This window comes from Bos indicus, chromosome 13 (assembly GCF_029378745.1).
Source record: "Bos indicus isolate NIAB-ARS_2022 breed Sahiwal x Tharparkar chromosome 13, NIAB-ARS_B.indTharparkar_mat_pri_1.0, whole genome shotgun sequence".
Classification (NCBI taxonomy): Eukaryota; Metazoa; Chordata; class Mammalia; order Artiodactyla; family Bovidae; genus Bos; species Bos indicus.
The window spans coordinates 53,002,322-53,146,500 of NC_091772.1; the positions used below are offsets into that span (position 1 = coordinate 53,002,322).

At 45.2% G+C, this 144,179-nt stretch overlaps 1 protein-coding gene, 1 long non-coding RNA gene, 1 other non-coding gene and 1 pseudogene across 4 annotated transcripts; 1 reads left to right on the top strand and 3 right to left on the bottom strand.

The window, feature by feature from the left end:
* Window positions 1-9,172: 9,172 nt before the first annotated feature.
* LOC109567646 (histone H2B type 1-C/E/F/G/I-like) lies at window positions 9,173-11,247 on the bottom strand (annotated as a pseudogene).
* Window positions 11,248-14,119: 2,872 nt separating this feature from the next.
* On the bottom strand, window positions 14,120-57,593 carry STK35 (serine/threonine kinase 35). 2 transcript variants are annotated; one of them, XR_011570108.1, is made up of 5 exons: window positions 57,109-57,593; window positions 55,917-56,517; window positions 43,905-44,654; window positions 17,322-18,566; window positions 14,120-14,333 (listed from the first exon to the last, which is right to left on the bottom strand). XR_011570108.1 is itself a non-coding variant. In XM_019971989.2 (4 exons), exons 1-3 carry the CDS (start codon window positions 57,412-57,414, stop codon window positions 43,942-43,944), a joined length of 1,620 nt encoding a protein of 539 aa, XP_019827548.2. In that variant the 5' UTR covers window positions 57,415-57,593; the 3' UTR covers window positions 14,120-18,566; window positions 43,905-43,941. The 2 variants fall into 2 exon arrangements, 1 of the variants encoding a protein (XP_019827548.2); XM_019971989.2 differs by having other exon boundaries at window positions 14,120-18,566.
* LOC139186721 (small nucleolar RNA SNORA70) lies at window positions 24,856-24,990 on the bottom strand. The gene has a single exon (XR_011570389.1). It is a non-coding gene; the product is annotated as a small nucleolar RNA SNORA70 (small nucleolar RNA).
* Window positions 56,128-106,798, top strand: LOC139186521 (uncharacterized). Its single transcript, XR_011570109.1, has 4 exons — window positions 56,128-56,253; window positions 71,775-71,864; window positions 99,193-99,289; window positions 106,138-106,798. It is a non-coding gene; the product is annotated as an uncharacterized lncRNA (long non-coding RNA).
* The last annotated feature ends 37,381 nt before the right edge of the window (window positions 106,799-144,179 follow it).

A 144,179-nucleotide genomic window follows, 5' to 3' on the forward strand; every position in this document is an offset into this window, starting at 1 on the left:
ACCCTGATTCTGGGAAAGATTGAAGGCAGGAGGAGAAGGGGACAACAGAGGGTGAGATGGTTGGATGGTATCACTGACTTGATGGACATGAGTTTGAGCAAGCTCCAGAAGAAGGTGAAGGACAGGGAAGACTGGCAGGCTGCAGTCCGTGGCGTTGCAAAGAGTCACACATGACTGAGGGACTGAACTGAACTGAGAGCTTTATGTATGAGAAATAAAATACTGCCTGCCATATCAGAAAACAAAGGATGTTGCAGCCATTGAGCCATTGCATTACAGCTGCCCAAGCGGTGAGCCCTGAGGGAACTCAGAATGGAGACACACAGGGGCTGCCCACTGCCAAGCCCATCTGGCAGTCAGCCACAGAAGCCACCCCTAGCGGTGCACCCAGAGGAAACTCAGGATGACAGCCCCAGACAGCTGAAGTGAAAGTGAAAGTCGCTCAGTCATGTCTGACTCTCTGCGACCCCATGGACTATACAGTCCATGGAATTCTCCGGGCCAGAATACTGGAGTGAGTAGCCTTTCCCTTCTCCAGGGGATCTTCCCAACCCAGGGATCGGACCCAGGTCTCCCACTTTGCAGGCAGATTCTTTACCAGCTAAGCCACAAGGGATACTGGAGTGGGTAGCCTAACCCTTCTCCGGGGGATCTTTCTGACCCAGGAATTGAACCAGGGTCTCCTGCATTGCAGGCAGATTCTTTACCAATTGAGCTATCAGGAAACAGCTGAGGTGTACATCAAAGGAGTGATTTCATCGAGCCCAGGCTCTTACATCTACTCATACATAAAAAAGCACTACATCCCTTAACTTGAGATGTCTGTTTTTCTCTTATTAAACAGTAATTCTTTGATGTTCCTACTACCTGGTCTTTTGCTGAAAAAACTTCTGTATCTCCTGACTCCCCACCTAGCCTTTCTGGAACAGTTTTCTCAGCGTTATCTGAGATGCTGGGTCCTGGGCTTAAGTCTTCAGAAAGTCTGCCGAGTAAAACAACTCTCAACTTTTCAGTTCAGTTCAGTCACTCAGTCATGTCCAACTCTTTGCGACCCCATGAACTGCAGCATGCCAGGCCTCCCTGTCCATCAGCAACTCCCAGAGTTCACTCAAACTCACATCCATCGCTTCGGTGATGACATCCAGCCATCTCATCCTCTGTCGTCCCCTTCTCCTCCTGCCCCCAATCCCTCCCAGCATCAGAGTCTTTTCCAATGAGTCAACTCTTCGAATGAGGTGGCCAAAGTTCTGGAGTTTCAGCTTCAGCATCAGTCCTTCCAAGGAACACCCAGGACTGATCTCCTTTAGAATGGACTGGTTGGATCTCCTTGCAGTCCATGGGACTCTCAAGAGTCTTCTCCAACACCACAGTTCAAAAACATCAATTCTTCAGCATTCAGCTTTCTTCACAGTCCAACTCTCACATCCATACATGACCACTGGAAAAACCATAGCCTTGACTAGATGAGCCTTTGTTGGCAAAGTAATGTCTCTGCTTTTGAATATGCTATCTAGGTTGGTCATAACTTTCCTTCCAAGGAGTAAGTGTCTTTTAATTTCATGGCTGCAATCACCATCTTTTAGGTTGTGTATTTTTTCTATCCACAATGTATACAAAATCACTCTTTTGTATGACTTTAAAAAAAATGTCTGGTTGTTTTTATGTCTAGTTCCTTTTACTCAGCATGGTACTATGAGATTCATTCATGTTATTGTGTGTATTGCATTCATTCGTTTTTGTTGGTGAGTAGTACCCCATTGCTGGAGAAGGCAATGGCACCCCACTCTAGTACTCTCGACTGGAAAATCCCATGGATGGAGGATCCTGGAAGGCTGTAGTCCATGGGGTCGCTGAGGGTCGGGCACAACTGAGTGACTTGACTTTTACTTTTCACTTTCATACATTGGAGAAGGAAATGGCAACCCACTCCAGTGTTCTTGCCTGGAGAATCCCAGGGACGGGGGAGTCTGGTGGGCTGCCGTCTATGGGGTCACACAGAGTCGGACACGACTGAAGCGACTTAGCAGCAGCAGCAGTACCCCATTGCATGGATATATCAAAATTTGCTTATGTGTAAGTTGATAATGTTGATGGGGATTTGGGTTGTTTCCAATATGTGGCTACTACAAATAAAACGTTTATGAACATTCATGTAAGTCTTCATATAGATGTGTATTTCTTCTTCTCTTGGGTGAATATCCAGGAGTGGAATAGCTTGATCATATAGGAGGTTTATGTTTAATTCTTAAGAAACTATCAAAAGTGTTTCCAAGGAGGTGATACCATTTTCCATTCCTTTCAGCAGTGTATACGACTTCCAGTTCCCCCACATACCCACCGAGATTGCTATGGTCAGTCTTTAATTTTAGCCACTGTGTTAGATGTGTAGTGATTATCTCATTGGAATTGTATTAATGACAAGTGATTTGTCAGGATGCTATTTGTCATTTATTTTCTCTTTCATGTGCTATTTGTCATTTATTTTCTCTTGTTAAATGTCTTTTCAAATCTCTGGCCAATTTTTTATTAGACTGTTTGCTTTCTTATTGTTCAGTTTTGAGAGTTCTTGAAATAGTCCAGATACCAGTCCTTTATTAAATATATGCTTTGTAAAAATTTTTTCCCCAGTCTGTTTTGTCTTCTTTCTCTTGTGTCTTAAAATGCAGAAGTTTTATCTTTTGATGTAGTTCAATTCATCCATTTGTTCTTTTATGAATTGCGCTTTTGGAGGCATTTTTTTTTTAATTGGAGGATAATTGCTTTACAATATTGTGTTGGCTTCTGCCGTACAATAACCCAAATCAGCCATAAATATACTTATACCCCCTCCGTCTTGAGCCTTCCTCCGACCCCTCCATTCCGCCCCTCTAGGTCATCACAGAACACAGGCTGAGCTCCCTGTGTTATACAGCAACTTTCCACTAGCTTTCTATTTTACACATGGTAGTGTATAGGTTTCAATGCTACTTTCTCAATTCATCTCACTCTCTACTCTCCCCTCTGGGTCCATACGTCCATGGACTTGTAGCAGTCAGCCACAGCAGCCACCCCCAGCCTCTATCCCTGTCCTGCAAATCCGTTCATCAGTACCATTTTTCTAGATTCCGTATATAGTTGGTGGCATGTCTTTTAAGAGGTACTTCCCTAGCCTACTGTAGATCACAAAGACATTCCTGTCTTCTTCCAGAGGTTTTATCATTTCACGTTTCACCTTTAAGGTTATGATTCATTTTGAGTTAAATTTTGTACATAGTGTGAGGCATACATTGAAGTTTTTTTGTTTGTTTGTTTTTGATGTGTATCCAGTTCTTCCAGCACCATTTGTTTAAAAGGCTATCCTTTCTCCATGGCACTGGCTTCATAACTTTGTCAGAAATCAGTTGTTCAAATATGTGCGGGTCTGTGTTTGGACTCTATTCTGTTATACTTATCTACATGTCTATATTTTTGCCAGTACCATACTGTTCTGATTACTGTAGCTTCATAATAATTCTTGAAATCAGATAGTGTTAGTCTTCTAACTTCGTTCTTTGTCCAATCTTTTTTGACCATTTTATGTCTTTCCATATGAATTTCCATATGAATTTTAAAATCAGTTTGTCAGTTTCTATAGAAAATTCTGCTGGGATTTTTATTGGAATTGCCTTGAATCTATAAATGAATTTAGGGCAAATTGCCATCTTAATATTGAGTGCTCTGACCCATGTACCAACCAATACAGTTGAGTCTCTTTATTCCCAGTAGTTATTGTCTATACAATCTCCATGAACACTAAATTGGTGAATCTGAGCCACTGCTCCCACGGGAAATACAGGGTTAGGTCCTGTGAGCGTCTAATCACATTTTTGTCAACTGATCAATAAGTAAACTTGCTGTATGTGTGTTTCTGTTAAAAGATGTCTTTTGTCATATCTTCTGGTGATTTATTAACAATGAATTCACAGTCAACAACATTATAACTCAGGCCTGAGTGAAGTTTATCTGACATAACAAGTTTTTGCAAAAAGGCACCTCCCAGACTTCTTGTACAGAAAAGCACCGGACAGCCTTTCCCCACTATTCTTGGGGGATCATTTTAAAATTACCAACAAATAGTACAAATGTGGAAACATAGCATCAAATAGGTTGTGAAAAGGACACTTGCTGAGGGTCTGAAACAAGAGGCAGAGCGTCACCTTGTTGACCTCAGCTGGGAACATGTGCGTCAGGCGGTCCTGGGAAGCCTGCAAATCTGCAGCAGCACCGGCATCACTGACTTGGGGTCACAAATGAACTTAAAGAGCGTGTGAATCTGCAAATGTAGAATCTACAAATACAGAAAAGCGACCTATATCTCTCCATGTGTAGATTTTCTTTAATTTCTTTCGGCAATGTTTTCTAGTGTTCACCGTACAAGTCTTTCACGTGTTTTATCCCTAAGTCATTCATATTTTTTGATGATACTGTAGATGGCATACTTTTCTATTTCAATTTTCAATTATTCATTGCTAGTATACAGAAATACAATTGATTGTTGTATATTGATCTTGTATCCTGGAACTTTGCTAAAGTCAATTTTAGATTCCATTGGATTTTCTATATAAATGTCACATGCTAATTAAGAGTTTTACTTCTTTCTAATCTTATGCCTTTTTTTTTTTTTTTTTTAAGTTTTAAAGAACCTCTTTGCACTGGCTAAGAACTCCAGTACAGTGTTGAATGGTAAGAGTGGATATCTTTTCTTGTTCTGATCTTAGGGGGAAAGCATTCTGTCTTTTACCATTAAGAATGATGTTGCTGCTGCTGCTAAGTCGCTTCAGTCGTGTCCGACTCTGTGCGACCCCATAGACGGCAGCCCACCAGGCTCTGCCATCCCTGGGATTCTCCAGGCAAGAACACTGGAGTGGGTTGCCATTTCCTTCTCCAATGCATGAAAGTGAAAAATGAAACTGAATTCACTCAGTCATGTCTGACTCTTAGCGACCCCATGGACTGCAGCCCACCAGGTTCCTCCATCCATGGGATTTGCCAGGCAAGAGTACTGGTGGTAGTTTTTTCATAAATTCCCAAGGAAGGACAAACTTGTATGATGTCTAGACTGTGTTGGAAAAGGTATAGTTCAGTCACCAGAGAGCAGAGAAGTTTGATGATTTAGCCAGCTGGAGCTGGTCTGAAACTTCTGAGCAAGTCATAGGCATCGCTCCAGAGTGGATACATGTGGGGGAAGAGAAAAGTCAAGTTGCTCGGTCGTGTCTCTTTGTGACCCCATGGCCTATACAGTCCATGGAATTCTCCAGGCCAGAATACTGGACTGGGTAGCCTTTCCCTCCTCCAAGGGATCTTCCCAACTCAGGAATCGAACCCAGGTCTCTGCATTGCAGGGAGATTCTTTATCAGCTGAGCCACCAGGGAAGCCCAAGAAGACTGGAGTGGGTAGCCTATCCCTTCTCCAGAAGATCTTCCTGACCCAGGAATCAAACTGGGGTGGTCATCAGGCCTTTAGCCAACAGTATCATGGGCTCTAGGAGACTGCAGGTGGCCTTCAGACCACCTGGGCTGCACATAGGCTTGCGGAGGGGCCACTACTGGGTCTGTAAACTCCAGGCCAGAGGCAAGTGTGCACAGACTATGAAGGGGCCGTGGTTTCAAGAGGGCTCTGGACAGGTTATCAATGGGCCGAGGCTGCAGTCACATGTGGACCGCGTTCTGTGTCCTCAGCTGGAGTTGGAATTCACCTTCTGTCCTGAGCTGGGAATTACAGGAAGACTTTTCCTCCTGCCATGTCCCTCCAGAGTCTTCTACTGAGAGCTTAAATTCATGGTCACCTTAAAAGGGAAGTGCTTAAAGGAATTCTGTTGTTTACCATAGAGCACATATTGAAGGAAAATTTAGAACTGAGAGGCAATTAATTAATACCTGACAAAGGTGGTCAGAGCTCACTGTTTTAACCACTCCCCAAAGCTGGCTGGGGAGGGTGTGTGATAGTCTCATGAACAGGGTTGGGTGGAGGAAAATGGTCATAGAAACTGCCCTGGGAATTGAGTCTGGGTCCTGAGAAAAGAAAACTGGCAGGGCTCTGAGGTGAAGGCAACTAGCTCAGCTCCACAGCATCTATGGCTGATCACCTTTTGTCCTCAGATTACTGCTCATCTGATAACCTAGGAAAACAGAGGATTACTTTTCTGTGTTGGAATTGGGTGACCTTGTCCCCTGGGTCCTGTCCACAGGCCTGACTGCCTGCCCAGAACTATGAGACACAGACGTGGGCAGGCCGCATCCCACCTGGGCCTGGGGCCAACCCCAAGTCTCTTAGCCCCTTGGATCCATCTTGCCTGGACCAAAGTTCTCAGAATACGTCCTCTGTGATCCCCTCCCCTGACCCCACACCTCTGCCTAGCCATCTTCAGGACGGTCAATGTGGTGCACAGCTGGAGGCACAGGAACATCCCTGTGATGAGGGAATCAGGTTGAGATGGATTTCATCTTTGAATCTGCAGTGCCCAGCAGAATGGTGGTTCAATGAATGATCTGATCCAGGCAGCAGGAAGAAAGCCAAGTAGGTGTTGAGGAGCTTCACGACCCACTCAAGAGATCCCAGTGCTTCTTATTCAGTGTTCAAAGCACTTTATTTGTATTAATTCATTGAACTCTCTGAATAATCTTGCGATGGTATTTATTATATTCTCTAACTTAGAGGTGAAGACAATGAAGCTCAGAGAGGTTAAGTAAGTTGCCCAGGATCACACAGGAAGTGGCAGACCTGGGACTCTACCCAGAAAGCGTATTTCAGACCCCAGTCTTAATTATCATAAAATACTGCCTCTTCAGCCATCTCTTGTCTATCCTCAGTCCCAGAATAGCAGTGGATACATAACTATTGACTAAATACCCAGCACTGGGTAGTTCCCCAGTACTACACAGGTGGCCACTCTGCCAGCTCTGAATAAGGTGCCCTTGTATCTCTTCTGGCTAATTTTTTTCTCTCCTTTTTGAGCCCAGATCTGCAGCACTGTTATTAATAATGATAATATGTGTGTGTGTGTGTTAGTTGCTCAGTCGGTCTGACTCTTTGCAACCCCATGGACTGTAACCCACCAGGCTCCCCTGTCTGTGGAATTATCCAGGTAAGAATACTGGAGTGGGTTGCCATTTCCTTCTCCAGAAGATCTTCCCCACCCTGGGACTGAACCCATGTCTCTTGTGTCTCCTGCAGTGCAGGTGAATTCTTTACCATCTGAGCCACCAGGGAAGCCCAATAATGATGATACCTTACCTTTATTAGATGAGCCAGAGGCATCCTCAGTACTTGCCTTCCCAGTATCCAGTCTTCCCTCAACCTTCGTGACAGGTCCACTGCCCTCTCTTGTCCCAGCCTCCTCGGCAGCAGATGTGGCCCTGTGCTAATTTGCCAAGTCAGTGAGATACAAGTGGTGACATGGGACTTCAGGGAAGCCTCCAGAGAAGGAAGGGCGAGCTCTTTTCCTCCTTCCCTCTTTGCTATCACTTGGATGAGGAGACAATGCCTGAAGCTCCAGCCGGCTTCCTGGACTGGAAAGTGACCTTAAAGATGAACCTGACTGGGAAGCTACTTGTGGAAGGTGTTGCAGCAGGAAGTCAACAGGAGATGGGAACCCTGATGACTCCATATCACCAGCACCATAGCCCTGGACTGCACACGCCCCGTTATGTTTGTTTCAGCTGCTGTTCTTTGGGGTCTCCGGTTTAGGCAGCCATACTGAAACCTCAGAGACACAGATGCAGCTGTCACTTCCATTTTACATATGGGGAAATTGAGTCCTGAAGGAGGCAGAGCCAGCTGGTTTGAACCAGCGGGTCTCATGGCAGGGCCTGTGTGCGGCTCCATTAACTACAGGTGCCTCCCAGCAGAACGCTAAATGCTCATCACACTGGGTAAACACTAGCTGGAGGGTGGCGGGGCTTTGCCAACATGGGGAGCAGGAATTTGAGGGCTTTGGCAATGGCTTTGGTCTGCTGGCGGGGGGGGATCTGCTCTCTGTGTTCTCACCACATTTGAGTTGGCTGAGCTGGGGCCCTGCAGCATTTTGGCAGGGTACCCAGACCGTGGTTATTAAATTCCTCATATTCTGATCTGCCCTCAAGGAGCCAGTAGACTAAGCAGAAGCAATTATTGGAGTCTTTTGCAAGAGGGAAGTGATTCTGGCCCCATGTGAAACAGGATAGGATGGCTAAAGTCCCTGGACAGGGAATTAGGATCTAAGAGCTGCAAAGATTCTCTTGTTTAGCATCTCTCAAAGTGGGCTTCAAAGCATTTTCCCAGAACACTGGTGTCAAGAGATGTCATTGGCATTCGATGTGGAAGCGCTGATGATCCACGAAGCTTGAGAAACAGGACTTCTCAGAGCCTTTACGGTGCGTTAGGACATGGAGTGGAGCATTGCTTACTGGTATCTGAACTTTGAGCCCCCTTCCTTTTTTTAAGAAGCACCTTGCAGGATGTTTCTGCTCTTTAAAAAATACCATCAATATATATTATTTATGGCTAATTTACTGCATGCCAGGTGCTATACTCTGGAATATACACGCACTGTCATTAATCCTCAGAAAAATCCATGAAGTGGGTAATGACACTACTGCCATTTTACAGATGAGGAAACAGAGGCTCAGAGAATGATACATCATGGTCACAAGGCTGTCAGTGGTAAAGGGATTATCCTAACGTTTCTGTCTGGCCCCAGAATCCACCATACTATTCAACCCAGAGAGGAGAGAATTTGCCACATCCTGCAGCTGGCAAGAGGCCACGCTGGATGTGGGTGCAGGTTTCTGGACTCCTGTTCCGATTGTATTTCATGCTTTTCTAGATTCGAGAACATATGTCCATCTCCCTGCACTCTACTTTCCTCCCCCACACCCAGAGCTGCAGCCAACAGACCAGCTAGAGATGAAGCAAAGCCTCTGGGCCTGGTTCTCCCCCATCACCCTACATGACCTCTCACTCACCCCTGTGGACATAACACGTGACCCAGGGACACAAGTCTGAGCTGGACCCATCAGTTCCAGGCCATGCAGTCTACCACAGGTCCAGCTGTAGACTGCTCTGGATATGCGGTTTTACATTTTTAAATAGTTGAAGAAAAATAATATTTTGTGACACTGTAGTGGAAATCATGTGAAATCCAAATTTCAGTGTCCATGACCAAAGTCTGATTGATTCAGAGCCACACTCACCTGATTACATACTGTGTGTGGCTGCTTGTGTGGGAACACGGTGAAGCTGAGTGGCAGCAACAGGGCCCAGGGCCTGCAAAGCCTAAAGTACTTACCTCTTGGCCTCTGACAGAAAAAGCTTAAAGATTAAATTAGTATCATCATCCACAACTGGTGATTCCTCCTCACATAGCTTGTTTTTTTCCTGCTTCTCAGGCACTGGTGGGAATGGGTGGACTGTGACTAAAACCTCAGGAGCAGACAGGAGTTGCAGGCCAAGCCACAAGGGTGGCCAGGCTCAGGAGCCCTGGTTCAAGTGCTGTGGCCTGCCCTACCCTGCAGGCCCCTGAGCAGGTTCCTCCCATGGGGCCATGTTCCTGCAGGTTCGATGTGCCCTCATCCATCTACTTCATAAACATGTGCATGCTAAGTCGCTTCAGTCATGTCCCACTCTTTGTGACCCCATGGACTGTAGCCCACCAGGCTCCTCTGTCTATGGGTTCTCCAGGCAAGAATACTGGAGTGGATTGCCATGCCCTCCTCCAGGGGATCTTCCTGACCCAGGGATCGAACTTACGTCTCTTATGTCTCTTGCATTGGCGGACTGGGTTCTTTACGACTAGTGCCACCTGGGAAGCCTATAAACATGTGAAAATGAAAGTGAAGTCGCTCAGTCATGTCTGACTCTTAGTGACCCCATGGACTACAGCCCACCAGGCCCTCTGTCCATGGGATTTTCCAGGCAAGAGTACTGGAGTGGGGTGCCATTGCCTTCTCCGTTAACAGCGGCTAGGCATATTATATTTACTTGGAGCTGGTATACTTGGTGACAGCCTTAGTGCCCTCGGACACGGCGTGCTTGGCCAGCTCCCCAGGTAGCAGCAAGCGCACGGCGGTCTGGATCTCCCTGGATGTGATAGTCGAGCGCTTGTTATAAAGCGCCAGGCGCTATGCCTCGCCAGCGATGCACTCGAAAATGTCGTTGATGAAGGAGTTCATGATTCCCATGGCCTTGGATAAGATGCCGGTGTCCGGATGGACTTGCTTCAGCACCTTGTACACGTACACGGAGTAGCTCTCCTTGCGACTGCGCTTGCGCTTCTTGCTGTCCTTCTTCTGGGATAAACATGTAGTGAACACCAACTATGGGCCATGTTGGGTCCTGTTTAATGTATTTATATACATTCACACACACGCTACCCACTCCAGTGTTCTTGCCTGGAGACTCCCAGGGATGGGGGAGCCTGGTGGGCTGCCGTCTATGGGGTCGCACAGAGTCGGACATGACTGAAGCGACTTAGCAGCAGCAGCAGCACACACACGCTTGTATATTATACACGTGTGTGACACATAAAACTTTCTGCTAGTAGTTAAGTTCTATAAAGAAAAAGAAAGCAGGTTAAAGGGCTTGAGATAGTGATGGGGTGTTTCTTTGGATAAGGGGACCAGGAGAGCTCTCTCAAGGGCATGAGCAGAGACCTAACTAGAGCAATGAAGCGATGCCTTCCAGGCAGCAGGAATATCAAGTTAAAGGCCCTGAAATGGAAATGTCCTGTGTGTGCTTCTAGGAGAGCAGTAAGGCTGAGATGGCTGGACGGTAGAGCCTGAGGGGTGCTGGTAGCAAAAGGGTCTAGGGAGGATGATGGAGCAGGGCCTGACAGGCCAAGGAGAGGGTCTGGGTGATCCCATGAATACAGTGGGAGCTCAGAGGGTTTGTGCCATGAGCTATTTTGATGATTTAAAGGGGAATCTGCCATGCAAAGGCTGGATTGAGCAGTGGGTCTCAATGCCACAAGCTCTCCTTTGGGTCCTCAGGGTGGGATATGATGCAAAGACCTCCTGGGTAGCAGGAAGATGCTGCAACTCTCCAAGTTGAAAGGCTAACAAAGGCTGGGTGCTGTGCCCACTGCAGCCTGTCAGGGCACTGTGGGCTGGGGACTGCAGTGTGGCCTGGAGAGAGCTGGGGGCTCAGGTCAGACCACAGGTTGGACCAAGTGTGGCATCAGGCCTTACCTCGTCCAGCACGTCTCCACCACAACCACCCTGTAGCTGAATGTCCATCTGCCTCAGGCCAGGCATGCCACGACGCACCTGTCTTCTCTGAGTCCTTCCTCCCCTGGATGTGGAGCCCACAGGCCCCACTTGGTTCACAAGCAACGTGCTGGTGGCTGGAGCAGCTATTTACCGAATGACTGAGCCAGAGGCTGGAATTGGAGGGACATGTGGAAGCAGGGCAGGAGGGGATGGGGAGTGCAGGCCTGGATGTGTGACCTCTCCTTACCTGGGGGAAGGGCGCCCAGATCCCCCTCTCCAGAGACCCCATGTCTCAGTGGTGTGCCCAGGTTCAGCACTCACACCCACACCCACACCCGACACAGTGAGCCTCTCAAAGCCCCTCCACTTTGATCCCAGTTCTAATGAACCCACAGTGCCTGGGAGATGGGGAAAGAAATGCTCTGGAGTGCCCACCATGAAAATGTTCAGACTTGCCAACTCTCACACGAAGGGGATGTTTACTACTTTGCAGAAGAGAAAATCAAGTCAGAAAGGTGATCTGCCTCAGGGTCAAGGAGCCAACAAACAGCAGAGCCAGTTTGTGTTCTCTGAACTCTGCCCCCCATGCCTGCTGGAGTAGTGACTGGATGGGAATCTGAAACGGAGAAGGCAATGGCAACCCACTCCAGCACTCTTGCCTGGAAAATCCCATGGACGAAGGGGCCTGGTGGGCTGCAGCCCATGGGTCGCTAGGAGTCGGACACGACTGAGCGACTTCTTTATTTTTTCACTTTCATGCATTGGAGAAGGAAATGGCAATCCACTCCAGTGTTCTTGCCTGGAGAATCCCAGGGACAGCGGAGCCTGGTGGGCTGCCATCTCTGGGGTCGCACAGAGTCGGACACGACTGAAGCGACTTAGCAGCAGCAGGGAATCTAAAGTAGCTATTCACTGTTCTCCCTTGTCCACCATTAGCGGTATAGGGGTGTAGACATCTCTTAACACCCAAGAGGACGACTGCAAAAAAAGACAGTAACAAGTGTGGGAAAGGAAGTGGAGAAAGTGAAACCCTCTGATATCGCTGGTGGGAATGTAAAATGGTGCCCCCTCTTTTTTAAAAAATTGGTTTACAGTGTTGTGTTGGTATATCCTTGTGGAGACCAGCTTGGCAGATCCCCAAAAGCTGCTGTTACCACTGGATGCAGTCTACTGCCGGGTATGTATGTGCCCAAGAGCATTAGAACACAGGTCCTCGTAAACACCTGTACACGAATCTTCATTGTGGCCTTATGTGTAATAGCCAAGATACTGGAAACAATCCAAACGTCAACCAATTGGTGAGTGGATAGATAAAATCTAAGATGTGGTATTTCCATACAATGGAATACTATTGAGCAATAAAGAGGAAGGACACCCTGGTATATGTAAATAACAGGGATGAGCCTTGAAAACATTATGAAGTGAAAGAAGCCAGACACAAAGGGCCACCTACTATGTGATCCCATTTATATGGAATATCCAAAGAGGCAAATACAGACACAAAGGCAGATCAGTGGTTGCCTAGGTCCAGAGCGGGGTGTGTGTGTGTGGGGGGGCCGGTGTGAGGAGCGTGTTTGGGAAGGGATGACAGCAGGTGGGCATGGGTTTCTTTTTTGAGGTGATAAAAATGTTCTGGAATTAAGAGGTGATGGCTGCATAACTCAATATACTAAAAACCACAGCCGTGTACCCTTCAAAAGGGTGAAATATCTCAGTAGTTATTTAAAAACAAAAAAACCAGAATGCTTGCGGGTTGTTCTTCAAGCTCCAGGTTAAGCACAGAAGTGTCCTTTGCTAGAAGCTTCATCCCCAGCAGCTGCTGGACACCAAGGCTTGAGCCTGGAATGCAGCCCGCTCACTTTCAGATTAGGCGGGGAGCCTGTCTTATCTTTTCCTCTAAACCCACATTCCAGAGTCCTGACTCTGTCCTCCTGCAGCTCTAGGACTCCTGGGCTTACCAGATCTCCTCAGGAAAAGTCTGAGTGGTAGGTCCCATGTCAAACACCAATTCTTTCCTGATTTTTAAGCTTTACAGACGCTGTGCAGTACCAGGAGTGAGGGTCCGGAGTTCAGCAGACTCCCAGAGAATCCCAACTCTGTCCCTTTGGGAAAAGGAAACTAGAGACCCATTTTTTGAGAGCCTTCTAAATGCCAGGCCCAGGACTACGTTCTTATGGAGCCCTCAGCTGCTCTGAAGGTAGCGATCACCACCGTCACTGAAGAGGAAGGGACATGCAGCCCGGCTGACACCTGTCCCAGCGACTCGTGGCACGTGGCTTTTCCTGTTCACCAAGTGTTCACCCCGCAGCCTGGATTTCTCTGGGCTTTAGTGTTCTCCTCAGCAGAGGGGCACAAACACCATGCAGGTAACCAAGCATCTGAGTTTTAATGCCAGTCCTCACTCTTCATGGAACGTGCTCTGTGCTGGCCAGGCAGAAGGCGATGGGCTGTATGCTCATTCTTCCCTTCCCCAGAACCTCCAAGGCCAACCGATGCTCTCCGCACAGGGCTGCTACCCCCACATGGCTGTTCCACCCTGCTCCTCTAAACGGCCACCTCCCGGCTGAGCTTCCCAAGAAAGTCCTCTTCCCCTTGTAGCCAGGGTTGGGAGACTCCTCTCATTTCTACGCTAAAAGTCCCTAGGGGCAGAACTTGCGGAAGCACAGAGCTGGGGCTGGAAGGAAGGGTCTCTGGCTGTCTGGGCAGCTGGCAAAGCTGGCTAGGCCTTGGACCCCTGGGGAGAGAACAGCAAGCCTGGGGTGGCTTCTGGCCCCAGGTGTGGAGGGGGAGAAGCCCACTCAAGGCCACGAGGCATTTTCTCACCAAGCAGCAGAGAATCCTTTTCTCTTGCTGCTCACCCACCAGGACCCACACAAGTTCCTCTGCACAGGAGACGACAAAACCACAAGGCACTCCGTTTCAAATCACATATGGCTTCTTTGACCCCATCAAATAACTTTATTCACACAAACGTCCCTTAATTTACAAAGCCTCAGTCATTCATACACATTAGGGGGATCCACAGTGTTCAAGGAACTTAAATATAATGTATCATACCAACCCAAGTAAACCAAGTACAAAAAATATTCATATATAAAGTTGTTCACACGTAGGTCCTAGATTACCAGCTTCTGTGCAAAAAAAAGAAAACAAAGAAAACAGATTAACTAGTCTTTGAAACTAACCTTGTGCCTGGGTTAAAACCTCCCTTGCACCCAAGCTGGCCCCACACGAGTGTAAATCACTCCAACATCCTCCCTGCTCTGATGGAAAGAGGCACCTGGAGAACAAAGACTTCTTTAAAATGTCCCTAAATGGACTCCCTTCCTCCTGAAGCCTCTCAGGGAAAAAGATGCAGGGGTCTCCTTCCTGTTTACCCCCCAATCTTAGGGACTCCGGGAGCCACTGGCAGCGGACTCAGCCCTTGACTGTGTGTGCTGACATTAGCCAACCTCACGACACATCCTGGTGCTCCACTCCCAGTGCCTTCTCTCCAGATGGCCTGGCCATTGAAGCCTGGCAGGGCAGGATCGGAAATGGCCCACACTGTTCCTAAGGCTGCGCCTCAGCCCCAAGCCGGGGGTCTGGAGCCTGGAGCCGCACAACTCAGCTCTTCTCAGGTTACCAGGTCTTGGAGACTCCAGCGGCTGGGCCCCCTGCCCAGGCTCAGGATGGGGAAGGGGCAAGAACCTAAAAGTCCCACTTAGAGGCAGAGCCAAGACAGGCAGGGAGAGGTCGGCACAGAGGAGTAAGGTGGGCGCGCATTTGGTGGGCAGGGCTGGGAGCCTGGGCGGCAGGAGCAGAGAGTTAGGGGGTGGAGGCTTGATCCTACCTCTCCAAGCTTCCTAAGGATAACCTGAGGCTGAAACCCAGATATCCATCCAAGTTAGAGCTGTTTTCTAAAAAGGTAAACAGCAACACCAGAAAAAGAAAGAAGATTCCCACAATGTCTGCTCTTTTCCTTTTTTTAGAAAAGGACTCAAGCAAAAAAAAAAAAAATCTTATTGCTCCAAACACTGGTTTTCTAGGAAATAACTGATATGTTAAGGAGAGAGATCTTGGAGGAAGGGAATGAGAGGCGGGGAATGAAGGCTGTGAGGAAGGTGGCAAGTGGTCTTAGCACCGCAGGGTCAGGGGCAGAGGGCTTGTGGGGCCTGTGCCCCAGCCCTGGCCCCCTGCCTTCACTCGCTCTGGGGTCACCATGGGCAGTGCCACAAAGGAGGCCAGGAGCCGTAGAGAGTCAGATCTCTACCCAGCAATGGGCAAGCTTCTCCTCCAGCTGTAAACAGGGTATTTCTTAAGTAAACATTGAATACACTCCCTCAGAAAGGCAGCCATGGGGGGCATGGATCACAGTGGGTTAGGGGGAAGAATTCCACTTTTGACCCATTGCCTCTGGATGAGAGGAGGCTAAGGTCCACGGCCTTAGTCCCTGTGCCCAGGAGGGGGTCAGATGGAGCTGGCCTTGAAGGCCTAGAAGAAAGAGACGTGCATCCTTCTGGCTGGAGGGAAGAGGTGGGGATCTGCTGGGGAGTAGAGCAGAGCGCACACCCGTCTGCAGCACAGCTCTGTCCTCAGCGAAGCTGCTAGTGGTGCCCTGTGGTGGGTGGGGACACTTGGCTGGCTACAGCTGAGGAAGGGATGGGGAGGTCGCGGGGAAGCCATCCTCCCACGTGGCTATGTGTATGGGGGAGTGAGTTTAAAGGACAGATGGACACAGACAGGGAGACAGAAGCCATGTACTAAGCCAGACGGTCTGGCGGAGAGGGCAATGGAATAAGGCACTATGATCTGTCTTGTTGATTCCTCTCACTGAGGGAGAATGAAGCTCAGATCCTCCCTCCAAAGACTCTCCTTTCCACAGATCCCAGGAGAATAACCGACAGTTATTTTAAGGACTAGAGATTTCTACAACTTGCACAGAACTAATAAATTGGTGGTGCTGAGATGATGTGCCCCAGGGCAGCTGCCAGGCCCGAGACCCAGGTGAAAAGGCAGGAAGGGACAGGTGGCTGACCCCAGCGAGAAGAGATGCAGAGTGGCTGAGCCACAGGCAGCTAGCTACCCAGGCAGAGCCAGCCTTGACTTCAGGCTGCCTTCCACTGGCTGCTGGGTGCCTGAGGCAGACGAAGTGGAGAGCAGGGGAGGGGAAGAGACAGGCACTTGGGGCTGACAAGCTGGGCCTCAGGAGCTAGGGAAGGAGGTCCTGCCACCAAGCGAGGATGGGCTGGGAGTCCTGCAAGACCAAGGTACGTGGACGCTGCTACCTGACCGAGGCCACCCACCTCGCCCAAAAGGTATGGCCACCTGGGACCTTACTCAGAGCTAAGACACCTGGGGAGGGGAGAGGGGAAAGATAAGCAAAAGGTAAATATCCTGTTAGACTTGAACCCTCGCTAGGATTTCAGAGTGCGGGCTGTGGCCAGGGAGAGGTGGGGGCGCCAAGTCCAGGGACTGCTTCCCCATGTGCTCGTGGACAGACAGCTGCCCCCAGGGGAGGGCAGGGAGGTGGGGCAGAGAAGGGGACCAACTGCAATCAGGGGCTGCGCTCTTCCAGCTGCAGCTCAGCGCATCCCCAGGGGAGAGAGGGGCCTGGTCACCACCTGCCGCCTTGCCGGACCCTGCTAACCACAGCCAGCCATCTGCCCAGGAGGAGGAAGAAGCCTTGAGAAAAGGCGGAAAGAATGTGAGCAAACACATTGCTGAGTTTGCAAATCTGGGCTGATGCTGTGCTGGTCTCTTCCAGACTCCTAGGGTGGAAGGACAGTGGCTCTGGGGGGAAGCCCCCCTTGGTCACATACCAACTTAAATGCCCTCCAACATCTCCACCTATCCATTCTACACGGGTTTAGAGAAAACAACAAAGATAAACACAAAAGAAGAACTCCTTTTCCCTTCCTTGCCTTGCTGTTCTGGGGTGAGAAGCCTGTGGAGCAGCTGAAGGGGCTTCTGGGTATGGGGCAAGAGGAACAGCTCTCCTCCTGGCCAGGGGAGAGGACACGCCTCTTCGAAAGCCCAAGAGGGAGGCTGCGTGAGCACTGATGGAGAGCGGAAGAAAGGCTACACAGACAGACACTGGAGGTGGGGTCGGGAGTCATGGCCACCAAGCCCACGGTCACCTGATGGCTGTGGTCCACCCGCTCAGCCAGGTCCATCCTTTCCCATCAGACATGTTCACACTGAGGGTGGGCACCTAAAAGGAAGTCTCTGCGGGGAGGGAGACGACGCTTGGCATTGTCACCATATATGACAGCATGGGGCCTGGCTCACAGGGCACACGCTGCACTGTGAGGAGTTAACAGCCCGTTTAGGACACCCTGTTCTTATGGCAGTGGTCACAACTGGGTCTCAGGGGGCTCTGACACCCTGGACATCTGGCGGGCACATCTGGGAAGATGATCCTGGAGGCAGGAGGTGGTGGGTGCTGACTTCACAGGAGTGACAGATGCCAGCTGAAGACCCTGCTGTATCCTAGGCAGAGGTTTGGCACGACATTTTTTCCCAGGGAATCATCGTCTGGGAGGAAGATCACTGACAGAAAGGTAGGCTTGTAGAGCTGGGGTGGGCTGGCCGCTCAATTACCGGGGAGTAAGAGATGGTCACCTTCTGGCCCTCCCCCATCAGAACCCCTGGTTATGAAGGGCAGTAGAGGGAAACGATTCCCTCTGTAAGTCCTGGTGTGACTCTGGGTTTCCAACCGCTTAAAGAAGACAAACTCCAAACAGGGATCTTCTTTCTTGAGTTCTCCTGGCCAAGCTCTGGTCTTCCCCTTCTCGGTGGTTCTTGGCCTCTGATCATCTCCAAGGCCCAAGGGCCAGCCAGGAGCAGCCCACCAGGGAGTCCAGCAGTTCCTGCACCTGGTGGGGAGGCGGCACAGAGGCCTGCTTCTGTCCTCATGCTCCCTGATCCAGGAGAGGTCCCCAGATTCTCCACGGAGGGGTAGGCCTTCTCTGGGGAAGTGAGGTGTTATAAGCAGAACTAAGAGATGGGTAAAAGAAAAAAGACAGGGAAAATAAAGGACAAAAACAATATAGTTCCCTAACCCCTTATAAAAATTAAAAATGAAATTTATACATATGCTTTGTCCATATTGAGTTTCTTTAAAGAAAGTGGTGCCTGTCCACAGCATAACTTCCTGCTCTTCTGAAGTCTTAATCATTTAAATTAAAAAAAAAAAAAACAAAGGCAGGGGGACAAAAAATAAAAAATAAAGCAAAAGTAAGAGGAGGGGGAAAACCCAAACGAAAGCTTCACATTGCTGGAGACCCGGCTGTCAGGAGATCACCAACCGGCCAAGCCGCCACCTGTGCCCTCTGCTGAATTCTGTGCGAGACACGATGAGACTGTGGGTCCCGAGGGTCAACCTGAAAGACAGAAGGCAGGGAGTGGACGTGGGTCAGTGGGTGTGGGTGCCTCCAAGCTCCAGATGCCTCCCTAGGTGCCAGCACCCAACCCAGATGAATTCAGGAGCTGTGCAGGGGCGGGGTGGGGGAGTTGGTTTCACTCTCAGGGGTGAATCCAGCCTCACTACAGCCACCAGGTGCCGGACACGCTATCCCCACCTTTCCAGATCAACTGTGATGCAGGCTAAGCACCACACGTCAGATCACCTCACTGCCTGAGGGGCAGGCTCCGGCTGGAAATCCACATGTGAGGCCCTGGCTACAAATTTGAGTCCCTCTCTCCTGGCTTCCCCACCCTGTTCAGAGAAGATGAACAGGATCCTAGTCATCTGTCCCCAAGCCGTGGCAGCCAGGATGCCCTCATCCCCCCTACCCCCCCTTCCCTAGTGACTAATCAGGCTGCCCTGAGCATTCACAGCAACCCTCTCATCCCATTTCAGAGACAAGAAAAGTGAGGCTCAGGGCTCTGAGAACCTGCACTAGGCTACCCGCCCAGGTCATAAGGAAGGCCAGAGTCCCACAGGCAGTGGCGCTGTTCATCTCACAGCCACCCGCTCGGCCCTGTGCTCAGGACACTGCCGTGCTTAGGAAGGAGGCTGGAGCCAGAACTGCGGCCAGTCCACAGGCTCTGCCACTTGACTGTGAGCAAATCTGAGTCCTCTGGCTCTTTGGTCTGGTCACTGTACCACATCACAGGTATTATGAAACCCAAATAAACTAATATGTGGAAAGCTTACAATAGTGCTTAGCTGTACTGTTACTAGCTATCTGGGAATGGCAAGACCAGTGGCCTATGCTTCAGGAACCTGTTCTAGTGGAGGCCTAGAATACAACAGCCTGCAGAGATTATCTCTGGGCGGTCCCCACCCTGACCAGCCCTACTTTCCCAGTCTGAGCCTGAACAGAGCTAAGCATAGTCTAAGCCTGGCAGGCGGGCCACCCAGGGTGGTAGTGTTCCGTGGCAACCCATGGTCTCATCAGTTTCTAAATGCCCATCTGAATGACCGAATCAGACCAGCCTTACCCAGAGTGCTTGACTCCCCCACTGGCTTCAAGGCTCCGTGAGCTGCTGCAGTCCGACAGCACGGCGTGGGTCCCAGCCCCACCTCCGACCCCCATTACCTGACACGTGTACACTCAGAGCACACTGTAATCCTCAGGTCCCGGGGAGGTGCCTGGCTATCCTCACTGGAGGCGGCAGGATATGGTGACATTGGACAATTTACTTCTCCAGGTCAGCCTTCCTTTCCTCTTCTGTGAAATGGGGGCTCTTTTTTGAGGTTTGAATGGAATACGACTGTGTGAAGTACCTGGCCTACGGCAGGACCCGACTCCTTGCCGAGCCCATCCTCTCCCAGCCATTTGTCCCCAACCAGAAATTACGAATGTGTCAGGCTTACGAGGCCATGGCCCTTGGCCACTGAACCATCCTAACTGCCTCCAGCCCCGCGAATGACGGCAAGGACATGCACACCCCTGGAAGAGTATGACAAAGCCTTCTAGAAAGCAATTTGGCAATGTTTTCAGAGCTTCAAATGTATTTAGACCCTATGATTCCACTTCTGGAAATCTAGTTTAACTGAATATACTAAATATGGAAAAGACTTTATGAATAAAGATGTCCACAGAAGCAGTATTTAAACTGAAGCAATAACCGCAAATCCAAAAATGAGAGATTGAAGCAAATGATCCATCTACTCAATGATACATTACAGAGGAAATGAGAAAACTGTGTGGCATTCTAAACAAAGTGTGGCAGAAGCATTTCCATGGGTTAACTGGGAAAAAAAAAGGCTTTGAAGTTCTGTGACATACAGTATGATCATAGCTATGTAAAAACCAAAAACCTCCAAGTATAAGAAATCTGGCAAGAAAACACATCAAAATACATCAAAATGTACTTGTCACGGGTGGATTTTCCTCTTCCTCTTCTCTCCCTCTGTATTTTTAATACTGAGTACACATCACGTTGTCACACTGTACTTTTTAATGGGAAAAACCATGTCCTTTGATGAATAAGAAAGGTCCCTGGGAGAGGTCCCTAGAGTAGTGAGGGATCCCAGAGCCCAGACCCAGGCTCTTCTCTGGGCTCCTCCACACACAGTGGATGGTGGAGAATCTCCACACCTTCAGATGAGAGACTAGACTGTGGGACCCTTCCTCCACGGCACAGGGGAGGCATGACCTGGGGTCCCTGCGTGAAGTCGTGTGAGATTGGATGATAAAGGCACTGGAGAAGTTATCTGATCTCGGAAGGAGAAGCTGGGACCTCTTCGCCCCAGCCTTCTTTTGTGCTGCTTCTGTTGCCCTGCCTATTAATCCCCCTCAACAAACCTCCACTGGTGGGTCTTGTATGCCAGTTTTTGACTTGGAAAAATACAATCATCACAAGCACATCCTGGGATGGTCCTGCAGCCATCCCCAATTCCAGCTTCACTCAGTAGGCAGAGTGCCTTCCCCCTACTGCTACCCGTAGATGAAGCAGAGCAACCAGAAGATGGGGGAGGGAAGGCTTGGGGGGAACTTCACCATGTAAGACATTAAGTCCTTGTGAGACACAAGGCCTGGGAAGCGGTACGGTCACGCTGACATAATTTTGGAATCAGTGATGTCCTTTTCAACACTGCTTTCCTCCCTCCCCTGGCTGGACCCAAGCTGAGGACAACCTCAAACGGATGACCGTCAGTCACAACAGGAAGGTGGCCCATGGCAGCTGAGAAGCAGTGCCGGCAGGGAAATTCAGAAGCCAAAAGTCTTTTACATAAGAAACTAGTAGAACAGAGTGTGTCTGAAGGTCAAACCATGTGCCCAGCACTTCGTGAGAGTGCCGGAGACACCAGCCTAATGACTGCTGTAGCCACTGGGTCCCTTGCCAGGACACGGCTGACATTTCCACAGGCTCCTCCATACTCCCTCCAGCTTTGGCACTGGCCCTCCTGGTAGGACATCTCAGGACAATCCACAGGTCTGCCTGCTTCTGCCCAGTGGGCAGGGACAAGAAACATACGACCCTTTCTTCCATAGAGAGGATGCTGGCTTTGCACTCTTCTCCATCTCCCATAAGAGAAGGTGCGCCTTCCCCAGGGAGCCCATGGCTGCAGCCTCCCTGGAAGACAGCAGGGGTGGGGGTGGGGGTGGGGGTGGGGTTCCCTACAGCCTGGAGTAGGAAGGGCTCAGACCACATGGTTTGAGGTAAAGCAGCAGCAGGCCCTCCCGGAACAATGAATGGTCTGGGCCTAGCCCAGTGGGCCCTAGGGATTCCTCCTAGCAGGTGCCACCCCTCCGTTCCCTGACTGCCTGGACTGCAGCCTGACTGCCTGATTCTTGGCATCAGTCACGGCTTGCCTTGTCCGTTTTGATTGGAACACTGACTGACCATAGTAGAGCCCTCCAAGTAGGCGAAGCCATCCCTCTGAGCACAGTGAAAACTGGTGACGTGGTTGGCCTGCAGGTCAGGTGCCATCGGCACTGCACTCCCGTCTCCCACCTGCCCGATGAGCTCACCCGTGAGGAGTTAACAAGGCAACAGACCCAGAGATGGAGCCACTTGCCCCACAACAGAGCAGCAGGACCAGCCCTCAGCCCCTCTTCTCCAGCCTCACAGCCCAGAGCCTTTCTACTACGAGCCTCCATTTAGTGCTTCCCAAGCCAGCTCTGTCAGTGGCTCTAATAGTCCGTATTTGAGATGTCTTCTGGGGGGAAGGTGCCCAGGAAGGTGATGGCAAATTCTTCCCCTTTTTACGTTAGCTCTAGAACTAAGTTCCCTCAGCACATCCGACTTCCTTATTTCTCTATGATTGTAACAGCAATCACTTGGTCAGCACTGATTATGTACCAGGCATGTTCTACGACATATAAATGTAGGCCACTTTCATAGGTAACAACTTAGTAAGGCTGTCAATCCTCTTACACGCTGCTTCCTACTCACTGGACACACATGTTTTACATCTATTGCCTCCTCTCACTCAACCACCATACTACGTAGGAGCTGTCGTGGCCCCAGTTTCAGAGACAAGGAAATGAAAGTCCAGAGAAAAGATCTGCATGGCTAATAAGTGGCGCAGAAAAGGGCTGAGCCTAGCTCTGACTCACTCCAAAGCTCCTGCTTTTTATTACATGTAACATCCCTCCCTAGAGAGACAAGAAGAGCTTAAGTAGAGTTTAAAAGCCATTTAATCCCTTCGCCTATAAACAGACTCACTCAGAAAAGAATTGTGGAAGGCTTGGCTGAAGTACCTCTTCTGCATGGGTCTGGGGTCCAGAGCACAAAGGGGCTGTGGTGCCAACCAGGCAGTGAGCAGCCTTCTGGCAGCTTTCTCTGCCAGCCAAGCAGTTGCCTTGTCTGTCCGAGGAAGCTGAGGAACCAAACTGCTCCCGTTAAGGCCATCAGCGGGCTGGAGAACAAAAGCTGGGGAAAGCAGAGGTAGGAGCAGGCAGCCATGGGGCTGGGGACAGAACAGGCTCACACAGCCAACTCCCTCCCCTAGTCCTCGGCTCACAGACTGGGAACAGCCGGGTGAATAGACGATTACCCTTTATCCTAAAGGTATGGCCTTCCTATGTTGGTCAAAATGTCACTTCTTTGATGAAATGATAATGAAAAGTAAATGGGAGTGGTTTAAAAAGTTGTCTTCCATATCCTATCTCCAGTTCTCAGCTTTTAAACTCTACTGTCCTTCAAAACATGTAAGTCTGGCAATCACAGGATTGAAAACTATCTGGGAGCCACAGCTACACTTTAACTTGGCACTTTCACCTCAGCCACTTACATTACCCAAACCTCTTTTTCCCTCCTAACAAACAGGGAATCTATTTGCCCTCTGGGGTCAGCTGTGAGGGGTGAGGATTCCCAGCAGTGGGGCATGGAGGGAGCTCTCTACCTTATTAGTTATCTTTCTCTCTCTAACTCATCTGGAGTCAAAGCTTAATTTGGGAACTTTCTATGTTTTCAAGTTGTTTAATGGACTTCCCTGGTAGCTCAGACGGTAAAGCATCTGCCTACAATGCGGAAGACCCGGGTTCAATCCCTGGGTCGGGAAGATCCTCTGAAGGAAATGGCAACCCACTCCAGTACTCATGCCTGGAAAATCCCATGGATGGAGGAGCATGGTAGGCTACAGTCCATGGGGTCGCAAAGAGTCGGACACGACTGAGCAACGTCACTCACTCACTGTATTTTCATAACGGAAATTTAAGAATAAGGCCAGGCAGGGTGGTGGTGGAGCGGGGAGGGTAGCTTTTCATGGCCACACCTTTGCCCCAAGGACAGGCAGATGGTGGCAAAGGTATCCTCAGCACCTTTCAACCTGCTCAGGCCTAAAGGTGGATTTTTGAAGTCCAGGGACCTAGAAATCTGAAACACAAGAGTCCTTGCTCTGTGCTGCTAAGCTGAGTGGGGAACAACTGAGCCACAGTCCTCACAATACTCTACTCTACAGACACATCTATCCATGAAAAAGGCTCTCCTACAGATGAGGGATTTTAGTCTCAAGAGGTTACATATCAAGTTGTAAAAGGTTAAATGGTTGGTAAAGGGTGGTTGTTGTTCAGTTGCTCAGTTGTGTCCAACTCTTTGTGACCCCATGGACAGCAGCACGCCAGGCTTCCCTGTCCTCTGCCATTCCCAGAATTCGATCAAACTCACGTCCATCGAGTCGGTGAGGCCACCCAACCATCTCATCCTCTGTCATCCCCTTCTCCTCCTGCCTTTAATCTTCCCCAGCATCAGGGTCTTTTCCAATGAGTTAGCTCTTCCATCAGGTAGCCAAAGCGTTGGAGCTTCAGCTTCAGCATCAGTCCTTGCAGTGAATATTCAGAGCTGATTTCCTTTAGGGTTGACTGGTTTGATCTTCTTGCTGTTTAAGGGACTCTCAAGAGTGTTCTCCAGCACCTCAGTTCAAAGGCATCAATTCTTTGGGATTCTTTACGATTAGGGATGTATTTGACCCCACAGCCGTCTGGGATGAGTCGCTTTTCTGCCACCATGTTCTCAAATTCATCCGTGTTGAACTTGGTAAATCCCCACTTCTTAGAGATGTGGATCTTCTGGCAGCCAGGGAACTTGAACTTGGCCCAGCGGAGGGCTTCAATCACATGTTCCTTGTTCTGCAGCTTGGTGCGGATGGACATTATGACCTGGCCAATGTGGACCCTGGCCATTGTGCCCTGGGGCTTTCCAAAGGCACCGCGCATACCTGTCTGGAGTCTAGATTGGGAAACAGCAGGCCAGTCATGAATGCCCACTAGGAAGAGTTGTCTCCAAGGTCCCTTAGGGCAACCTGTACAGGCAGCAGGTTGCATACACTACCAAGGAGGCTGCTATTTGCAGCCACTGCACACTGGGCCCCTATGGGGAAAAGAGCACAGTCGGCTTAACTGGCTGCAAATGAATGTTGAGTTTTAAGCCAGCTTTTTCACTCTCCTCTTTCACTTTCATCAAGAGGCTCTTTAGTTTCTCTTCGCTTTCTGCCAGAAGGGTGGTGTCATCTGCATATCTGAGGTTATTGATATTTCTCCCGGCAATCTTGATTCCAGCTTGTGCTTCATCCAGCCCAGCATTTTGCATGATGTAGTCTGCATATGTTAATAAGCAGGGTGACAGTATACAGCCTTGACATACTCCTTTCCAATTTTTGAACCAGTGTGTTGTTCCATGTCCAGTCCTAATTGTTTTTTCTTGACCTGCATACAGGCTTCGCAGGAGGCAGGTAAGGTGGTCTGGTATTTCCATCTTTTTAAGAATTTTTCACAGTTGGTTGTGATCTACATAGTCAAAGGCTTTAATGTAGTCAATGAAGCAGAAGTAGATGTTTTTCTGGAATTCTCTAGCTTTGTCTATGATCCAATAGATGTTGGCATTTGATCTCTGGTTCCTCTGCCTTTTCTAAATCCATCTGCAAGTTCTCGGTTCACGTACTATTGGAGCCTAGCTTGAAGGACTGTGAGCACTTTGCTAGCGTGTGAAGTGAGTGCAACTGTGCAGTAGTTTGAGCATTCTTTGGCCTTGCCCTTCTTTGGGACTGGAAAGAAAACTGACTTTTTCCAGTCCTGTAGCCAATGCTGAGTTTTCCAAAACTTGCTGGCATATTGAGTGCAGCACTTTAACAGAATCACCTTTTAGGATTTGAAATAAAAACCAAAAAGATGTAAAGGGTTGACTGGGATTCAAATTGAAACTCTGGTTCTCTCTATTCTTCTCTGCCTCTCATGTATTTATCAGAAAATAGTCACCTGACTGGCATACACAAATCGTGGTGTCATTGGGTGGGAAGCCAAGAATTCACCCTTACCTAAGCTCTCCCAACGTCCTAGCTGGTGGTCTTAGCACTGCAGTTAATGATGTTTGTGAAAAAACTAGACATCGTGCAAGGCCTGCTATACAAAGCTTCCTTTTGTTCAGGCAAAGGACCCTGTAGGAATTATCTCCATTTTATGGATAAGCGCATCGAGGCTCAGGTTATTCATTTCCAGCATATCATTCTGGGGAAGCTCAGAGGCAAGGTAATCTCAGGGTCACAGAGGGCTAGCCTCTCGTTCTAAGCAGGATTAGCTTCAAAAGGAGTCATTTTCATTTGTTTTACATACTGGACAGCTGGCTTTTCATTAAAGATATCAACATGCCAGCCCTGGCCAGCGGGGGCGGCGGGGGGGCGAGGGGGAGAATGGGGGGCTGTCAGCGGCTCCTGGACTAGTGTCTAATCTGTCAGAGGGACTGAGGCCAGGGAGCCAAGCTTCCTAGCATATCACTTCTCTGAGGCTCGGCTAAGCCAATACTGGTGCTCAGCATAGGGCAAAACCGGGGACGACTGTACTGTGGACACGTCATAGCACAGCATATGAGGTCGAGGTCCTATCGTCAGGGTAAAAGAAAATGGAGCAGACACTACAAATGGGATAACGATGTCTCCAGGTACCCAGAAAGGGCACGGTGTCAAGGAAAGGGAAAGTTCAGAGAGCACCAAAGCCTACCCAGCAGGAGCTTCACAGCAGGTTTAGACAACCTGGAAGGCCTTGGCGCTGGACTCTGTGGCCTCTGAGTCCTGACCAGGGGACCAAAACAAGGCAGAAGCCCAGGAGCAGGTCCCCAGTGTGGCAGGAGTGCCATTCAAAGAGCACAGGTTACAGACTGGCACAGTCAGTGCTCTGTCAAGGGCCTGGGTTTTAAAGTAGAAAGATCTAAAGTTTACACCCCAGCTCAGTCAAGTCTCAGTTTTCTCAACTTACAGTGTGGAAACGTCTATTTTGCAGGTGTGAAGCCCAATGATGGGCTCAGTGAGACACACAGCAGAAACCTAAACAAGCCTCAAAGACATCCCCCAAACCAACATCTCTTATCCACTCAGGCAAAAACTCCAGACAAGACGAACTGGCCTCGTGTCAGTCTTCTCTGGAGGCAACAGCGTCTGTCCTGCTCTGAGGATCCATCTTCCTTTGGGCCTCAAGAACCGCAGGTCTGGTTGTACCGCTTCCTTCCCTGCCCCTTGCTATCAGCTCAGATGGCGCATGCCTCCTCCGGGAAGCATTCCCAGGGGCCCGGCCACCTCAGGGACTCTTCTCTGTTCTCTGGTGAGCAGGCATAGGATGACCAGAGACCCTCCCACTAACCACGCTCCACATCTTCTCATCACCCCCTAAAAACAAGCTTCCTGTGGGAAAGGGGCAGTTCCGTGCTTCCCTGGAGCCTCTCAGGTTGCCAAGTGCAGAAGGATCTGGAATATTGCGTGATTGATAGGAACTGGGAGTTAGCACTTGGCAATAAAAAATTAATTTACGAACTTCATGGACTCATTCATTCAACACGACAGGAGCTTAACATAAAAATATGGCTTTGAAACCCCTGCCTCTGGTTGAGTTCTGACTGAACATCCAGCAAGCCAGGTGCAAAGATGGATGCTCACCCCACCCCAGGAGGCTGGCCACCTCTCCAGACTCCAGTGGCTGCAAAGGGACAAGCTGGGGTTTGGCTGGTGCTGTTTTTCTCCCATGCTACACTGTGCTCCCCCAGTCTGGTATCCCCATACCCTCAGAAAGAAGTGGGCACACAGGGACGAAGGGTTTTCCTGACACAACAACAGCCTATCAGCGACGGAATCAGGAGGCTCCTCCACGACTACCCCTCTTACTGACTTCACCACAGAACGCCGGCTCTCACGGGAAAGAAGACAGCCCACAGACTGCAAACAAGTCTGCGTCAACTGAGATGGAGCCTGAAACCTGGCTGTGGCTAGCTGGAGCAGCCTGGCTTCATAAAACGTCCCCAGTCTAAGTCAGTCACAGTAAAAGGTTAACGAGAAGGACTGGAAGACTTGGCCTCAACTCTGCATATTTCCCAGATCTTAAAGTCCCGCTGTAGCCTTCTTCTAGGCCCAGCCATCTGCCAAAAAACGTCCAGCAAGTCCCCTTAGCTGACATGGCTCAAGAGGCTGTGGGTTCATACCTAGCCCCTCCCATTCTCCACACTGGGAGGACATGGACTGTGGAAACAGGCGGCGGGACAGGGCAGCCCCGTGCGGAACTAAGCAGCAGCCCCTGTGCAGCCAGAGGCCTTCACTTTGCCTAAGAAACCATCCCTCCCATTTTCACATCCTCCTCGCCTACTGATGCGCATCCAGTGCAAGTGCCCCGTGAGTTCTCCGAAAGGCAGACTGTCACCCAGGCTGTGACAGCACGAACACAACCGGAGGAGCGTACCCCCACGTGGCAGTCTATTGAGACACTGACCCGCCTGGTGGCGAGAGCACAGGCGGGGAATCTGGCTCCCAGTCTCATCAAGCCCGCCCCCAAACTCTTTTCTCGGGACCCAGTTTCTCCACGTGCTGAGGGGCTTGGGACCAGGGGTCCTTCTAACCTCAAGAATGGGCAGAAACCCTCCTGAAGGCACAGGACACATCTCAGAGTATGTGAGTCATGTGAATTTTTCTGGGGAAATATCCTCAACACGCAGAGTCTGAGGAGTCCAGGACCCAAGGAGTACTGAGAACCAAGATGAGCTTTGTAGGCTCCGTCTCCATTGAGGAAACCCTCTAGCTAGAAGGCAGCATGGGGGCGTCTCAGGCAAAGGAGGACTGGGCACTGTGCGCTGGGGGTCAGGGTGGGAGGGCGACTCCAGCTCCTGCACCGGGGCCCCTCCACACAGAGCAGTGGGATGGTGAGGCCCGTCTCCTACAGGCTTTCAAGTGGAACCCAAGATGCCCTTACAGTGGACAAATGTCACTAAGAGGAGGTGGGCTCTATGCACGTCAGTCAGCTGAGCTCAAGCTGTGCCCCATGCAGCAGAACAAGGGCCCATGCTCTCATGGCAGCAAGTGGCAGGCCCAATATACAGAAAGGCACAGCTACAGGGAGACAGGGAGTGAGCAGAGCTTAAAGCCAGGATGGTGTGTGGATGCAAACACAAGGCATCTTTATCTCAGGAACGTCCCAAATTCAGTCAGGGCAGCCAAGAGTACCATGCAACTGTAGCATGGAGACTCGTTCATATTACAGCAGTGTTTGTGGTGTGACCACTGCTGACCTGATCAATACTGTCTTAAACCTTCTCATTCCCTGAAGCATGCTGCTAGTATTTATATGTTTGCCAAATGTACGAAAAGAAGAACCATGGGGCAAGACCTAAGATTCTGCGATTTGGAGGTCTCTATGGATCTGCGTGCAGTCACCCACCTGGGTCTGAGGACCCAGATCCAATTAAACCCAGTCTTTTTGGCCTGGAGAATTCACTGGGCTGTCAGGGTCTGGGGGTTGGGGATCTCCCTAAACCAGCTCAGGTGGTGAACAGGTCCAGGTGGAACTCATTCAAGACAAACTAAGGGGGAACTTTTTTGTCTCCAGAAACAGCCCTGGTAATTGGCAGTCAGCTAGGGAGATACCCTAATTCCGCCCCCCTCAACTTATTAAATAAGTGCGAGGATGAAATGAAAGCTGCCGACAGCCTCAATTGGCCCCTAAAGAGACTGGGGTTCAGATGTGGCTGCTGTGATTAGCAGAGAAAGGGCTCAGGGGAGAGGGTGGGCTCCCGGGAGAGTTCTCCTCACCTCTTGGGCCCTTAGCCAGGAGGAAGATGTCTAAGGAGCTGTCAGAGCTAAAGGGGAGAGGAGGCTCACCATATGGGGATGGAACAATTTGTGGTTGTGAACGGCACAGGTCGTACCCAGAGTGGTCTGGGCCAAAGGAGACCATATGGACTCTGGTTACAGCAAGAAGTCTGAAGCCCAGTGTGTCGAGGGGAACTCACAAGGGGCACTTGCTAAAGGCTTGGCACTCTCTTAGGGAAAAGAAGGGCAATGCAAATTGTTAGTGAGAAATGAAGCAAAAACGAATGATTAGCCTGAGAGATTTGGCAAAAACAAACACAACAAGGAACTATACAGAGGCAGCCACCACTTACTGAACTCCTGCTGTGAGCGAGAAACTGCACTGGGCTCTTCATGTTTCTTGTGCATTTAGTCCTCCCAACAGTATACAGTAAGCATCAGTGTTAAAGGGGCATCATTTAATGGATAAGGAAATAGGGGCCTAGAGAAGTTAGGTGACTTGCCCAAAGCACTTCATTGATAAGAGGCAGAGCTGTGATTCAAACCTAGGTGTATCAGCATATCAGATTCAAAAGCAAAAACGGGAGCACAGGGTCTCTACTCACAGGGCAGGCCTTGTACCTTCTGAAGACAGGGACTTTTGGGTGCAGCATCTCATCTCCCTCTCTATCTCTGCGACAGACTCATCTGTCAAAACCCGAGCAGTGCACACCACTGCCACCTTTTCTGCAGGATGAGGTTCACTCTCCTTAGACCAACATTCAAGGCTCTTGGCAGACGGCGTTACTTTCCTCTCCAACTTGAGCCTCTGCATGGACCAACCCAAAGATCTGCTCCTTCTACAGATCCCCAGTGGTCTGTCTTTGCTCACACTCCTGCTCAGAAGACCTTGCCTGCTCTCCTCTCTCCAAGGGCCACCTGAAGTCACACATCCTACTGTTGCCACTACTTCTTCAACAAAAAGCCAGCACATGGTCCTGAGTTCCTGGGAGCACCGAGACACCACTGTGTTGCCACATCTTTGGAAGCTCGATGGAAAAGGGCATGGATGCCCGAGCTGTAGCCTGGAGCTGGCGGGCACTAGCCATGTGCCCTGTGGGAGCAGGGTGGACACAGCACTTAGGAAGCCGCCCATGTGAGGATTTAACAAGACAGTAAATGGGGAGGGGATGAATCTGGCAAACAGCCTGTGCTCAGTAAGTTTAGGTGAGAGAAGGCGCTCCCTGGCACCTCCCCCACCACGCCTGACAGATGATAAAGGCTCCAGGCTGCAGCAGGCCTGATGCTATTCAGAAGCAAACACAGTGCATATAAGACCAGCAGCAAGCTGCAAAAGCTCTTCTTAAGCATTTGTTAAACAAGTGCAAAAAAGGACTCAGGCTCTCTTGGGTTCCAGAAAGGAGATCTGTGGAAGGCAGGTGGGGCCCTTCTCCACTCCAAGGCCTATACAAAGTTCAAACCAAGGTGTGACAGGACAGCTGAAGGGCTGAACTTAAGGGAAGGGCCACCCCTCTGCTTCTGGTATTTGCACTTAGAAACCCGAAGGCAACAGACTACAGACCTTCTCTCTTCACCTCCTTCCTCAGTATTCCTTTCCTTAACCCCCAATACAGAGTATTTCCCAATTTACAAATTGGGTGGCTCTCAAAATCAATTTCGTAGCCAACAATCATGATTCCGATGTATAACTATTAAAAAAAGAAAAAAAGTGATGCCAGAGCTGACAAAGATGCTCTTTGTCAGAACAACCAGCCTACCCATGTGACAGGACACTGCACAAGTTTTCAGCTCTGAAAAGCAAAAGTAAATGCAAAAACAAAACGCTATGTTCTTGAGACATAATTACAGCAGAGTGAAAATGCAAATAAAGACCCAGAAGAGCTAGACCCATCAGTCAACTAATCAGAAGCTGATTACAAAGAGAAGGAAGAACACAATACAGCAAGACGCAGTCACCAAATGAAGGCTGTGAAGGCGGCCCTGGGTCTATGGAGGTCACCTTGAGCCCAAGAAGGTGTTTCATTTTCAGTGTTTTTTTGGGCAGGGGCGGAGAGGGGGGACAAGAACCTGCACACATTCTGAGATACTTCTCTGTTACTGTATTATGCACAGCAAGAGCTGGTACGAAAGAACAGCAAGACTCAACAGCTGTGCAGTACCTACTGCGTGCCCAGCACCCCTAGGCTAGTTTTACATGAATTTTTCAATTTACTCCTCCTGAAAAACCTATGGGCAAGTGCTGGCAACCTCACTTTATAAGTGAGGACTCCCAGACTCAGCTGTCTAAGGTTTAGATGGACTGAGGCCAGGAGAAATTTTCATCTCCACGGCCCATGCCAGGCACACAGCAGGTGCTTAATACATGCCTGTGGAACAAGTAAGTGCAACTTCCTAGTCTGGTTCAAAGCTATGTCTACGATTCCACTCAAGAGACAGAAGCCCGTCTCCAGTGCCATCACTTCTCCCTTTCCTGTGCCTGCTGGCCCTCAACTTCCCCTTCCTCTTCTAAGAGCCACCTCCTGTCCCACAGTGGCCTCACACGATCTGTTACTCCCCCGAAGGACTCTCGCTCACTGTTACTATGGCGTGGAAGCCCCTTTTCCCAGGGTCTGGGAAGCCTGAGGAGAAGTTCAATTGCTTTCCTTCCCCCTCTCTGACAGGAGGCCACAGGGCTTCACCTCAGTCTCAAGACACACGCACAAGGAAGAAACTATGCCAGAATCTGGAGTCCCCCTCCTAGGACCACACCCACCGTGGACCTCTGAACATGCCGGAGCTGGGCCGAGTGGTCCTTTCATACTACTAGTTTTCTGGATGAGGCATCCAGGACCCACTGTGTGTGACCTGTCCAAAGCCCCACGCTAGGGTAAGTATATTAGACAGAGCCCGGATTGGAACCCGGCAGCCCCTCCTAGTTCTCAGGCCTCGATCCAAGCTTCCTGCGGGGCCGTGGCGGGGGCCGGGGAGGAGGAGCAGGCAGGTGTCACAGGACAGATTCTGGATCTGTTAAGCAGAAAACTTCTTAGCCCCAACACTCCCAGTTCCCGCCACTGAACTCCACCGGCCGTGCAGAAAGAGGCTGCAGATTCTGAAGATGCACCTGGGTCGGCCTATGCTGTTACTACCGTAACGGCATTTCATCTCATCTCAGTGAAATTCTAAAGAGCAAGTGGGAAACTGGAGTTCTGGGGGCTGCTGTCCTCCTGCTACAGGGCTTCCAAAACACCAGCCTGGAGTGATGTGCTTCCGAAGGCTCTCTGTGATACGCCTGGTAGGTGCCCGTGCCCCGAGATGCTCAGGGTGGGGGGACGGAGGATGATCTCTGGATCACGTCAGTGGTGACATCTGGATTTCAGGTTAGGCAACTGGCCTAAACTCCCAAGCAACTCTTCTTTTTTTTTTTTTCGTGGAGGGAAGGTAGAAGTCACCCTGTTGTTTGGTTTTGGGTGTGGTATATTCACACTCATTTCTGCTGTCCCATACAAACAAACGATTCCATCCAAACATTCATCACATCCAAGCCTGCAATCTGGTTACTAACAACAAATCAGTCTTTGGTTGTGACTTCCAGCTCTCCTTACGTCTGGTACAAGGCTGGGCTGGGCTGGAAAGGCCATGCATTCTGCCAAGATCTGACAGCCCTCCCCTCTTTCTGTCCATGCCTTAGCTCTGCCCTAGACTGGAACTCTCCGGGAGGACATGTCTTAGACATGTCTGAAAAAAGCAGAAAGGAAAAACACAAAAGGGTGCTGTACACGATATTTAAGAGCTTCCTTTTTGCAAAAGGATGGAAGTAAACACAGAATGAGTCAACTGGCTCACATCATCTGTGACTCTTCCATTGGAACAGAAGGTTAATACCAAAACCCAACGTGATATACCATATACCCCGCCTGCTTTCCACTACTTCTCCAGGGCCAGGTCTCAGAATGACAAAAAGCCAAGGTTATCTACCATTCATAAGATTACCTGTCCAGGCCCCACATTTGGCTCCTTTGTGCAGTCTGGGAAAATAGAAGCATTTTCATCTTCCTCATTATGCCCTAAGGTGTGCCTGGGTGGCTCTAATACATTCCTCCTGAGTCCCCAGACATCACTTTCTTTTACAAAGAAACAAAATACAGAATTCTGACCTGTGTACGATGCAGGCTGAGTTACAGCTTTCCCCTGGCACCTCTAACTGAAAGTGAAATTCCTTTAAAGTTAGGAAATTCATTGCAGTATTTTACGGTATTGATTTATTTTAAACTCAGCAGGCAGTTTTAAGGCCTGCCATGCCTCTGAATCCTAGAAATGCTGAAGGAGGTCTCCATTTCCTTTGATTCTGTAAAATCACAGAAGACTCACTAGTGGAAATGAAAAGAGGGGCTGAGAGCTTATATGCCACTGCCCTAGTTTATCAAGACAGACCTTGGGCATTCTCTCCAGGCCCTGGTCTCGAATGCCCCTCTAGTTGGGGATTTCACTACAACAGTCCTCTCTCCCCTCACCAGCCAAGTTCCTATACTCAACAAGGCCACAGTGTGCCAGGGCGAGTTTCAGACAAACCCTGAGATGTGATCACCTCACTTACCACCTGGCTTACAAAGTGCCCCTAAATCTACCTTCAAGAACCAGCCCAAGGCACCACCTTCTCCAACAAGCTTTCCCTCCACTCTCTGCAGGCTTCCTATATTTCTCCCCAGCCACGCCTACTACAATTAAGTGTTCTCAAGTCCGTGGCTAACTTGGGAGTCTTAGAGGACAACAGTGGGGTCTATGCTATCAAGACCACTGCTAGGCAAGTGTCTGCCATAAGAAGGCTCTTGCTCACCAATCTGACTTGGCCTCAGAAATTACTCAACACAGGGCTGCAGACAGCTGTATCAACAACAAGGACAAAATCATGAAAGCCCTCCAGTCTGGTCAGTAAATGAGCTGGAAAATGGGTCAGGGAGAAACTCAGTAACCCTTGCATTTTGCTTTAGATCCTCATCAACCTTTACCTAAAGCTCACTGAGAATGGGCTTCTTCCAGGCCCCAGGGATCAGAGACAACAGGATGCTTGTGAGTCCCATCAGAGCCCTTCCCTGTGCTGGTGTGTAGACTGTCCTGTCCCCGCGGTGCCTGTGCTTTCCTGCTGCCCCACCTGGGGCGTGCTTTGGGTCCCCGCTTTCCAATGTTAACCTCTGTCTGCTTGTGTGGCTTCTGCCTACCGTTGCCTGGCCCCTGGTCCTATGGGCGCCTCACCATGCCAGTCTTGCCTTGCCTGCCCATGTTTGAGGCTGTGTCAATGTGACATAAGAGGAATCAACATGCAGGTGATCTCACCTGAAGGAGAAGGTGGCCCTGCTGCGGTGTGCTGTGCCAAGGCCGTCAGGCTATGAAGGATGCCCACAGGCAGCACTGCTGCTAACACCTGGGGGCCTCTCGTGTGGAGCTAACAGGATGGGGACCCAGCATCTGCCTCAAAATATACACACACCAAAGCTGCTTTTAAAGAGGTTCTAGGAGGCAGGATTGAACAGTGGAATTTCCAGTCAGGTACCTAGTCTCAAATTCTGACTCTCACAACTGTAGTGAATTCTCAACTTCTTCATCTACAGAATGATGGCAGAGAACAGAATAGTTGCCCAGATGATGTGATAAATAAGATACTGTACGTAAAGTGTTTAATTCAGGACTGGCGATAAAAGGACAGGGCCTCTGCCCTGCACAATCAGAGGGCCCCTGAAAAACAAGTTTTTATAACCAGAAGCTGCTATTGCTGGGGGAGTATCTGTGTCCCTGGGGTAAGAGGAAATGGGAGTTGAAAGGACCTCAACCATCAGGAGCTTGGCTCACAGCTGGAGGATTATAAGAGCTATTTTGATTTGCCCAAAGGGATGCTGCCTAGCCTAGGAGGAGCCAAGGATGCCAAGGAGGAGGAGAAAGTGAGCAACAATAGCCCTGGGGCAGGCCTGTCCCCTCATGGATTCTTTGATGTCCTGCAGAGCTTCAAGGGACAGATTATCCTTGGGGGCAACCAATCCCGTTACATAACAGACAGCTCGGCTTCCTCATGTTGATACAGCAGGAGCTCAACAGACAGAGAGGGCAACAGCAGGGGCAAAAGCTGGCACCCAGGGAGCGGCCTGGCCTTACTACCACCAGCGTTCCCCGACTGAAGCTCCCAAGAAGCACCAGCAGACGGACGCAGAGCAAGGGGCAGCCTGCACACTGCATACTGGCGGCACCTGGAGCTACCAGGTCTTCAGTGAACCCCGAGCTTGACGTTCCCGGGGAAAAGAGAAGCAAACCCACACCCCTCTGCTCCCACAGTTCTGTAAAAGCTAGTGAGACAGGGTAGGACAAGGCTGGGGCCCCCACTGATAGACAGGGACTCAAAAGAGGCTCAGCAGTTCTAGTTCTGCTTGAACCTAAGATTAACAGTCACTGTCTAAATACCCTTGCCTCCATCTCTCTACTTTAACTAAAGCTTCCATTCTTTCCAAGGACCTAATCGTCTACTTCAACTTCCCTGGTGACTCAGATGGTAAAGCGTGTGCCTACAATGTGGGAGAGACTGGGTTGGGAAGATCCCCTGGAGAAGGCAATGGCAACCCACTGCAGTACTCTTGCCTGGAAAATCCCATGGACGGAGGAGCGTGGTAGGCCACAGTCCACAGGGTCGAAAAGAGTCGGACACGACTGAGCGACTTCACTTTCACTTTCAATCATCTACTTCAGGGTGAGGTTGGCACTTTCCTCTTCTGTTCCTCGCATCTTCTCTCAGGGCTGTTCAAGATTCTCCCAGATACTAAAAGGGATGCGCCTCTGGGGTATGAGAACCAAACTTCGGACCTTGGTCTCTTCAGCGGTTGCACTGACTCTGAGAAGCCTTCCTTGCTCACTGTCCTCTGGGCTGCCTAGTTGCTTACCAGCACACTCTGAACTTTCTCAGAGTAGAAGAAACCACCTCCCAACTGGAAACTGACTAAGTGCCAGGCACTCAGGACCAGGTTACTCATTTCAGAATGTGTGGTGCTAGGGAGGCAGCAGTGCAATCTACATGATGCTCAGTTGTTTGTTCAATTTTGAAAACATTTGAGATGTATACACAATTCCATACACATTGGCTAAAGCTATGGATTTAGACCTAGGTTCAAACCTAGGCTTTGACCCTTACAAGCTCTGTGGGCTGCAGGAAGTTACTTGAAAAGAAGTAAATGAAATAATGGTCATAAAGCACCCGGCCCAGGGATGGTCATTATCATCATCATCTCTGGCACTGCTACGCTCCATCAGAGCCTGAGACTTCTAGACTCAGGAAGTAATGCTCTGAGTGGAGGTCTCAGAAGCTAAGTGTTGTCCATGGTCTCCTCCTGCCTCTTCCCACAGCGAGGGCAGTCCTGGGAGAGAAAGGCCTGTCAGTTCCTGGGTTAGTTCTGATGCTTGGGTCAGGAAGCTGCTCTCGGGTGCAGGCTGGACACTAATCTAGTCTTGGGTTCTCAACCACTCACTTAAAATCTTTCAAAAATTTATAGCCCCACTCCTACCCTAAGACAAAGTTTTGAAGACTTTGTCATTTAAAACAAACCACATTAAATACTGCACCACCACCCCATTTTAAAGTTTTTAGTCTTATTTTTGATGAACTTGATACCTATAAGGTGACATAATTTGGGTTTAATTACAGCCAAAAGGAAGAAAATAATCTGAATGGGTTTCTACAGCTTTAGTGTAAGCACGTGCTGCTGCCTGTGAGATGAGCAGATAAAACTTTTGAACCTCCAGCGAAGGGGCTGAACTAGAGCGCCGTGTTAAAAAACCTCAAATTCATAAAAGAGAAACGAAACCTGAAGGCCAGGTCAAGCGGCCAACCGGATACCCAGCATGGCAGCCCAGAGCCACATCTTAGGACTTCAGGCCAGTGAAAAATACATCATTTATTATTTCAACATTACTCTTCCCAGGTGGCGCTAGTGGTAAAGAACCCACCTGCCAATGCCCGAGATGTCAGAGAGCCAGGTTCGATCCCCCGGTGCGGAAGATCCCCTGGAGGAGGAAATGGGCAATCCATCCCAGTATTCTTGCCTGGAGAATCCCATGGACAGAGGAGCCTGGCGCACTACAGTCCATGGGGTTACAAAGAGCAGGACATGACTGAAGAGACTCAGCACACGCACACATTACTTCAAGAAATTAGGCTCAATTTCTTTCTGATGTGGAGCAGCCACCAAGATAGCATATGGTACAAAGAACATTTTCTATGACCCTCAGATCTACCAACATCTGAGTTCCTTCTTCAGGTCTGAACTGCCCACTCCACATAACGTCATTCAAGGCCCTGGCTTCAAAAGGCCCTAGTAACAGGTCTGTGTATCAGACAGCAAACTTGGCCGTGAATGCAGAGTCCCTTATCCCTCAACACCCTCCCTGGTAACATGCGGGCGGTGGCACCTGGAACATTAGTTTGGCTGGCTTCCTGCTTTGGGTAAGGCTTTTGGCTGGCTGGTAGGGACCATTACGAATTATTAAACAAAGGTGACAAATAAGGGAGTAGTAGGACCCATCACTGAATAACCTTTTACAAAATAGATACATTTTTCTGGAACAAGCTATTGGACAGTTGCCTTGACTATAGCTTTGCTTCAAAAAAGAAACTATTTATTTGGTAATCCTCAGAAGCAAGGCAACTAAAGACCACTGTCTTCAGAGATAAGACAATGCTTCCACCTCAAGCCCAAGTGGGTATCTAAAACTCTACCGTTTAGTGTTTCATTTAGACAGTTTATACAAGGCACTTTCACAGCCTCTTGCAATCCCCCCAACAGCCTCACTCAGATAAATATGATCTACTCCATTTCACAGACGATAAAACCCAGAGAGGTAAATAACTTGCCTGAGGTCACACAGCCTAAAAAGCACAGATGGGACTCAATTCTAGACAGTCCACGAGGCAACACTCCTTTAAGAGGAATCCCATGTTTCCAATCCAAAGTGTATTTCCATTCAAGGTTTGCAAAACACTGAAACCATTTAGCCCCAATTTAAACATTACTCTGAAATCTACAGTCCTAGATTGCTGAGGCATTCTTTCATCATGCTGATACTTGGGACAACCGGGTTTCCGTTATGCAGCTAGAATGTGATCCATGACCACAGGTTTGGTACGAAAGCTGGCCAGGAATCAAGTCACACAAGTTCTGACCATTCATTTGGAACTTTGAATAATTTCTTCTAAGTCTCTCCTACTTCTCAGCTCCCCATCATGGTAACAGGAAGAGGCATCAAAATCTCTTCTGCTGCTTGGCAATACATGAAGACAAAACTTTTCAGTTATCTGTCTTTTTCACTTTCATTCTCTTATAAGTATATGGTGAAGTCTTCCAGAAGTTACATGATGAGTGATGTAGCACCAGGGTACACAGCGGAAGCAAATGAGAATTCAGCTGACTATCAAAGCAGATGCTGATTTGCAAAAATAGAAAACAATGCCACCCTACTGACTAAACATGGGCTTTCCCCAGTGGCTCAGCAATAAAGAATCTGCCTGCAATACAGGAGATGCAGGTTCGATCCCTGGGTTGGGAAGATCCTCTGAAGAAAGAAAAGCCAACCCACTCCAGTATTCTCACCTGGGAAATCCCATGAACAGAGGAGCCTGGTGGGCTACAGTCCATGGGGTCACCAAAGTTGGATGGAATTTAGCAACTGAACAACTCACTAAATGTTTTTGGAAAGTTGTTTTTCATAAATTATGTGTGATAGCATGTAACTAAATTATTCATTTGAAAGAAACATTTAAAACATCCTTGGCCATCTCCACACTTGTACTTCTAGACCACTCTCTCCCCTGAACTTCAGACTCCTCCACCTGCCTACTTAACTTCTGTACTTGGATTCTGAACAGGCATTCCAAACTTTCAGATGATCAAGACCTAAACTCCTCCACCCAAACCTGTTCTTCCCCATCTCATTTGATCCTCTCTATCCTTCCAATGGTTTACGAAGCCAAGAACTTGGAGTCATCCTTAATTCCTTTCTCTCACATCTTATGTTCAATCTAACACGAAATCCATCGGTTGACTTCAAAATTCACCCCAAATCCGATCATTATCTTCCCTGCTCCACTGTTCAAAGCCATCTTTATCTCTCACCTGGGTTATCAGAGTAACCTCCCATCCTATCCCCTCGCTTGCCCCCTCCAGTTTACTTTTAGCACAGTAGTTACAGTGATCCTTTCAAAAGATCAGATATCACACAGCCGAAAACACATCAATGACCTTTCATCTTACTGAAGATTAAAAGCCAAAATCCTTACAGTGGCCTACAATGTCTCTTCTGTTGTTCAGTTGCTCAGTCTGAGTCTTTGTGACCCCACTGCTGCTGCTAAGTCGCTTCAGTCGTGTCCGACTCTGTGCGACCCCACAGACGGCCTCCCACCAGGCTCCCCCGTCCCTGGGATTCTCCAGGCAAGAACGCTGTGACCCCACAGACTGCAACAAACCAGGCTTCCCTGTCCTGGAACTTGCTCAAACTCATGTCCATTGAGTCAGTGATGCCATCTAACCATCTCATCCTCTGTTGTCCCCTTCTCTTCTTGCCTTCAATCTTTTCCAGCATCAGGGTCTTTTCTAATGAGTTGGCTCTTCGCTTCAGGTGGCCAAAGAATTGGAGCTTCAGCTTCAATACTTCCAGTGAATATTCAGGGTTGATTCCTTTAGGATTGACTGCTTTGATCTCCTTGCAGTCCAAGGACTCTCAGTTGACTCCGAATTCTCTCTCCAGCTTCTTTTCCTATACTCACCTCCCTGATCACTCTGTCTAGCCTTCATGCTGTTATAATGGTTATTGCTTTTGAGATTTTCTTCCTCCAGAAATCCTAGTGCCTTACTCCCTCAACTCCTTCTAACCTTTGATCAAAAGTCACCGTCCTTAAGGAGACCTACCCCGATCTCTTCCACTTGGAAGTACACCCCCATCCCTCACCTCTCTGCATTCTAATTTCACTTATCCTGGTCTACACCACCTCCACCCCGACCCTGCCCTGCTAACCCATAGCTAACAGTTATGTCTGTTCATCTCTCCAGGAAATATAAGTTCTACAGTTGCAAGAATTTGTTGGCTTTGTTCACAAATGTTATCTTTTGGGTCTGAAATAGTCCCTGGCAAACAGTTTCTCAATAAATATGTTGAATGAATATACAGAACTAGTTTCTCCATCTATATATAAAGTTTGATTGGCAGAAAGGGGAGTTTAGACTCTACAGATCTTCCCAGCCCAAGCCTCTGATTCTCTAACCAGCCAGATACTCATTTATACCACAAGTGATCTGAACCTGTGGCACAAGGTTCAGCTCCCGGTCACAAAGACTTGGGCCCTGAATCCGGCCCAAATTCTAAGTGTTCAGCTAAACAGAGCAGGACAGGCACCAGTGACCAACCCCTGTCCTCATTAGCTGTCAGAGTGTGGGACACTTGGCCATAACTATGTTCCCGATCTTTTCTCAAGGTCACTTATTTCTCCTACCTGAAACAATACTCCTATTTAGCTTTAACTTTGCCCTGCAACGCAGCACAGATCCAAGGGTGGGTGTCCAAATGGGAACCACAGTTTCAACTAGTTAGGACAACCCTATAACCCTAACCCAAATTCAGGTCCCTCTTCCAATGATGACCTTCTTCGTACCCCAGGGCACACTTGAATTCTAAGCAGTTTTTTAAAAGTGGAAAAGATGAGGTGGGAATTGCCAGCATTAAAGTACTGTCCAGCCAACTCTTTTTAGGCTTGAACATGGTACTACCCCAAACCTAGCTTTAAGAATGCTGGGCAGTAGGACAAAGTGGCCTGGCACCTGGAAGATAATAAATGTTTGTGGAATGGAAGAATTAAACCTGGAGTGACTCACTTGAGAAGTTCACTGACTCAGCATTAACCAACTCCAACCAGAAATCTAAGGGTGACAAAGGGAAAGAGGGGACTAAGAACCCACCCGGGTAAGGGAGGGCTCTGCGCCCCAGGTGCTGAGGCTCCTTGCTCATGACCACAGGGATCGGCTTCTACCTATCACCTCCTCTCAAGGCTTCAGCAAAATCTAAGACTAGCTTATTTTCAGCTTGCCATCTTGCTATTAAGAAAAAAAGGGGCTGGGGAGGAGGGGGCATGAGTAAGATGTTGCTGTTTAGTCGCTAAGTAGTTAGTGTCTGACACTTTTTGCAACCCCTCATGGACTGTAACCCACCAGGCTCTTCTGTCCATCGCCTTTCCCAGGCAGGAATACTGGAGTGGGTCGCCACTTCCTTCTCCAAGGGAATCTTCCCGACCCAGGGTTCGAACCTACATCTCCTGCATTGGCAGGTGGGCTCTGTACCACTGAGTCACCAAGGAAGCCCCTATTTTTAAATTACTAGGATCTTAGGTAAATGACTTAACCTTTTGCAGGGCTGCAAAGATGAAACAAAATGGTACATGTGAAAATACCTGGCATTCAAGGTGATCAATGTCCTTTTCTTTTCCCTTTAAGGAAAATAAATCAAGTCTGACCAATACATGAGCCAGCAAGTATATCAATCTCCCAGTATCTCTTATTTCCACACTGGCCAGCTGCCTTGCTAATTCTGCCCCAAAGATCCAGGGCATCCATCCATCTACCCTCAGTGCTATCCACTTAGGTTCAACAACATCTTCTTACTAGTATGAATCAAACAATTGGTCCAACTGGTCCTCTAAACTCCAGTTCAAATCAGCACACACATGCTGAAGTTCTTAATGCACTGTTCTGCTCCAGCTTATAGATGGCTCCCAAATGCCTACTAAGTCAAGGTCAGATTCCAGGGTCCCATATTTCACCTTATTTCTAACCTTTGTGCCTTTGCTCACATCTCAGACTCTGGTCCAACTGCACTCCCACTGCTGTTCCTGGTATACACTTCCATATGCTTTTACCTCAGCTCTATTCCTGCTCTTGCAGGCCCTCAACTACTCCCTGTCTTCATCTTTCACTACCCCAAACTGCTAGGCTGCCGCTGGCTTCAGCTCCCTTGCAGAGACTAGGCCTTTTACCCGAATGCTCCCCTCTGCTTCCAGTTCCCTACTCTTGTCTCTGGGCACCATTCTCTGGAAGGTCAATTTCCTTACATCGTAAAGCAACTATGATAAATAATGATTTAATGATTCTCTCCTTGACTAAGCTGCAGAAGTCCCAAGGATGGGGCATGTTTCTGATTTTGCTTATCATCATTTTTCCAAAGCCTAGCACAGTACTTGACAAATTAAAGTCCACCACCAATCTGTTAAATAAGCAAAGATTTCTCTGTAAGAATTCACTCACCCACAGTTTATAGTATCTAAAATGAAGAAACCATTTGCTATCTGAAGTGGGAGAATAATTACATTATGGCACCTATAATGGAACATCAATTACTTTCCAGTAGTCATGTATGGATGTGAGAGTTGGACTATAAAGAAAGCTGAGTGCTGAAGGACTGATGCTTTCAAATTGTGGTACTGGAGAAGACTCTTGAGAGTCCCTTGGACTGCAAGGATATCAAACTAGTCAATCCTAAAGGAAATCAGTCCTGAATATTCATTGGAAGGACTAAAGCTAAAGCTCCAATACTTTGGCCACCTGATATGAAGAACTGACTCATTGGAAAAGACCCCGACGCTGGAAAGATTGATGGCAGGAGGAGAAGAGGATGAGATGGCTGGATGGCATAACCGACTAGATGGACATGAGTTTGAGCAAGCTCTGGGATTTGGTGATGGTAGGGAAGCTTGATGTGCTGCAGCCCATGGGGTTGCAGAGAGCCGGACACAACTGACTGAACTGAACGGATGCTTTCAAGGAATGACATGGGGAAATGTTCAGGTTAGAACTGAATGGAAGAACAGAAAACTAAACCTAAAACAGCATGATCTAAACTATGCAGAATTGGATGTACACGTAGAAGGATACAAACTGGGGACAGCGTTTATTCTGAAAAAAATTGTCTGTACTTTTGCACATTTTCTACAGTAAGCATTTATTGAGAAAAAGTGTTTCTAAAAATCTTAAGAGACTCAGTTCAAATGCAGTGTCCACTCAAAACTTCTCTAGACTTTCTAATTTGTACTCAAATAATCCCATGACTCCTCATGGAGACTTGGGAGGAATCTGTGGTATCGAGCACTTTATTTCTCTTCCACCCTGCATTTCCCCCCAACTCCATTCCCCATCTCTCCTCCCATCCCTCAGGGCCAAGTCTGAGGAATCCAGCAGTCCAGGAAGTGCACATGCAGAGCAAACAGAGGTACACTCACCTAGTTGAAAAACACCCAAGATGCTTTGCCCTGAATTTTAAGCAGCACATGTGACCTGGTCCATTCTGGTTTCAAGTTCAAAGGCATCAGGCCGGTCCTGTGGGTTAGCAGCTAACATATCTTTCAAGAGCTGCTTGATCCCCTCAGACATGGAAGTCCTGCGTTTCTGGGGGATGTGCAACTCCATCTTTGGGTTTTCTAGCAGCGCCTCACCAACAGGGACGATCTCAGTCCCCTGTTTGATATAGGTCCCCAGGAGCTCCTTCTTGGTCTCAGAGTCAATGAAAGTGATTCTTTCTATCATTGCCCAGATGATAATGCCCAGGGCAAAGATGTCAGCCTTGGCTGTGTAGTGTCCCTCCCAGACTTCAGGGGCCATGTAGAAGTCTGAGCCACAGGCTGAGGACAGCCAGTACTTATTCACATTCACATTTTTGTTGTCTGGATTGCCCTCTTTACCTCGGGGGGCCAGACCAGCACAGACCTTGCTTAGTCCAAAGTCTGCCACCTTGAGGATGGGGGTGCCAGACCGCTCTGTGATGAGGATGTTGTCTGGCTTTAGGTCCCTGTGCACGATGTGGTTTTTGTGCAGGAAGGCAATGGCGCTTGTGAGCTGCAGCATGAAGCTCTTGTTGGTGGCTGGGTCCGGCCTCCGGGACAGGACATACTGATTCAGGTCTCCACCTTCACAGAACTCCATGACAAACCAGAGATAGCAGGGTTCCTCAGCATAACCCAGGATCCTTTCTCCTAAATCAAGGGAAGACCAGAAAGAGCCTGAGTGAGATGGACAGTCACACCACGTACAGACTACAGAGATGCAGCACACGGGAGGAGGAGCGACAGTGCTGACTGCTTTGATCCAAGGACCAGCGGGACTGGCACGGGGCTAACTACACAAGAAGGCCCGCCTCTACTCACTCAGGGGAGTCAGGGATAACACGAGAAGGGAACCCGGGCTTACCGCTGATCAGCCAGGAGTGCACCCTGCCCAGTTTCCGCTTCTGCTTCTTTACCTGTCAATGGCCATGTGTGAGGCACAGTACCAATACAGGCACCTGACATTCCATTCAAAATTTACCAGCACCGTAGAAGGAAAAAAGTAGGCCCATCTAATGGAATGAACCCAAGGCTCACAGAGACTTAAGAGTGCACAGACTCCAATCTATGACTGCAGAGCCACTACATTTCATTATCCTGTGTCCAAATAGGTAGCATACTCCAGGGATGCTGCTGCGATGAGTGAAAACACGTGAGAAGACCGTCAAATGTCTGTTACCCCATGCGAGGCCAAAGGCCGTCCCTCCATCCCTCCCTGCTTTGCACAGGATTCTCGTCATCAACGTATCTAGAATGGCACTACAATGTTATTTCAGATATCTTTCACTCAGTGTGTTCTGGTAGCCCCCCACACACCAAGCACCAGTTAGATACGTGATAGGCCCATCTCTATGAAGTTTAGTTTGAAAAAGAGAATAGATCTTTAAAACAGCAAGCATCCTAAGTTGTGCATCGGCATCGAGGTCAAGTTTTATGAACAATGAAGAGGGGGCAGGAGTCACCAGATCTTAAAAAGTCCAAAGGGGCAGGACTTGAGTGACCCTAAGAGACAGGCAGTAAATCAGCAGGGGAACAGCCAGATGGGAACTCTACACTGAGATGGGATGATAATGAAGCCCAGGAACAAAAGGACCAGAGAGGTGTAATGAGGAAGTCTGAAGTGGGTATAAGATATAATCAAGTTGTGTGGGCTTGAAACTCTAGCTCTGCCTTCTCCAGAAAGTCTTTCCTTTTGAAGCACAGCAACTCCAGGAAAGCTGGTGACTGGCACCCAGACAAATCCCAATATCCTTTATAAAGCAGTGACAGTTCACTGAAACCTTAGCAGGAAGCTATCTGATGACTGCAAGAGCCCAAATAGCTTGAGCCTAAGTAGGCAGGTGTCTCATCCTGCTGATGAGGAGGCTGGGCCTGCCCTGGGTGGTCACACGGATCTTTCATGACAAGTCCTCTGACCCCTAACACGGTATCTTCATTCTACCAAAAATGAAGGCTGCACCCCGTCACACAAATCTCTGCCAGAAGGTTCCTTTTACCATTTACTTTATTACAAGGAGAACAGGTGATTCAGATGAGACCCCACTAAGCCCCCAAATCACCAAGGCACACAGTCAACAAAAAGCCAGCGGTTTGGGAGTTTTAGGTTGATGCAAGAAGGTGACTAGATGGACAAGGCAAAAGCTTTAGGTTTTTGACCATCATCTGACAGACCACATTGCCCCTGTAATTATATAATTTGTTTATATTGCTCACAATCAAAAGCAATACAGGTAGAACCAGTTTAGGGCAGATGGATTTTTTTTTTTTTTTTAAACCAGTTGTTTCCCGTCTCCTAATCCTCTTTCTAGGTCATCAGCTCTAGCGGCTTGAGGATCTATCTAAAAAGACTGCAAAATAAAGCAATGATTTGAGCCCTGATCAATCTAGACTCTAGAGTAAAGATCCATAAAAAGGAGACCACGAAATGTTTGCTGATGGTAGAGCCAGAAAGGAAACTATTAAAAAGCCATCAGACTCCTTCTGCAAAGGCCACATCAGAAAACAGTGAGACTTCTGGTGGGGTAACAGAGGGTGGGGATGATTATTTTATATACAAAGTTGGTAACTATGGCAACTGAAGTAAAAAGAAAACAACTCTGCAAAAATGACTACATAACTGTTAAGCTCAGGTTATGAGAATCCAGGGAAAGAAAACAAAAGGTGAAAAAGCACCCTTAGTCGGTGGGTGGGTGGGGACACCCAAGACTGCGGGACTTGCTCTGGAGAATAAGCTAAGGTCAGGAGACATCTGAGGAGGGGCCTGTCTGTTAAGATGCCAGTGCTGGACAGGAAGCAGACACATCAGTGAGCGTGACGGAATGGAAGGTGGGGGACACGGCGACATGTCCCAGGGACAAACAGCACTTCTCTGCGCAGGCAAGGGCCTTGGGCTCATTTTATGAGAGGGTGCAGCATGTTTTCATGCAGGAATCCCAGCTGCCCACAAAAACTAGGAGAGGCATGTCAGAATTCTGGTCCCTTCCTTCAGGCAGACTGCCTCCCTGGGCCTCTTTTCAGTGACCTCACATCACAGCAAGCTGGAGGGAGGGCACTGGATGTGCTGGGCGCATTTCTGTCGAGAAGCCAGCAGCAGCAGAGTAAGAGAGGGCCGGAAGTCAGGTCCAGCTTAGACCCCAATTCTGCTCCGTGGTTTACTGGGTGACTTTGAGACCGAGTATGATGGGCAGTTGGCTCGAACAGGGGGTGAGTCCCTGAACCGCTCAGCCTCCATTTTCTCATCCGTGAGATGAGAACGCCATGCCACGTTTTCCTGAGGGAAGCCACAGTCAGCAGAGTTTAAGGTGCTGTGGGGGAATCACACCCGTGTCATCTTCTGCACCATCATTCCCGCAGACCTCAGCCAGGGCCCCGCAAGTCACTGATTTCAGCCCTCCCAAGTGCTGGAGGCCAGAGAATTCACCTCTCACATATCAGGCGAAGAGGAAACGGAGACCAGAAAATGACACTGGTGATTACATCACATTTCTCAGGCTCTAACAGCTAAAACTCATATGCTACCTAGAGCAGGCCACTTTCACGGGCATTGTATTACCTCCTCCAAGTCCAGTAGCCAGAAGACCACAAGATAAACTTTGTACTTCAAAACATAACCTGTGCCACAGTTCACAGGGATATAATTAAAAAAAAAAAAAAAATCAAGCAGGTGTCTCACATCTCATTACTCATGGGCATAAGTAGTGTTCAAATCGTCCAACAAAATGGGCTCTATCGAGAAACTTGAGGCCAGCAGACTAGGCATAAGGATAAATCAATATGAGCTATGGAAAGGCAGGCACTTCCTGGAAAGGGATACAAAATACCCGGAATTTTATGAGCCTGTTTCCAAGCATCCTCCAGAAATTAGACTTTTTTTAAAAAATTGAAATATAGTTGATTTACAATGTGTGCCAATCTCTGCTATATAGCAAAGTGACTCAGTTATACACATACATTCTTTTAATATTCTTTTCTATTATAGTTTATCACAGGAGACTGAATATAATTCCCTGTTCTATACAGTAGGGACTTGTTTATCCATCCTATATATAATAATTTATTTACATCTGCTATGCTCTAGTATAAGTACATGGTCATACTAGAGTACATACTGCTTCTCAGACACTAGAGATGTGATAAGCGGCAGTCTCTGCCCTTATGAAGGCTTCCAGTCCCTAGAAGCAGAATGACTGCAGCTATGTGAATAAATAGGAGGCAGTTCTGCCTGAGGCGTAGGGAAAGGTGGTTAGGATAAGAGAAAGGAAGGCTGAGAGTAAGTGGCTTATGTATTGTGTCTCCCAGGATGGAGAGAGTGAGAGCACCCAGCTCAGGGGGCTGCATACTTGCAGCGAGGGACCCATGTAATCTGGGGTAATCACAGAAGAGATGTGGTAGGAGACGGGAAGAAATGAGGCTGGAGATGGCCTGGAGTCAGGTCAAAAGAAAGGGCGTCTGGCAGACAAAGAATGTGAACTCTAAGAAATGGCAAGTGACTAAAAGTTCTTGAACTATTTTAGAAAAATAAGCTACTTATTGAAATTAAGAAGTCACTAATGTTAAGTAAGGCATACCATTTAAGTAAGACATCCAAGCTGACAACACTCTGGCTTGCCACTAAGTGCTGATTTCAGAGATGTCAACATGTAGAAGAACACATCTGAGAACCAGGTTCCCTCTGGAGGCAGGAGTTAGAAATGGAAGACAGACTAGCGGCCAAGAGACGCATCAGAAGAAGCAAGAGCAAGGGAGGAGGCAAGAAGGGGATGGGAAAAGGTCTTGGATATTTAGAATCAACAGAACTTAGCAATGTATCATGTGTCTGTCACATGTGACAGGAAGGAAGAAGCCAAGCCTCTCCTCACTCCAAACTCGCATCTACTCACACAATCCTTTCACAAGTGAGGAAACGGAGGCTACGGTCTCACTACAGTCTCACAGAGGCAGACCTCAGCGTCTCCACAGCCTGGGTTTCTAACCATGATGCTTTCCTGCCGCCTCTTGCTGCCAGCAGCAGAAGTTAACACCTGGATGTCCCATTTCCCACTTGGATGCAATTCCTTAAGTACTCTTACGTATGCCCCAAGGAGTTTAATATTCATCAAGGCCAATCACACAACATGCTGATGCATTTTTCATAAAGGATTAATTATGATTTTGGTAAGTATGCTGAGATAATTCAGCAATATTTATCAAAAGTCTTCAAAATGCTCAATGTGACATAAAAATCCCATTCCAGGAATTTATTCTAAGAGAAGAGAACCAAAATGACAAAACAAAAATCTACCAGCATCAAAAAAGCTGCACACCAAGCACTAAAACATGCAGAGCTGATCTCCACACAGCACAGTAAAAGTGAGGAGGCAGAACGACCGTCCACGAGTAGGTAATGATTAGTAATGGTGTTGCCAACTTAGTTGAATGCTTACAGGGTCATGCTTTACTTCAACAAAATTTACTTAGCCAAAAGAGAAAGGTCATGTAACACATCATAAGCACAGTTAATGTGAAATAGGAAATAGGTACAAAATTTTTAAGTTATGTTCAAAAAACATTATAAAGGAAGCCAGAATTGAGGTTTGAAAATTTGTTATGACCATAGCCATCCCTATTTTGTATTAAATAAAAAATTTAATATATAACTTTTAACTGAAGAAGTGGCTCAGAAGATCAGTCCCAAGAAGATGCCAGAGACAAGGACCACCCAGCACGTACTCCCAAGATGAGCTCATAGACCAAGCCCTGGTCCCGGCCTCAATGACTTTGAGCTGTGTCACTATAAAGAGGTTGGGTCCAGTGTCAACACCACAGGCTGTGTTCAATTCAAAGTACTTCATTAATCAAATGTCACTGTGCACTAGGGAACAGACCCCCTCCGAGTGGCTGCCAGGGCAAGATACAGTGTCCAACAGAGGCTGCGAGGCCAATGCTGAAGTCTCTGGCCCAGTGGTCCTCCTGGGGTCAAAATCACCCACTCTGACACTGTCATGGCTATGTCACCCCAGGCGAACTTCTAAAAAAGACCCCACGAATGGTTCATTTCTCATAAACTTGGAAGAGACACGTACCCCAATAGGCAGGAATAAGGCTTAATTGTGACACACAAAGCATCTTGCAAGGTGCCTGGACACCAGGGCAGATAACTATCCAATATTAATCATGTTAATGCGTCATAAAGCAGGATAGTCATACAGCAGCACGTCAAGAACTGGAAAGAACATCTGGATATAAACCTAGACCCTGACCCTATACCGCTACAAGTTACTAGTAGTATGACAAGTTACTCAAGTAACGCTACAACACTGTAAGTTACTCAGCTTGACGGATCTTGATTTTCTTGTGTGTAAAACTAGGTAACAGAAACTCTAAAGTGGAGAGGATTAAATGAGAGGATGAACCATGAAAATCTAAGGTTAGTTATTAGGACTCGGAACATTCCAAGGATCTTGTTAAAAATGCAGATCCCACTGGCCAGGCAGACGGGCCAGTAACCCAGGGCAGCCCTGGTGGTTTCTCTCCCCATGTGCAATGGGCCCTGCCAGGCCGCCTTCTGATTTGCCCCTTTATAACTCAGCCTTCCCTTCGCTCAACTTAGTCCACATTCCTGCCAGCTGTCCCCCCAGAGCGCCTCTCACGGGCTGCAGTCAAGTATCACCAGCTGTGCTGTGCCCGTCTGTCTCCTCCCTTAGACTGGGCACCACAGTGGAACAAGGCCAAGTCTCTGGGCTCCCACGATGTACCTCAACACACTGAGTAGGTGATCAATAACTAGGTGAAATGAATCAAGATGAGAGCTCTTAGCTGAGAAGGCGTAAAACAGAGAAATAACAGAACGTTCTAGTATAGGACCTGCAGAATATGTAGATTAAGACAACTAAGCAAGCATCCAGAATTTGTGAGTCCGTGAGGAGGGCCACTGGTTAAATACCACTGAAAGCCAAGTTCAAGTTGAAAATAAATTGATGTTCTATTGAGACCCTAAGCTCTCCTTGACAGTTTGTTTATGCCATAAAAGGTCCTATCCAACATGATCCCAATTAATCAAACCTCTCAAGTAAGGGCTGCTTCTATCTCCTGGGGCTGGTATCTAAAACCCCCACTGCACATAGAAGGAAGGCAGTCTGCCAGTAGCAAGAGAAAATAAAAGTCTGCATGGCTGTCCCAAGACAATCAAGAGAACAGAAAGGAAGTAGAGGGTCCCTGGCAGCTGAGACATAGGGGAGGCACTGGTAGAGATAAGTAGTGCCACAAGTACTGGCTAATACAGAATCTGAAATACACAGTAGTCATTGGTTTTTCAGTAAAATATCATTACACCCATTTAACAACCAAGAGAAATAAGAGAGCTCAGACATAAGCCACCTGTCTCAAAGTGAAGCACAGCTTTGTGAAGGAAATCAGGCTTGATCCAGAACGCCAGGGCTTTGAGCCTGACTTGGCTATGGCTTAGCTGCTTTATATCGGGCAATTTCACTAACCTCAGTGCCTCAACTGTCCTACCTGTAAAATAGGGATAATCACAGTATACACTTCAAAAGGTACTTGTGAGGACTAAATCAGTTAATTGGTAAGCCTTCAGAACAGCTCTGCGCACACAGCAATCGGTGAGGTTTAGCGTTTTGTTGAACAGGGTGAAACTGAGGCTAACAACTTCTGACAATACCAGTGTTCTACTGTATCCCACTTATTTCCAGGGCCCCTAATGCCGCCTTTTTATCTATGTCAGGGTAGCCAAAGATTACCAGTCAGCTCTCTGCCTCTACCTAGGGGATCCTCTATACTCTGAGGCCCCAAAGCTGCAGTAGAGAATTCAGAGCTGCTTTCTAGGGGCCTGGAAGGGGGCAACCCAGCTCTGAACCCAAGGTTTCCCTGGGTTCTCAACGCCTGAGAGGAGTCTGAAGGCCAACAACATATCCACTAAGATCCTGAGCCCTCCCTCTGGGATCCTGGCTCCCCCTCAGCTTACTGAGGTCCACCTCCCTCGCTTCCTCAGGCCTCTCTGCTCCCAGAGGGAACCTCTACTATTTTCCAGGAAACCCACCACTTGTGACCTTTCACCTTTCACCCTTAAGAGTAAGACCTTATAGGGAAGTCTTCCGCATGCCTTGTGGAGGAAACTTTGTATAGCTTCTTCTAGAACAGTATGTGGCTCATAGTCATCACTAGGCATCAGGGTGCAGACAAGATTACCTCCCAGGGGCCAAGATTCCCACCCACCTGAAGACCCTCAAGGTATCTTGAATATCGCTACTGCTGCTAAGTCGCTTCAGTCGTGTCCGACTCTGTGCGACCCCATAGACAGCAGCCCACCAGGCTCTGCCGTCCCTGGGATTCTCCAGGCAGATAATCGGTCAAATGGAACAAGTTTTACCAAGCTGGGATAAGCCAGGTTCCTAGCTTTTCCAAACTTCTAATTCTTCAGTTTTATGAATCTCGAGGGTTTGTCCTGGATTTTCTTTTTGGTCCTTTTTGTTGCTATTTCTTAGAAGGATCAGTGTGTACCTTAGAGACAGCATCCGAATTTCTGAGTTTGACAGTGAGCTCAGGCTTGGCTGCCATCTTTTAAGTGGCAGTAACCTTGAATTAAGTTTTAGGTGCAAAAGACAGGGTGCTTTGGCAATGAAAACAAGGGAATAAAAAGCAAACCGTAAACTCCTTTTTAACGAAAAGTTCTTAAAAGCTAAACAAAGCCACCAACCCATCAACCAAATAATTTACGAGACTGTTAATTTGTTTTTTTAAAAGAAAAAGCCTGACAGACTGGTTTGAATACTACCACTAACTCACTTGGGGTAAGTCCTGTCCCTTTTCTGGGCTTCAATTTCCTCCCCTGTGAAACAGAAGGCCAGATGAGACATCTAAGATGGCTCACTGCTGACTGTCAAACTTCTGTTCTCTATACAATGCTCTGGGTAGGACCTTTTGGTCTATATTCAGAGAGAAAGGAAGGACATAAAACACAGAAGTCTACCAAAGTTGGACAAGATGAAGAACTGCATTAAGAAGTCCTCTACCCCTTTTCTGACACTGGTTTATTCATACATAACTTTTTAAAACTATAGAAATGTCTTCGGGTAGAGTTGACACTGGAGTGGGGCTTGGGGACAGGGACGAACCAGTCTCTTTTCAGCTGAATTATGAAATAAAATGCACTTTCTTTCTACCTATCCGTGTGTTCTCAGGCTCCCTTCTTTCAAAGCCCACCTTCCCTGCTACCTCCCGGTTCTCATTCTTGCTAATCTGCACAACACAGTACAAAGCTGTTGTTAATGAGCCAACCAGCCTTTTCCTCCTCCGGTGACCCCGATTAGCATTTGAGTTTTCTACAGCTCCTCAAACTTTTCAAATTAAGTTCCCTTGGGGTTAAGAGTTGTGCTTTTTTTTTTTTCCCTCTGCAAATACCACTATACGGACCTCAGTAAGTTTGTGGGTTTGGTTCATTGAGACTTTAAGGGAGATTAACACTTTTTAGTCTGTTATTTATTCTAAATTACAGGAGACTGGTCAAGAGGCGACCACAAAGGACATTCTGTTTACAGACAGAGCTGAACCAGGTTATCTGCAAACTGAAGGAATCTGCCCCGGGGTATATCAGGACTGCTAAATTTTGGAAGTTGAAGTCAGGGAAACTTAATTTGGGGTAATCTGGATACTTATTGTTCTCCACTTTAATACTGACAGTAAAAAACAGGCTTATTAACTGCTTATTAAATTAACACTCTGAGCATCAGCCTATAAGCAGAGGCAATATGCACTGCCTTTACTGTTCTTTCCCTGGGCCCAGAACATTAACTGACCCATAGCAGAGGCTCATATATTTAAGACTTCAAATAACTGAAAGGGATGTATTAAGTGTGTGGCCTAAAGCAAAATATTTCATTTCTTTTAGGTCTCAGTTTTAGTCACAAAGGGAGGAAGAAAATATCACTGTTTCTGTCAACTTGGCGCTGCAGACAACCCAGGAAAGACAAAGTGTTCCACGGTCCACTTGGGGAAACTTGTACAGGAACTTTGTGAATCTTGAAGGGGATGACGCTGGAAGGTTCACAATGCAGCCTGAATTTATTGAAGCAGCGGCTCTCTCATCTGGAGCACTTGTGGACATTCCCAGGCTGCACAGCAACCCTATGACAGAGGAACCCTCTCCCTATGAATAAAAGACTGCTCCCCACAGATTTGAAACAACCTGTCCCATGTTTCATGCAGTCAGCTTAGACAAACCATGTCTAAAAGCAAATCTAAACCCCAAAGCCCATGCTAGGCTGCCACTGTTTACTGTGGAGTTGCCAAAGCCAAGACTTCCAACCCAGGCTGGAGTTTCAAGACTGACATGGGGGACCCTTTGGCAAAGCAAATTGCTACATCCCAAGGAGTGGTGTAAGACGAAGTCCAGACCATTCATTAACCACAGAGAAGACAGTCTAAGAGTGAACTGAAGAGCTGGAAGAATCTCCTAGAAAGTCTTTTCAAAACAAATATATTCACTGTGGAGAGAGGGTGGGCTTTTCAGGACAGATGGGGCAGAGATGGGCATAAAAAGTGGAAGCCTATTTTGAAAAAGGACCCCAGGTAATATTGAGCATGTTCTCAATCCTCTATAAAACTGATTTGAAGTGGGTCAAGGAGTTCTCTTGAGATGGGCCTTGCAGAATCTTGAGATCAGGCAAAAGCTCCAAACAAAACGCACTGGCTGATCCCACCCCACCCCAGAGCCTACCCATCCTAAGGTCAGATCTAGTTCATCTTCAGGGCAGAAGAGCAATTGTTACCCCTCTTAAAAGGACTGAGACCTTGAATCAAGACAAATCTGGGATCACATCCCTTAAGCTATGAAAAATTGTAAAGAAAGCAGGAGGACAACCCTACCTCCCTTACAAGCTGATTAACCTTCATCAACTTACCTTCAAGTTCATCTCTAATCCTTAGTTTCTCTGTTTATAGAAAGAGGAGAGGATTTACTTTTAAAGTTATTACCTCCAGTCACTGTAAGAGATCTAGGGCAGAGCTGGGGCTCAGATTAGCAACCTCTCCCCTGAGAACACTGCTCAGGCCTTCCTAGCCCACTGGCTAGGAAGAGACCCCCGGCTACTTGAAGTGTGAACAAGACACGTGAGCACTCAGGATGCACACACCCCCTAACTGCAGTTAAAACCATCAAACCAGACTTGCCCTCCCCAGGACTGCAAAACCCCTTTGCCTCACTGAGCCCTACCTTTTCTAGAAATAAAACCACTTACAAGTCAGCCTCAGAAAGTTAAGAACGTGTAAAACAAGAGGATGTTTTTCGATGTTGTTGTGTGACAGTTCTGGCCCACCTGTGGGGTTATTATGCTGCAGGTCCCAAGAGGACCTAGCCTAAAAACCACCAGTTAGCTTGAGTGCCCTGGGAAGAAGAGCTGGGGGTCTCAGAAGAAAAAGACGAACCAGAGTCTGCAGGGTGGAGCCCGAGGGTTCGGGGATTTTTGGAACCAGACAAGGAGTGGGTGTGGGTAGGTCCAGCTGAGTTTTTTTCTTTTTGTTTGCTTTGGGAGGGAAAGAGAAGGGGCCCAAGCCTGTGAAGGGGCTCGGTCGGTAGTTCTTCCACTAACTCTGAACCCAACCCCCTGCACTTCCAAATCCGACCTTCAAAGTGCTAGACGTTTCATAATAATGGCTCACACTTAAGGAGCACTACTACTACAATGGTTAGCACTTAATGAGCCCTTGTTATGAAAATACCAGCTAACCTTAGGGCTGGGAACTGATTCCAGATTAGGAGAGGGGAGGGAGGACTTTTTGCCTGGCGCGGAAAGGAGGGTGTGTCGGGTCCAGGGTGACAGGACTGGGACCGGGTTCTAGGGGTCCAGGGGTCAGTTTGGGTCTGGCCACCAGACTCGGGCCCAGGCCCGGCGTGGCCCGGGCGGCCCTCGGCGCTCCTACCTTTGAGCGAGGTCTCCACCAGGCGCAGGTAAAGCTGCGAGCTCTTGTTGCCGTGGCTCATGCGCTGGGCGAGCCCGTTGCGCTGCAGGACGCACTCTTCAAACTGCACGACATTCTGGTGGCGCCGCTTGAGGCTGGTCAGGGCCCAGAATTCGGCCAGCGCCAGCTCCACGTTCTCGGGGGCGTCGCAGCGGATCTTCTTGACCGCCACCCGGGCCCCACTGCGCCCGGCCACTGCCTCGTACACCACGCCGTAGCTGCCGCGCCCGATCTCCGCCAACAGGCTGTAGCGCGGCCGCGCCGACCCGCCGCCGCCCTCCGGCCGCCGCCGCGCCAGGTAGGCCTCGCCCGGGGCCTCGGCCGCCACCGGATCCATGGTCTGGGCCGCCGCCGCCGGCCTCAGCTTCGCGCTGAGCGCCCGCGGCACTGGGCTTCGCCTTTTCCGCTCGGGGCTTTGTGTACCTCTGCGAGCGCCGTCCTCCTCCCCCGTTTCCATGGCTGCGGGCGGCGGGGGGAGCAGCAACGGCGCTGCCCGGGACCCCCCTGCCTCATCCCTCCGTCCGGCCCCGGGACGCGGAAGAGCGGGACCTTGGATTGTGACCTGCGGGGGAAAAAGTCGGTTAAACGACCAGGCCTAGGCGGGGAGGCCTGGAGCGTAAGCCTCAGGGCGTCCCACCTCCTCCTCCGGCCGTTGCGGCCCCTTTAAGACGGAAGCCACGGCTGCAGAGCGAACGGGGGAGGGGAGGGGAAAGCGGGAAAGACGAAACCACGGGGCACTGGCTCAGAGGGGGGAGCCGGAGAAAAGAGCAAAAAGTCCCCGCCTTTTCAGTTAATTTATCGTGTAGCAGTACGAAAAACAAGAACCAGTAGTTTCCAAGACTGATGAAAATCGCCTTCAGAAGCAATTCAGACTGTGGAAATCTTTTTCCGCTGCTTGGCTCCCTCTGGGATGCCCCTCCCCGCGTCCCGCCCAGAGTTCTCCCGGGTGTAAACAGTCCATTGAATTAAGCCTGAGCAGAGCCCCGCGGACCGACCCAAGTCCCGCCGGACTGCGGGTGTAAGAGGTTGGCTTAAAAGTTCGGCGTCCCTGAACGCGCCCAACCTGGGGCCCAACTGCCCTCACAGACGCCCGAGGCGGCAGGCGTAGTTCCAGCTTCGGTGCTAGCTTTTACGCCGTGGACAGCGCGCTTACCTGGCCGGCGCCCTTCCACTTCCGGGCAGCGCGTTTCCCTCCTAAGGCCCCCGGCTGGGGATGGTCCGCCCCTGGACAGGGCTGCCTCGGGTACGGAGCCGCGCGGGAGGCCGCGGCCCGAGTCGGGCGTGCGACGGCGCCTGCTACTGCACGAGTCACGGCAGCAGTGCTCTCGGGGGACAGCTGGGCGTCCGGGCTCCCGCGGCTCTCCACGTGTTCGCGCCAGCTGAGCCCTTTACGTAACCTTTTTATATAAGCCGCACGTCCGGCCCTCAGTCGGGCCAGCGGAGGCTCCTGGTGGCCCATCCCCCGGAAGGCCGGCTGAGTGCTGCGCCGCCGGCGTCTTGCCAGGGTCGGCCGACCAGCCGCAGCCCGGCGCACCCACGCGGGGCGGGGGCCCAATCACAGACGAGAACACCCAACCAACAAAAAATAGGCGCCAAATTCCCGCGATTCGGCTGTGGCCTCTGGTCTCCGCAGCCGCCTGTGCACCGCAACCTCCTCTCTTCGTCCGCGCTGCGAGAAGAGCTGCCCGCAGTAGGCCCTAATAAATACTGATTGGTCGATTGGATTGGTCCGTTTAATTGATTCATGGGTCTTGCCTGGGAACCGCCCGGACTGGGTTGGACTCCATATCCAATCTCCTATTAAACCTGTTGATCTTGGGCAAACCATTGCCTCCACTTGGAGCCTCAGTTTCCTCTTCTGCAAAATGGGTAGACTGGCCCTTACCTCCCAGGATTGATAGTCCCAAATTAAATAAATATATTTTATATAAAATGTTAATATGTAAATATTTAGATGTAACTAGAAAGTGGCTAATTGGCAGGGCTGAGAGCGCTGAATGTAAGCTCCGTTTAGGCAGGAATTTAAAAATATCTTGTTCACTAGTGCTCCGTATTTGTAAACTGAATCTACAGATATTTATGGAGTGCCTATAATGTGTGAAAGTGAAGTCGCTCAGATGTGTCCGACTCTTAGCGACCCCATAGACTGTAGCCCACCAGGCTTCTCCATTGAATTTTCCAGGCATGAGTACTGGAGTGGATTGCCGTTTCCTTCTCCAGAGGAGGATCTTCCCGACCCAGGGATGAACCCGGGTCTCCCGCATTACAGGCAGACGCTTTACCATCTGAGCCACCAGGGAATCTCCCATAATGCGTGAGGCGCCCGTTTTTTAAGTTGCTTCCCAGGTTGCTATGATAAAGAACCCGCCTGCCAATGCAAGAGACATAAGAGATGCTGGTTTGATCCCTGGATGGCGAAGGGATTCATTGAGGAGGGCACGCAACCCACTCCATTCTTGCCTCGAAAAGCCCATGGACAGAGGAGCGTGGTGGTCTAGGGTCCATAGGGCCGCAAAGAGTCCGACAAGACTGAAGCGACTTAGCACCGCATTCTCGCTGGGGAAAGAGCACTGAACAAGACAATCTCTACCTTAGTTGAGGTTCTGTGCCTCATCAAATCATACGCTGCTACTGCTGCTGCTAAGTCGCTTCAGTCGTGTCCGACTCTGTGCGACCCCATAGATGGCAGCCCACCAGGCTTCCCCGTCCCTGGGATTCTCCAGGCAAGAACACTGGAGTGGGTATCAAATCATATGGGTGACTGCAAATTAGTTAACACACTTTGTGTCTCTCCTCCTTATCTGTAAAATGCGAAGAGCAGTATGTGAGAATTCACTGAGTTTAGAAGGTTAAAGCACTTAGGACAGGGCCTTCGCACACATTAAATGTTAGATATTATTAAATAAATTAATACACAGAATCATTTTACAATGTAAGTGTGATAGATGAAAAGAATGAGCTAAAGAGTGCCGGGGGGCTGGGGACAGGCCACTTTTGTTGGTGTGATCACTAAAATAAATTTTGGGGATAAAATTTCAAATTTACATATAAATTGCAAGCATGGTAAAGATTCTCATACATTTTTTAACCAGGATAATAGTTTGCTATATTTTACTACATTTGCATTGTCGTATTCTCTTGTGTATTTGTGTATGTATTATATATAGACGTGGGTGTACTTTTTCCCCCCACACCACTTTATGTTTCAGACATCATGCCCCTTTAATCCCAAATACTTCTGTGTGTATTTCCTAAGAACATGAATATTGTCTTGCAAAACCTTGGTACAACTATCAAAATCAAGAATTTTGACAATAAAACGATTTTTAATACATCTTCCATACTTAAATGTTGCCACTTGTCCCAAAAGTATAGCTATTCCCACGATCCAATCAGGATCACATATTTACATTTAGTTGTCATGCCTCTTTGGTGGTGGTGGTTTAGTTGCTAAGTCGTATTAGACTGTTTGTAACCTGCATGGACTGTAGCCTACCAGGCTCTTCTGTCCATGGAATTTCCCAGGCAAGAATACTGGAGTAGGTGTCCATTTCCTCCTCCTGTGGGTCTTCCCCACCCAGGGATTGAACCCAAGTCTCCTACATTGCTGGCAGGTTACCATTGAGCCACCAGGGATTCCCCATGCCTCTTCAGTTTCTTCAGAAAAGCAGCTTTTCTTTGTCTTTGTGACCTTAACGTTTTCAAAGAGTACTGGTGAGTTATCTTCTGCTGCTGCTGCTGCTAAGTCACTTCAGTCATGTCTGACTCTGTGCAACCCCATAGATGGCAGCTCACGAGGCTCCCCCGTCCCTGGGATTCTCCAGGCAAGAACACTGGAGTGGGTTGCCATTTCCTTCTCCAATGCATGAAAGTTAAAGATGAAAGTGAAGTTGCTCAGTCATGTCCGACTCTTAGCCACCCCATGGACTACAGCCCACTAGGCCCTCCGTCCATGGGATTTTCCAGGCAAGAGTACTGGAGTGGGGTGCCATTTAGATATGTCTGATATTTTCTCATGATTAGAATCAGGTTATGCATTTTTGGTAGGAATGGTACCAAAAGAAGTCAAGTCCTCCGTGGACCGCATCAGGAGGCACGTGATGTCGTTTTATCCCAGTACTGATGATGTCCACTTTGATCACTTGGTCTCTGCCAAGGTACTCCACTGAAAAGTTACTGTTTCCCCCTTTTTAGTTATTAAGTATCTCACGGGAAGATATTCTGAGACTGTCCTGTTCTGCCTCAGATCCTCACCCAGTTTTTTTAACCATTCATTGATGATTCTTGCCCGAATCAGTTTTTCCAGTGGTTACAAAATGGTGGTTGGAGAGCCTCTAGTTTAGTTTGCTAGGGCTGCCATAACAAAATATCACTGACTGGGTGGCTTAATAAATTTATTTTCTCACAGTTGTGGAGACTGGAAGTCCAAGATCAAAGTGTGGGCATTTTGGCTTCTCCTGAAACCTCTGTCCTTAGTTTGTAGATGCTGCCTTCTGGCTATAAGGCATAAGACCATCCCTCTGTGTTGGTTATCTTTTCCTCCTCTAGAAAGGACACAGTCATACTGCGTTCGGGCCTACCCTAACTGGCTCATTTAGCTTAATCACCCCATTAAAGACTTTATCTCCAAATATTCTAAGGTACTGGGGGATTGTGAATTCCATGGTGAAGTACAGGGAAACCTGGCATGCTGCAGTCCATGGGGTCCCAGAGAGTCGGACACGACTAAAAGACTGAACAAGAAAGGTACTGGGAGACTGTAAATTCCACACATGAGTTTGGCAAGGGTGTGGAGGGGAGAGTGACACAATTACGTCTTTGACAGTGACAGGAACTGGAACCTCGAGGTAGCTGTGCTCGTGGAAAGGCATTTCAGAAAGAGGGAATAAGTACAGAAGCTGTGAGACAGGAACATGATTGATGTCAAATGTAAGCCAGTGGGTGAGAATATGAAATGGTACAACCACTTTGGAGAAAAAAGTTTAGCAGTTTCTTATGTTTACCCTATAGCCCAGTAAGAATTCATTAATACCCTTACATAAGAGTGTTTATAGTGGCTTTTTCTTTAAGAGTCCCAAATTGGAAAGCACTCCAATGTTCAACAATATTTGAATGAATAACCAGATTGTTGTATTCTTGTACCAAGAAACACTGTTCACTGGGTGAAAAAAAGGAATGAAATATTGATACAACAACATGGCTGAACCAAAATAATTATGCCAAGTGAAAGAAGTCAGGTACAAAAGTGTATATACTGGATAATTCTATATTTAATTCTTGAAAATGCAAACTAATTTATGGTGACTAAGAAAGCAGATTAGTAGTTGGGGTAGGGAGGAGGAGATGGAATATAAAGGGACTTGATAAACTTTTTGAGGGGGTGGATATGTTCGTGACCATGAAATTATCTTACTATACTTTCAAGAGGGGAATATGTTAAAAAAAAAAAAACAACTGTCTGCTTTAAATAAGTGCAGTTTTTGTACATCAAGTTTACAGCTTTACCTAAATAAAGCTACTTTATAAATGGGGGCGGAGGGGAAGAGTACATACTGTGTAATTCCATTAACGTAAACGCAAGCTGCACTGATCTATGGTAGCAGAAATCATATCAGTGGTCATCTTTGGGTGGGAACTGACTGCTTAGGGGCACAAGGGAATTTTCTGGGTGATGAAGTTTTACTGTTTATAAATTATCTTGCAGTAAATTTGATTTAAAAGATGAGAAAACAAACCATACTGTGCCACCATGAACACCCATCTTTACTTAGAGCTTCTTATTTATTAAATAATTTATTTTTATTTTTAAGATTATTTTATTTTCGGCTGCACTGGTTCCTTGTTGCTACCAGCGGGCTTTCTCTAGCTGCGGCACACAGGTGTCTCGCTGCAGTGGCTTCTCTTGTTGCAGAGCGTGGGCTCTAGGGCGCGCTGGCTTCAGCAGTTGCAGCATGTGGGCTTAGTACTTGCGTTGCCCAGGCTAGGTTGCCTCGCAGCATGTGGAATCTTCCTGGACCAGGGACCGAACCTGAGTCCCCTGCCTTGGCTGGCAAATTCTTAACCACTGGACCACCAGGAAAGTCCTACTTAGAGTTTCTAAGGGCAGACGGCTGCATCGCGCTCAGGCACAGCTCTGGCTCCACTCCTGTCCTCACTGGCCTCATGTGTTGAACAAGCCCAGTGGAGTCTCCCTTCCTGTAGTTTTCCTACCTGAACTTTCAGTTCAGTTCAGTTCAGTTCAGTCGCTCAGTCCTGTCCGACTCTTTGTGACCCCATGAATTGCAGCACGCCAGGCCTCCCTGTCCATCACCAACTCCCAGAGTTCACTCAAACTCACGTCCATTGAGTCGGTGATTCCATCCAGCCATCTCATCTTCTGTCGTCCCCTTCTCCTCCTGCCCCCAATCCCTCCCAGCATCAGAGTCTTTTCCAATGAGTCAACTCTTTGCATGAGGTGGCCAAAGTACTGGAGTTTCAGCTTTAGCATCATTCCTTCCAAAGAAATCCCAGGACTGATCTCCTTCAGAATGGACTGGTTGGATCTCCTTGCAGTCCAAGGGACTCTCAAGAGTCTTCTCCAACACCACAGTTCAAAAGCATCAATTCTTCAGCGCTCAGCCTTCTTCACAGTCCAACTCTCACATCCATACATGACCACAGGAAAAACCATAGCCTTGACTAGACGAACCTTTGTTGAGAAAGTAATGTCTCTGCTTTTGAATATGCTATCTAAGTTGGACATAACTTTCCTTCCAAGGAGTAAGCGTCTTTTAATTTCATGGCTCCAGTCACCATCTGCAGTGATTTAGGAGAGATCAGATCTGAAGCTCTGGGAGAACCATAATGAGTGTAAACTCTTTTTCATGCTGTGAGAAGGGCCAGGCTACTTGAAAAATTGTTGATAGCTTGATGTTTTTTCCCTACACTTTGGTTTGTTTAAGTTACAGAAATAACCTATTCTTATTATTATAACCAATAGCCAATATTTATTAAAGTTTTCTGTCCAGCACAGAAATTAACAGAATTCTCATGCTCATTCTGTGAGGTAGTTACTATCATTAGCTGCATTTTACAGATGAAGAGACTGAGAGAGGAGTTTGATTAACTGGGATTTGAACTGATACTTCAGGCTCTTCACACCACCTTACCCAGCTCAGCTTCCCCACGGTAAGCATTTACTTGAACAATTATGGCAAACCTTCTTACACGCCTTTCTCCATCGACAAACAGCCCTACCTCCAGTTCCCTGGAGCCTCGCACAGTGCCAGACATGACTGGAGCTCAATATTTAGTGACAGAAGAGATGAAGGAAAAGGGAGGCGAAGCAGGGAGGCTTTACGTCCTTCCAGTAGAACCCTGCCTCTGAGGGGCTGACATAAAAAGTAATAGTGGGATTATGTGGTTCCTAATAACATTAGCCCTACAAAGGACAATAAAGCAGGTGAAGGAAGAGCAAAGGGTGTTCTATGTTAGAATGGAGGGTTCAGGAAAGGAGTTGACTATTGAGCAGAGTCCTAGTAGAAGTGAAAGAATCAGCCAAATGGATACTGACTAGAAGAACATTCCGTGTCAGGGGGAAGAGCAGGTGCAAAGGCCCTGGGATTGTAGCAGGTGAAGAGGCTGGTGTGATTGGAGCACAGGGGAAAAAGAAGAGTAGTGGGAAGCAGAATGATGATGCTTCCTTCTCATCCCTGGTACTTCAGTTCAGTTCAGTTCTGTCACTCAGTCGTGTCCGACTCTTTGCAACCCCATGAATTGCAGCACGCCAGGCCTCCCTGTCCATCACCAACTCCCGGAGTTCACTCAAACTCACGTCCATCGAATCGGTGATGCCATCCAGCCATCTCATCCTCTGTTGTCCCCTTTTCCTCCTGCCCCTAATCCCTCCCAGCATCAGAGTCTTTTCCAATGAGTCAACTCTTCACATGAGGTGGCCAAAGTACTGGAGTTTCAGCTTTAGCATCATTCCTTCCAAAGAACACCCAGGACTGATCTCCTTTAGAATGGACTGGTTGGATCTCCTTGCAGTCCAAGGGACTCTCAAGAGTCTTCTCCAACACCACAGTTCAAAAGCAAGGGTGAGAATACCCAAGGGGCAGCCAACCCTGGGTTGGTGGGGAGTGATTCTGTGAGGAAAGCATTAGGCTCTGGCCTGAGAGGGAAAGGTTGGGTGAGTGGAGAAGTGTAGAAGGGATGGAAGCTGACAGAAGGCTGAGGCTGCTCCAGTGGGCTGTGTGAGAGGGTAGTGAGAATGAGGAGAAAGCTTGGGGGTTGAGGGTTGGGGGCAGAAGATGGCAGGGGGCCATGGTGGAGAATTATCTGAAATAAACTGTAACAGGGCAGCTCAGGGGGGTTCCTAAGCGGGGAGAAGCTGATACAGGGTACGGGAGAGGACTGTGGAGGTGCTGAAGGACAGAAGCTTGAGGTGGATGCCTCAGGTAGAGGGTGTACTCTGAGCCGGGGACCCTGGGAAGAGCTGGGGGGAAGACTATGCAGTTGGCTTGAATTCCCCTCCCTTGACAGAACTGTATTTCTGAGGCTCCAGGAGCTCTGTCCCCAAGAAAAACTGGAGCCTGTCATGCTTTCTAACTAGTCTCTCGCAACTACAGGGAGAGACGGTTGACTCCATTTTATGAATGGGAAGACAGAACCTCAGAAGCTGTCACATCACAAAAAAGCTGAATGGCTGAAATCTGATCCCCAACAGCCTTGTGTTTTGGTATCCAAACTCTTAGTTAGTTAGTTCAGTTGCTCAGTCCTGTCCAACTCTTTGCCACCCCATGGACTGCAGCATATCAGGCTTCCCTGTCCGTCACCAACTCCCGAAACTTACTCAAACTCATGTCCATCAAGTTGGTGATGCCATCCAGCCATCTGATCCTCTGTCGTCCCCTTCTCCTCCTGCCTTCAATCTTTCCCAGCACCAGGGTCTTTTCTAATGAGTCGGCTCTTCGCGTGGTAGCCCAAGTATTGGAGCTTCAGCTTTAGCATCAGTCCTTCCAATGAATATTCAGGGTTGATATCCTTTAGGATTGACTGGTTTGATCTGCTTGCAGTCCAAGGGACTCTCAAGAGTCTTCTCCAACACCACACTTCAAAAGCATCAATTCTTTGGTGCTCAGCTTTCCTCATAGTCCAACTCTCACATCCATATATGACTACTGGAAAAACCATGGCTTTGACTAAACAGACCTTTGTAGGCAGAGTAATGTCTCTGCTTTTTAATATGCTGTCTAGGTTGGTCAAAGCTTTTCTTCTAAAGAGCAAGAGTCTTAATTTCATGGCTGCAGTCACCATCTGCAGTGATTTTGGAGCCCAAGAAAATAAAGTCTGTCACTGTTTCCATCTAAACTCTTAACTGTTATACAAACCAAGGTTCTCCAGCTTGAGTGCACCTCAGTATCACCTAGATTGCTGGGCCCCACCCCCAGAGCCGCTAACCAGTGAGTCCTAGATTGGGCTTGATTATTTACATCTCACTGGTCCCAGGTGATGCAGATGTTGATGTTGCTGGTCCAGGAACCACACTTTGAAAATTAATGCACACACTATACTGCCCCTGGACTGAGCACAACAATGATGCAGTTGTAGAGGACTGGAGTTCTGGCAAAGAATTTGGGGATGGATTGGAGCTATTACATTGAAAACGTAAGCAAATAAGTCACGAGGTGATTATTGAAGCCAAGAAAATATAAACAATTTTTAACAAAAACATTGTAATCATCATAAACTATAACACTCAGCTGGAAATAATATTACATTGTCATTATAATGTAAAAACAGTACATTGATTTAACCAGAAATTATGATATAATTATTTGGAGAAAATTGGAGTGGGAGCATGTGTACATGTGAGTGCGTGCACGCGCATGCGTGCACACGTGTGTGTGTGTGTGTGTGTGTAGAGAAAGAGAAAAACTGTATCTTTATTCTTTACAGCTGTAAGAAATAGAAAAAGTCTAAAATTTTAAAATCTTAACGTGACACCATAATCAGGTATAAAGAAGTAAGCAGGAACTTCCCAGGTGGCAGGTGGATACCCTGCAATGCAGGAGACTTGGGTTCGATCCCTGGTCAGGGAACTAAGATCCCACATGCCACGGAGCAACTAAGCTGAGCACCGAAACTACTGAGCCCACGCACCTTGACTCGAGAGTCTGTGCACCTCAACAAAAGATGCTACCCCAAGCACCACAACGAAGACCTAGCACAGCTCCTCGCCTCCAGAAAGTAACCACAGAATGAGATGTTGCTTTATAGGATGGATCTCAGTGGCGAGAAAGGGATTTTTGTTTTAAGCCTTGTAGTACCTAACTTGTAGCAGTAACTGACTCTTAAACATTATATATATTTATTACCAAGATTAAAATTGAAATTAAAAATAAAAGTGGATTTAGCCACCGCTGAAACAGCCTGTCAGCTTGGTGGCGCTGTTCAGCTTCTGGCCACAATACCCACCTCTTGTCCTTGAATTGCCTAGAAGCATCTGGAGGGCTACAAGCAGTAAGTATCCAAATCACACCCTGGGGACGCTACACTGGAGACTTTACATCCAGTGAGACTCAACAGAGGAGGCCTCTTGTCTATTTACTGAGGACCTGAGTCAGAAAACAAAGATAGAAGCAGATACAGCCACTCTGTTTCCCAAACTTAATGGATTGTTCTCATTTCAAATGTTCTTCCTATCAGTGCTCAGAATTTCCACTTCTGTCTTCTGGGAATGGCATAGAAATTCTTTGTTCAGCTCTCATCTGAGTATTTGCTGCAGAAAATTTGCTGTTAATTTCTCAGGAGTTGTTTTTGATTCTTCGAAAGGTAAAGGAATACGATGAGCTAGCTGGGCAAAGTCCTTGATTCTATAACTACTATGGGACATTCAAAATAAACTATTGAGGAGTCTAGTTGAAATGCACATGACTGGAAGGCACCAAAGTACACAAAATGATCAAAGTGTGAAGCATACAGCCTTTTACGAAGGGAATTTGAAAATTCATTGTTTATTAATATATTTAAAAATTCATACACTTTGAACCAGGGATTTCATTTCTAGGATTTATCCTATAGAAATACATGCCCATGCGTGGAAGAGTATGTATGCTACAAGGATTTTTATTCTGGTCATTTGTAATAGTAAAATATTAGAAATATTCAAGGGCCAGAGACAGGGCATTACTTACATACAGCCACACATTTGAATATAATGTAGCCCAAAATGTATGAGTTATCTCCTATATGCTGTCACAGAATAAGAATTCACAACAAATAGCTGAGCAATTTCAAATCCTAAAAGATGATGCTGTGAAAGTGCTGCACTCAATATGCCAGCAAATTTGGAAAATGCAGCAGTGGCCACAGGACTGGAAAAGGTCAGTTTTCATTCCAATCCCAAAGAAAGGCAATGCCAAGGAATGTTCAAACTACTGCACAACTGCACTTATCTTACACACTAGCAAAGTAATGCTTAAAATTCTCCAAGCTAGGCTTCAATAGTATATAAACTGAAAACTTCCAGATGTTCAAGCTGGATTTGAAAAGGCAGAGGAACCAGAGATCAAATTGCCAACATCCAATGGATCATAGCAAAAGCAAGAGAGTTCCAGAAAAATATCTACTTCTGCTTTTATTGACTATGTCAAAGCCCTTGACTGTGTGGATCACAACAAACTGTGAAACATTCTTCAAGAGGTGGAAATACCAGACCACCTTCCCTGCCTCCTGAGATACCTGTATGCAGGTCAGGAAGCAACAGTTAGAACTGGACGTGGAACAACAGACTGGTTCCAAATTGGGAAAGGAGTACGTCAAGGCTGTATATTGTCACTCTGCTTATTTAACTTATATGCAGAGTACATCATGCAAAATGCTGGGCTGGATAAAACATGAGCTGGAATCAATACTGCTGGGAGAAATATTAATAACCTTAGATGTGCAGATAACACCACCCTTATGGAAGAAAGTGAAGAGGAACTAAAGAGCTTCTTGATGAAAGTGAAAGAAGAGTGAAAAAGCTGGCTTAAAACTCAACATTCAGAAAACAAAGATCATGGCATCTGGTCCCATCACTTCATGCCAAATAAATGGGGGAACAATGGAAACAGTAAGAGACTTTATTGGGCTCCAAAATCACTGCAGATGGTGACTGCAGCCGTGAAATTAAAAGACGCTTGCTCCTTGGAAGAAAAGCTATGACCAACCTAGACAATATATTAAAAAACAGACACATTACTTTGCCTATGAAGGTCCGTCTAATCAAAGCTATGGTTTTTCCAGTAGTCATGTATGGATGTGAGAGTTGAACGATAAAGAAAGTTGAGTGCTAAAGAATTGATGCTTTTGAAATGTGGTATTGGAGAAGACTCTTGAGAGTCCCTTGGACTGCAAGCAGATCAAACCAGTCAATCCTAAAGGAAATCAACCCTGAATATTCACTGGAAGGACTGATGCTGAAGCTGAAGCTCCAATACTTGGGCCACCTGATGTGAAGAACTGACTCACCTGATGCTGGGAAAGATTGAAGGCAGGAGGAGAAGGGGGGACGGAGGATGAGGTGATTAGATGGCATCACCGACTCGATGGACATGAGTTTGAGTAAGCTCTGGGAGTTGGTGATGGACAGGGAGGGCTGGTATTCTACAGTCCATGGGGTCGCCAAGAGTTGGACAGGACTGAGTGGCTGAACTGAACATAGAAAGAAGAAAAGTCGGTCAGTTGTGTCTGACTCTTTGCGACCTCTTGCACTATACAGTCCATGGAATTCTCCAGGCCAGAATACTTGAGTGGGTAGCCTTTCCCTTCTCCAGGGGATTTTCCCATCCCAGGGATAGAACCCAGGTCTCCCGCATTGCAGGCAGATTCTTTACCAACTGAGCTATCAGGAAACTGAACATATTGTTACATAAAATGCAAATATAAACTGGAAACTAGCATAACCTCAAATTTTGTTGAAATATATATATATGGCTGCTAGCCTTCACTGAGTTTTTCTCTGTATTTGGGACTGTCCTCGGTGCTATAATGGAGAAGGCAATGGCACCCCACTCCAGTACTCTTGCCTGGAAAATCCCATGGATGGAGGAGCCTGGTAGGCTTCAGTCCATGGAGTCGCTAAGAGTTGGACACGACTGAGCGACTTCACTTTCACTTTTCACTTTTATTCATTGGAGAAGGAAATGGCAACCCACTCCAGTATTCTTGCCTGGAGAATCCCAGGGATGGGGGAGCCTGGTGGGCTGCCATCTATGGGGTCTCACAGAGTTGGACACGACTGAAGAGACTTAGCAGAAGCAGCAGTAGGTGCTATAAATAAATACTAATTTATTCCAATACATCTATAGGTTTTTTCATTATTATCTCCATTTTCCATAGAAACTGAGGCTCAGAGAGGTTAGGTTACTTTCTCAAAGCCATAGCACTAAGAAGTGATGGAGCTTGGTTTCAAACTGAGGTATATCTGATTCCAAAGCTGGTGGTACTTATATGTACTCATGTTAGTTTCTACATACATAAAGGAAACATTTGGATAAATAATACTCTACATGCCAAAAAGAATTCTCTCTAGGTTATTCTTTCAACATTTCTGTATTATTTGAACTTTTTATGCATTTAATCTTTGGTATTAGTTTTTAAGTACTTTTTTGTAGATATAAAAAGAAATAAAATTCAGTTTACTAGAATGTGCAATAATGTAGACTGCACTTCCTTGCTCACTTGCTTAGTGAATATTGATTAAGCTCCTACTGTCTGCTGGATTAGGGACTGAGATGAATGAAACCCAGTTTCTGTCACGGAGGAACATAGGATCTCGGGAGGACCAGAAAGAAGCACTGGGTCCTCAGTCTTCCGGCTGTATTGCACTGAGACTTTCCTGGAGACTTTCGTTGGCCAGAGAGCAATGAGGTTGCAGCGTTGGTATCAACATTCAAAGTGTTGCCTCTTTCAACTTATGGTACCAGGTACTGTGCGGAGACCTGAACATAATACACTTTTAGGATCTTGTTATGAATAAGGCACACTTTCTGTTGGCAAAATCTGGTATTGTGAGGAAAACTGCTATTTTTCTAAATAGTTACAGTTCCCCACTGGTGAAAATAATGATAATAACTAACACATAAGAAGTACTCACTAGATACTGGTTCATATACATTTTTAGGTGGGTTTTTTTTTTTTTTTTTTTTTTTTTATTTTTAAACTTTACAATATTGTATTAGTTTTGCCAAATATTGAAATGAATCCGCCACAGGTATACATTTGTTCCCCATCCTAAACCCCCCTCCCTCCTCCCTCCCCATACCATCCCTCTGGGTTGTCCCGGTGCACCAGCCCCAAGCACCCAGTATCATGCATCGAACCTGGACTGGCAACTCGTTTCATACATGATATTATACATGTTTCAATGCCATTCTCCCAAATTTTCCCACCCTCTCCCTCTCCAACAGAGTCCATAAGACTGTTCTATACATCAGTGTCTCTTTTGCTGTCTCGTACACAGGGTTATTGTTACCATCTTTCTAAATTCCATATATATGCGTTGGTATACTGTATTGGTGTTTTTCTTTCTGGCTTACTTCACTCTGTATAATAGGCTCCAGTTTCATCCACCTCATTAGAACTGATTCAAATGTATTCTTTTTAGTGACTGAGTAATACTCCATTGTGTATATGTACCATAGCTTTCTTATCCATTCATCTGCTGATGGACATCTAGGTTGCTTCCATGTCCTGGCTATTATAAACAGTGCTGTGATGAACATTGGGGTACACGTGTCTCTTTCCCTTCTGGTTTCCTCAGTGTGTATGCCCAACAGTGGGATTGCTGAATCATAAGGCAGTTCTATTTCCAGTTTTTTAAGGAATCTCCACACTGTTCTCCATAGTGGCTGTACTAGTTTGCATTCCCACCAACAGTGTAAGAGGGTTCCCTTTTCTCCACACCCTCTCCAGCATTTATTGCTTGTAGACTTTTGGATCGCAGCCATTCTGACTGGCGTGAAATGGTACCTCATAGTGGTTTTGATTTGCATTTCTCTGATAATGAGTGATGTTGAGCATCTTTTCATGTGTTTGTTAGCCATCTGTATGTCTTCTTTGGAGAAATGTCTATTTAGTTCTTTGGCCCATTTTTTGATTGGGTCATTTATTTTTCTGGAGTTGAGCTGTAGGAGTTGCTTGTATATTTTTGAGGTTAGTTGTTTGTCAGTTGCTTCATTTGCTATTATTTTCTCCCATTCTGAAGGCTGCCTTTTCACCTTGCTAATAGTTTCCTTTGATGTGCAGAAGCTTTTAAGTTTAATTAGGTCCCATTTGTTTATTTTTGCTTTTATTTCCAATATTCTGGGAGGTGGGTCATAGAGGATCCTGCTGTGATGTATGTCGGAGAGTGTTTTGCCTATGTTCTCCTCTAGGAGTTTTATAGTTTCTGGTCTTACGTTGAGATCTTTAATCCATTTTGAGTTTATTTTTGTGTATGGTGTTAGAAAGTGTTCTAGTTTCATTCTTTTACAAGTGGTTGACCAGATTTCCCAGCACCACTTGTTAAATTGAAGTATAGTTGATTTACACTGTTGTGCTAATTTCTGTTGCATAGCACAGTGACTCAGTTATATATGCATTCTTTTTTGTAGTCTTTTTCATTATGGTTTGTCCCAGGACACTGAATATAGTTCTCTGTAGGACCTGTAGTTCCCAGTAGGACCTTGTTGTACATCCATTTTATGTGTAATAACTTGCACCTATGCTCCATACTCCCCATACATTTCTTACATATACTAATTTGCTGAATTCTTAACCCTCTGAGATACTGTCTTTATCTCTATTTTACAGATGAGGAAACTGAGGCAGAAGAGTTTAGGCAACTTACCCAAGATCACACAACTAAGAAATTCCACTGAAGACTAGGAAATTCCAATCCAGGTAAGTGCTTAGAAGAGCACAACTAAAGAACCCAATGTGTGGGAGAACAATCATGATTAAAAAATTGTATTATCAGCCCTAATAGTACCTGTCACAACCACACAGAGCTTTGTGAGTTTTAAGTGCTTTTGAATACATGTCTCCATGATAGGTGAACCCCAATATAAAATGATCCTCCCATTTTTCACAATGAGAAGTTTGCAAAAAAGAAAATATTTGGAGGCCCATCTTGAATGTATAAATTCTTAAGACGTCGATGAAATTATCAAATGTCTATGTATAATATGTATTATTTTAGGTATGTACATGTTTTAAATATTGTTAATATACTTAAATGTTATTTACATATATTATATATTAATTTAGAAATACTGTTTTTTCCCCCAATCTGACACTTTACAAAACATCTTTATTGCATCTCATCCTGTGCATCTTTGACCTCATATCTTTATTACCCCTGGAATAGGAAATAGCAACCCACTCCAGTATTCTTACCTGGAAAATTTCATGGGCAGATGGTTTCTGAATCACCCAACTCACTTTCTAGATGACATACATTTCACTCCTATATAATTTGTTTGTTATCCAGAACTTTCTGAGCTTTATATGATGTTGTCACTGAGATATTTTATACTTAAAGTCCCAGTTCACTTAATCTTAGGACAGTATTGTTTTTTTGTGTGTCCTATTGGTTGATATTTGTGATCACAACATCCTTTTTAAAGTCCTCTTTATGAGGCTTGCATCTTTGCTAAGTCGCTTCAGTCGTGTCCGACTCTGTGTGACCCCATAGACGGCAGCCCACTAGGGTTACCCCCATCCCTGGGATTCTCCAGGCAAGAACACTGGAGTGGGTTGCCATTTCCTTCTCCAATGCATGAAAGTGAAAAGTGAAAGTGAAGTCGCTCAGTTGTGTCCAACTCTTAGTGACCCCATGGCTTGTGGCCCACCAGGCTCCTCCGTCCATGGGACTTTTCAGGCAAGAGTACCGGAGTTGGTTGCCATTGCCTTCTCTAGTATAATGACTACATCTGTGTCAAAAACTCTTTTTAAACCCCTTCATCAGGTGACTTCTGTAAATTGGTCTTTTGCAAACAATACTTTGTTGTTTAAAGTAATTGAAGAGGGACTTCCTTGATGGTCCAATGGCTAAGACTCTCTGGTCAGGGAAATAGATCCCACCTGCCACAGCTAAGAGTTCACATGCTGCAGCTAAAGATTCTGCGTGCCACAACTAAGACCTGGTGAAGCTGAACAAACAAATACATAGAAAATAACTTTAAAAATATAGTAGTTGAGATAGTCTGCTGCTGCTGTTGCTGTTGCTGTTGCTGCTGCTAAGTCGCTTCAGTCGTGTCCGACTCTGTGAGACCCCATAGACGGCCTCCTACCAGGCTCCTCTGTCCCTGGGATTCTCCAGGCAAGAACACTGGAGTGGGTTGCCATTTCCTTCTCCAATGCATGAAAGTGAAAAGTGAAAGTGAAGTTGCTCAGTCGTGTCCGACTCTTAGCGACCTCATGGACTGCAGCCCACCAGGCTCCTCCGTCCATGGGATTTTCCAGGCAAGAGTACTGGAGTGGGGTGCCATTGCCTTCTCCGTGAGATAGTCTAGGTAATACGAAAGTCTGTGAGGCTTTGTAAAAAATGAAATACAAAGCAATTCCCACTTTCCTCTGAGGGATAATTTATGGTGAAAACCACTTGCCTTATATCCAGGTGTAGACCACACATTAACCTTATCTATTAAACTTGGCAAACTTGCCTGTACAAATCTGTATAGTGGGCCCTGTCCTCACTTAACACATGAGTAATCTGAGACTCAGAGGTGAGGTGACTTGCCCGAGGGACCTCACAAATGGCAGAGCTGAAACACAACTCAAACCAGAGTCTGTCTGATCCTCTCACTCACCCTCTCCCATTAAAGCCACCGGAGAAGAAAAAAAAATAAAGCCACCGGGAGAGTTTCTAAACCAACTTCCTAATTTAGATGGCTGGCCCTGATAAGAATGTGGGGCTGTGTTGACAGAATACTAACACTGATTTATTTATTGTTCTCTTATTGCCTTATGTTTATATAGCTGTGTGCAGTATTTCATAAAGAGAATGGCAAAGCAATTTGCAAATATAAAACCCAGATGCTTAATTTTAATTTCTGGGTTTCTGTTTCAAATTTAGTGCAAGCAGTTTGTTTATACTGTAAGTAAATGCCCTAGTGTCTATAAAGATCCCTGGAAGCTGCTCTTAGGTCCTGAAATGGTTTATTTGCTTACATTTGTTTTGTTGTTGTAAAATAATCACTTCAGGTATGAAGTGGGAAGAGTCAATGGTGCCTGGTTTGGGGGTGCAAGTTCCCCTACAAGGCTGTGCTGGAGCTGTTTCCTCAAGGCTCATGAGAGCTGTTCATGCACATCTCTCCCAAGCTCTGCTCAGTGACGTCAGGGTGGCAGCTGGAAATCAGCCAGGGGGAATATTTACAAAGGAAGTCCTTCCATTCCCCCTCTGCCCCTTCCCCAAATGATTTAAGCTCCCTGTACATTGTGAATAGTAAGAGTACTTTCTTTCCAGGTTTTCTGAAGATTTAGTGAAATAAAACATGGCAATGCTTCTATGTTTATTTATTTAGATAAATAATGCATATGCAGGGTTGAAATAATCAAACAAAAAGGCTACAGTGAAAAGTAAGTTTCCTTCCCAACCTAGACTTCCATTCCAATTCCTATCCTGAGAGGCAGACTGTTTCTTGAAATCCTTTCAGAAATGTACTCTGCATTTATAAGCATATAGTGAAAAAGGAAAGTGAAGTCTCTCAGTTGTGTTCAATTCTTTGCAATCCCATGGACTGTAGCCTACCAGATTCCTCCGTCCATGAAATTTTCCAGGCAAGAGTACAGGAGTGGGTTGCCATTTCCTTCTCCAGGGGATTTTCCTGACCCAGGGATCGAACCCACGTCTCCTGCATTGCAGGCAGATGCTTTACCATCTGAGCCACCAGTGAAGCCCATAAGCATATAGACATGTATACAAATGTAGATCTATAAGCCAGTTTAGAATAATCACAGACAGACAGAGATAAAATATATGTCTCAGTGTGTGTGTGTTCTGCCCCTTGACACACATACTGAGACATATGTTTTATCTCTAACTGTGATTATTCTAAACTGGCTTCTAAGATCTGTTTTTTGTTTGTTTTTTTAAAATTATTTTTTATTTGGGTCTTCATTGCTGCTCCAGCTTTTCTATAGTTTCTTTGAGTAGGGGAGACTACTCTCTAATTGCAGTGCATGGGCTTCTAGTTGCGGTGGCTTCTCTTGCTTCAGCTCATGGGCTCTAGACCACAGGGTCAGTGGTTATGGCACACAGGCTTAGTTGCCACGTGGCTTGTGGGGTCTTCCCAGAGCAGGGATTGAACCCATGTCTCCTGCATTGATAGGCGGATTCTTTATCACTGAGCCACCAGGGAAGCCCTAATGTTATTTTTAAGGGTTGCCATTATTCCATTTTTAGATGCACCATGGGTTATTTAACCAACCTTCTGTGGGTGATATTCAGATTGTTTCTCATCTCTTGCCAGTACAATGAGCATTAAATAACCTGTCTTTTGCACATAAACATGAGTGTATCTATATGCTCAATTCCTGGAAATGGAACCATTGGGTCAAAGAGTATAGGCGTTTAGAATTCTGGTTTGATTGTCAACTGCCTTTCAAGAGTTGTACCGCTTTTCTCTCCAACCTATGGGATAGGTAAGTGCGAATCCCTACAGCCTCGGGACATTGTCCAACTTTTTGATCTGTCTCATCTGGCAACCTGGGCACATAAATGGTCCTCATTATTATTATTGATGGAAAAACTTAGGTGTGGGAGTGGCACTTGGGCACTGGAGTTCCATGAACTCTGCTTTGCAGGCTTTTTGTCATCTCCATTTTTCTTGAATGAAATTTCTCAGGAACATTAAGGATCAAGAGGGTGAGAAGCTCTAGTACTCTGGGAAGTTCTGGTACAGTTTGTTCCCTGTCACTGTAACAGAATCAGCTTTCTGAAATACAGACTTGCTCTTCTTGCTCTTCTCTTGCTCTTCTGTCTAAACTTACCGTGGCTCCACATTTACCAAAGTTCTTGAACCAGCAGTGCCCTTGAACTTGTTGGAAATGTACATTTTCAGACTCCTCTGCAGACCTACTAAATCAGACACTCTGGAAGAGGGGCTAAGCTCCAACAAGTGATGCTGCTGTGAGCTCAAGTTTGAAACCCCTGACTTACAGAATGAAGTGGCCCCTTTCTAACTTGTGACTCAAGCCTACCTTTCCTATTCTGTCCTACAACTTCTAAACACACCTAGTTATTGGCTTCTCAAAACTCCCTCCACTTTCTCACCTCTGTGCTTGGGGCAGGAACCTCTAGTTGTCTCCCAATTTCTTATAGAGCAATAGACGGTTGCATTTTAAAATTGCATTTCCCAGACTCCCTTGCAACTATGCTCTGGCAAATGGGAAGTAAAGTGTACAACTTCCGAATTGTGCCTTCAGAAGGAAGGAGCATGCCTACCTTCTGCTTGTGCACTCCCACTGGCTGACTTGATGGTTCTGAACCACAAAACAGATGAGGGCCAGGCCTCAGGTGTTGGGTGCATCAGGAGGGATAGGCCTGGGTCCCTGACCCTGTGGGCTCACTATCGGGGCCAGAAGACCACTTAAGCCTAGACTGTGATGGTAGAAAGGGATAGACTTTCATTTTACTTACCCCACTGTTCCCTGAGGTTGGCTTGATCACCATCGACCATCTTCCCTAATACAATGCTTTCTGGTGTGCTGTTCCTCCACCTGCCTGGCAACAGTCTTCTCTTTCCTTTCAAGGACACAATCCACCTCTCTCCTGGATCCTATGAGAGGTGATTTCTCCTCACCAGGAACTCGTTTCACTTCAGAGTCCCTGTTCCCAGCCAGTGTGGAGTCAAGTCATATCCCCACTAGAGCCGGGGCTTCCTGAAATGGGGGCAAGGGTCATCATCTGAAACTATCCCACCATGTGATTGAGTGTCTGGCACAAAGCAGATACCAAAAAGCATTTTTTAGAGGCAGTTTTAAGCCAGCCTGTGCCTTTTCTACGTTCTCTGATAAACTGTGCTTTGGTGAATACCTTGGATGAGACTGAGAAAAATTGGCAGCCTAGTGACTAGAAGCTGTTTCTTTCCCCAGAGCAGCTGTGGACCAAGTGGACCGAGATGGGCCACTGAGGATGCTGGTGGGGGTGGGGGGGGTGACCTAGGGAGTCAGGAGCACGAGGGGAAAGAAAGAAGGCAAGAGAGAAGTGTTTACTCTGTCTCTGCACAGCCCATTTAGCCATGTCCTCACCATGCTAAGGCTAAGCAGCGTGGAGAGACCTCAAGTTCAAGACTGTGAGAAACTGACACTGCGAGACCTTTCTCAAAAGGCCAATCAGTCATTGCAGACCCAGGTTTCATGCTCCAGGAGCCAACTGATTTCTCAGAGCAATGTTTGTTCCATGGGGCCAAGCTACACCAGAACATGCTGACCTTTATTCTGACTCAACTGAATGTCTGAAGTAATACACGGTCGACCAGATTGGCGATATCTGTCCCCTGGCCCCTCCTTTCTCCTTCCCCTCCTCTCTTCTCAGCCTTGTGCCAGTCACCGTGCAAGGTGCTTGGACATAGAGATGAAGATGTTCTCTGGTCCTCACTCCGTGCAGGAACACATGTGTCACACAAGTGCAGGGGTTTCTCAGCTGTGGTCCCTGAGACCCTTTTAGGGGATCTGTATTATTTTCATAAGAATATTGACTCTGTTTGCCCCTTTTACTCTCAATTTTCCATGTGTGTACAATGGAATTTTCCAGAAGCTGCATGATATGTGATATCACAGCATATAGAAATGGACATGAGAATCCAGTTGTCTCTGAAGTCAGACTTTTAAGTGGTTTGTCAACTTGTAAAAAAGAATGTTTTGTTATGTATTTATACATTTTAAATTTATGCATATTATTGTTTCAAAGATAAGTCACTAAATAAATACTGTTAAAATGTCCCCCTTTTTAACTTCAAATTTGGTAATATAGCCTAAATATTGCTTCCTGGTGGCTCAGACGGTAAAGAATCTGCCTGCAATGTAGGAGACCTGGGTTGGATCCCTGGGTTGGGAAAATCCCCTGGAGGAGGAAATGGCAACCCATTCCAGTATTCTTGCCTGGAGAATCCCATGGATAGAGAAACCTGGTGGGCTACAGTCCACGGGGTAACACAAAGTCAGACACGATTAAGCACAGCAGAGCAGAGCCTAAATAAACAAAAGACTCTTATGGCCTTTAGTTCTTTTTTTAAACTTTTAATTTTGAGATCATTGTAGGTTCACATGCAATCATGAGAAATAATATGGTGAGATCTGAGTACCCTTCATCCAATTTCCCTGAATGGTAATGTCTTGTATAACTTCAGTACAGTATCACAAATGGGAAACTGGCCCCTGCACCCATCTTTTCCAGGTTTCACCCATTTTCCTTGTATTTGTGAGTGTGTTCAGTACTGTGCGGCTCTATCATGTGTGGAGATTGGTGTGACCACCCCCAGAGTCAAGACACAGAACAGCTCCGTGACAAGGGTGCCTCAGTGCCCTTTTGCAGACACAGCCACCTCCTTCCCTCCCTCCCTAACCCCTATTCTCCCACTCTGTAGTTCTGTCAGTTCAAGAATATTATATAAATGGAATAAGTCATTTATATTACATAACGTTTTGAGGTTGGTCTTCTCAGTATATTTCCTTTGCAACCTATCCATGTTGTTGCAAGTGTTAATAGTGTGTTTCCTGCTACAGCTTAGGACTGTTCCAGGCACAGATGGGCCACCGTTTGTTTAATTGTTCTACATTAGGGTTGTTTCTGATTTCTGGCTATTATGAATAAAGTTGCTTTATTATGAATAAAGTACCTGAATGTTCATAATTCATGTACAGACTTTTGTATGAACTTAAGTTCTCTTCTCTGGGATAAATGCCCCAAAGTACAGTTACTGGGTGGTATGGTAAGCACATGCTTAATTTTGCAACAGATAACAGCAACTTTTCCTGAGTGGCTATACCATTTACATTCCTACCAGGAATTTATGAGTGATCTGATTTCTCTGCATCCTTACCAGCATATAGTGTCATTGGTATTTTTTATTTTAGCCATTCTGATAGTCGTGTAGGGATATTTCATTGTGATATTAATTTGTATTTCCTGATGGTAATAACGTTGAAAATACCTTCACATGTTGTTCCTTCCCTAAGTTGTGTCTGGCTTCTGGCCACCCCATAGATTGCAGCACACCAGGCTTTCCTGTCCCTCACTATATTCCAAAGTTTACTTGAATTCATGTCCATTGAGTCAGTGATGCTATCCAACCATCTCTTTCTCTACCTCCCCCTTCTCCTTTTGCCTTCAATCTTTCTCAGCATTATTGTAGGAGATGGATGGGCCCCTGGGCCAGGCAGCTGATGTTTGTCAAATGGAGCAAAACTGAAGTTTTTGTCTTCAGTCAGACAAGAACAATGCCTGTTTCCTTTCCTCCACTGATAACACAGGCAATAACTAACGGGGGGAATTTGTTGCAGCAAAACAGAAATGAGTGAACAATCTTTGGCACATACAAGTCAAACAGGCCTAAGAGAGTTAAACAATCTTGGTTATTCTTTAACTGTTACTACAAACAAATACTTGTAGTTGGATTTGTCCTTCACAAAGCTAATTACTCTCTGATTCCATATAGATTATACTCTGCCCCTGGCATACTTTCCTCCATACACTCTCTTGTAGCATTCTGCATTTTGGAAAGGTCATGGGCCAATAACTTCAGGGACACAAGAACCAGTTGCTGAGTTGCCTGATGCCAGCTGTGGCCATTCAGAAATTTTGCAGGAGAGAAAATTAAGCAAGACTTTCAAGAGGATATAAAACCTCTTCCTTTTCCTGAGAAAGGAGGGCACAGTTCTTGAGGTGTTATCCTGCTATGTTTCCCTTTTGCCTGGTAAAAATAATAAACCTATTCTTTTCTATTTCCTCCAGACTCTGTCTCCATATTTCAATTTGGCATTGGTGGACAGGGAGCCAAGATTTTGGCAACAGCATCAGGGTCTTTTCCAGTGAGGCTGCTCTTCGCATCAGGTGGCCAAAGTATTGGAGCTTCAGCTTTAGCATCACTGCTTCCAATGAATACTCAGGGTTAATTTCCTTTAGGATTGACTGATTTGATCTCCTTGCTGTCCAAAGGACTCTCAAGAGTCTTCTCCAGCACCACAGTTTGGAAACATCATTTCTTTAGTTCTCAGCCTTTACATTCAGTTCTTACATTCATATGTGACTATTGGAAAAATCATAGCTTTGACTATAGGGACCTTTGTCAGCAAAGTGATGTCTCTGCGTTTTAATATTCTGTCTAGGTTGGTCGTTGCTTTTCTTCCAAGGAGCAAGCGTTATTGTTCATGCCTGCAATCCCTGTCTGCAGTGATTTTGGAGCCCAAGAAAATAAAATGTCAGTGCTTCCACTTTTTCCCCTTCTATTTGCCATGAAACGATGGGACTGGATGCCATGATCTTAGATTTTTGAATGTTGAGTTTTAAGCCAGCTTTTTCTCTCCTCTTTCACCTTCATCAAGAGGCTCTAGTTACTCTTCACTTTCTGCCATTAGAGTGGTATCATCTGAATATCTGAGGTTGTTGCTATTTCTCCTGGCAATCTTGATTCCAGTTTGTGATTCATCCAGTCCAGCATTTCACATGATATATTCTGCATATAAGTTAAATAATTAGTATGACACTATATACCCTTCTTGTGCTTCTTTCTCAATTTTGAACTAGTCTGTTGTTCCATATCCAGTTCTAACTGTTGCTTCTTGTCCTGCATACAGGTTTCTCAGGACACAGGTAAGGTGCTCTGGTACTGTCTTGGGTGGCCCTGCATGGCATGGCTCATAGCTTCATTGGGTTATGCAAGCCCCTTTGCCACAACAAGGCTATGATCCAGGAAGGAGTTTATTTGCCAACTGTATATCCTTTTCATTGCTATATCTGTTCATGTCTTTTGCTCATTTTCTAATTGGTTGGATTATTTGTTTTCACTCTTGAGTTTTGAGAGTCCTTTATATATTCTAGATACCAGACCTTTTCAGTTATGTGATCAGCAAATATTTTCTCCTAGTGTTTTTATCCCCTTCACAGTCTCTTTCTCAGAACAAAAAGTTTTAATTTTGAATGATCCAATTTATCTTTTTTTTTTTTCTTAATGAATCATGCTTTTGGTGTTAAATCTAAGAACTCTTTACTCAGCCCTAGGTCCTCAAGATTTTTTTTTTTTTTTCCTCTAAAAGTTTTGTAGTGTAACATTTTACATCCAATCTTTCATACATTTTGAGTTAATTTTTGCATAAGTTGTGGGGTTTAGGTGAAGCTTCATTTGCTATGAATGTCAATAATTCATAAGGGATCCTGGGACCAAAGATTTGAGAACTTCTACAATAAGGTATATAAGATACTCTGAAACAGGTAAGTGCAAAGAGCTATGGGAAGGTTAACTTTGAGCAAGGTAGTATTGGAAGACTTCCCAAAAGAGTTGACATTTGAGTTCTACTTTGAAGGATGGATAGGGTTATTGGTTTTCTCTGTCTCCCATATCCAGAGATATTCTCAGTGTTGGGGTTAATTTTAAAAGAGGGAGATGTGGAAAATAAAGAGAAGGACCTAAGAAATCAGGCAGATCTTGGTTGAAATCCTTCTTAAGAAGCTAAGTTACCTTCCTTAAGCCTCAGTTTTCTTATCTGCAAAGTGGGGGAATAATTCTTTTCAAGGAAGCTGAAGATTACATAAATATGTAAATGGGCAAGCATGGTGCCTGATACATGGTTGCCAGTCTATGAATTACCTACTACCCCACTTTCATGATTTCCTTTACCTTTTCTCCATGTGATGGAGTTATATCCTCCCTTTGATGTTCAACCTATGCTTAATTTCATTCTTTCCCCCCATATTGCTCTAGATGAGTGATTCTCACAATTTAGCTATTTATCAGCAGTCACAAAGCTAACACTCAATATTTAGTTGTGGAGAGGCTTTTAAAACACAGATTGTAGAATTTCTGATTTAGTAGGTCTATGGTAGAACCAGAGAATTTGCATTTCAACAAATTTCTAGGTGATGCTGATGTAGCTGGTCTGAAGACCACACTTTGAGAACCACAGCTTTAGATATTCCCTGTAATTATCTCAATAAATTGTATAGAAGGAATAAAAGTATCCACATTCTACACATAAGTAGATGTTCAAGGAAATGGCTTGTTGTTTTTGTTTTTCAAAATTCATAGAAAACCGAACAGGGAGACTTCTGGTTTTAAGATGGCTGAGTTTTGTTTTGTTTTTAATTTTGGCAAAAGACCAAATAACGTTAAATTTAGCATCTTCACCATTCTTCAGTGTGCAGTTCAGTATTGTTAAGCATATTTAAGAGTAGCTGAGTCTTATGTCTATGCTGTTCTCTCTTTATAAAATATAAAAGCCATTCCAGACCACAGGGAGAACGTGCAAGCACCCTCTCTATCTTTGATGAAACCAGGAGACAGCTCCAACCCTGAGACAGCAAATGGAGACAGTAAGTTGGCTGGGGAGTGGCAAATGATTTGGCAAAATGGAGGAGAGTCAACCGTCCTACCTAAGGAGGGGCATGTATCCAGGAACAGCCCATTCACCCCGGAACCCTGGAGGGCTCAGGCGCTGGGAGAACCAGGTAGTGGAGGAAGTGAAGACGAGGCAGAGGATTGACCCCAAGCCTCTGTGGCATTTTGACCCATTGCAGTCAGGCACTCACCCCTCAGAGGATACCCGGGATCGAATATCTACAGAAACTGCACCTGCGAGGGCCCAGATTTAGTGGCCACAGTATAGGGAAAAGGTGAGGGTGTGGTAGAGGCTGGACTGCGACTTAGGGATTAACTGGAAATCTGCACCCTGAATGATGACACCCTGAGTTCATTCCCAGACAAGCTCCAGAATATTTACTCCTAAGCTTATTCTGCAACATGCCCTGCCCACCCCCACCCCCACCCCCTTGCCACAAGGAGGGGATTTGAGCTTCCCTATATGAAGAAAACCAACTGCCTCAGAGAAAAGACTGGCTATTGTGGTGTTTGGGGCTTCTCAGAAAAATCTGACTTGGCACTTAATTACCCCGCAGTGAAGCACATCAGCTGTCAAGCTGTCTCCATGCTTGCCAAGCTTGCAGTCAGCTTTCACCTGCTTCGCTTTGAAATAAAGATCATTAGTCACTTAAGGTGAGTTTCGAGTCTGAACAAGAGAGACCAAAGAAAATACTGCTGCAGAGGCAATGCTTTGCTGTGACTGCCACCTTGACATTCTCTTGGCCTATTTGGGCATCTGTGAATGAAGAATTGACTTACATAAAGAATTCTTAACTGGAGATCCTTGGACAGTGGATGTCAGTTTCTGTGTGTGTGCGTATGAGCTCAAATCTGAGGTAGCACTCACCAGGTCCCCAGGGGGTCTGAGATGCACTAAGAAGTGATAAGCCACCTATTGACTGGATTTCTGAGCTCTCTCCCAGCACTTATTCCTTGAGTATATTTTGCCCTCTCACACCTCGGGAACTCTGCACACACGGGTACTTTGAATGGAGTAACTTTTCCTTCACAATGGAGTTAATTCCTATTCTTTCTTCTAGACTTATCAGAAATATTGGGTTTTCTAGGAAGTCTTCCTTGACTTTAGCCTCCCTTCTGGGTTGGGTGACCGACCCCTTGGGTTTCCTCAGACCTCTGTACACTGTCCTCATCTCCCTTAAAGAGATGTGTCTGCTGCTTCTGGATGCAAAGGTTGCTCTTCTCTCAAGAGCCTGGCTGGAGAGCTGAGTAATAATATCCTAGCAGCACCCGCCTGCCCAGTCCCAGGGCAAAGCACTTGTTAATTGGGTTGAGAGCTGGACTGGATGGATGCTCAGGAGTAAATCAGCTCCAGCCTTTGTGATACACTTCAAAGTGCAGCAGAAGGCAGAGTGAGCTGACTGGAAAAAGGAACAGGGAAAGATAGGACAATTATTAAAACTCTTTTTGCCTCTGTCCTTAGGTTACCTACTAGGCTGGGCTTACTGAGCCTCTTTTGAATACTGTGAACATGAACTTAAACTTGGTGAAGGAAAATCAAGGTCAAGGCAATACCTCCATCCTCTGATTCAGCCCTTCTAGCATCTGTCAGGAGAAGGGTGAGACGTGTCTGAGTTGGTCCAGCCTGAACCCACATGATATGTGGAACAGACATTTAATCGGGGGGTTGCCCTCTATCTGAACCCTTTTGTTCTATTTGGAAAGTTTCTTATGTTATGCGTCTTCATGGAGGGCAGAGACCACTTCATTTCTGTTACAGACTTTTTTATCCCTAATGTTTCTGTTTCATTCTTTCTTAGAATTTCCATCTCTTTTCTTACATTGCCCATCTATTCTTGCAGGATGTCTACTTTTCCCATTAGAATCCTTAGCATATTAATCAAAGTTATTTTGTGTTCCCAGTCTGGTCATTCCAACATCCCTGCTCTTTCTGAGTCTGGTTCTGATGTTTTGCCTGTATCATCAAACTGTGTTTTTGCCTTTTAGTATGCCTTGTAGTTTTTTTGGTTGAAAGCCAAGCTGCATAAAAGGAACTCTAGTAAACAGGTTTTTAGTGAAGTGTTGATAAGGTGTAGGGTGAGGGGAAGCATTCCACAGTCTTATGAATGGGTCTCAGTCTTCTAGTGAGCCTGTGTCTCTGGGCCATGAGCTTCATAAGCATGTCTGTTTTTCCCTCCCTTAGATGGGGCAGAATGGGTAGAGAGGACTGGAGTTGGGTATTTTCCTTCCCCCAGGCCAATTAGACTCTGATAAAACCTCAATAGGTTCAGTTCAGTTCAGTTCAGTCGCTCAGTCATGTCCAACTCGTTGCGACTCCATGAATTGCAGCACGCCAGGCCTCCGTGTCCATCACCAACTCCTGGAGTTCACTCAGACTCACGTCCATCGAGTCAGTGATGCCATCCAGCCATCTCATCCTCTGTCATCCCCTTCTCCTCTTGCCCCCAATCCCTTTAGATCAGATCATTTGCTCAGTCATATCCAACTCTTTGCGACCCCATGAATCGCAGCACTCCAGGCCTCCCTGTCCATCACCAACTCCCAGAGTTCACTCAGACTCATGTCCATCGAGTCAGTGATGCCATCCAGCCGTCTAATCCTCTGTCGTCCCCTTCTCCTCTTGCCCCCAATCCCTCCCAGCATCCGAGTCTTTTCCAATGAGTCAACTCTTTGCATGAGGTGGCCAAAGTACTGGAGTTTCAGCTTTAGCGTCATTCCTTCCAAAGAAATCCCAGGGCTGATCTCCTTCAGAATGGACTGGTTGGATCTCTTTTCAGTCCAAGGGACTCTCAAGAGTCTTCTCCAACACCACAGTTCAAAAGCATCAATTCTTCAGTGCTCAGCCTTCTTCACAGTCCAACTCTCACATCCATATATGACCACTGGAAAAACCATAGCCTTGACTAGACCAACCTTTGTTGGCAAAATAATGTCTCTGCTTTTCAATATGCTATCTAGGTTGGTCATAGCTTTCCTTCCAAGGAGTAAGTGTCTTTTAATTTCATGGCTGCAGTCACCATCTGTAGTGATTTTGGAGCCCAGAAAAATAAAGTCTGACACTGTTTCCACTGTTTCCCCATCTATTTCCCATGAAGTGATGGGACCAGATGCCATGATCTTCATTTTCTGACTGTTGAGCTTTAAGCCAACTTTTTCACTCTCCTCTTTCACTTTCATCAAGAGGCTTTTTAGTTCCTCTTCACTTTCTACCATAAGGGTGGTGTCATCTGCATATCTGAGGTTATTGAGATTTCTCCCAGCAATCTTGATTCCAGCTTGTGTTTCTTCCAGTCCAGCATTTCTTATGATGTACTCTGCATATAAGTTAAATAAACAGGGTGACAATATACAGCCTTGACGAACTCCTTTTCCTATTTGGAACCAGTCTGTTGTTCCATGTCCAGTTCTAACTGTTGCTTCCTGACCTGCATACAAATTTCTCAAGAGGCAGATCAGGTGGTCTGGTATTTCCATCTCTTTCAGAATTTTCCAGTTTATTGTGATCCACACAGTCAAAGGCTTTGGCATAGTCAATCAAGCAGAAATAGATGCTTTTCTGGAACTCTCTTGCTTTTTCCATGATCCAATCCCTTTAGGCTCTGGTAAAATAGTTTCTCCTGAAGGCAGGTCTTTTTAAGAAGAACAGAATGCTCTAGCATATTTAAAAATACTATATATTTCCTCTTCCCCTGTCAGAGGCATTAAGGAATTTCTCTCTCACATTCACTGAAATTCCAGTATTCACTGTGAAAGCTTGGTCAGGTTCCCAGAGGTGAAGTTCACAAAAGTGAGGTGTCTCCTGATGACTAGATTCCACTAGAGTTTGTATCTCTCATTCTCATCCATGAGGAGTCTCCAGCTATCTGTCAATTACAGTTCAGGTTTTCCTACCCAAGGTTTCTGTGGAGGTTTCTGCTCCAGTAAGTCTAACCCTCTGTATCTGCCTGTCTCTTCAATTCTAGGGGCTGAAATTTTCCCTGTGACCTCATTTCTCGTACAGACCTAAGAAGACATGTTGATTTTTTGGCTTTTTACTTTCTGTTAGGACAGTGACAACTTCTGAGTTTCTTGTGTGCTAGACTGGAAACGAAGTCAGTGATTTTTTTTTTTACATTGTTTTCATTGTGGTAAAAAACACATAGCATAAAACTTATCATTTGAACTATTCTCAAGTGACCCATTCAGAGGCGTTCAGTACAGTCACAGTGTTGTGCAACCGTCACCACCATGCATCCTCAGAACTTTCTCATCATCCCAAACTGAAACCCTGTTTTCATTAAGCAATGACTCCCTGTTATATAAAGTGCTGGCTTTTATATTAGTCTTGATGCTATTGTTGTTATTATGTAGTGTTGTTGTTCAGTTGCTCAGTCGTGTCTGAGCGTGACCTTTGTGACCCCATGGACTGCAGCATGCCAGGCCTCTCTGTCCATCACCATCTCCTGGAGCTTGCTCAAACTCATGTCCTTTGAGTCGGTGATGCCATCCAACAATCTGGTTCTCTGTCATCCCCCTCCCCTCCTGCCTTCAATCTTTCCCAGCATCAGGGTCTTTTCCAATGAGTCAGCTCTTTGCATCAGGTGGCCAAAGTATTGGAGCTTTAGCTTTAGCATCAGTGCTTCTGAGAATATTTAAGGTTGATTTCCTTTAGGATTGACTGGTTTGATCTGCTTGCAGTCCAAGGGACTCTCAAGAGTCTTCTCTAATACCACAGTTTAAGCATCAATTTTTCAGCACTCAGCCTTTTTTATGGTCCAGCTCTCACATCCATACATGACTACTGGAAAATCCATAGCTTTGACTAGATGGACCTTTGTCAGCAATGTCTTTGCTTTGTAATATGCTGTCTAGGTTTGTCATAGCTTTTCTTCCAAGGAGCGAGTGTCTTCTAATTTCATGGCTGCAGTCACCATCTGCAGTGATTTTGGAGCCCCCGAAAATAAAGTCTGTCACTTTACAATGTTTCCATCGTTTCCCCACCTATTTTCCATAAAGTGATGGGACCGGATGCCATGATCTCAGTTTTTTGAATGTTTAGCTCTAAGCCAGCTTTTTCACTCCCCTCTTTCACCTTCATCAGATTATGTAGTGAAACAGCAATTGTTCTATTAAGTTGTTAGGCATCGTTCTTAAGAACATTTGGAATGGGGCATCATAATTTAAAGAGATGGGAATACCAACCCACCTTACCTGCCTCCTGAGAAATCTGTATGCAGGTCAAGAAGCAACATTTAGAACCGGACATGGAACAACAGACTGGTTCCAAATAGAGAAAGGAGTATGTCAAGGCTGTATATTGTCACCCTGCTTATTTAACTTATATGCAGAGTACATATGCAAAATGATGGGCTAGATGAAGCACAAGCTGGAATCAAGTTTGCAGGGAGAAATATCAATAATCTCAGATATGCAGATGACACCACTCTTACGGCAGAAAACAAAGAGTAACTAAAGAGCCTCTTGATGAAAGTGAAAGAGGAGAGTGAAAAAGCTGGCTTAGAGCTCAACATTAAAAAAACTAAGATCATGGCATCCGGTCCCATCACTTTATGGAAAAGCTTGAAGGAAAAGCTATGACAAAGCTAGACAGCATATTAGAAAGCTGAGACCTGACATTACTGATAAAGGTCCATCTAGTATGGATGTGAGAGTTGGACCATAAAGAAAGCTGAGCACCAAAGAATAGATCACTTTTGAACTGTGGTGTTGGAGAAGACTCTTGAGATTCCCTTGGACTGCAAGCAGATCAAACCAGTCAATCCTAAAGGAAATCAACCCTGAATATTCATTGGAAGGACTGATGCTGAAGCTGAAGCTCCAATTCCTTGGCCACCTGATGTGAAGATCTGACTCATTGGCAAAGATTGACGCTGGGAAAGATTGAAGTCAGGAGAAGGGGATGACAGAGGATGAGATGGTTGGATGGCATTACCAACTCGATGGACATGAGTTTGAGCAAGCTCTAGGAGATGGTGGTGGACAGGGAAGCCTGGCATTCTGCAGTCCATGGGGTCAACAAGAGTTGGACATGACTGAGACACTGAACTGAACTGAACTGATCATAACATACTTTTTGAAGGGAGCTGATGAGATCAACATGTTTGAAGAAGGAAGGGTCAGTGATCAGGAAAAACTGGGGACTGTGATGTTGATGCTTCTTCAAGTCAGAGCTGAGGAAGCTGCCCTGAAAGGCTGTCCTAAATGGAAACATTTATGAGTGTAAATGTGGTAGGTTCACATTAACTTCATTCCAGCAGTTTTGTTTTATTGTTTCATCTGCCCAGGAATGGAACCTTGAAACTCCAGAGAGATGAGTGGGAAGATTCCATGTACTAATCTCATTTCCAAATGTAATTGACAAGTAACTAGGAAGCTCTCTGCTTCCAAATGCTGTGTTTACAGAGCCACCCATCCTCTTGCCCATCTAGGTGGGCCAGCCTGCCACTGTGATGCATTTTCATTGCTCCAGCAGTGGAGATATAGTGGAGTTGGTACCACCTTTCTGGAGGACAGTTTGGCAATATGGATCAAAAATATTAATTTGCAGAAACTTTGGCCCAGCCATTTCATTTCAAGGATTTAATTTATCTCAAAGAAGTAATTGGATAAATGGGTAAGGATGTTTGCACAAAGATGTTCAAATGAGGTTGTGTTTATAATTGTAAAAAATTGGAAACATTCTAAATGTCCAGCAATAGAGAACAGTTTATATCCATTATGGCATAAACAATGACATATTTACTCTGGAACTGTTACCAAAGTTGACATAGAATTGTAGGTAAGGGGAAACCTCCACAGTATTAAGGCTTATCCTGCAGAACATTTTCCTGGTTAATGTTTGCCCAGTAGAATGACTGTTCATTTATAGCACACAGACTTAGTGTTTATGTGTCTCTTCATAGCAACTTTTTTGGCAAATGTTTTTATAGGAAAGCATATCTATTGACATCCCTCTAACTCAATAGAGCATTTTAAACCAAATTACTTGGGAGAAAAATGTCTTGTGTTTTATCCCAAATAAAATTGATAGCTCAGAATTACATGTAGAAGTATTGAAAAATTAAACAAGTGACCCAGAACCTCTAGTACTGGAAGATTCTGGTTGATGAGTGCAGAGGTCACTGGGTGAGACTCCCAGGAAGGCCTTTGTAGAGGAAGAGACCCCACTTTCTTGAGCCCTTTGGCCATTCTTCCTGCCTGGAACACTGACATGATGCCTAGAGGTACAGCAAACATCGAATAATTCTGAGGCTACAATGCTGAAGACGAAAGTCTTTGCACTCTGACAGAGGGCAAAGAAGGAAAGAGAGGCATACTCAGGGCTCCTTGTTACATGAGACATACAAGGCTGCAGTCGTTCATTCCTCTTTTTTTCTTTTTAAAAAATCTTCACCTTATTTATTTACTTTCTAATATTTATTTATTTGGCTGAGCTGGGTCTTAGCTGTGCATGTGGGATCTAGTTCTCTGACCAAGGGTTGGACTCCAGCCCCCTGCATTGGGAGCCAAGAGTCTTAGCCACTGGACCACCAAGGAAGTCCCCGTTCCTCTTTTTTCTTATCTTCTGTCATATACTTCCAAACACAATCCCAATACAATTGTTTTCAGTTCCCCTTTTATCTTTCTAACAACAGATGATAAAAATCATGTACCAATAAATATATCTGGCTAATGAAATAAAAGAAGATATAATTTTAAAAGTCAACGGAGTGATAACAAAGCATTTTGTGCACCTTGGCTGTCATTAGCAGAGGGGGAGGCCATGTTACAACAAGTTTGTTGATGATCTGGAAGTAATGCTATGCGTCTTACAACCTAATGTGTATAGTTTTAAAAAAACATGTGTCACTATTGGCCTGAAACCATCACATTTTGTTAATCGGCTGTACCCAATATGAAATAAAAGGTTCAAAAAAATGTATGTGTGGTGTGTGTGTGTGTGTATACATTTTACTGAGTTTTAGTAAAATTTCAGGCAATTGATTGAGGGTTTTGAGCTAATATGTGTATGATTTTTCCTATTCAATATAATGGAAATAGGTTTCCTTTCAGCATTGTCATTAAGAATACCTTTTTTTTAGGACCTGATTACTAAGTGAGACATGCCAGGTCTGGAGGGGATCCTGCTGCCCTGAAGCCAATTCCTATCTGCATAGGCTCTCTTGTCCCCAGTTCCAGTTTCACCCTTTCCCTCCCTCAGGGCCTTGGATCTGCCTACCTGCTGGCCTTTGCAGGTGCTCTCTAGACCCTGACCTCATCTGGCACTTGCTCCTGCAGCTGTGCAGGGCCTTCCCCTTTCTAGGATCTCTCCCTTCTGCCCTCCAGTGGCCCTAATCTGGGGAGAGTAGCTACTTTCCAGATTCCCTGCTGGAGCCCGGCAGTTGCCTGACCAGGTTTTTTTTTTTTTTTTTAATTAATTAATTTGGCTGTGCCAGGCCTTAGTTGTAGTGCGCAGGATCTTTAGTTGCACCACGTGGGATCTAGTTCCCTGACCAGGGAAAGAATCGAGGCTCCCTGCATTGGGAGTGTGGAGTTTTAGTCACTGGAACCCAGGGAAGTCCCTACCTGACCAGTTATTAATCCTCCCTTCTAATGGATTGACCCCCAGAAGGGGGGGCTGGGAGCAAATGAGTAAGAAATGCAAAACTGCAATAACAGTTTTTTAAAAACTAAGTTAAAAAGCAGGTTATAGACAACTTTTATACTGAACCAGTCAGGAAGCTTTTGGCTGTTCAGTTCAGTTCAGTTCAGTCTCAGTCGAGTCTGACTCTGCGACCCCATGAACTGCAGCACGTGAGGGCTCCCTGTCCATCACCAACTCCTGGAGTTTACTCAAACTCATGTCCATTGAGTCGGTGATGCCATCCAACCATCTCATCCTCTGTCATCCCCTTCTCTTCCCGCCCTCAATCTTTCCCAGCATCAGGGTCTTTTCAAATGAGTCAGTTCTTCACATCAAGTGGCCAAAGTATTGGAGTTTCAGCTTCAACATCAGTCCTTCCAATGAATATTCAGGACTGATTTCCTGTAGGATGGACTGGTTGGGTCTTCTTGCAGTCCAAGGGACTCTCAAGAGTCTTCTCCAACACCACAGTTCAAAAGCATCAATTTTACGGTGCTCAGCTTTCTTTATAGTCCAACTCTCACATCCATACATGACTACTGGAAAAACCATAGCCTTGACTAGACGGACCTTTGTTGACAAAGTAATGTCTCTGTTTTTTAATATGCTGTCTAGGTTGGTCATAACTTTCCTTCCAAGGAGTAAGCATCTTTTAATTTCATGGCTGCAATCACCATCTGCAGTGATTTTGGAGTCCCAAAAAATAAAGTCTCCCACTGTTTCCACTGTTTCCCCATCTATTTGCCATGAAGTGATGGGACCAGATGCCATGATCTTCGTTTTCTGAAAGTGGAGCTTTAAGCCAACTTTTTCACTCTCCTCTTTCACTTTCATCAAGAGGCTCTTTAATTCTTCTTCACCTTCTGCCATAAGGGTGGTGTCATCTGCATATCTGAGGTTATTGATATTTCTCCCGGCAATCTTAATTCCAGCTTGTGCTTCTTCCAGCCCAGCGTTTTTCATGATGTACTCTGCATATAAGTTAAATAAGCAGGGTGACAATATACAGCCTTGAAGTACTCCTTTTCCTATTTGGAACCAGTCTGTTGTTCCATGTCCAGTTCTAACTGTTGCTTCCTGACCTGCATACAGGTTTCTCAAGAGGCAGATCAGGTGGTCTGGTATTCCCATCTCTTTCAGAATTTTCCACAGCTTGTTGTGATCCACACAGTCAAAGGCTTTGGCATAGTCAATAAAGCAGAAATAGATGTTTTTCTGATATTCTTTTGTTTTTTCAATGATCGAGTGGCTGTATGGCTGTATGGACTTTTGGCTGTATGTAAAAGTGAAGTCACTCAGTCGTGTCCGACTCTTTGCGACTTCATGGACTGTAGCCTACCAGGCTCCTCCCTCCATGGGATTCTCCAGGCAAGAGTACTGGAGTGGGTTGCCATTTCCTTCTCCAGGGGATCTTCCCGACCCAGGAATCAAACCTGGGTCTCCTGCATTCCAGGCAGACACTTTAACCTCTGAGCCACCAGGGAAGCCCAACTTAAAATGGTAGAAACATTAATGAAATCTTATTATCTCACTTCATAGCAGAGGCGTGGGTCAGTGGTGACCTGTTGCAGGGTTGGGGTGCTGAGTGTAGCAGTACATGCATGGGATCTTTTGAATGGAGGTTATCTTCATTACCTCCACCATAGTTTCATCCCAGGTAAATAGCAGGGAGGGAACACAGCTCCACTGATCAACAGGAAATTGGATTAAAGATTTACTGAGCATGGCCCCACCTATCAGAACAAGACCCAGTTACCCCCTCAGTCAGTCTCTCCCATCAGGAAGCTTCCATAACCCTCAAATCCTTCTCCATCAGAGGGCAGACAGACTGAAAACCACAATCACAGAAAACTAACCAATCTGATCACATGGACCACAGCCTTGTCTAACTCAACGAAACTATGAGCCATGCCGTGTAGGGCCACCCAAGACGACAGGTCACGGTGGAGAGTTCTGACAAAATGTGGTCCACAGGAGAAGGGAATGGCAAACCACTTCAGTATTCTTGCCTTGAGAACCCCATGAGCAGTATGAAAAGGCAAAAAGATAGGACACTGAACGATGAATTCCCCAGGTCAGTAGGTGCCCAATATGCTACTGGAGATCAGTGGAGAAATAGCTCCAGAAAGAATGAAGAGGCAGAGCCAAAGCAAAAAGAACACCCAGTCATGGATGTGACTGAGATGGAAGTAAATTCTGATGCTGTAAAGAGCAATATTGCATAGGAACCAGGAATGTTAGGTCCATGAATCTGGGCAAATTGGAAGTGGTCAAACAGGAGATGGCAAGAGTGAACATCGACATTTTAGGAATCAGCGAACTAAAATGGACTGGAAAGGGTGAATTTAACTCAGATGACCATTATATCTATTACTGTGAGCAAGAATCCCTTAGAAGAAATGGAGTAGCTGTAACAAAAGAGTCCAAAATGCAGTACTTGGATGTAGCCTCAAAAACGACAGAATGATCTCTGTTCATTTCCAAGGCAAATGTTCAATATCATGGTAATCCAAGTATACGTCCTGACCAGTAATGCTGAAGAAGCTGAAGTTGAACGGTTCTATGAAGACCTACAAGACCTTCTAGAACTAACACCCCAAAAAGATGTCCTTTTCATTATAGGGGACTGGAATGCAAAAGTAGGAAGTCAAGAAACACCTGGAGTAACAGGCAAATTTGGCCTTGGAGGACAGAATGAAGCAGGCCAAAGGCTAATAGAGTTTTGCCAAGAGAATGCACTGGTCATAGCAAACACCCTCTTCCAACAACACAAGAGAAGACTCTACCCATGGACATCACCAGATGGTCAACACTGAAACCAGATTGATTATATACTTTGCAGCCAATGATGGAGAAGCTCTATACAGTCAGCAAAAACAAGACTGGGAGCTGACTGTGGCTCAGATCATGAACTCCTTATTGTCAAATTCAGACTTAAATTGAAGAAAGTAGGGAAAGCCACTAGAACACTCAGGTATGCCCTAAATCAAATCCCTTACGATTATACAGTGGAAGTGAGAAATAGATTTATGGGATTAGATCTGATAGACAGAGTGCCTGACGAACTATTGACAGAGGTTCCTGACATTGTACAGGATACAAGGATCAAGACCATCCCCATGGATAAGAAATGCAAAAAAGCAAAATGGCTGTCTGAGGAGGCCTTACAAATAGCTGTGAAGAGAAGCGAAAAGCAAAAGAGAAAAAGAAAGATATACCCATTTGAATAAAGAGTTTCAAAGAATAGCAAGGAGAGGTAAGCAGGCCTTCCTCAGTGATCAGTGCAAAGAAATAGAGGAAAACAATGGAATGTGAAAGACCAGAGATCTCTTCAAGAAAATTAGAGATACCAAGGGAACATTTCCTGCAAAGATGGGCTCAGTAAAGGACAGAAATGGTATGGACCTAACAGAAACAGAAGATATTAAGAAGAAGTGGCAAGAATAGACAAAAGAACTATACAAAAAAGATCTTCACGACCCAGATAATCATGATGCTGTGATCACTCATCTAGAGCCAGACATCCTGGAATGTGAAGTCAAGTGGGCCTTAGAAAGCATCACTACAAACAAAGCTAGTGGAAGTGATGGAATTCCAGTTGAGCGATTTCAAATCCTGAAAGATGATGCTGTGAAAGTGCTGCACTCAATATGCCAGCAAATTTGGAAAATGCAGCAGTGGCCACAGGACTGGAAAAGATCAGTTTTCACTCCAGTCCCAAATAAAGGCAATGCCAAAGAATGCTCAAACTACTGCACAATTGCACTCATCTCACACGCTAGTAAAGTAATGTTCAAAATTCTCCAAGCCAGGCTTCAACAATACATGAACCATGAACTTCCAGATGTTCAAGCTGGTTTTAGGAAAGACAGAGGAACCAGAGATCAAATTGCCAACATCTGCTGGATCATTGAAAAAGCAAGAGAGTTCTAGGAAAAACATCTATTTCTGCTTTTATTGACTATGCCAAAGCCTTTGACTGTGTGGATCACAACAAGCTGTGGAAAATTCTGAAAGAGATGGGAATACCAGACCACTTGACCTGCCTCTTGAGAAACCTGTATGCAAGTCAGGAAGCAACAGTTAGAACTGGACATGGAACAACAGACTGGTTCCAAATAGGAAAAGGAGTACTTCAAGGCTGTATATTGTCACCCTGCTTATTTAACTTATATGCAGAGCACATCATGAGAAACGCTGAGCTGGATGAAGCACAAGCTGGAATCAAGATTGCTGGGAGAAATATCAATAACCTCAGATATGCAGATGACACCACCCTTATGGCAGAAAGTGAAGAAGAACTAAAGAGCCTCTTGGTGAAAGTGAAAGAGGAGAGTGAAAAAGTTGGCTTAAAGCTCCACTTTCAGAAAACAAAGATCATGGCATCTGGTCCCATCACTTCATGGCAAATAGATGGGGAAACAGTGGAAACAGTGGGAGACTTTATTTTTTGGGACTCCAAAATCACTGCAGATGGTGATTGCAGCCATGAAATTAAACGGTGCTTACTCCTTGGAAGGAAAGTTATGACCAACCTAGACAGCATATTGAAAAGCAGAGGCATTACTTTGCCAACAAAGGTCCGTCTAGTGAAGGCTATGGTTTTTCAGTAGTCATGTATGGATGTGAGAGTTGGACTATAAAGAAAGGTGAGCACCATAGAATTGATGGTTTTGAACTGTGGTGTTGGAGAAGACTTTTGAGAGTCCTTTGGACAGCAAGAAGATCCAACCAGTCCATCCTACAGGAAATCAGCCATGAATATTAATTGGAAGGACTGATGTTGAAGCTGAAACTCCAATACTTTGGCCACCTGATGTGAAGAACTGACTTATTTGAAAAGACGCTGATGCTGGGAATGATTGAAAGTAGGAGGAGAAAGAGACGAGAGAGGATGAGATGGTTGGATGGCATCACCGACTCAATAGACATGAGTTTGAGTAAGCTCTGGGAGTTGGTGATGGACAGGGAGTCCTGGCGTGCTGCAGTCCATGGGGTCTCAGGGAGTCTGTCGTGACTGAGTGTCTGAACTGAACTGAACTGAACTGATTATCTCACTCAAGAAGTTGAGAAGTAGAGTATTTCCGCAGTTGGCTGAGCTGGCACCACAAAACGACATCATAAAGAACTCAGATCCTTTCCATAGTCCTGCTCTGCCATCTCCAGGTCATTGCCTCATCCTCTTCGTTTCATTCCCCTCATGATCTCAGGATGACTGTCATGTACAAGGATTGTCATTCTGCTGTTAGTGCATACAGGCAACAGAAACCTTAAGCATATCCTTTTCTAAGATTGAAGAAAACTTCCCCAGAACCTCCATAAGCTTTCCCATCATTGCTCATGGCAAGAACTGGGTCGTGTGTCCCACTCTTAAGCCAATCAGTGGCAAGGGGAATGAGTCCAGTAGTTCTCAATGCCTGGGGCATATTAGCAGTACCCTGAGCTCCTAGCAGGCCAGTTTTGAGTAGTGTCTCTGAGGATTGGACCTGGGGCTTTGTATATATTAGTATTTTTAATTCCCTAGGTATTTTTGATGGGCAGCAGGGGTCAGAACCACTCTTTTACACTAAACATAATTCACCTTCTGGAGCTAGGGAAGGGGTATTTTCCCTGAAGCACGTGGCATTAGACACCTGGAGAATAGTAAGGTTGTTAGCAAGGAAAATGATGGAAAGTGTTTGTTGTGTAGGCAAATAATAGTGTTTGACATTTAGGGTGTGCCCCTATTTCATGTATAATATGACCTATATGCCAAGAAAAAATTGTGGAAGACCATGGATCAAACTTTTAATAGTTACTATCATGGTGTGATGAGGGAGAGAATTAATTATAGCTGATTTCCACTTAGTTGAACTTTTACCATGAACATTAATCACAATCAGGAAAACAATGAAGATACATGCATTTTGGGGAAAATTTTTTTTTTTTTAAGAAAAAAAAAAAAGCCATTGTAAGGAATGAAATGCTGTTTTTTCCTCTATGGGGTAACTGCTATGGAGCAAGCCCTGTTTCTTGTTCAGCAACTTGTTGCTAGGAGCTTAGAATTTATTACTGACCCAGTAAGGATACTTCTCTTTCCCACCTGACCAGGAGAAAAATAAACTCTCATCTGGACAGTCTCATTTCCCTTGCTAGTAATTGGGTTAAGCCAGGACCTATGATGCAGTTGTAGCCAATAAAATGTCAGGAGGCATCAGCTGGGGGTATGGTGTGTGTTTCTAGGAAACATTTCTTTACTTTTCAAAAAGACTCATGAGAAAAGGGTCTCTTCTTCCCCAAAACATATTCTTGACTATATATGATGCCTGGATATTGCAGCCATCATCTTATGGTTATGTGGGGACAAAGTCCATATGCAGGGATAACAGGGTGAAAATCCTTGGTAACGTTTTTAAACCTTAAATATAATTTCATACAATAAATTACAAAAATCTTAAGTGTACAGTTTGGTGAAATTTTATGTTTGTACACATCCGTGTAACCACTACAAGATCAAGATTCAGAACATTTCTAGCACCCCAGAGAGCTCTCTCCTGCCCCTTCCCAGCCAACAGTAAATAGCCAACACCTACTGTACTGATTCCTATCTTCATACATTATCTAACTGTTCTTGAACTTCACATGAATGGATTCATACAGTACATATTATTCTGCACAGGGCTTCTTTGCTCAATGTTTTCTTTGAGGTTCATTCATGTTTTTATGATTGTCAATAGCTTATCAAACCACTGTGTGATATTCCATTGGTACCACAATTTCTCCATTTCCTGTGGATGGGCATTTATTTCCAGGTTTTGGCTGTTATTTTTTTTAAAGGTGCTATGAACATCTATGCACCTGTCTTTGAGTGAATCTTTGTCCTTGTTTCTCTTGTGCATATACGTGGGAGTGAAATTGCTAGGACTTGGGGTAAACAGCTATTTATTTAGCTTTAGTTAGATACAGCCAAACAGTTTTCCAGAGTCATTTAACCAATTTACATTTCCACCAGATGTGTGGGATTTTTCAATTCAATTGTTCTACTATCTCAGCAACACTTGGTATAGTCAGTCTTTGATTTTGTCCGTTCTGGTGGATGAATCTGATTCATCTGATTATAGTTTTAGTTTGCATTTCTCTGAAGACCTTTTCAAGTGCCTTTTGGTCATTTCCTCTCCTAAGAGGTGCCTGTTTAAGTCTTTTCCTCTTCTTAAAATTTTGTCTTCTGCTATCAATTTGTAGGAGTTTGTTTACATTCTGTGTATAAGTCTTTGGTCATATACATGAAATGCAAGTATCTTCTGTCAGTCTGTAGATTGCTTCTTCAGTTGCTTAATAATGTGTTCTGATGAGTATAAGTTCTTACATTTAATGAAGTTCAAATGATCCATATTTTTAGTATGGTGTTTTTTGTGCTCTGTTTTGGAGGTATTTGCTTACTCTTAAGATCATAGAGATAGTTTCCTCATTTCCTCTGCAAGCCTGATTCGTTTTAACATTTATATTTAGGTTGGTGATCCCTACCACATTAATTTTTAGGTACAGTGTTGGGTAAAGATTAATTTTTCTAATACATATTATTTTCTGTATGGATGGCAGTGGCACCCTTGCTGTAAATCAAATGAACACACGTGTTTTGCTCTATTCCTGGACTCCCAATTCTGTTCCATTGGTCTATTTATCTATGCTTGTATCAATACCACCCTGGTTTAATTATAGCTTGATATTAAGCATTCATATCTGGTGATGTATATTCTTCTTCAAGATTGTATAGGTTGCTCTAGGTCCTTTGTATTCTGATATAAGTTTTAGAATTGACTTGATAATTTCTAACATAAACTTAGGAAATTTGATTGTGATTGTAATAAATCTATAAGTCAATGTAAGGAGGACTGATCTAACAAGATTGTCTTCCAATCCATTTATTTAGATCTTCTCGATGGCTTTGTTGATTTTATTTACTCAACCATGGAGTTACCTTACCTTTTTCTTGTTATTATAAACAAGATTATATAAATGTAATATATATTTTTTCATTACTGCTTAAGGCATTTTTTCTGGTTACTTGCAGCTAAAAACATCCCAAGTGATATAACATTCTTGCTCTGTGGTGTGATGGATTGATTAAGTAGAAGGCTTGAATCAGTGCTACTCCCTGTGTGGCCATGGTAAGTCACCTAACCTCTCTGGGCCTATTTCCTTATCCATGGAAATCTCATAGGGTTGGAAAGTTCTTCTCTTTTTCACAAACTAGTGAATTCTGACTCATATTTTTTGTCTCAATTTAAGTATCATTTTCTTTGGGATGTCTCTTTTGATTCTTCCAGTAAAACTTCCTAGATATTTTTTTCTATGCATGCCTTTCAAAGCGATCAGTACACTGTAATATCATTGCTTGCATACTTGTCTCCATCAGTACCTTACTAATCAGGGAACAGAGGGTGCGCTTAAAGGGCTTAATTGAAGAGAGTTTAATGAAGGGACAATTATAGAGGAATAGACAGGATTAAGGAAATCCGCACAGGATGATGAGGAACCCCAGGGACTAGCCACAGAGGCAAGTCATTACCATTCTTGGGTCTGAAGGATTGAGATAAAGGAAGTATTATTGGAACACAGTGAGACCTGTAGCTATGGGGGAGGGGCTGTCTGACAGGTGCTATGAGCTATAGGGGAACATAGCTGTTGGGAGAACCACGGGCAGTTAGAGAGGGGAGAATAAATACCCCATCCCCTCTGTCATCCTCCAATTTCCTTCAGCTCTCATTCGGTCAACCCAACCAGAGAGAGAAGGCAAAAGAGTCCAAGTGATATGCTTGTAGAGATCAGCCTCCTGGGGCACAAAATAAAGCAGCAAGAGGCAGAGAATGGATATAGGAGAAGAAACAGGTACTGATTAGTATACTCATCTTCAGCATAAGCTTCTTGAGAAAGGACAGAAAAATAATGTTGCCATAGTTTTTCATACACCTGTTAACAAAAATCTGAACGTATCATAGAAAATAAAAGGCCCTTACTTCCCGCGTAGCTCAGTCGGTAAAGTATCTGCCTGCAATGCTAGAGACCTGGGTTCACTTCCTGGGTCAGGAAGTTCCCCTGGAGAAGGAAATGGCAACCCACTCCAGTGTTCTTGCCTGGAGAATCCCATGGACAGAGGGGCCTGGCAGACTACAGTCCATAGGGTCACAAAGACACGACTTAGTGCTCTTTCTTTCTTTTTAATGCTGAGAACTAACAATAGCTACCTATTTGTTATATACCATTTCAGACTTAATGTACATGCACACTTCCCAGGTGGCCCTAGTGTAAAGAACCTGCCTGCCAATGCAGGAGATGTAAGAGACGTGGGTTCAGTCCCTGGGTGGGGAAAATCCCCTGGCAAAGGGAATGGCAACCCATTCAAGTATTCTTGCCCAGAGAATCCCATGGACAGAGAAGACTGGTGGGCTACAGTCCATGGGGTTGCAAAGAGTTGCACATGACTGAAGTGGCTTAGCATGCACACTGAATATGTGGGTCTGTGGAAGATTGTATGTCCAAAAATTACCACAGCAATATTTCTGATCTTGTGTGGTCTTTCTGATACTGGCACTCCCCATCACGAAGTCAATGTGTATGCTCTCTCTTTGAGCCTGGGGAGGCCTTGTGATGGACTTGACAGATGGGATGAGGCAGAAATGATGCTGCATGGCTTCAAAGGCCAGGTCATAAAAGGCGAAATGGATTTGCCCGGAAACCTCTTTCTCTCGGGATGCTTACCACGTGAACACACCACCACGTTGTGAGGAAGCCCAGGGCACATGAAATGCCACGTGCAAGTATCCTGGCCGGTTGCCAGCTGAGGCCCCAGCTGACATTCAGCGTTAATTGCTGGATGAGCGAAAGAATGGGCCTCTAGATGACCCCAGCTTCCAGGCTTTGAGCCACTTCAGCTGATGCTGCATGGGGCCAAGGCATGTATCCCCATCAAGCCCAGCTCAGATGGAAGGTTTGTGAGCACAGTAAATGTTGTGTGTGTTTTCTAAGCCACTGAGATTTTGAGTGCTTTGTTACATAGTAATAATAACTAGAATAGAGGCAATATTAGAAAGTTGTGATCTCATGCTGTGGCACTAGACTTCTTGGTTTCAGTGTGACCTCTGTCACTTATTCCCTGGGTAATATTTGGCAACTTGCTCGAATTCAAATCCTCGGTTTCTTCATCTGTAAAATGGGAATAATATTAAAAGTCTTACAGAGTTGGATTGGTCTACAAAACAATCAGCTTAGTTCTCAGCACATATTTAATTATAATTATTGATCACCAATTCCCTCAAAGACCACCAGAAAAAACTTGATGATAGAACAAAACTAAGTATATTAAACTTACCACAGAAAGGGAGAATAACATCATGAAAAAAGTCTCAGTAGTATCTCCAAGTGAAAATGTTAAGGAATGATACTTACAGGGTTTTGAAGGCTGCACTGGATGGTTTTAAGGTGGGTCATACAAGGCAAGTAACTGGTTGGGCTTGGGCAGAATTTGTGACATAAGAGCTTCAGATTGGTGAACACAGTAGGGCAAGGGAGACTTGCCCCCTAGACTCACTTAAAGTGAGTCTAGATGAGCAAGTTTTCTGTTTTGATAAGTAAAGTGTTTAATTTTTCTCTGTCTTATCTTCAAAGAATGGATACTTCTTGGAGCAAACCCCTTAACTATTACTTGGTCTTAGTATTATTTAACAGTGGAACAGAAAAGTGTGTTGCTTTCAGTTCTCATTAATATAATTACTTTTTTTCATGGAAAAGGGATCATAGTCTTCCCAACTCATTACATTGAAACGTTCCTTTTCATTGAACAACATATCTTGGATATCTTTCCTTGCTGCTGCTGCTGCTAAGTCGCTTCAGTCGTGTCCGACTCTGTGCAACCCCATAGACGGCAGCCCACCAGGCTCCCCCGTCCCTGGGATTCTCAAGGCAAGAACACTGGAGTGGGTTGCCATTTCCTTCTCCAATGCATGAAAGTGAAAAGTGAAAGTGAAGTCGCTCAGTCGTGTCCAACTCTTAGCGACCCCATGGAGTGCAGCATACCAGGCTCCTCCGCCCACGGGATTTTCCAGGCAAGAGTACTGGAGTGGGTTGCCAATTGCCAATTAATTTCATTCTTTTTAACATCTGCTCTGAAGGAGATCAGCCCTGGGATTTCTTTGGAAGGAATGATGCTAAAGCTGAAACTCCCGTACTTTGGCCATCTCATGCGAAGAGTTGATTCATTGGAAAAGACTCTGATGCTGGGAGGGATTGGGGGCAGGAGAAGGGGATGACAGAGGATGAGATGGCTGGATGGCATCACTGACTCGATGGACGTGAGTCTGAGTGAACTCCAGGAGTTGGTGATGGACAGGGAAGCCTGGTGTGCTGCGATTCATGGGGTTGAGAAGAGTCGGACATGACTGAGAGACTGATCTGATCTGATCTGATCTGATCTGATATTCACTGGTACAGCTGCATTGTGACTTGTTTGCCCTTTCATATATCAACAGATACTTGGTGTGTATGTGTAGTAGGGTGGGGGAGTCCTAGACCCTCAGAACAGTGTCTGGCATAGAGTAGGCATCAGAAAGAGTTTGGTGTTGAAAGGAGAGTGTACCTGAAGTCTGTAAAATGCCATATACATGTAAGGTAAGGATGGACGGCTGGAATCCCCATTACTGCATCTTATCCCATCCCACTTTTGTCACCTGTGTTAGGGATCATCTCAGGTTGCACACAGCATGAAAGAGGTCTGGAAGACCTTATATGCTCACAGTGAGGAATGAAGGAGATTGCTGAGAGGCATAAACAGCAGTGAGTGTGAAGAGCTACTGTATGGTAGCCAGCCAAGGCAGAGCTGGATGGAGGATGCAGCTGAGACTCAGAGGTGCTCAGGTGCCCAGGAGAGAGGCGGTGGCATTGAGTCAAGGTCAGTGAGAACAGATCATAAGTTTTAGTGGCTGCGGGCTGTAACAACTCATGACAAGCAGGCAGGGCAAGGGGTACCTCATGAAACCAGCAAGGACTCAAAAGCAAGAGGAGGGCCACCTCTCCCCATTGCCATGAGGACATTACCCTACATCCAGATGTTGTCTTCAGGAGAAGGAAGCCAAAGAGGAAACAATTTGAAGAAAAAATAGCAGCCCCGTGGCAGTTTAAAATTAAAAACCAGACCACAACATTTATGAAAATGAAGCTGATACAAAATAAAAATATAGGTTTTCAACCAGAGATGTTAACACACCAATAAGGGACATTTGGAAATAGGTGGGGCATTCCCGCCCCCCACAACTTTTTGTCCTGAAAATTTTCAAAGAGAAATGTAAAAAGAATAATTGAACAAATGCACATACATCCATCACTTAGATCTCTCAATTGTTATGGGGATTTGGGGGGCCATAATTGTTTTATCTATTTTCTCTGAAGTAGTGTACAGTAAATTACAAACAGTTTGACATTTCACCCCAAATACATCTCTGAAAAATAAGGACATTTTTCTGCATAATGCGGGGGTATTCTTGGACGACAGTGGAGAGTGCTCCTGGAGGCAACATGGGCGAGGGGCAGTGCTGGGTTCACCTCAGCTCAGGGAAGAATTGTCTACCCAAAACTCGGACAGCGTCACCTTGTGGAAAGCCTGCTCCACAGAAAGACACACTTGTGTGGCAGTGTGTGTGTGGGAGGGGGCGGCGCAGGTAGGACGGGTGCTATCCTATATTTATTCATAAAAGTCACACACGAACTGATAAAATATTAGGTGTGTGTGTATGTTTTTTGTGTGTGTGTGTTAGTCGCTCAGTAATGCCTGACTCTTTGCGACCCCATGGACCATAGCCCTCCAGGCTCCTCTCTCCGTGGAATTCTCCAGGCAAGAACACTGGAGTGGGTTGTCATTCCCTTCTCCAGGGGACCCTCCCAACCCAGGGATCAAACCCGGGTCTCCTGCATTGCAGACAGATTCTTTACCAAGAAGAGCCACCAAGGAAGGTGCTCTAAGACATGAGGACATACATTCAACAAGATTATAAAGAAACAGCAGGAAAAAAATCAGCTATAATCCTACCCTCCAGGATCAACCACAGTGAACACTTGGCCTTATTTCCTTCTAGCCTCTATCTATTTACATAGTTGAGATCAAACCATGTTTGATGAGATCATACATATTCAGTTTCTATCTTAGACTTCTATCAAAAGTCTCCTGACTCCTGTCCACTCACACCACCTAGTAGGTTGAGGGCCTGGAGAGTAAGAGATCTGTTTCTGAAATGAACAATATGCCACATTTTAAATAATGAGCCTGATTGTGCTTAGTCGCTCAGTCCTGTCCTACTTTTAGTGACCCCAGGGACCATTGCCTGCCAGGCTCTTCTGACCATGGGGATTCTCCAGGCAAAAATACTGGAGTGGGTTGCCATTTCCTCCTCTAGGAGATCTTCCAAACCCAGGGATCAAACCCAGGTCTTCTGCACTGCAGGCAGATTCTTTACCACCTGAGCTACCAGGGAAGCCCTGATGAGCCTGATTGGTGGCTTGTTAATTTACCCTGCTCTAACTATTGCCTGGAAAATCCCATGGATAGAGGAGCCTGGTAGGCTGCTGTCTATGGGGTCGCATAGAGTCAGACACGATTGAGCGACTTCACTTTCACGTTTCACTTTTCATGCATTGGAGAAGGAAATAGCAACCCACTCCAGTGTTCTTGCCTGGAGAATCCCAAGGACGGCAAAGCCTGGTGGGCTGCTGTCTCTGGGGTTGCACAGAGTCGGACATGACTGAAGTGCCTTAGCAGCAGCAGCAGCAACTATTTGTGACCTCAATTAATCCTCAGGGAGACTTTATGATGTAGAGTTTATCATGCTATTTTCCAGGTGAGACATCTAAGGCTGAGGGAGTGCAGGAAGCTAGCTAGAGGTTCCATAAACTATGAGCTTCTCTACCCTGACGTACAGCCCCTAATACAATGATGGGCTCCCTGACCAGCTCTGAGGAGGGGGAGACAGGAATACTGGGGATGCAGAGCAGACTCTTCACCCAGGGTTCTTGGAATATGAGAGACTCCCAGACTCTCTTCTGGGGAATCCTAAAGAGCAAGTAGGACTTATCCAGTTTTTTGGGTGTGTGTGTGTGTCTCTCTCTTTCCCCTTTTGGTCATCTACATCTCTGTTGGAGCATGGTTTAGGAAAGCAGAGTTCACCCATTTACGTCTGTGTACGTGTGCCTGGGGCCAGTACTGGAGTGAAAACACAAACTATCTGTAATAAATTAAAGATGGCTGAAAATTCTTTGACATTCTTTCCATTCAAGAGGAGGGATCTATGTGCTTCCCCTGGAGTCTGGCAGGTTCAATGACTACTTGACTAACAGAATGCAGTAGAAGTGAAATTGTGTCTGTTTGTGGGCCGAGACCGAAAGAGACTGGAAGCTCCACATTCGTTTGCACTTGCCCTTAGAACGCAGCTGCCATGCTGTGAGGAAGCCCAAGCAGTCGTGTAGAGAGACCCAGGTAGAGATAATGTGGGCCACTGGTCTATAGCCCCAGCTGAACTCCTAACCATCAGCCAGCACCAACCTGCTACCCACGGGAGTGAGGCATCTTGGAAGTGAATCCTTCAGTTCTATTCTAACCACTCCAGCTCATGCTTCATGGAGCAGAGATGAGCCAACTCTGCTAATCCCTGCCCAAATCACAGATTTGTGGGCAAAGTAATTGACTATTGTTATTTTAAGCCGCTACATTTTGAAATGGTTTATTATGCAGTATTAGATAACCAGAACACCATTGTTTTCTGAGCTGATCTAATAAGCCAAATTATATGTGAAACCTTTTACACATGCTGCCTCCTTTAATCCTCATACTTCTCACCAAGGTAAGAAAGACAATAGCTAACATTTACTGAGTGCATGCTATATGCCTACTGCAATTCAAAATCCTTTTGCAATTCATTTAATTTTGTTGTTCTAATAACTCTTTTTTATAAGTACTCTTATCCTCCTTTTACAGATAAACAGGAACAGAGAAATGGAAGAACTTGCCCCAAACCATGCAGAAGGTGGTAGAGCCAAGGACTCAATAACCAGATTTGAAAGCCAGCAATCCAATCACTGTAATTGTTTGCCTCTGACAGAAGATTGATGAGAAGACCCCTCATAGAGGCGAAGTGACTTCCCCAAGGCTGCACAGCTAATGGGAGATTTTGAACCACTTATTCTCTGGGTTCCTCCATTGAAGCTGCAATTGCCCTGACAGCACTGCCTGCCCTTTTGGGCTTACGTCTGTATGAGACACGGCTGTCTCTCAATCTTCGTTGGTGTCCCTTAGCTTGATCTGCGTCCTTACTCTGCAGCTGTGGTCCCCAGTGACCTTTGGCTGTTCCCACACATTTAATTCCATCCTCAAAGCACAGGATTTTTCCAATCAAGAAAATTCTTTAGAAGAATGTGCCTCAGGCTCAGAAGGACTTTCCAGGAGAACTTTCCAACATTCCAAAGATACTCTGTGCTTTGAGCACAGCCTGGCTCTAGACCTCTCGCCCTTCCTGCTGGTCCCTGGCCTTTCCTGCACCTTCCTCCGTCTGCTTTGCAAATGAGGAATGGGGGTGAGCTGGGCAGAATGTCAGGGATAAGAGAAAGTGACCATGAGCTCTACTGTCACACAGGCATGTGCCCTAGGGCAACTACTTAACCTCTCTGAACCCCTACTTACTTACCTGTAAAATGGGGTTTTGAATAACCTTTTCCTCGTCAGGTTGTCGTGAGGATTAAATGAGGCAGTGTATGTGTTTCTCAGGACTCCCTTCAGAGTAAGCCTTCTTGCCTGTTTGCCTGTCGGTCCACAACTGCCCGTAGCTCCCACGCTTGTGAGAGAAAGTCTAGAGGCTGCTGCAGGCCCCTGCGAGGCCATCACTGGAGCCCACGTTTCTGTCCACTAGTACAGAGGAGCACGTGCCTTCTGCTTCTCTTCTGCCTCCCAGCACTGCTGTGAGTGCCTTTTGTTGGCACATCCAACCTACAAACCTGCTGGCCAGGGAGTCCTGGGAATGTCCCTTCTACGCATCTAGTCCCTGCCACGGGGGGAGAGCATGGAAGTGGGGAAGCGGTGCTGAGTTGCCAACAGGAAATCTAGCATATTTTCATTTCCAAAGAACCAACAGGCAAGGGCAGTGCTTAACCCAGATGGGAACAACAGTCCTCACTGAATGAAGATACATGAGGCAGTGTAGAGTGGAAGAGAGCAAAGGAGAGCAGGGCTTACCTTGTGAATGGCCTAGGAAGCCAGAAAGACTGGTGTCTGGGTCTCAGGCACTTTGGAGCTGAGTTTGAGCATCTGCACTGGCTCAGAAATAAGATGTGTGCTACGCTTCGAATCAGGGGCTAGGAACACAGAGATGAGGGAGGGGTGGCGAACTCGCTGAGGGGCAGAGGCAGCCATGACTACAGTGCCGTGTTTCTGGGGAAAGTGGAGCATTCCAAGACTGCAGTGTGTCCTGTGAGCAGTTCCGTCAGGCGCAGTGGTGTGCAGGACGGGGAACCACATGGAAGCGTGTTCTCATTTGACTAGTTCTATGGCACAATTTTTGGTTGTAGAGTTTCCAAGCCTCATTCTCTAGGCTTCCCCTTCCCAGTGACTTCACTGAGTTAATCAATATCTTTTTAGTAAGTTCATTTTCTGCTTAAATTAGTCAAAGTTGGTTCTTGTGCTTGCCACCAAGTCCTGGACTATAGTGAACTCAGGCCACTGTGAAGATTAAATACAAAGACTTAGCACAGGTGGGGTATATCACAAGCACCCAGTATTAGTCAGATTCTGCTGCAGATAACTCAGACTACGTTAAGCTGAAAGAGACTTAATACAGGGGATTAGGTGCTTGCAGGATTGTTGGACGTGTTGGATGAACAAATTCTAGGAAGAACTTTCAGGAATGTCTCCCAGAATATATCAACAAGATTGGTGCACCAAGGGAGCTTCTAAATTTTCTATGATGAGGAGGATGGATTTCAAGAAGTCTCTGTCCCTATTGCTGGCTCCATGACCATGTTGCCTCAGCTGAGAGGCACAGATCAGGAAATTGTGTTACTGCTGTTGTTTCCAGGGCCACACTGCCTCTGCCTTGGTTGATGGCAAGAGAACATATGTGCATGACCTTCCTCTCAGTAATACAGAACGAAACATCCATCGCTGGACCTCTGCTATCACCACTACAGGAAAAAACAAATGCTTACAGCATATGCTTGCTAAAGCGGAAAACGGAAATACATTCTCTACTGCACTTCCGGCTTTGCAACAGTGCATCCATTTTTGAAAGACAGGTGTATCAGGCACCCTTGACTTGAACTTGCCAGGTTTTTAGTCTGCACCCCACTCCAGTACTCTTGCCTGGAAAATCCCATGGACGGAGGAGCCTGGTAGGCTGCAGTCCATGGGATCACGAAGAGTCGGACACGACTGAGCGACTTCACTTTCACTTTGCACTTTCATGCATTGGAGGAGGAAATGGCAACCCACTCCAGTGTTCTTGCCTGGAGAATCCCAGGGACTGTGGGGCCTGGTGGGCTACCATCTATGGAATCGCACAGAGTCGGACATGACTAAAGCGACTTAGCAGCAGCAGCAGCAAAGCATGTACTCCATCCAAGGAGCGGCGGCTGCAGGGGCGCAGGAAGGCCGAGAGGAGATACTCCACGTTCAAGGTCAGGAGGGGCGACCTCGTCCAAGGTAAGGAGCAGCACCTGCGCTTTGCTGGAGCAGCCGTGAAGAGATAACCCCACACCCAAGGTAAGAGAAACCCAAGTAAGACGGTAGGTGTTGTGAGAGGGCATCAGAGGGCAGACACACTGAAACCATAATGACAGAAAACTAGCCAATCTGATCACACGGACCACAGCCTTGTCTAACTCAATGAAACTAATCCATGCTGTGTGGGGCCACCCAAGATGGATGGGTCATGGTGGAGAGGTCTGACAGAATGTGGTCCACTGGAGAAGGGAATGGCAAACCATTTCAGTATTCTTGCCTTGAGAACCCTATGAACAGTATGAAAAGGCAAAATGATAGGATACTGAAAGAGGAACTCCCCAGGTTGGTAGGTGCCCAATATGCTACAGGAGATCAGTGGAGAAATAACTCCAGAAAGAATAAAGGGATGGAGCCAAAGCAAGAACAATACCCAGTTGTGGAAGTGACTGGTGATAGAAGCAAGGTCCAATGCTATAAAGAGCACTATTGCATAGGAACCTGGAATGTTAGGTCCATAAATCAAGGCAAATTGGAAGTGGTCAAACAGGAGATGACAAGAGTGAACGTTAACTTTCTAGGAATCAGCAAATTTAAATGGACTGGAATGGATGAATTTAACTCAGATGACCATTATATCTACTACTGTGGGCAGGAATCCCTTAGAAGAAATGGAGTAGCCATAACAAAAGAGTCCGAAATGCAGTACTTGGATGCAGTCTCAAAAATGACAGAATGATCTCTGTCCATTTCCAAGGCAAACATTCAATATCACGGTAATCCAAGCTTATGTCCTGACCAGTAATGCTGAAGAAGCTGAAGTTGAACGGTTCTATGAAGACCTACAAGACCTTCTAGAACTAACACCCCAAAAAGATGTCCTTTTCATTATAGGGGACTGGAATGCAAAAGTAGGAAGTCAAGAAACACCTGGGGTAACAGGCAAATTTGGCCTTGGAGGACAGAATGAAGCAGGGCAAAGGCTAATAGAGTTTTGCCAAGAGAATGCACTGGTCATAGCAAACACCCTCTTCCAACAACACAAGAGAAGACTCTACACATGGACATCACCAGATGGTCAACACCGAAATCAGATTGATTATATTCTTTGCAGCCAATGATGGAGAAGCTCTATACAGTCAGCAAAAACAAGTCTGGGAGCTGACAGTGGCTCATGAACTCCTTATTGTCAAATTCAGACTTAAATTGAAGAAAGTAGGGAAAACCACTAGACCATTCAGGTATAACCTAAATCAAATCCCTTATGATTATACAGTGGAAGTGAGAAATAGATTTAAGGGCCTAGATCTGATAGATAGAGTACCTGATGAACTATGGATGGAGGTTCGTGACATTGTACAGGAGACAGGGATCAAGACCATCCCCATGGATAAGAAATGCAAAAAAGCAAAATGGCTGTCTGAGGAGGCCTTACAAATAGCTGTGAAAAGAAGAGAAGTGAAAAGCAAAGGAGAAAAGGAAAGATATAAGCATCTGAATGCAGAGTTCCAAAGAATAGCAAGAAGAGATAAGAAAGCCTTCCTCAGCAATCAATGCAAAGAAATAGAGGAAAACAACAGAATGGGAAAGACTAGAGATCTCTTCAAGAAAGTTAGAGATACTAAGGGAACATTTCCTGCAAAGATGGGCTCAATAAAGGACAGAAATGGTATGGACCTAACAGAAGCAGAAGATATTAAGAAGAGGTGGCAAGAATACACAGAAGAACTGTACAAAAAAGATCTTCGTGACCCAGATAATCATGATGGTGTGATCACTCACCTAGAGCCAGATATCCTGGAATTTGAAGTCAAGTGAGCCTTAGAAAGCATCACTACAAACAAAGCTAATGGAGGTGATGGAATTCCAGTTGAGCTATTTCAAATCCTAAATGATGATGCTGTGAAAGTGCTGCACTCAATATGCCAGCAAATTTGGAAAATGCAGCAGTGGCCACAGGACTGGAAAAGATCAGTTTTCATTCCAATTCCAAAGAAAGGAAATGCCAAAGAATGCTCAAACTACTGCACAATTGCACTCATCTCACATGCTAGTAAAGTAATGCTCAAAATTCTCTAAGCCAGGCTTCAGCAATACATGAACCATGAACTTCCAGATGTTCAAGCTGGTTTTAGAAAAGGCAGAGGAACCAGAGATCAAATTGCCAACATCTGCTGGATCATCAAAAAAGCAAGAGAGTTCCAGAAAAACATTTATTTCTGCTTTATTGACTATGCCAAAGCCTTTGACTGTGTGGATCACAATAAACTGGAAAATTCTGAAAGAGATGGGAATACCAGACCACCTGACCTGCCTCTTGAGAAACCTGTATGCAGATCAGGAAGCAAGTTAGAACTGGACATGGAACAACAGACTGGTTCCAAATAGGAAAAGGAGTACTTCAAGGCTGTATATTGTCACCCTGCTTATTTAACTTATATGCAGAGTACATCATGAGAAATGCTGGGCTGGAAGAAGCACAAGCTGGAATCAAGATTGCCGGGAGAAATATCAATAACCTCAGATATGCAGATGACACCACCCTTATCGCAGAAAGTGAAGAAGAACTGAAGAGCCTCTTGATGAAAGTGAAAGAGGAGAGTGAAAAAGTTGGCTTAAAGCTCAACCTTCAGAAAACTAAGATCGTGGCATCTGGTTCCATCACTTCATGGCAAATAGATGGGGAAACAGTGGAAACAGTGGGAGACTTTATTTTTTGGGACTCCAAAATCACTGCAGATGGTGATTGCAGCCATGAAATTAAACGATGCTTACTCCTTGGAAGGAAAGTTATGACCAACCTAGATAGCATATTGAAAAGCAGAGACATTACTTTGCCAACAAAGGTCCGTCTAGTCAAGGCCATGGTTTTTCTAGTAGTCATGTATGGATATGAGAGTTGGACTGTGAAGAAAGCTGAGCACTGAAGAATTGATGCTTTTGAACTGTGGTGCTAGAGAAGACTCTTTCGAGTCCCTTGGACTGAAAGGAGATCCAACCAGTCCATCCTAAAGGAAACCAGTCCTGGGTGTTCATTGGAAGGACTGATGCTGAGGCTGAAACTCCAATACTCTGGCCACCTAATGCGAAAAGTTGACTCACTGGAAAAGACCCTGATATTGAGAGGGATTGGGGGCAGGAGGAGAAGGGGACGACAGAGGATGAGATGGCTGGATGGCATCATGGACTCGATACACATGAGTCTGGGTGAACTCCAGGAGTTGGTGATGGACAGGGAGGCCTGGTGTGCTGCGATTCATGGGGTCGCAAAGAGTCGGACAGAACTGAGTGACTGAACTGAACTGAACTGAAAGCATGTACCAGTGGAGATGAGTGGGCCAAACTGTGATGTCAGAAACACACCAAATATAGGAATCACTTGTCCTGCTTAGTGCCCATGCTTTGCACCTATTTACTGTCTTTTGGGTGCCCTGCTTTGCTGGTACCCTAAGCATGTCTGCTCCTGCTAGACCAAGAACCCAAAGAGGAGAAGATGAGCAGCCATGGCTTGGGTCTTCCAAGGCAGACAGAGAGAAAGTGGGCAGGATGTCAATTCCTTCTGTGCTTGGATGAACTAATTTGACAGAACAAAGAGCCTTGCCATGTTGCTCGTCTCTGCAAGCCTTGAGGCCTAGATTCAAAATTCATTCCCCCAAGGAGGTGCTTCGAGATGCCCCTGCCTCTGGGACATGTGTGGGCCAAAGAGGCAAAGCCTGAGGCAGAAGGGAGGAAGACTTTCTCCCACCCACCTGAGCTATCTTGGTGGGACACCAATTAAGAAGGCAGAGCAGCAGCAGACATACCAGTTCCTGGCAGCCGCTTCTCCCGAAGCTAATCTGGGTCATGTCTGACAAGGGAGGGTGCTGACTGAGACATCTGGCATCCATGCTCTGAAATAAGTGCAATTGAGCAGCGTGTCAGAATCAGCCCTTGGCAGCGTGGGGCAAGGTAGAGCTTAAGAGCAGGGGCCTGGAGTCAGACAGACACGGTGCTTATGTGCTCAGGGAGGGGCCAAAATGACTTAAGCTCTCTGAGCCTTTGTTTCTCTTCTGCATATGACAGAAGAGTTAATACTGTATTGGTTAATACTGTATCATGGGTGAGGGTAGCATTGATATAGTGCGTGGCACCAAGTAAGTCCTCCATAGAGTAAAAGTGAAAATCATGTCTGGTTCTTTGTGACCCCGTGGACTGTAGCCTGAGGCTCCTCTGTCCATGGAATTCTCCAGGCAAGAATACTGGAGTGGGTTGCCATTCCCTTCTTCAGGGGATGTTCCCCACCCAGGGGAACATTGCAGGCAGATTCTTTACCTTCTGAGCCAGCAGATATGGTGAAACAATTATTCAATGAAAAGGGGGAAGGAGTGGACTCATACTGAGGGCCTCCTCTGTGTCAGCTATTTGCTTGTTCTCCTTTAATCTTCACAGCCACTTAGGGCCTCCAAGTCACCAACAGTAACCCCTGGACTTTGCAGTTCAGCAGCACAGAGGCAACTCTGTGAGGCAGAAATTCTCCTCACCTTTTGTAGAGAGGGAAACTTGGGTGCAGTGGACAGTTTCAGGGCCTCACCTGTATCCTTCTGCTCTCGCTACCTCACTGACTTCTGATGGCACCTGCATTGCTTTGCCCAAGGATTTCCTGTTGCTGTCAGGCTGATTGTCTGGGAGAATGGGGACATTAACAACCCCCTTCCCAGCAGCTTTCAACCACTGACTGATGGGAATTTGTGCAGAAATACCCTGAGGCATGAGGGCTGCACGTCTCCCAAAAATTCCCAATAGGATTAAGCTTTTCATCTAATCAGACATAGTTATCCCTGTTACAAGTGAAGAAGTTTGCACCTTCTCCCTAAGGTGAAGCACCAGCCTTGTGGTCATGGTATCCACTGCTAGTTTGCTTTTCTAAATTTTTATATTGGAGTATAGTTGATTACAGTGTTGTGTTAGTTTCGGGTGTACAGCAAGACAATTTAGTTATACATATACATGTGTTAATTCTTTTCCCATTTTCATTATTATAGATTATTGAGCAGAGTTCCATGTCCATTGCTAGTTATATTAATTGTTCTTCGCAATCCCACTGAAAAGTCTGTTACCTAAAGACCAAATATAAAATTGAAGTTAAAATTTTGTACATAGGAATAAAAATAAGAAGAAAGTAGCACATAAAAATAAGCACAGGCGTGTAATAAGCAAAGAGAATATATGCAGAGTTGCACATATTACAATCTTTCACTCTGTATTTGGTCGGGGGCTCATGGTTGATGTCTGTGGCTTCCTTCTTTGCTATACATTCTGTGTTTTCCTTACTCTCAGACAGAGCCTGAGCTAATTAAAGTTCTTTTATTTAATGGAGTGACCCAAACCATCCCTCTCAAAGGGTCTGGGTCCCCAAAAACTACGTTTTGTCTGTTCATTTTCTATAGTTTTTTCTTAACATTGACTATTGGGCGTGGACACAGTAAGTGATGATCTGGAAAATCCACTGCATTGCAGACATAGTTCTTCTTATCCCCATTTTTTAGCTGCAGTCTACTTTCCTCTTGGTAATCGAGATCAATCATTCCATCCTGTAAACAACCTCCTTTGTGTTGATTGCTTCAGTGTCATAAGGAGCTCAAAACTGCCGAGTTGACAGTCTCATCTTCCAATTCAGTGGAATTCTTGTGTCCTCTGGTTGAAGTGTTCCCACCTGGCGACTAAGACCTCCAACCCAGCAGAGTTCAAGTCTTCTCAGATGGGAAGGGGGTTGTTGGGTATAATAGTGAGAGGAGACACTTCTGTGTCTATCCCTTTATTATTACGGTTCTTCATAACCAGGATCAGTGGTCTCTGATTCAAAGCACATACAGTATCCTGTAAGACAGAACCCAGTCCTTTCAGGATGTTGACTCACAACAGGTGCAGTAACTGAGCCCTCAGCAAGTTATTCCACCTTCTGATTAGTCCAGCCACTTGCAGGAGATAGGATGTGTGGCAAGAACAATTAATTCCATGGGTATGATTCCATTTCTGCACTTTCTTTGCTGTAAAATGAGTTCCTTGATCAGAATTAATATTACAGGGAATGCCAAAATGGTAGCTAAAGCCCTCAGTGAGTCCACAGATGATGGTTCTAGCAGATGCAATATGGCTAGAGAAGGCACACGTGTCTTCAGAAAATGTGCCTTTTCCAGGGAGGCTGGATCTCTGCTCCCTCCGAGATCAAAGAGACTCAATGTAATCAACCTGCTACCAGCTGTTTGGTTGGTTTCCCTGGGAATGATGCTCGTTGGGAACTCAGTGGTGATCTCTTCTCTTGATAGATCAGGCACTCAGCAGGAGCTTTAGCCAAGTTGACCTTATGGGGAAATTCAAGTTGTTGATCCCATGTATAGCCTCCATTTCTGTTGCCATGGCAATTTTGTTAATGGACTCGTTAAGCATGCACGGGATGCTTTGGGAAAGGGAATGACTAACATTCACTGAATGCATCATTTGGTCTACCTGATCATTAAGAACCTCCTCTGCAGTGGATCCTCTTTGTGGAGAGTTTCTTATGGGCACGAATGTCCTTATAGTGCGTGCCCATTCTGAGGGGGTCTATTCATATGTTCCTTCCTCAGACTTCTTTGTCACCAATCTTCCAATTATGTTCCTTCCAAGTTCATGACCATATGGCCAAACCATATGGTCTACCTTCTCTCACTCTAGACATAGTAGACAACCAGATGTACTACTGGAAATTTTGCCCATTGGGAAGATTTTTCTTTATTATTGCTGTTCAGCATCACTCATAAGTAGACTGTAGTCCTGTGACTGTCTACATTCAGGTAGTACCAGAATTTTGTTCATACTCTTTGTAAAACAGATTTGGGTTTTTCTTCCTTAGTCAACTGATTATTAAAAAAAAAAACACTCAAGAAGCCAAAGGCATTGATTAAGAGAGGGGAGGTGATGCAATAAAAGTTTATGTCAAAGGAGTCTGAGCCATCTGCTCATGCACCTTACTTGTACCTTCTGGACATGTGTGAGTTTGGCCTTATATATGCCATTTTCATTTTATGATAGATTTATATTGCATATGCACAATTAGGCTGCAGTCCATGCATGGGGTTGCTAAGAGTCGGACACGACTGAGCGACTTCACTTTCACTTTTCACTTTCATGCATTGGAGAAGGAAATGGCAACCCACTCCACTGTTCTTGCCTTGAGAATCCCAGGGATGGGGGAGCCTGATGGGCTGCCGTCTATGGGGTCTCACAGAGTCGGACATGACTGAAGCAACTTAGCAGCAGCAGCAGCACAATTTTATGTTAGATGGGTTAGGCAACACCCAGTTCATGATGAGAAGCTCAGCTTCTCATGTCCTGCAATTAAATGTTCAGTCTCTACTAAGGCTCAGTGGCAAGTCAGAAGCTATTTCTAAAAGGAGAATAGTTATCTGTGGAAAAGGTCATAGATTTGCTCCATAATCCTAGGGGTCTGGGCTGTGATTCTCCTGTTGGTACTTTCCAGAGGCTCCACAGAGCATCCCTATTTGCACTTCAGATATTATTGGATATACTAGATTACAAGGCCAAAGTGGTTGAGTGGCTTGTATTGCAGCCTAGACTTGCTGTAGAGCCTTCTTGTGCTCTGGCTTTCACTTGAAGCTGATTTACAGGCAACTCTTAGAGGGGTCTAATCTCATACTTAAAGGTGATATGTGCTGTGCTGTGTGTTGTGCTTAGTCGCTCAGTCATGTCTGACTCTGAAATATGATATATATCACCTCCAAAATCCAAAAAAGGCCTACTAAGTATCGTATCTATTTTCATTGTAAGTGGTAAGGTAGAGTAACCTGTTTTTCACTTTAGAGGAGATAATCTTCTTGACTCCTTGATAATCTATTGACTCCTCAACACTTTATCTCCCACTCTTTATTCATATAAGTCTTTCTAAGGCATCTAAAGTACCTGCTACTTTCTGCTCATGAGATCCAGTGAGCAAAATGGAGTAGCCCAGTGTAATGTTTCATGGAACGTCAAGACAAATAAAGATCTCTATGGTTGGTTACGTGATCATGGCAGAGAACAGGAGAATTGATGTATTGAAGCTTGACTGAGAAGGTAGACTGTTTTCCCTACTAGGTAAAAGCAAGCTGCTTCTGATTGTCCTTGTACTTTGGTATGGGGGGTAGGGAGGCATTAGGCAATTCAGTAGCTGCTTATTGAGTGCCAGGGCAATGTTGGTTTGTTCCAGTAAAGATACTACATCTGAAATAGCAACTTCAATGGGAATCACCACCTGATTAGTTTTATAATAGTTCACACTCATTTTTTTCCAGATCCAAATGACTTCTGTCTAAGAGAAACTGGAGAGCTAAATGGGAGATAAAATAAGTAACAATATTCCTACTTTTTCGAAAGCATTCATCTTTGCAGTTTCCTCAGTGATGTGATACTGCTTCAGGTTCACCACAGTAATAAAAGGGAAAGTTGCAAGGACTTCTTTGTAGTCTTCCCTTTCATAATGATCCTCACCCTATTACTCAGAGAGCCAACATGCGGGTTCTGTGAGTTTTCAAGTGTGTCAACTTAAATGATAAATTTAGAAACCGAGAACAGAGCTCAGGGTGGAGATGTGAACAAGCTGGGTCTCCCACGAGTCTGACTTGAGCTGAATGGCTATCACTTGACACTACAACCCCCACTTGAGGCCACAGGAACATTTTGGAACCCCAGGAATTAGCATCAGTTCAGAGCTCATGTAATCTCTGAAAATTTCTTTTTCCTCCCAACATAGTCACTCTAGCAGATGGCTGCAGGTCCTTTTGGGGAATGCTTAGAGGAAGATTTACTGTATGCTCTTGAGACAATGGCACAGAACAACTCTTCAGTAACACCGAGCCTCCCTTACAACTGAAGCACTGTTGCTGTGTAAATTGATGTAGGTTTCAAAACTGAGTGAAAGCCATGATTCTTCGTGGTGGAGACTGTCAGATTTTTGGCTACTGGATCTAGACTTTTTCCAGTTACAGAAATCAAATAGTTTTCTAGTAGGGTACCCATCTATTTCATTCCTAGGACTCTATGATCAATTAAACATTATCAAAGCCCTCTGTGGACCAAGACAGTCTAATAACTGGGACATTCCCTCCTTCCCTTTAAGATAGATGTGTCCACCTGGTCCTTATTAAGTCTTACCATTTGTCTTCTGCTACTTTAGGATTCCATCATTTTGACTGAAATCAAGGAGGCTGTATCAATAGTGACATTCCCCAGGATTCAACCTATCATTCAAAGAGATCAACCACAGAGCTTTCAGGGACACAGGTGCTCCCATCTCAAGGCCTTAGTCAAGGCAGTGTCTCCTAGGCCTTCTCATGAACACAGTCGGTGGGTGGGTGTGACAGCTGCACATGATAAATCCAGTCAAACTTCTCACATCCCCGTGCCTTTGAATTTCCTCCTCCATATAATTCAGGCATATAAACCCAGCTCTGGCATCCCAGTCTCATTCGATGACGCTCGCTCTTGGTTTGTTTTAGTCAATCACCAAGTAAGCAGAGACATCTCCAGGGGCATGAGATGACACATATCTGGAGTCTCTATTAAGATCAACTATGTCAATGAATTTGCTCACTATGGCATTATATTTCACCATTCTTGGGGTCCTTACTCAGGGACAGGGGCTGGTTATCCCTCTCTAGCTATTACTCGGGACCCTGTTCATACCCTAGGTGTGTCTTTTAAAAAATAATAAATTTTTTGAGATATAATTGATACACAACATATACTACTACTACTACTAAGTCGCTTCAGTCATGTCCAACTCTGTGCGACCCCAAAGACGGCAGCCCACCAGGCTCCCCCATCCCTGGGATTCTCCAGGCAAGAATACTGGAGTGGGTTGCCATTTCCTTCTCAAATGCATGAAAGTGAAAAGTGAACGGAAGTCACTCAGTCGTGTCTGACTCTTAGCGACCCCATGGACTGCGGCCCACCAGGCTCCTGCTTCCATAGGATTTTCCAGGCAAAAGTGCTGGAGTGGGGTGCCATTGCCTTCTCTAATACAACATATATTGTGGTATAATTGACATACAACATATATTGTATACAATATAGTTATTTGCTATTTATATGTATTGTGAAATGATTACCATTTCAATTCCACATACAAGTGAGATCATATGTGAATTTCTGTTCCACTGGGTTCCCAACAATGCCTCTGCCCATTCACCTGACTGGCCCTGTCTCCTTCCCCTTGTGAACCTATGAGGCCTTCAGTTCAGTTCAGTCCCTCAGTCATGTCCGACTCTTTGAGACCCCATGACTCGAAGCACACCAGGCCTCCCTGTCCATCACCAACTCCCAGAGTTCACTCAAACTCATGTTCCATCGAGTTGATGATGCCATCCAACCATCTCATCTTCTGTTATCCCCTTCTCCTTCTGCCCCCAATCCCTCCCAGTATCAGAGTCTTTTCCAATGAGTCAGCTCTTTGCATGAGGTGGCCAAAGTATTGGAGTTTCAGCTTTAGCATCAGTCCTTCCAATGAACATCCAGGACTAATCTCCTTTGGAATGGACTGGTTGGATCTCCTTGCAGTCCAAGGGACTCTCAAGAGTCTTCTCCAACACCAAAATTCAAAAGCATCAATTCTTCAGCACTCATCCTTCTTCACAGTCCAACTCTCACATCCATACATGACCACAGGAAAAACCATAGCCTTGACTAGACGGACCTTTGTTGGCAAAGTAATGTCTCTGCTTTTGAATATGCTATCTAGGTTGGTCATAACTTTCCTTCCAAGGAGTAAGTGTCTTTTAATTTCATGGCTGCAATCACCATCTGAAGTGATTTTGGAGCCCCCAAAAATAAAGTCTCCCACTGTTTCCACTGTTTCCCCATCTATTTCCCCATGAAGTGAAGGGACCAGATGCCATGATCTTAGTTTTCTGAGTGTTGAGTTTTCAGCCAACTTTTTCACTCTCCACTTTCACTTTCATCAAGAGGCTTTTTAGTTCCTCTTCACTTTCTATCTGAGGTTATTGATATTTCTCCCGGCAATCTTGATTCCAGCTTGTGCTTCTTCCAGCCCAGCGTTTCTCATGATGTACTCTGCATAGAAGTTAAATATGCAGGGTGACAATACACAGCCTTGATGTACTCCTTTTCCTATTTGGAACCAGTCTATTGTTCCATGTCCAGTTCTAACTGTTGCTTCCTGACCTGCATACAGGTTTCTCAAGAGGCAGGTCAAGTGGTCTCGTATTCCCATCTCTTTCAGAATTTTCCACAGCTTATTGTGATCCACACCGTCAAAGGCTTTGGCATAGTCAATAAAGCAGAAATGGATGTTTTTCTGGAACTTTCTTGCTTTTTCGATGATCCAGCAGATGTTAGCAATTTGATCTCTGGTTCCTCTGCCTTTTCTAAAACTAGCTTAAACATCTGGAAGTTTGCAGTTCACGTATTGCTGAAGCTTGGCTTGGAGAATTTTGAGAATTACTTTACTAGTGTGTGCTACCGCTAAGTCACTTCAGTCGTGTCCGACTCTGTGCGACCCCATAGATGTCAGCCCACCAGGCTCCCCTGTCCCTGGGATTCTCCAGGCAAGAACACTGGAGTGGGTTGCCATTTCCTTCTTAGTGTGTGAGATGAGTGCAATTGTGTGCTAGTTTGAGTATTCTTTGGCATTGCCCTTCTTTGGGATCGGAATGAAAACTGACCTTTTCCAGTCATGTGACCACTGCTGAGTTTTCCAAATTTGCTGGCATATTGAGTTCAGCACTTTCACAGCATCATCTTTCAGGATTTGAAATAGCATGAGGCCTTAGCATGCTCTAAATTACAGGAATTGTAAGTATACATTTGAAAGCTGCCTATGTTTACTTACGGGCTTCCCTGGTGGCTCAGTGGTAATGAATTCACCTGCCAAGCAGGAGATGCATGTTTGATCCCTGGATCAGAAAGATCTGGAGAAGGAAAAGGCAATCCACTCCAGTATTCTTGCCTGGGAAATCCCATGGACAGAGGAGACTGGCAGGGCTAGAGTCTATGGGGTCAAAAAGAGTCAGACGTGACTTAACAATTAAACAACTCTGTATGCTTATGGCTCATATATATGATACAAAGAGAGCAACAAAAATGAGCCTGCAAGATGCCAGCCTTCAGCTGCCTCCCCTTCTAACTCTTTTTTTTTTTTTTTTTAACATTAGTTAAACAGTGGAAACAGTGTCAGACTTTTTTTTGGAGGGGGGGAGGCTCCAAAATCACTGCAGATGGTGACTGCAGCCACGAAATTAAAAGACGCTTACTCCTTGGAAGGAAAGTTGTGTCCAACCTAGATAGCATATTGAAAAGCAGAGACATTACTTTGCCAACAAAGGTCTGTTTAGTCAAGGCTATGGTTTTTCCTGTGGTCATGTATGGATGTGAGAGTTGGACTGTGAAGAAGGCTGAGCGCTGAAGAATTGATGCTTTTGAACTGTGGTGTTGGAGAAGACCTTGAGAGTCCCTTGGACTGCAAGGAGATCCAACCAGTCCATCCTAAAGGAAACCAGTCCTGGGTGTTCATTGGAAGGACTGATGCTGAGGGTGAAACTCCAGTACTTTGGCCACCTCATGTGAAGAGTTGACTCACTGGAAAAGACTCTGATGCTGGGAGGGATTGGGGGCAGGAGGAGAAGGGGACAACAGAGGATTAGATGGCTGGATGGCATCACCAACTCGATGGACATGAGTCTGAGTGAACTCCAGGAGTTGGTGATGGACAGGGAGGCCTGGTGTGCTGTGATTCATGGGGTTGCAAAGAGTCAGACACGACTGAGTGACTGAACTGAACTGACTGATGGTACATCTATTATAGTCAATGAACCAATATTGATACATTATTATCATCAGGTCAGTATATTTCTCTCCATGGGTTCTTGCCTCATTGTAACAAAGATTTGGAATGATGGACTAATTACAGCTCAGACAGGATTCCTAGGCTCCTGTGTTATCATAGCAAGGATTCAAAACAACAGACTAGTTACAGCTCAGTTACAGCTCAAGCAGACAAATCCTTTATTAAAAAGAGCAGAGTACACTCCTGTGACATGGAAGTGGGCTGACCTGGAAGGAGTGGCCTGAACTGGCTCTTAAACCTGCCTACTTCTCTATCCTCACCACCACGTGCCAAAACAGGCACCATCATCTCTTATCTTTTACCTGTAAAGGCCTTCTAATTGTCCTCCAACCCGAACTATTCCTTCTTGATAGCAAATGTGTTATTTTTAAAAGGTATTATTCATTAAAAAAAAATAGGGTTTCCCTTGTAACTCAGTGGTAAAGAATCTGCCTGCTAATGCAGGAGACACAGGTTTGATCCCTGACTTGGGAAGATGCCCTGGAGAAGGAAATGGCAACCCACTCCAGTATTCTTGCCTGGAGAATTCCATGGACAGAGGAGCCTGGTGGGCTACAGTCCATGGGGTTGCAGGGTCAGACACAACTGAGTGACTGAGCACACACACATCCATAGAAAATAAAATTCACTGAACACTAAATAGTGTGCAGTTCTGTGAATTTTGACAAACACACAGAGTCAGGTAACTGCCACTATAGTCAAGATATAAAACAGTTCTGTCAAGCCAATATGTTCCCCTATGATCCTTTTCAGTCAACCCCACCCTCTTCCCTTACTCCCTGGTAGCCACTGATCCTTTTTCTATCCATGTAGTTATGGCTTTTCTGAAGTATCCTGTAAATAGGATAATACGGTAAGTACTCTTCTGAGTCTGTTTCATTCAGTATAATTCTTATGAGATTCATCCATGTTGTCGTGTGTATTGTTGTTATGGAGGAGCATGCCATTGAAAGGCTGTCTGTGGTTAGTTAATCCCTTGATCAGTAAATGGGCATCTGGATTGCGTCCAGTGTTTGGTGATTATATATACATAAAACCACTGCAAACATTCATCTCTATTATTTTTTTGATGTGTGTGAACATGTGTTTAATTTCACCTGGTAAATACCTAGAGGGATTTCTGGGCTTCATAGTAAGAGTATTTTTATCTTCATATAAAACTGTCAAACTGCTTTTCTTATTTTTTGTTTATTTATTTACACTGAAGTATAATTGACATACACCATTATATTAATTTCAAGTGTACAGTGTAATGATTTTCAAAGTATTAATAGTTGTGATCATTTGCACAGAGTTGTATGAGAGGTCAGTTGCTCTGCATCCTTACCAGCTCTTGGAATGGTCTATTGTTTTTTTTTTTATTAAGAGGATTCTTTCAAAAATTCTTATTTGATCACTTCACACTCTTGCTGAAATCTTTTATTGCTTATCACTCAAAATTCTCAAAGAGGCCTTAAATATTCTATACTTTTGCTGTAGAATATTTTTGCTAAGGTCGGGCTTGTTCTCAGACCAAACGTTACTTCCTCACCTGCCCTTTACCCCATATATCAGACTGCTGCTGCTGCTGCTAAGTTGCTTCAGTCGTGTCCGACTCTGTGCAACCCCACAGACGGCAGCCTACCAGGCTCCTCCATCCATGGGATTTTCCAGGCAAGAGTACTGGAGTGGGGTGCCATTGCCTTCTCCAATATATCAGACTAGGTCCCTTTATGTCATCATGTTTGCATCACAATTATAATAAGAAAATTAACTTTGTAGCTAGACATGGAATATTCATCTTCTTCTTTAAAACATCAGCCCCATGAGGGCAGATCATGATCACTGTCATCACTGTATCTGAAGGGCTAGAACAGAGCCTACACATAGTAGGTTCTTAATAAGAGTCTCTTGGGCAAGCGATCTCAGTTAGTTGTCTCCACAACCTTGAATGGGGAAGATGATGATAATCACTTTACGGAAAAGCTCAGAGAGGTGTGGTAAAGCTCCCAAGTCACTCACCTGGAGCCAAGATTTGAGTTCTGGTCATGTGGAAGCCATTCCTCTCCCCTCAGTCATCTGGTTTGGAGGTCCTCTGCTCCCAGGTTTATAAATTGCTGGGAGGAACCGGAGCTGAGAGAGGAGGAAGCCACCTGCAGGAGTCACTCAGAGCCTTTCCTCTCTGTTGGAGTTCCCTTTACTATAAAGATATGCATGTTTCCAAAGCCAGTGAACTAAACTGTTAAACTAGCAGGGGACTACCTTACCTCCCCAGAGACATTTTCCTAAGGACTTCCAGGAAGACAAAGCAGGTAGAATGGGCCAACAACAGGCTTGTCATTTCCCTGACTTCGGTGGCTCTGCACAACAACCCTGTGTTTTCACCCATTTCATCCATTTTACACTTTACAATGGCTCAGGCGAGAGAAAGACCCACCTGAGTCATCGCCACTGCAACTATGTTTGTCTGTCTTAAAGCAGTCACCATGAGGGGTGTTTTAGGAGACATGCTTACAGCTCTCAGATTTTATCATGTATCAGTGTCACACAGAGGGTCTGTTAAAGCCCAAATCTGTGGTCCCCACCCCCAGAGCATCTAATTAGTGGGTCTGGGTAGGGCCTGAGAATTTGCATTTCTAACAAGTTGCCTTGTTAGAAACAAGCTTGGTAAGGCTGGGATGGGAACACACTTTGAGGATCACAGTCTTATGCTATACTTATTTCTTTAGGCTAGTGGGGACTCTCATGGCCCCTGGAGCCCCAATAATAATGATAATCCAACATTTTATTTAGCAATTACTATGTTGTTCAGTTGCTCAGTTGTGTCTGACTCTTTGTAACTGCATGGACTGCAACACACCAGACTTCCCTGTCTTTCATCATCTCCCAGAGCTTGCTCAAACTCACATCCACTGAGTTGGTGATGATACCCAACCATCTTATCCTCCTCTTGCCTTCAATCTTTCCCAGCATCGGGGTCTTTTCCAATGAGTCAGTTCTTCGAATCAGGTGGCCAAAGTATTGGAGCTTCAGCTTCAGCATCAGTCCTTCCAATGATTATTCAGGGTTGATTTCCTTTCAAATCGACTTGTTTGATCTCCTTGCAGTCCAAGGGATTCTCAAGAGTCTTCTCAAACACCACAGTTCAAAAGCATCAGTTCTTCAGTCTTCTTTATGGTCCGGCTCTCACATCCATATACGACTCCTGGAAAAACCATAGCTTTGACTATACAGACATTTGTTGGCAAAGTAATGTCTCTGCTTTTTAATATGCTGTCTAGGTTTGTCATAGCTTTTTTTCCAAGGAGCAAGCATCTTTTAATTTCATGGCTGCAGTCACCATCTACAGTGATTTTGGAGCCCAATAGAATAAAATCTGTCACTGCTTCCATTGTTTCCTCATGTATTTGCCATGACGTGATGGGACCGGATGCCATGATCTTAGGTTTTTGAATGTTGAGTTTTAATTACTATGTACTTGTACTGTTGTACTGTACTATGTACTAAGTACTATGTACTATGTACTAAGTTCTATGTACAGTACCATGTACTATGTACTAAGTACTATGTACTGTTCTTATGATGTCACACACAATGACTCACTCAAACACACCACATCCACATCCACATGGGGAAACCGAGGTACAGCTATGTTAGGTAACTTGCTCAAGGTTGTATCACCTGTAAGAACTGGAAGCAAGCTTGGGATACAGGCAGTCTGACTCCGAAGTCCACATCCATGAGGCCCACACTCTTGTCCCATGCTCATTAGTACCTGTCTTTCCACTAAGACTGAGGGGTCAGTCCTACTCAAGTACTCTTCAGGGCACAAGCCAGAGGCCGTGTTCATTATTTGGTTTACAACTATCCTCCCACCCTGCTTAGTTCCTGATGCTGCTGCTACTGCTAAGTCACGTCAGTCGTGTCCAACTCTGTGCGACCCCATAGATGGCAGCCCACCAGGCTCCCACATCCCTGGGATTCTCCAGGCAAGAACACTGGAGTGAGTTGCCATTTCCTTCTCCAATGCATGAAAGTGAAGTCGCTCAGTCATGTCCGACCCTTAGCGATCCCGTGGACTGCAGCCTACAAGGCTCCTCCATCCATGGGAGTTTCCAGGCAAGAGTACTGGAGTGGGTCGCCAGTGCCTTCTCCAGCTTAGTTCCTAGACTGCATTTAAATGGAGTGTGAACTTTCCTCAATTCTCAAGGAAGTGACTGTTGACACGTCTGCGGGCATTTGGGGAGCCAATCTCTGGTCTAATGCTACTTGTTGATAACTCCTCAGCTAGATGCAGTTAGCAATTATACCCTGTCAGAGGTTTATAAATAGCTTCTTCCTTGGAGTTAGTGGGTCTGGAAGGCCAAGGTGTCTTGAAGAGGATTGTGTAGAGACAAGCTGGCAATGACATCAGAGGGCCAGGAGAACAAAGCTTTATATTGAACAGTGACCAAAAATAACTCTTCTATGCTTTGGAACTTCAAGATAGTGCAGAAAAAAATTGCAGATGTCAACTTTCCTGAGGTTGTTATGAGTGGCAAAACGTGGCACATTTAGTCACATAATCCCAGAGAACAGAGGGAAGTGCAATGTCAGAGCTGGAGAGAGCCCTAAGAATCTATGAGCCAGCCCCTTCCTATCCTGTGAAAAATCTGAGGTCCAGTGAGGTCAGGTGCTATCTAAGGTCACACAGCAAGTTAGTTGTCTTGGCTTTTCATCCAGTCACTAAACAGACTCAGGGACCTGGGAGGTAAAATGCATGTCTTGCCTGGAGAATCCCAGGGACAGGGGAGCCTGGTGGACTGTCGTCTCTGGGGTCGCACAGAGTCGGACACAACTGAAGCGACTTAGCAGCAGCAGCAGCAGCAGCAGCAGGCAAAGGCAGGCATGCAGAAATGGTGGACTTACAGAAGAGACCAGTTTTGTCTTACTCTGTCCAACCTGCATAGTCATCAGATGGGATATGTCTAATGTATACATTATTCAGGTTGTTTCCTGTTAAAAGCTTTCAATGGCTTCCCATTGGACAGGATGAAAATAAAATTCTTATGGAATGGATAAAGTTCGAGTTCACACAGGGCAGTATAGCATGGTGGTTAAAAGCATGAACTCTATAGTTAGAGAGACCTGGGTTCAAGTCTTGACTTTGCCATTTTAGCTATGTAACCTTTAGTAAGTTATTAAATCACATGCTCAGCTTTCTCAGCTGCAAATTAGGGTAAAAGTAGCAATTAGTCTCACATATTTGAGAGGTTAAGATGAGAGGATACAAGTAAAAGCAGCTAGCAAAGAGCTTGACTCATAGCATTCATTGCTACTAATATCACCATTAATCATTCTGTCTATGGCATTCAAAGACCCTCCATGACTTGGTCCTAGCCTACCTTTTCTATCTTGTCTTTTTTCCTGCTTCCTTATCACCTGTAGGAAGGAACTGATATAGCACTAGGCTCTCTGTTCTGTCTTGAAAGCCCTTTATTCTCCTGGCCTTTAAGACTTGGCTCAAGTGTCTCCTTCCCTGATAGATATTTCCTGACTCCTAGACGGTGTTATGAGCTTCCTCATAAAGAAAAAGTCTATCACAGAAACTGACCACACAGGTTAAGAACAGAAGCTTGGAGTTTTTAGCAGCCTGAGTCCTGATTCTGCCAGCTACTTGCTGTATATCTTGGAGCAGCTCTGTAAGCTCTAGTTCCTTTTCAAATAATATTAATGACCTCAGGACGTTTGTGAAATGATCTCTGTAAAGGGCCTAACACTGGTTTTGGCACATAGCAAGTACTGAACTATAGTATTTATCAACTACCATTAAGTAGATGTTGTTTTAACGAGGAGCAACAGAGCTGTTAAGTACCTGGCTGCACTTTGTTGCACTTTACCCTGGGCTACTGTCATGAGCTTATAAGTACAAAGCAAGTCTGTGCCTCTGTCCACATATCTTCCATCCATCCATCTCCTCACCATCAATTTATCTTTCAACTACCCTACTATCCATCCACCTACCATTCTTCCAGGCCCCATCCACCCATCCATCCACTCTACGTCTATCTAGCCACCATCCATCCATCTATCTACCATCCTTCATCTCTCCTCTACATCCTATTCATGTTCCATCCATCTCTTCACAATCTACCCACCACACACCATCTATCCATCCTTCCATCCTCTCCACCAATATAGGATGGGCAGCTGTTATGCTTCAGAACTTGTGAGGATGTAGAGAGAAATCAGTGAAGACAATGGGATGTCATAGAAAGATTAGGAGCTTTGGCATCAGGTAGATCTGAATTCTAGACCAGGCCAATTCCATGATCTCTAACATTACTTTCCTGCGAGAGTTCGGCAGGACACATCTCAAACCATGTTTGTCTGTAACAGATGTCTTTGTATTCACCTGAGCATCAGTATGAGATTGATTCTAGGCTGATTCCCAGTTAGAGATGAATTAGTTTCCATTCTCTGGAGAAGGCAATGGCACCCCACTCCAGCACTCTTGCCTGGAAAATCCCATGGACGGAGGAGCCTGGTAGGCTACAGTCCATGGGGTCGAGAAGAGTCGGACACGACTGAGCAACTTCACTTTCACTTTTCACTTTCATGCATTGGAGAAGGAAATGGCAACTTACTCCAGTGTTCTTGCCTGAAGAATCCCAGGGACGGAAGAGCCTGGTGGGCTGCCGTCTATGGGGTCGCACAGAGTCGGACACAACTGAATCGATTTAGCAGCAGCAGCAGCAGCAGCGGTTTCCATTCTCACTCTGTGGAGCTCACTCCAACGCCTACTATTTGCATGAGCATCAGTGCTACCTCAAAACATCTTTTATAGGGGACTCCTTTTTAATTGCTTGCATTATTGTTTTGCTTCCTGCTGCATTTTGCCCTAATTTGCATTTGCCCTTCCCCTAATCTAAAGGTGAGATCCTTAAGAGCAGGACAGTTTTCTTGCCTCTGTGTCTATCTCCGTGTCTAACACCACATGCAGATCTCCCCGATTGCTCGTCCACCTCTGTCACCCCAGGACTGTCTGTAAGAACAATAATAGTAATAGCTATTGTTTATTGAGCCCTTGCTGTGTGCCAGGTTTTGCTATTGCATTCATTATTTCATTTGAGCTTATGACAACACTATGAAGAAAGTACTTTTCACCTGACTTGATAGATCAGGGAACTGAGGCTCAAAGAAAGAGTCCCCAAGATTACAAAGCTGCTACTTGTCAGCACCAAGAGTGATTGCAGGCAGTCTGACGCCAGAGCCCACGCTTCCCTCTGCGACACTGCACTATCCTCTCTGCTTTCAGAGGAACGGATATGACTATATTTGTTCCACTTGCGTCAAAGGATGGCCTGAACACAATAAAATGAAGAGTGCATTAAAAAAAGAAGTAAGGAGTTCAAAGGAAAAGCATTGCCATTAAACCTTGGGAATTTTCAGAAGTTATTTAATAGTGCAGGTTCTCTGACATTATCATGCGGTACCATCTCCCCTTTAGTAATGCCTCCCAAGGGAATGGTGTTGATGAGAAACTCATGGTAATTGGGAGGAAATTACCTTCAGGGTCTTCTGGAGGGAACCTTAAATCTCTGCCTTGCCGATAAAGCCCGTTTCTGAGAAGTTCAAAATCCAGTTGCTTCATTTGAAAAAATGACAAAGAAGTGAAAGCCATTGATATTTTGGGGATTTGGGATTCTGGAGAGCTGGATCTGCAGCTTGTCAGTCTCCACTTCTAGACTCAAGGGGATCCTGGGGCCAGGGCTGGGATATATCCACTTCTGTATTTCTGGGTCACCGTAGGTGTTTTCTGGATTGTGGCAGCAAAGGTTTCCCAGGAAGAACCCTGGGCAAGATGTTTCTTATCCTTAAAGTAAGCACTGTGGCTTGGAGGAAGGAGCTTTATGTGAACCTGGGTGGGTGGCTGCTCTGGTAGCAGTAGAGGAAGCAGGGTTAACCCAACTCAAATCACATTGAGTTGATTCCCAGCTATAAACGGGTTTTTATTAATCAAAACAGGTGGAGGAAGGGGCCCTAAACCACAGGTGTCCAGCAGTCAGGCACCCAGATTCAACAGTTGGAGTGAGACCTCCTTCTGCTCCACCCCACAGCACAAACTGTGACCACCTTATCTTGTGCTGACAAGAAAGCAGCACTCTTTAGCTGGGTGATGACTTTCCTGCTAAATCAAGAGAAACTCAAGACAATGGAATTATGTATCCATTAAAAGGAAGGAGGCAGATGATAATGACAGTTAACATTTACTATGTCAGGAACTCTGAAAAACACTTTGCAGGCATCATCTCATTTAACTCAACAGGTTCATGAGGTAGGTTTTATTATTATCACCCTGTGACAGAGAAGCTCTTGGAAAAGTTGAGTCACCTTCCCAAATGGATCGTGTAGATCAGACTCCAGAGTCAACTGCCTTATCCACCAGCTTTTTATTTTGAAAATTTTCAAGCCTACTAAAGACTTGAAAGAAAAGTATAATGAATGCCCATTCATCTTTTACCTGGTTTCACCGTTTATGCTACACTCAGAAAATTCGACATTAATACATTCTATATTCAACTTTACATTCCATATTCAAATTTCTCCAATTGTCCCTCAGAGTTCCTTTTTAGCTAGTTTCTTCCCAGTCTAAAATTCCCCTACATTTAGTTGCCAAGTCTCTTTAGTTGCCTTCAATCTAGAAGGCAGCGCTAAAGAGATTTCCAACTTTTTTCCCCCCTGCTCCCATAATATTGACTTTTTTGAAGCATCTAGGAGACTTTCTCACATTCTGGATTTATCTGTTTCCTCTGGGTTAGGTTCAGGATGTGTGTTTTCCGTAAGAAAGACTTGGAAGTAATATGTCCTTGGTCGTGCAACACATAAAAAGACACGTGGTATCAGTGATGCCAAAGTTGAGCCTTTGGTTAAACCAGTGTTCATCAGATTTCTTATTGGAAAAGATCCCCCCCCCACCAACTTTGGTAAATAAGGAACCTCTGCAGTGACATTTGGAGACTACATGACTATCCTGTTCTTCATACATATAAGTCTATTGCACATAAATGCTTAAGTGTACAACATACCCAGGCTGTGTCCAAAGTATATAATTAGATTAAGAAAACAAGTGTCAGAACAATGTGGATAATTACAGCCTTGCCCACGTTGTAAGTATTATATATGTAAATAAATGCATAGGAGAAAGGTGATGATTGGGAAAATCCTGATTGGCTGGGCTGTTTATTTGAGGGAAGCCACAACTCTGAGTACTTGGAGGCCTTTTCTCTTGGATTGCTCATTTTTCCCATATTAGAAACCTTCCAGTTACCTGCCTGGTGGAGTAAAAGCCTGATTCTCAGAGAAGAGAGGATAATGAGGTCTCTGCCTTCAGATTATACCTCTCTCTTAACTCAGCCTCTCCCTGATTTCCAGATGGAAATCCCAAGGCCAGAGTCTCTTGCTTCAAGCCAGAAAGACACCGTCTAATCTGCTTGACCGAGAGGTCCTCACATGTAGGCCTAATCACTTCTTTTAAGGACTTTGAATAAACTTGCCATTTCCTTCCCTCTCTGTTCCCTATTTTAAAAGGCACATGACATCTCCAATTCCTGAGCCTTTGGGAGGATCCAGAGCATAAATCTGATGGGTTTTCTGCTTCTCTGAGGCCTTGTACAGGGTTCAACTTTCTTAGACTGGCTGTTAGTCACCATTTGCCCATTGCTACAGAGTGTCTAAGTGTTATTGCTGTCATCTTCATCCTCATTCTCCCCACCCTGTGGGCCACATCTTTTACCTCTTTAATTGTAGTGGGAATTTAGGAGGGTCAGAGGAAGCCCATGTGCTTCACTGGTTATGTGCATATAACCATAGAGTTGCTTAACCCCAACTCTATACCTTAAATAGTTCTGTATGATTTCAGTTTTTTAAATGAGCAATTTGTAAAACAAGAACTAAAATGTTATATATATAACATTTAGTGTATATGTATATTGTTGTTTAGTTGCTCAGTCATGTCTGATTCTTTGCGACCCCATGGATTGTAGCCTGCCAGGCTCCTCTGTCCATGGGAATTGCCAGGCAAGAATACTACAGTGGGTTGCCATTTCCTTCTCCAGGGGAACTTTCTGACCCAGGGATCAAGCCCGTGTCTCCTGGTTGGCAGGCAAATTCTTTACCACTGAGCCATCTGGGAAACCTTTTTTCTTCTTTTTAAAGACACTATATACAAGGGGCATAATAATCAGAAGACTTGTAATTTCAAGTGAGAGAAATAAATTCAACTCAAGCTGGTTTAAGTAAAGGGGAGGATTTATTGACTTACATAGCTGAAATGCCCAAGGTGAAGTCCAGGGAACTCTCCAATCACTGATAATGTCATTAGCCTGCTCTCTTTCCATCTTTGAATTTCTCTTCCATTTTTGGTTTCTTGTTACAGCCTTTTTCTACCGCTCTCCATCTGCATATTTTCCCACCTGCAAAATGGAGCTGTCAGGAAGCATGAGTGAAGGAAAGGGCTGCAAATTAATGCACTCAGCAAACAGAGAAGGTTTCTGAAATCCTAACCAGTAATAAGCATAATTGCTTTTCAGAAATCTACCCAAAGCCCCCGCCCTCAAGTACAGGCACACAATGAGGTAGCAGAGAATTTTCAGCTCTGCATCAGAAACTGCCTGCCTTGAGAAAATGGGAGAGATCTGGGTGGATGAGTCAGTCGTCAGCCTTGGTACAGACTGCTCCTTGGCCCCAGGGAGCTGTGCCCCACTCAAGGGTGCTCAAGCCTCCTTGTTCTCAAGGCTGAGCTCTGGGAGGGCTGGAGAAACAGGTCTCAAGGTCACGTTTTCCTACCTTTCAAGCTGACGTGGGCGTGTGGCTGTGCTGGAGTTCTCCAACCCTTACAGGCTGAGCGTTGTTCTGCAGGTTGGAGGATGTGATAGGGTCTATTTGTGCAGTATATACTGGGAGAATGAAAGAATGTTGTACATACAGTCAGTGAGAAGCACAGAAAATAGCAGGAGGGAAGGCATGGGGGCAGGAAGATGTGCTGCAAGTTCAGGGTCAGTAGATAGTTCCTGTTGCAGGGCAGCATCTTTTAGAGTTTCTGAGATGGTGAAAGGGTAGGACTGCAAACAAATTATTGCAGTTCTTCTAACCTCAGTTTTTTTTCACCTATAAAATGAAGCAGCACCAGCCCTCTACTGGCCCTCTAGATGTTAAAAGCCTGGGAGAAAATTTTATTTTCCATTTCCCTCCTGTTATTTGTATGGAAATAAACACTTCGATAAGTCTATGGAGGATGATGGACACATACTCACCCTCACCAGGGCATATTTGAACCACTAAGGCGGTTCTATGCTGCTGTACAGAGAGAGAGAGGAATGTATTCTGCTCCTCAGAGGGACAGAGAAAATAAGAATCAATGAGGTTGCCCAGACAGTGTGCAATAAGCCTCTTGACTGCTTCCTGTGGCTCCCATCTTTATTCATGTTGACAAAACTTAAAAAGTGCTCTGTGTGAGTAGAGATCTTGGACAAATACATGAAAAAGCAGAGTAGACAGAGGATGAAACCTAGACTTTTCTGCAGAGGGCACACTAAAGAAAATCCCTTTGCAGAAGTTTTGAGGGAGATTTGATAACCATGAAATTGGGGTCCCTGAGCAAAGCTCCGGGTCTTCAAGACCCTAATGGATGTGGTAATCAACAATCAACATGGAGGCTAACCGTGATGGTGACTGGAGAGTGTTGGGCACAAAACTTGATCCTAGTAAATTGTCTCTGACAGGCCTTATGATTATTTCAATTATCATTACAATTAGCAGTCTTGTTACTCCCCACTGCCTCTCAGGGGTTCGGGGCTCTGAGACCGGCCACTCTGACGGGCATTTTGCTTTTCTACCAGGAAATGCAATTTGTACAGGAGGAATTGAAATTCACTGAGCCTCACTAGCAATGAAAGAAATGCAAATTAAAACCACAAAATATCATTTTGTCTGTTTGGCAAAGATTTTGTTGCTAAAGTGTTAGTACCCAGTATCAGTGGTGGAAATCAGCGATCTTAAATCGTGTAGGTGGGAGTATAAGTTGTTACATTTTGTGAAGATGATTTGATGAAAAAGCATCAAGAGCATTAACAACATGCATGTCTTTTGACTTAGCAATTCCACATCTAGAAATAATATTTAGTGGATGTTTGCACAGATTTAGTTAAAAGGCATACTGTACTGATGGTTGCAGTGAAAAATTGGAACTATCAGAATGCTCAACAACAGGGAACTAAATTAAATAATGGTGCATCCCCTCATAGGGCTACAAAGCAGTTATTCTAAATGATGTTATTGGAAGCATATTAATAGGCATGAATATAAAGTTAATCAGGAAAAAAGCAGAGAACAAAGCTGCCCGTGGTGGACATGAGCTTTTCATCTCCTCAGGACGCTCTTGGGCAGGCTACTCATTAAAGGATGCCCTGGGATCATACCTCAAGCTGGGCCAAATGAAGGTCATCCCTAGAATGGTGATAAATCTCTCAGGAGAGAAGCAACTCTCTTTCTACAAGCATAAAGACTGAGGACCATGCATGCCAAGAGCTGTAGTGTCCCTTTTGGCACCATGTGGGAGAGCGTGCCTGAGATGAAACCAACTAAGAGAAAGAAGAACCAGGAGGTGCAATAAGATAGATCCTGGTGACACTCATCAAGCCTCAGGATCCACCATCTCTTGAAGTCAGCTCTGTGGGATTTGCACCTCTAGGAGCCAATACATGTCTTTTATTGCTTTGTTGTTGTTCAGTTGCTCAGTCATGTCCAACTCTTTACGACCCCATGGACTGCAGCACACTAGGCTTCCCTGTCCTTCACCATCTCCCAGACCTTGCTCAAACTCGTGTCCATCGAGTCCATGATGCCATCCAACCATGTCATCCTCTGTTGCCCCTTCTCATCCTGCCTTCAATCTTTCCCAGGATCAGGGTCTTTTCCAGTGAGTAAGGTCTTTGCATCAGGTGGCCAAATTATTGGAGCTTCAGCTTCAGCCTTCCAATGAATTCTTCAGCCTTCCAATGAATTCAACACTTCCAATGAATACTCAGGGTTGATTTCCTTTTGGATTGACTGGTTTGATCTTCTTGCAGTCCAAGGGACTCTCAAGAGTCTTCTCCAGCAGTACAGTTCAAAAGCATCAATTCTTTATTGCTTACATTAGTTTAAATTGGATTTCTCCCACTTTTAAGGCAAAGAGTATTGACTTAAAACTAAACCAGTGTTACAAAGTCAAAAACAGAAAAGTATCCATAAAGGTAGCCACGAAGATTTTGATTGTGATTTTCCCTGAGTGGGCACAGTTGAGTTGTTGCTATGGTCTTTTCACATGAATATTATGGTAGTTTTAAATATGTCTGCAAATTCTTTGATTCCCTTGCTGGCAAAAGATGGGGTCTGTGGTCTCTCCCACTGAATCTGGAGTGACCCTAGTGACTGAATGTCCATTGGGATGTGGTAGAAGTGATGCTATGTGACTCCCAAAGCTGAGTCAGAAAAGGCCATAAAGTTTTGGTCCAGTTCTTTTAGAACATAAGCTTTGAGCTTCCATGTAAGACTTCTGAGGCAGCCATGCCACAAAGAAGCCCAGGCCACACAGACAGTCCATATGTATGTATTCCAGCCCCAACTGAAGTGCCAGCTAACAGCCGCATCAAAGGCAGACATGCAAGTCTAGTTACCTCTAGATACACTTCTGCCCAGGTGGTGCTAGTGGTAAAGAACCTGCCTGCCAGTGCAGGAGACGTAAGAGATGCAGGTTCAATCCAGGGTCAGGAACATCCCCTGGAGGACGGCATGGCAACCCACTTCAGTATTCTTGCCTGGAGAATCCCATAGACCAAGGAGCCTGGTGGGCTACAGTTCATGGGGTCTCAAACAGTCAGACACGACTGAAGTGACTTAACATGCATGCATGCATACTTCTGCCCGAACAATCAAGTCAGTCCTCACATCTGGTCTTTCCAGTTGAATAAATGCATGGTGGAGCAAATACATGCCATCCCCACTGTGCCTTTTCCAGATTCTTGACCCACAAAATGTGGTAGCTTAAAAAAATTGTTATTTTAAGCTGCTCAATTTTGGAATGGTTCCTTACAAAGCAGTAGGTAGTTGAAATATAGTATTTTCTGATTTTTCTGTAATGAGCAAGGGTTGTTTTATGTTTAAAAAAAAACAGAAAAGATTATTCTTAAAATTTTTAGGCGTTAAAAAAAATTCACAGCATCATCTGGGAACAGAAATTTGTCTTTCCTCTACTGTTCCTCCAGGTTAGGGGTGACAGACATCACTTGACTTTATACTCTACTGCTCACTGGGGTGGAGGAAGGGGTGGCAGTGTGATTGAATCACTCCTAGAGTCTTTGTGACCCCTGATATCCTGAATTATTGAATTCTTAGAAGCAGCTGTCTTATCTAACAAGATAAAGACAATTTCAGCCTAGTTGCAAATGTTGACAACTCTTTGAAAAACAGTTTGGCAGTACTGTAGTACATGAGTTAAGATGCTTTTGAAAGTAAATTTGAAAATAAGTACAAACAACAAAAAATCGAATTTAAAGTGTCTTAGACAAGAAAGGAAATTTACTGACTCACATAACTCAAAACCTGAGAGGTAAGTTTCAGGTGAGGCTTAATCCAGCAGCAATGTGAGCACAGCAGTTCCTTTTTCTGAATTTTTCTCTTCTGCTTCTTTGTAGAGGCAGGGGTATGTGCTAATCCTTAGATTTCCCTTTTGGCCACAGGATTGGAGTCACCAACACCAGGGTTATTATATGCTTTTTGGCTCCTGTCAGAAGAATACATATTCCTAATAGTGGGGAAAAAAAATTCGGATCTAGTGATGATCCTACATCCATCACTGTTGTGGCAGTGCGTGTAGGGAGTGGTAGGTTATCCTGATTGGACTAAACCACAGATTTACTTGAGGGATTAGGCTTGGGTCAATCCCATCTAAACTCTATGAGTGACACACTCTGGGTATTGTTGACACATATACCTACAGAAATAGACACAAGAATCTTTATGCCCTTGTTCCAGCAGCCCTACTTTAAGGGAAATATTCTAAAACACAATAATGAACATATTTATGGATATATTCACTATTATTTTTAAGCGCAGAAAGCCAGAAGCATCCTCACTGTTCAATCACTCATTTATTCCACAGTTACTGAAGCTTTTTTACAATGGGGTAGACTTTTGTACTAGACTCGGGAAATGTCTGGGGAGATGCCCACAATAAGATACAATATGGATGTAATACTCGAGGTTCAGAGTGGAAGAGAAAGTAAATGCACAACTTCACCAAGATCATGAGTTTGAACGTAGTAGACACAGAATGTGCCATGGGAGTTCAGAGGAGATATACCCAATTAGGAGTTGTGGAATAACAGCCGAGAGGCTTCCTGGAGGAAGTGAGACTGAAAAGGCCAGTGAGAGTGAACCACTCAAGGGGAGTGGAAATGGTTATGGGTAATGGTGGTTGTGGTGGTGGGATTAAGAAAAGTACCAACACCTGGGTCCTACCCCTACAGGTTTGGTTTGTATTGGACTGTGTGGGGCCTGGAGAGCCCTGTAATTGTTTAAAAGACTACATTGATAAGCTCCTTGGGGTGGGTGGATAGAACATGGGACCCTTCAGACCAAGGCTTAGGGTCGGGAGGTGAGTGCTAAAGCGTGGACACTGAGACTAAGGGGAGAGTACATTCTGGTTCTGAAGTAAATTAGTAAAGGTGATGGGGTTGACCGTCAGTGTTTATGGTCCTCTCTCTCTCTCTCCCTCCCCTCCTCCTGGAGTGCCTGCAGGATCAGGCAGTTCCCAGCTACCATCCAGCCCTTCAGGACCCCTCCCCTCCCCATGAACTCAAGTTAGATTGTTCATCTGGTAACTGTTGTTATGAATCTTTTCTTCTACGTAAGAGAATAGCATGGATTCGGTCCATAAACACTGTACAACACTGTACCTTCTATATAAAAAAAACTTGGCACTCAACAATAATTGATGATCAAAGAAGCAGTTTCCCTCTATCCTCAAGGTTGGGCCAGGGGGATCATTGCAGTTAAGAAAAGGGTACCAGAAGGGTGCTAAAGGAATCCTGGGGGTGGATCCATAACCCTCTGGATCTGGGTTTGTATTCTGAGTTTGAGGCCTGATTCCACCAGTTAGTAGAAGCGTGACCTTGGACAAATCACTTTACCTCTTTATGTCACACCTTTTTTCATCTGAAAAATGGGGGGGAGTGTGGGGAGGGGAATAATAATATCTCTCTTCTAGGGCCTGTGGGAGGATTAAGTGAGTAAATACACATAAATACCTCTTGTCCCTGGCACATACTGAAAACTGAAAAAGTGTTAGTTATGATGCTAATGATGATGATGATTCTTGAGTGTTTACTCTGTGCCAGGCTTTATAGGCATTGTCTTGTTCCAGACTCATGCAAACTCCAGAAGACAGAAAAAAAATATATATATATGAAAGAAAGTGAAAGTGTTAGTCACTCAGTTGTGGCCAACTCTCTGTGAGTCCTTGGACTAAATATATATATATATATATATATATATGGATAAATATACATATATGTGTGTATGTATGTGTGTGTATGTGTGTGTGTATATATATATATATATATATATATATATATATATTTACCCATAGAAGTGAGAGCTTGGGCTCAGAAACTTTAAATAACTTGCCAAGGTCATGCAGCAAGTACATGATGAAGCTGGCATTTGAATCTCCATCTATTTGATTTCAGAGTCTAAATTCTTAACCACCTACCATCCTTCCTCCTGTCAGTCAGCAGCCCCACCAGACTTTGAATAACATGGGGGCGAAAAGCACGTCGTATTAACTTTCGAACCTTCCAACACCCCACTCTCATTCCCAAGTGCTCCTCCCAGAGTCAGAATCAGGAAACATTCGCTGAATGAATCGTTGATCTCTCCTCCCACTCCTGGCACTCCCAGTCCTTCAAGGGCCTTCATCTCCACATCCTTGAACCAGCTTTGTCTAAACACAATAGGAGGAGTGATGAAAAAAGTCTTTCTCACCAAGGATACAATTAATCAGAACACTTCAGTTGCGCACATACCTCTGTATAGATACATATACTTGTATCTATATAAATAGTAGCGCTCACAAAGGTTGCTGGCTCAGTGATGCAGTTGAATGGGAGACTGACAGCATGATTCATGGCTCAGGTCAAATTTAACTCTAACCTGTTTGTGCAAGACAGATTTACTTTGAGAGCTCTTTCTGTTGCATAATTGCCTTGGGCCCACCTTCTCCCCAGGGAGAGGATATTTTCACACCAGCCCACAATGTCTTATCAGATCAAGTCAGATCTGGAGTCTCTTGGCTACTTGCCAAGCAGTGTGGGCCCAGGTAAGATCCAACCAGGAACTTTTTGCCAGCAAAAGAAGGAGGAGTCATCAAAAGCTGTAGCAGGAGGCAGCCTGCCAAGAAACATGGGAATATGAGATGAGAAGCATCAGGAATAGTGGTCTAGAGAAAGCCTCTCGTCTGTCCACCCATCCATCTATCCATCCATCCATAGCATCTGGCTGCTTATCTATAACATCAATCTGTCTGTTTACTCATCCATCCATCATATTCATCCATTCATTTAATTACCTATCCATCACATTCATTTATCTATCCTTTCAAGCATAAAATATGTACTGAGAATCTACTGTGTGCCAGACACTGTGTTGAAGATTGGGGATTTATAGAGTGAAAGAGTCAGATACTTGGCCTTTATGGAGCTTACATTCTAGCTTGAGTTTAGACAGATAATCATGCTCCTATCTTTTTAGCCATAGGCTCAGGGAAGTGCTATAGAAGGGATAGGTGGTGTTAAGATACCCTAGGGGATCTGGGGAACTTGATCTAGTTTTGCAATTGGGGGAAGCCTCTGAATGCTGATGGATGAGAAAGAGCCATCCATCCACTTGGGAACTGCTGGATGGAGCAAAGTGACCTGAGGGCAGCAAGATGGGGAGAGTGACAGGACACTGGATTGGGAGGTAGAGAGAAACCAGCTTACACTGTGTATGGGAAGCTACGGAAGGAGTTGGCCTCTGGAAAGGGTCCAGTTTTCCCAGTGGTTCCATTTTTTTCTGAAGAAATGGGAGTTTCATAGCTTTATTTAACAGAAAGATGATAGACCATGGTAGAAAAGCACAGAGCTAAGCTGAAATCTTGACTCTACCATTCTACAAATGTATGACTTTAGATTAGGCAAGCCATTTAACTTCTCTGAACCTCAGATTTTTCACCTATAAGATAATAATAATCCTGCTTTTCTTTTTTATTTTGTTCAATATTTTTAGAGCACCTACTATGTGTCAGGTGCTTTTCTGGACACTGGTGCAATTCCAATGACTAAAACACACTAAACTCACTGAGTTGTTATAAAGATTAAATGAGATAACACATATAAAACTTTTGGTAATATGCCTAGTCCAGTGTTTGTGCTTATTAAATGTTTTTTTACATTAATTAAGGAACACTTTCTTAGTGTTCAATACATTGGGAGCCCCAAGTAAATAGCAAGTAACATTTTCCCCTGCAGTCCAGGCATCCCTATCCTCCTATTCCACCAACTCAAAAACCTGAGAGGTTTCCTTCATTCCTGTTTCTTTCTCATACCTGATAGCCAATCAGCCACCAGGGTCTGCCCTTTCAGTCTTCTATGTAGCTCAAATGTATCAGCTCACTTTCAGTCCCCATTCACTGACATAGTTTGGGGCTATTAAACTCATACCTATCTGATAGACATTGTTAATTGCTTACCCAACATATACTTCCCTCCATCTTCCTTTCTAAAAACATCATGATTTTGTTTGCATCTATAATGTGCTTAATCTCAGATTAAGTACTCACTTTCTGAGCCTCTTTTGCCCTTAAAAGTGACCGTTCTGACCAAGGAGATGAAAGCAAACATTCTTTTAATCTCCTGGATTAAAAGAAATAGACATAGAGCCTTATATATATTTTGAATTTTTCTTTTTTTTTTTTTTTTGAACATCGATGTGATGTTTGGAGCTGTGGCAGCCAACTTGGACTATGAAGTGACAACTGTGAAGATGACTGTCTATGTAATAAAACAAAAAGACAAATAAGAAACAAAAACCACCTGGCTCCTTGGTGAAATAGTGAACACCAGTAACTGCTGTCCCTTGATTTTCTTGTGAGAAGAATAAGCCTCTCTTTTGCATAAGCCACCATTATTTGGATTTTCTGTTACTTAGAGCCAAATGGATTCCTAAATAGTTTACCTATTTTTATTATAACAGCCTCTCAACTTGCTTCCTCCAGACTTAGCCCTCTAATTCATCCTCTACACAGCAGCCAAGGTATATTGTGAATGATACAAATTCAGTAACTCCTGTGCTGAAAATTTTTCCAAGTTTTCCCATCACCTACAATTGTCCCTGGGCACTGTGTGGCTAGTAAAGATTAGATTTTCAGAAAACATCTCAGCACCTTGATCAGTTTTTTTCCTAATGAATATTGATATATTAATCCTTCAACTCATGTGACACTGGTGTTATTACAATAGAGTTCCTTGGTGTTTTAGATGAAAATATAATTTAACTTTACCTGAATTTAAAGAAAAAAGAAACTGAAATGAAAAAAATTGCTGATTTTCAAGTAATTTTTCTTCACCTGAGGGTTATAATTTCTTAATGATTATGAGAATTATTTGGGAGATATAAGAGCAATTAAATATGAGGTGGGATCCTGGATTGGATTCTGAACTGAAAATTTTCCCACATTAGTGGAAAAATTGGTGATATTTTAATAAAGTCTGTAGTTCCATTAGTAATGTTGTATCAGTGTTGACTTCCTGGTTTTGATCATTGTACTGTGGTCATGTACACTAATGAAGAGCATATCATATTCTCTGTATGATTGTTTTCAACTTTTCTGTAATTCTAAAATTGTTTCAAAATAAAAGACTTTAAAAATCAGTTTAAGGCTAAGAAAAAAATTATAAAATACAAGAGATTAGTTTTTAGTTACTATTTTCCTAGACAGTATGGAATTACTCCCTGTTATGAAACATGATAGCTTTAGCACCCTTAAAATTCTTTTCATTTTCTTTTCTCAAACTTGCAAATTTTTGTTATTTTTATATTGTTAAGATTTAGAATGTTGATATCTTGGCAATCATAATTATTACTAGAGCTGTTTAGTTTTAATTACATATTTAAATAATTCTGTGCTCACCACTAGTCCTTTTGTTTCCTGAATTTTTTATTTTGATTTATCTCTTTGTTGGCCGGATTTAATAAATGAGTCTTTTTTCAACAACGTCTTATTCTCCTGCATTTCTTGGATTCACACTTGAAACTGTCTGTGTGTTGCCATTTCATTCACACAAGTTAAAACAGCTGGGTATAAAAGTATAGGGTTATAGTTCAGAACTTCGTGATATTGCTCTACAGTTTTCTGTCTTTGAAACTTTAGCAAATGTTTTGGATACAATGGTTTTCACTTTTTTGATATACTGTTTTTATAACATGTAATGTAATATATGTAATTTTTATATAACCATAACTAAAATCAGGCTGGATGCCAGGCTGGATGAATCAAAGCTGGAATCAAGATTGCTAGAAACATCAACAACCTCAGATATGCAGATGATACCACTCTAATGGCAGAAAGTGAAGAGGAACTAGAGCATCTTGATGATGGTGAAAGAGGAGAATGAAAATGCTGGCCTCAAACTCAACATTTAAAAAACTAAGGTCATGACATCTTGTCCCATCACTTCATGGTAAATAGAAGGGGAGAAGGGGAAGCAGTGACAGATTTTATTTTTTTGGGCTCCAAAGTCACTGCAGATGGTGACTGCAGCCATGAAATTAAAAGACGTTTGCTCCTTGGAAGAAAAGCTATGTCCAACATAGACATCATATTAAAAAGCAGAGACATTACTCTGCCAACAAAGGTCCATCCAGTCAAAGCTATGTTTTTTCCAGTAGTCATGTATGGATGTGAGAGTTGGACTATAAAGAAAGCTGAGAGCTGAAGAATTGATGCTTTTGAACTGCAGTGTTGGAGAAGACTCTTGAGAGTCTCTTGGACTAAAAGGAAATCAAACCAGTCAGTCCGAAAGGAAATCAGTCCTGAATATTCATTGGAAGAACTGATGCTGAAGCTGAAACTCCAATACTTTGGCCACCTGATGCGAAGAACTAACTCATTGGTAAAGATCCTGATGCTGAGAAAGATTGAAGGCAGGAGGAGAAGGGGATGACAGAGGATGAGATGGTTGGAAGGGATCACTGACTCAATGGACATGAGTTTGAGTAATCTCCAGGAGCTGGTGATGGGAAGCCTGGCGTGCTGCAGTCCATGGGGTCGCAAAGAGACATGACTGAGTGACTGAACTGAACTGAACTGTTTCTTAGAAAGAAAGATACGACACACCTAGATAGCACATTAAAAAACAGAGACATCACTTAGCCAACCAGGGTATGTATAGTCAAAGCTTGGTTTTTCCAGTAGTCACGTACAACTGTGAGAGTTGGGCCATAAAGAAGGCTGAAGGCTGAAAAATTGATGCTTTTGAATTGTGGTGCTGGAGAAGACTCTTGAGAATCCCCTGGACTGCAAGTTCAAGTCAGTCAATCCTAAAAGAAATCAACCTTGAAAATTCATTGGAAGGACTGATGCTGAAGCTGAAGTTCCAATACTTTGCCCACCTGATGTGAAGAGCTGACCCATTGGAAAAGACCCTGATGCGGGGACAGATTGTAGCATCACTGACTCAATTCATGTGAATTTGAGTAAACTCTGGGAGATGATGGAGGACAGAGGAGCCTGGTGTGCTGCAGTCCATGGGGTCACAGAAAGTCAGACGTGACTGAGCAACTAAACAACAATAACAAAAAATCAGAATACAGAACCGTTCCATCATCCCCTCAAGTTTCCACAAACCTTCCCTCAACCAGTAACCCCTGAAAACTGTGGATCTATTCTTTGTTTCTATAATTTTGTCAGATAGATGTCATATAAATGAGAGTGTACAGTATGTACCCTTTTGATCCTGACTTTTTTCAGTCAGAATAATTCTTCTGAAATGCATCTGTATTGTGATGTGTATCAGCAGGTCATTCTTCTTTATTGTTTAGTAGTAGTATATTTTGTTGATGATCTACTGTTGCTTATCAGCTGTTGAGGAACAGAATGGCTGTACCATTTTGTCCCACCGTCAGTGTATGAGAGTTCCAGTTCTGAATCCTAATCAGTAGTTGGTATTGTTGGATTTTTCCTTCCTTCATTGTAGTTATTCTAATAGGTATTTAATGGTATCTCAATATAATTTTAATTTGCATTTCCATAAGGGCTAATGATGTTGAGCATCATTTCATATGCTTTATTTACTATTCATAGATCTTTTCTGGTAAAGTAGCTGTGCAATTATTTGGC

Coding starts and splice junctions, on each gene's coding strand:
- STK35 (XM_019971989.2), bottom strand. CDS start 57,414: ATGGGCCACCAGGAGCCTCCGCTGGCCCGACTGAGGGCCGGACGTGCG. Junction 56,518..57,108: donor AGTGGAAGGGCGCCGGCCAG/GTAAGCGCGCTG, acceptor TTTCCCCCGCAG/GTCACAATCCAAGGTCCCGC. Junction 44,655..55,916: donor GGTGGAGACCTCGCTCAAAG/GTAGGAGCGCCG, acceptor CCCTTGATTTAG/GAGAAAGGATCCTGGGTTAT.